The sequence below is a fragment of the Tiliqua scincoides genome, chromosome 1 (genome assembly GCF_035046505.1).
Source record: "Tiliqua scincoides isolate rTilSci1 chromosome 1, rTilSci1.hap2, whole genome shotgun sequence".
NCBI lineage: Eukaryota > Metazoa > Chordata > Lepidosauria > Squamata > Scincidae > Tiliqua > Tiliqua scincoides.
This window is the reverse complement of record NC_089821.1, coordinates 247,231,710-247,372,556: the sequence shown is the minus strand read 5'-3', so window position 1 is coordinate 247,372,556 and position 140,847 is coordinate 247,231,710. Positions and strand designations below refer to the sequence as shown.

The 140,847-nt window shown below is 44.0% G+C and overlaps 2 protein-coding genes and 1 pseudogene across 3 annotated transcripts; 1 reads left to right on the top strand and 2 right to left on the bottom strand.

The window, feature by feature from the left end:
- Nucleotides 1–30,911: 30,911 nt before the first annotated feature.
- On the bottom strand, nucleotides 30,912–68,042 carry EHD3 (EH domain containing 3). 2 transcript variants are annotated; one of them, XM_066618676.1, is made up of 7 exons: nucleotides 67,255–68,042; nucleotides 55,345–55,521; nucleotides 51,042–51,139; nucleotides 45,670–45,714; nucleotides 36,548–36,960; nucleotides 34,127–34,291; nucleotides 30,912–33,218 (listed from the first exon to the last, which is right to left on the bottom strand). In XM_066618676.1, the coding sequence occupies exons 1-7, from the start codon at nucleotides 67,479–67,481 to the stop codon at nucleotides 32,691–32,693; spliced, it is 1,653 nt and encodes a 550-aa protein (XP_066474773.1). In that variant the 5' UTR covers nucleotides 67,482–68,042; the 3' UTR covers nucleotides 30,912–32,690. The 2 variants fall into 2 exon arrangements, with proteins under 2 accessions (XP_066474773.1, XP_066474775.1); XM_066618678.1 differs by lacking the exon at nucleotides 45,670–45,714.
- Nucleotides 68,043–92,868: 24,826 nt separating this feature from the next.
- On the top strand, nucleotides 92,869–140,511 carry CAPN14 (calpain 14). Its single transcript, XM_066623309.1, has 21 exons — nucleotides 92,869–93,108; nucleotides 94,534–94,603; nucleotides 95,689–95,810; nucleotides 96,765–96,901; nucleotides 97,061–97,242; nucleotides 99,252–99,307; nucleotides 103,063–103,148; nucleotides 104,537–104,611; nucleotides 108,086–108,249; nucleotides 109,694–109,861; nucleotides 110,672–110,676; nucleotides 116,887–117,089; nucleotides 118,277–118,313; nucleotides 120,398–120,460; nucleotides 121,713–121,770; nucleotides 127,008–127,072; nucleotides 128,337–128,405; nucleotides 129,574–129,652; nucleotides 135,353–135,469; nucleotides 138,129–138,184; nucleotides 140,485–140,511. Exons 1-21 carry the CDS (start codon nucleotides 92,869–92,871, stop codon nucleotides 140,509–140,511), a joined length of 2,079 nt encoding a protein of 692 aa, XP_066479406.1.
- Nucleotides 115,218–115,337, bottom strand: LOC136637078 (5S ribosomal RNA; annotated as a pseudogene).
- Nucleotides 140,512–140,847: the final 336 nt, after the last annotated feature.

Genomic DNA, 140,847 nt, shown 5'->3' with positions numbered 1-140,847 from the left:
CAATAGGACTTACTTCAGAGTAGACATGCATAGGATTGGGCTCATAGGCTGCAATCTTACCCACACTTTCCTGAGTGTAAGCCTCATTGACCACAATAGGACTTACTTCAGAGTAGATTCACTTGGTGGAACAGGACTGGCTCCCCCTTCTTTAATTATTTCTTTTATTTTAATTTAATTATTTATTTTAATTTGCTTGATGATGTCACTTCTGGCCATGACATCACTTCCAATGGGCCCTGGACAGATTGTCATTCTAAAAAGTGGGTCCCAGTGCTAAAAGTTTAAGAACTGCTGCAATAAGGTGTTAGTAAGTTGACATGGGTGTGTGTGTGTGACTCTATAAGTTTTCACTAAAATCGGAATTTGGAGGAATAAGACCATCATGTTATATATCAATCAATGTGCAATTTCATGCCGAATACAATGAAACAAACCACACTGAAATATCTGTGTTCTAACAAAAGGTACAGCCAAAAAACCAGTGGCGGCAGGGCGATGGTACATCACCACACCCACCACATGGGGTGACGTGCAGGCCTCCTGCACCAGGCGACATGCATCCTAGTGATGCCACTGATACCAGAATTTGCACTGGAACTTGAAACACAGAAAAGATAGAAATCTAATTCTGTTTCGTCTTTGATTACCATCGCAAATGCATCAGAAGAACATAAGTATCCTTGTTTGACTAACTCCAGTTGCTTCCGGAAATGCAAGTAGCTTCCCAGCATGAGCTGGTGCTGAAGGCAAATGCAGCCAAGTCGAGTCGGAAGAAGTGACACAGCTGTTCCTTCTGCTTGAGGGTCAGTTCGCTGTACATCTGCTCTTCTTGCCAACTATCAGTCTGCTGTGTTTTGGAGTCCATGAACTCAGGCAGCCGGGTGTTTGCTGGAAGCCCAGAACGGAGCATTAAATGGTACACCTCTCTGCCCAGGGACCCAAACATTATTATATAGTCGTATTGCACAAGGCATGGCTGGCACAGGCTGACAAATGGTCGCCACTCCATGCTGGCATTCCTGGGGCCTCTCTGTAAAATGTACTGAATGAACTCCTTGAAGGTCTGGCCCTCTGCCAACCCATGCATGTAAGCTGAGATTAGTCTCTGAAAAGGTTCTCTGATAAAGATCACTTTGGTGTAGGATTTCAGCAGTGCCTTCATTGATGTCAGGTTGTACTTGCTCAATGCCTTTTGATGATTAAACTCCTGGTGATAGGGGACTGGCATCTGAAGGGTGACTCCTTTGTCCTCCAGTATTTCCAAGAGCTGCTCCCAGCCCTCCACCCCAGTGGCTGGTATTTTGCAATACAGGAAATGCAGCTTGTTGTTCACCATAATTGAAGACAGCACCTGGGAAGCTTCCAGTTGGGTAGGAGGGAACTCGGTGCTGTTTAGGATTTTGCCACAGAAGGATCTCAATCGCTTTTTTCTCAACTGTTGAATATGCAGAAGAGTATCAAATGTCAGTGAGAAATTTGCCTCCTCATCCTTGATGGCCACATTCCCTGAAAGATATGAATAGGAGAGTTTAGCCTTGCAAACAATGTCTGTCAATGACTTTGTAATTTCTAGCTTGTGTGCTGTTCAGTTGTGTTGCTATTAACTCTTGATTAAGTCTTGAAATGGATTTTTGTTGGATGTGCTGCTTTAAAAAAAAAAGCTATACCCAAGTCTGTACAATGTTTCCTTGTTATTACAATCCATGTAGAGAGAAAAGCAGAGAAAATATAATTTCTTCTAGTCATTTTTGCTTGCCATGTGCAAGCAGGTCAGCTAAATTAACCTCCTTCGTAATGATGTTAGGATCCATCTAGGACCCTCCAACATTTCTCTCATGAAGGGATCAGCTCACATACCATGATGAATTTCATGAGTCCTATGCTGTTATGTGCCATCTTCATTTACTCTGGAACAGAGGTGCCCAAACTCCGGCCTGGGGGCCCTTTGCAGCCCTCAGGGACTTCCAATTCAGCCTGCAGGTAGCCCCAAGTCTCCAATGAGCCTCTGGCCCTCCAGAGACTTGCTGGAGCCTGCACTGGCCTGACTGTTTGACCTCTCTTGCGAGCTGCAGGACCAAGGCTTCCTCTGCTACTTGCTGTTTCACGTCTGTGAAGCAGCAGTGACAGCAAAGGAAAGGCCAGTCTTGCTTTACGCAAGGTCTTTCATAGGCCTTGAGCTATTGCGAGATCTTCATTCATTCACATAAGTTCCATCTCTAATATATTCATTTATGCAAATTTATGCAAATTTTAAATTCTTTTTTTCCTGGCCCCCGACACAGAGAGATAATGTGGCCCTCCTGCCAAAAAGTTGGGATACCCCTGCTCTGGAATAACCTATTGTCCACTGATCTAAAAGCCAAGAGAGTGCTTGTTCTCTAAATATATTCTTGTGTCCTCAATATTTGGTAACATCTCAACTGCAGAGTGTGAAATTGCAAGCTGTGAACTGTGTGGTACTTTAGTATTCATGCACTTGTGTTGACCTACATGTGCACTAGAGACAAGATGCACCCACCGCAAGCTGGACCTTCTAGAAATCTAGGAGAAAGCTATGTCCCAAAGAGCAATGTTAGCAATTCACACACTAATAGCATCTCTAAAAGACAAAAACTGGGACTGTGATTTTCTCGGAAAGGGGATCAGAAAATTGGGAATGTTCCTGATAAATGAAGATAGTAGGATGATAAGCAATCAGAGTTAATAATCCTTAATAGACATCTCTTTAAAAAGAGAAAATCATGACATGTGGAATATAATTGATCTTCCAATTAAGCGGAGTTTAATGGAGATGCTATTGAATTTTGCTCCAACTAGAAGATATCACTGATGGAACCCCACTGAAAACATACTTGGCAGTTACCAGAATATGGCAGATCTATCACAGATCCAGAAGGTTTCACCAATGGCAGCCCAATCCTACCTAAATTCTTGTGCAGTGCCAACACTGCTTCCCCTGCAAGGGATTTTTGGCTCCTGGAGGTCTCCTTGGGGTAAGGGGACATTTGTCCCGGGGTAAGCCCAAGCAGCTGCTATGGGGCAACTCGGACCTGTGCCAGATCAATTGCTGGTGCAAGTCTGTGTTGCTCCATGAAGACAGATCAGGCCCAGGAAGGGGCTCAGGATTCAGTATGCTCTGCTGCGGTGGATTCCACTCCCTCTCCTGGGCCTGATCTGTCCTCCTCCCCACCCCCTGACTGCCCCTTTGCACACTTCCCCCTCCCCAGTTGGGTTATCATTTGTTATATTTTCACGAGTATTTAGGCAGATGTGGAAGACTATGGAAATAGCAACACAAAAAAGGAAAGATGGGTAGATCTGCAAGGAGCATAAGAGCTCAGTGCCACTAAATAGTACTATTAGGGGAGCAAATGGCACATTTCCACCAGCAGCAAATTACAACATGATTCTTAAATCTCCTGGAAAGCCAGCTGGAAGGCATTTCCACACAAGAGATTTAAACTAGTTTAAAAGTAGTTCCCTCTCATCAGTTGGCCAGGTGAGTTGGGGATCTTTAACAGAAGATTCAATTCCCTGTTGAACTCTTCTTTGAGAGAGCCATTACAGTTAGTGGTATAAAATAAATGCATCAGTTAGATTAAAAAAACACACACATTGTTTTTTCTCAAAAGGTCATAAGAGCGGGCACGTCTGGCCAATTCCCTGGACAATGCCAGGAAGCAAGAACCACAGTTTTGGGGCTACTGCAGAGAAGAGCAGGCTTAGAGAAGGAGGAAAAGTTGCACCTACCCCAAATCTCCTTTCACAATAACTACTAAACCGTACAAGCAGGGCCTCTGAGAGGAATTTTATCAGGGGCTACACACTTTCTTTTGGGCCCCTCTGGGGGGGAGTGGAACGTTTTTGTGGTACCCAGGTTCTTTTCAGCCCCTTCCCTTTTCCACTGGCTCATAATTTCTACCAGTTACAGTATATAAAACCATGTACACTTATGCAGAATATGAATACGAGTTAGTTAGCAACCTTCAGTCTCGAAAGACTCTGGTATCGCGCTCTGAAAGGTGGTTCTGGAACAGCGTCTAGTGTGGCTGAAAAGGCAGATTCGGGAGTGACAATCCCTTCCACACTGGGAACAAGTGCAGTCTGTCCCTGGTCTGTCTCCCTGGCTATGGGCCTTCCTTCTTTGCCTCTTTACCTCAGACTGTTGGCCAATATATGCAAACATTTTATGAGGTCCCAGGAAAACTCTGGCTCCCCTCCTTTGGTTCCTGGTCAGATCCTGGGCCCAGGTATGATGTACCTTCGGCACCCCCTCTCGTGGGTCCTGAAGGAGAGAGAGCGGGGAGATCTCTTGATCAGGAGGCAAAGTAGTTCTCCAATGGTTGACTGCTGTAATAAGGTCAAAAGCTAGAGTCTGAAGACCTCATCTCCACATTCAGCGAACAGTTATTTATAACTGTTTATTTATTATTAAATAAATTATTATTTATAACTGTTTATTATTTATAACAAGTTGTTTATAACAGTTTATTTATAACAGCGACGAATGCGAGAGCGAAGCCCCGGACCTGCCACTCGCTGCTGCCCAGCCAGGTCCTGCGACGCCAGCCAGAGGATGCAGGCGGGCGGCGCCCTCATTTGCATGCGCGAAGCCCATTGGCGGACGGAGGCCCAGCCCCGCCCCAGGTAAAGGGGAGTCCCGCGGAGCGGTTCGGCCTCCTGAGCTCAGCAGTTCGGCCCCGCTGGCGCCCTGCTCCCCAGAGGGCCGGGAGCGCGACCCCGTGACGGCCACGGCGGCGCGAGACCAGCGGTGGAGTGACGCTGGCTGCCGGCAGAGAGGCAAGCGCGGAGCCCGGACCGGTCTGGGGAGGGAGCCGCTCGCCCCAGGCAGGAAGCGCCGGGAGCGAGGACCCCGAGTCCGCCGCCCCCGTTCTGCTGCCTGCCCACCGGCCCTGGCTGGGCGTCCCCCGGTCCTCGTGGCCTGGCTGGTCCAAGCTTCCGCCCCGGTTGACACTCGCACAGACGCCCCAAACCCCTCGGGGGAGGCTCTGCACGGCAGAAGTCCTTGCAGGCAGAGGACGCACCTGCGGAACGGGCTGCCGCTTGACGGCTGCGGTGCAAGGAGGCTGGAAGTGCCCGATCAGCGGCCCACTTGGGGGGCCGCGGGGATCAGCTGCCCGGGCTCCACGCTGGGGAGGACAGTCTGCACCTCGGGCACCCCTCTGGAAGCACTCGCGTCTCCAGGCCGGGGGCGAAGGGCGTCCGGAAGGCGAGCGTCCCCCTGGCCGGCTCCTGCGGCCGCTTCCTCCCCCTGGCGCCTTGCGGAGAGCCGAGGAGGCGCCCGAGTGCTGCTCGGGAGGGCGGAGCAGCCAAGCAGGGACCGCGATGTCAGGCTGCAGTCCTCCCGGGCGTGTCTACTCAGAAGCAAGACCCGCTGGCTTCAGAGGGGCACTCCCAGGAAAGTGTGGATAGGATTGCAGCCTGAAAGCCCTGTCCTGTGCATGTCTACTCAGGAGTAAGTCCCACTGGATTCAATGGGGCAGACTCCCAGGAAAGTGTGGATAGGATTGCAGCCAAGCTCCTAAGCAGCAGCCTCCTCTTTTAAACGTTGCCCCTTCCCTTTCCCAGCTGTGCCCCTGAATGATCGATACCCCCCCCCCAGACCTTGCTGCACCTTCCACTTCGGGGAGAGGAGCACTGACTTGCAAAGGCAGCGGCAGGGAGATCCATCCCACCCCCACCCTCCTTCCTCCTGCTCCAGGAGAAATCGAGCAGAATGGGGGCCAAACAGGCAGGGGGAACGTGGCAACAGCCAGAATAGTCTTTGGAGCCCAGGTCTGCTAGTCTTCCCAGTGCAGAGCTCAGGCCTGCCTGCCTGCCACTGAAAGTGTGTTGGCCACTAGATACAGCAGCAGAGAAAACCAAACACACTCCTTAAGTCTCTCTAAAATCTTTCAGATATAGAAAATCGTTTCAGGAGGTTAGTATTTAGACCAGGGGTGCTCACACTTTTTTGGCTCGAGAGCTACTTTGAAACCCAGCAAGGCCCGGAGATCTACCAGAGTTTTTTTTACAATGTTCGCGCCATCATAACATATAACATTTATGTGTACAATGTATGTTGGTGTACCTTGAGCCCCACTGAGTATAACAGGACTTACTCCTGAGTAGACATGCCTAGGATTAGGCTGTGAGGCTGCGATCCTAGCCACACTTACCTGGGAGTAAGCCCCATTGAGTACAATGGGCCTTACTCCCGGCGTTTCCTCCCAGAGGCACCTGAAGGGGGGGGGTCAGCACTCCGCGATCTACTCATTTTGCCTCGCTATCTACCGGTAGATCGCGATCCACCTATTGAGCACCCGATTTAGACTCACACTATGGAAAGTGTCTTGTTTGCACCAGAACATCCTTCTGCAGCAGCTGCACTTCTGCAGCAGTGTCCCTGAGCTCCTCTACACTCCTTCATGATAAGCAGATCCACTGTAGCAGGCCAGCTTCCTCTCAGACGTGACACTGTGACACTGTTTCTGGGCCTGGTGTGTATTGCTTGTGGCAATAGTCGTGGCCATGTGCCCAGTGTCATGCCCCCAACATCCCGTGTGGGCAGTGAGTCTAAGTAAGACTGGAAAATGTAAGATTCCAGGAAATTTCTGGACCCCCCTCCTTTGGCTCCTGGGCCCCCTTTTTGACCCTGGACCTGGTTACAAATTACCCCTTTTACCCCGCTCTCCTAGGCCCTGGGTACAAGATGCCAGCAAACTGCTGTGTTAAAAGGCAGATGGCACAGGTCAGTGGCCACATAAAGAGAATGCAACACTGAACTACTGCAGCAAATGGTCACTGCTGTTCTGACTGCACTGCTGTGAACAAGTAAACCCTACCTTCATCCTGAAGTGTGTGTCTCCAAAGCAGATAGTTCCACCACAAAAGGAAAAGGAAACACAGGGATATTAAGGTGAGAACACGAGCCAGGAAGCGCATTGTCTTGTCCAGACTACCAAAGCCAAAGGAAAGAAGATAAAGAGGTCTGCACAAATGTCAACAGGAGTATCTCTAAATGTTTGTTCTGGGAAGCAAGCACGTCGTGGTAAGGTTAAAGTACTGTTTGTACATGAGCTATCCTTGCTGGTATGTTGCTATAATTAAAAGTCAGGGAAACTCCGGGGAACTACTAAAGAGTCCCAAGTTGCAGCTGCATTTTCAGCCGCATGGTTGCATGGAGAAGCATGGTTAGTGTCACATGAACCAAGGGCCCACTTCATCCTCATTATGCTCTCCTTGTTGGAATAGAGTACCCGTGGGGAAAGAAATGTGAAAGCTGCCATCTTATCACAGAGCTGTTGATTGGCTGAAAATATGCATACTATGCATTGTACATTTCAGCAAGGCTTGATCAGAGCATTAACTGGACAAAGAACTGGGAGGGAGGGGTAAATATCCATTAACTTTGGTTGGATTACTGCCACTTCCTCTACCATTGACTAATTTGATGAGATACAGAAAGTATATTATACAGGTACACTAATCAGGGAGCCAAGATGTCAAATCTAAGTTCACTGCATGTAATGAATGGAATGGCCTTTTGGTGTTCTGTACAGAAAATCTCTGACGCTTTAGGCTTTCCTTGTGTTTCCACTAGAGGGTGCTAAATTCATGACAATGGTGATGAATAGCCTGGGAAGGCAGCTCATCTGAGAGAAGGAAAACTCTGATCCCAAACCTCCACTGCCTTGTGGCTACATCCAGTTATGGAAAAGGTTTCAGGAGTCAACTTCGAGGCAAAATCCGGAGCCGGTGTCCCTGAGGCAGTTCATAGCTGAACATAGTCACGTTCTGGCAACTCCTGTGACGCCGCTGGAATCAACCATATTGGCTTCTGCCTTTCCATTGGACCATTCCAGCAACGTGGAGAGCGGGGATTTGCTGCGTGGGTAACAGTCTATCCTCCATATCTACTTTACCCAGGCTTTGCGCTCTGGAGAGGACATTCTGTTCCAGAACCACTATTCAGAGCGTGATACCATAGTCTTCCGAGACTGAAGGATGCCAATGAATGAATGGTGATGAATTCCTGTGTGTATTGACCTGTCCAATGTTAAAAAGAGTAGTGATGGATCAGGAACCAGCTGGTGAGTCTGTCCAGAATGCAGAGAAACAATATTATGCTACTTTAGTCTCCATAATGGAGGATGAGAACTCTGTCAAATGACTTCAAGACCTGTGACCACGTGTGATGCTAGCGCATGACTGTTGGAAGTATTCTTGTGGTCAGCTGTGTTTGCATGCTGCAGAGATGTGATATGTGTAGGGATGCGACTGAATTTGCAATAACTATGTGAAGTACTTTCTCATCCCACTGAATAATCATAATCATGACCAGCCATAACACAGGTGGAACTAGAAAGCTGAAATTCGGTCGGAGAACATCTCATTTTAGAGATGAAGCACTGTACAATAATTGTTACATTAAGAGTGTAGTACAGGTGATGCCTCCTTATTGGTGAGGATTCCATTCCCAGACCCTTTGTGGATACAGAATTCTGCATGAAATCAAATGCTGTGGATTTTAGGCTCCACTGAGCTCCAAATACGACAAGCCTTTATGGACCTCACAATGGCTTTTGGAGGTCCTAGAAGGGCATGTCTGGTTTTCAGTCGAAAAATGGAAGGTCATTCTAGGACCTCTGAAGGGCATTCAGAGACCCGTAAAGGCCATGCACAGTCTCTACCGGACTCAGAAAAGCCTGCGGAGGTGACTGGAGCACAGGTTGGGCCAAATCTGGCTCAATGTGGTTCCAGGGAAGCTGTAGTTAACTTTGCTTTATTATTCTCCCCTTTTCTTGAAAAATATTCTAAAGGGAGACAGGAAAAAAAAGAAGGGGAGTGACCATCATGTGTTGGCAGAGCTTGTTCTTTGCATGTTGAAGGTCCAAGTTTCATTCCGTGGCATTTCCAGTTAAGGGGATCTTGGATAGCTGAGTGGCTGCTAATTAGACCAGAAAATGCTGGGACAACCAGTGTTCCTCATGTGTATGACTCGGTATAAAGCAGCTTCATTTTGTATACAGGTATGCATTGTTTAATGGCAGGGATACGTTCTGCAAAATGCAGTGTTAGGTGCGTTCGTCATTGTGCAAATACTATATTTGATCGTTTCAGCAGTCGGTAGCATCCCAGAATACCTTGCAGCAGCCAGATAACGCCCCAGAATGCCTTGCAGTGCCACATCCAGTACCTGCCACAACCCACCAAAATTTTGGGAATTGTTTGGGAATTGCAGTTCCATTGTGGAGCCATTGTCGTATATGTGGTTGTTCATTGGCTGACAGGACCTTATGCAGTGTGTACCTGTACTCAAAGAGCACACTGTCCTAGGGGAGCAACCTTGATTGGGGATGCTGCAACCATGGAGGGTGTATTTAACCCTTTCCAACCTTGCTGTGGTCACAATGAAACATATGCTCCCAATGCTGCTATTAACCCCTGGAGGGAAGCTTTCATTGGTATCATTCCATTCCCTCCTGGGGCTAATAGCAGCTTTGATATATTTGTCTGGTTAATGTCAGATTGTGTCATGGCAGGAAAAGGTTAATTAACCCCTCCTCATGCACTATATGCTAAATCCCTTAGGGCTCCTGCAGCTGCTATGAAACTAAATTAAAAAAAAAAAAGACATAGGGCCACATTACATATTATGTAAACCCTGGAAGATGGCAAATCAAAGCGACCAACAAGACATAGGTTAATTTGTCCCATTTATTTCAATGGAATATCAGCATGACTAAAGCTGCAAACCAGTGGACACTTTCCTGGGAGTAAGCCCAATGGAACACAGTTGGACTTACTTCTGAATAAATATGTATAGGATTGTGCTGCAACTTTGTTATGGACCTCAACCTACTGTACTTCTGGCCATTTATGGCTAGGTAACGTCATGCAGCATATTGTGCTGAACAGCAGGTTGTCTACGAGTGTTGGAAGAAATCCTTCTGCATCGGAATGTAAGCCAGATAAATTGTCTTTAGTTACCAGTTTCATAATACTGTAAGACAGTGTAGTTTTCTTTCTGTTGGATTTGGGTGCGTTGGGCCTCCTGGGGACTACAATGCTTTTGAGCTCCCATCCTCTTCCCCTCTGGGGGAGAAAGGCAGGATAGATGTATGGTGGTGGTGGTGGTGGTAGTACTTGTGGTAGCGATAATCTGCACCCCGGGGATCCCATTTCTGAGTTTTCCTTCTTCACATAGCCTTCCTGTAAAGCAGTGGTTTTCACACATTTAGCTCCGGGGCCCACTTTTTAGAATGAGAATCTGTCAGGACCCAGTGGAAGTGATGTCATGACCAGAAGTGACATCACCAAGCAGGAAGAGTTTTAACAGACTGCAATCCTACCCACACTTACCCAGGAGTAAGTCCCATTTACTTTCATTTTTAAAAGCATATACATAGTAGCCTGTTAAAAGTGCAGGTCTATAACATTTCGCCAGATGCAGTCACAGACCATGGTAGCATCAAGTCTAATATTATTAAATTCTAATAAATTTAAATTCTAAATAAAGTCTAATATTAAAAATAAAATATTGAAATGAATGGGGGCCCACCTGAAATTGGCTCACCTAGTGGGTCCTGGCCGACAATTTGAGAAACACTGCTGTAAAGGAAGCAATATATGGAAACTTCATATTGATTCTGGAATCCTGTCAAGACTTTCAGCTATATTGATGCTTCATGCTACCCTGTGGATCATTTACTGAACTAGAACTGAAATAATAAACACTTATTTACAAGTGGGATAAGCCTCAGTGAGTGTGTTGCACTTGCCATGCTGCTTGTTCTCTTGTAGATTATCTGAATTCCCACTGTATTGTCTTGATGACCAATTTCCTCTCCAGGATCAAACTCACGTAAAACTGGCTTTGGTAGTTTGCAGCAGAAGCAGACTGTACACATCGCTGGTTGGCTAGCCACTGCAGCTATGGCATCCCTGGAGTGGTTTTACAACTCTTTGAAAATTGATCTTCCTTTTGAAAACAAAAACAAAGCAATGAATATTTCAATTAATAAATATTCATGTACTCAGGTGTTGTGTTTGAATTTTTTTCCTCCCTAAAGCTCTTAGCTGAGAAACTTTAAGCCCAGAAGGGAGATATAGATATTTGCCTAGGGACATATGTTAATTTCTGGGACAGTAATTGTCTTTCCCAAGGAGCAGCATGTAGCTCATATTACATTAAGGCTGTAATCCTTTTTTTAAAAAAAATTAATTAGGTTGCAATCCCATCACTTACCTGGGATTGTGCTAGATTGCACTGAGATTGAGACCATTGTACTCAGTGAGGCTTACTTTTGAGTACATGTGCATAGGATTGCACTGCAAAGCTATCATTGTAGGCAAATTTACCTGGGAGTAAGTCCACTGGGACTTGCTTCTGTGTAAACATGCTTAAACTAGTACTCCAAAACATTTGGAATATTTGTTAATCTTATTGCTCAATTTTTAGATGCAGTTGTTTTAAAACATTGCACCCTGTTTCAAGCACTCGTATACCTGGGGGGCAGGGGGGCAAGTGTCCCTGGCTGCATGCCAGGTGGGGGTGGCGCCACCATCCACTACCCCCCTTGCAGCCACTTGGAGCAGTTGCGCATTGCTGGCTTCCCACTTCTTTCAAAGCGCAAATAACAGGCAGCCACTTCGAGCTATGCGCAACTGCTCCAAGTAGCTGCGAGGGGGGGGGGTTGGGAGAACCAGCCCCCCTTGCAGCCACCCAGTGCCGTTCTGCATAGTTCAGAGTGGCCAACTGCTTATTTCATAGGGAAAAAAAGGAGACAGCTGCTCCAAGTGGTGTGTAACCACTCTGAGCATGCCAGAAGTAATTGTGGTGATGTCATCACATCACTGCAATTACTTTTGGGTCAGGTGAGGGGGTGGCATTTAAAGGGATGGCCCCGGGGCACCCAAGAATTCTGTTGGCTCCATGGGTTTAAATCATTTCTGCCCAGCCCACAGATGTACACATTTGATCCCTGCTGGGCATATGCAACATTGGGCGGAAATGACTTAAGATGAAGTGAGCCAAAGTGGCAGAAGGAACAAAGCATTCTAATGAAGAAAGGTAAAGTTGATTTTCTATGTACTGTTTGGCCTGGCTATGGAGACTGTCATAATGAGCTCCTGCACTTCAAAATTTACCGCTATGCAACTGGGGGAGATGCAAAACATATGATTGAGTGAGCATTAAAATGACTGATATGTCTGTCAAATGCATCATGAAATTGGATGGAAGGCAGGTTTGTGGAGAAAAATCAGCTACAAGTCCCATTTTGAAAGCACTGCATATTTCTATACACTCAGTGTGTTGATAGCATTTTGAGTGCTAAGCTGCCCTCAATATTTTACACAATGAGTATTGTCACTTTGAGTTGTTTTCAGATTTCTCAAAATACCTTGACCATGACATTAATCAAACAATGCTCAATGTGCAAATGCAAAACAGATTCCAGGCTAAATAAACCAGAAAAAGCACCAAAAGAAAAATAGCTATTGTTGTCAATTGCAGAGGGCGCAAAAGAGGTCAGGTTGTATTGGTGCCTGTTTACGTGAATGTGAACTTTGTTATGCGATGGCCAACAGTGTCCCATTCATCAAAGGATATTTTTACGATGTGCGGCAGAGGCAGAGAAGCCAATCGGAAACTTACTCCTGTTCCTTTCTTAAATACCTCAGTTGGAAACACCATTTTTAGACTGAGTGGTTGGATCATCCTGAGCAACAAGGGCTGCCAAGTCCTTTGAATCGTCAGACACTTAAGAGGAAACTGAGACTATGACGCCTTTTGTGGCCTTCTACAGCTCCCCGTTGCAAAGACAGGTTGAGTGAGCTCAACAGTGCAATGTCAACCCTTCTGGTTGACAAAACAATCATGATCCAGACATGATCCAACCAAAGTTAAGAACATCCATTGATTGCTAGGAGCTGAAGCACATCCTTCGGTCTCTCCCACTGAAAACAATAGAGTTCAAAATGCTGAACTTTGGGTGAACTGCACCTTTAAATATCAATACAGTGCTTTTCTTAGATTCCTAAAGCACTTCACATATGTTATCATGTAAATCTTTGCAACATGTATTGGCAACCTTCAGTCTCGAAAGACTATGGTATTGCGCTCTGAAAGGTGGTTCTGGCACAGCGTCTAGTGTGGCTGAAAAGGCCAATCCGGGAGTGACAATCCCTTCCACACCGGGAGCAAGTGCAGTCTGTCCCTGGTCTGTCTCCCTGGCTATGGGCCTTCCTTCTTTGCCTCTTAGCCTCAGACTGTTGGCAAAGTGTCTCTTCAAACTGGGAAAGGCCATGCTGCACAGCCTGCCTCCAAGCGGGTCGCTCAGAGGCCAGGGTTTCCCACTTGTTGAGGTCCATCCCTAAGGCCTTCAGATCCCTCTTGCAGATGTCCTTGTATCGCAGCTGTGGTCTACCTGTAGGGCGCTTTCCTTGCACAAGTTCTCCATAGAGGAGATCCTTTGGGATCCGGCCATCATCCATTCTCACGACATGACCAAGCCAACGCAGGCGTCTCTGTTTCAGCAGTGAATACATGCTAGGGATTCCAGCACGTTCCATGACTGTGTTGTTTGGAACTTTGTCCTGCCAGGTGATGCCGAGGGTGCGTCGGAGGCAGCGCATGTGGAAAGCGCTCAGTTTCCTCTCCTGTTGTGAGCGAAGAGTCCATGACTCGCTGCAGTACAAAAGGGGTCAGTATTATTATCCATGTTTTGCAGGTGGGGCCGAAAGTGGCATAGGTACACCTATCTAAGCAGCTTTCACATGGATCCATAGTAAAACATCCCATGAACATTCCAGCATAAAAATGCGAATGATGAAGCGGCAGGGCAGGCGTCTAGAGCGACGGTGGCAGAAAACTCGTGATGAATCCGATCGGACACGGAGTAGAGCTCATTATAGAGCCTACTCCGTGGCGGTGGTAGCAGCGAAGAAATCATTCTTCTCTGCTACCATTGTGTCTGCTGATAGCCGTCCGGCAGAGCTGTTCCGTGTGGTGCAGGGCCTCCTCCATCAGGCCCCGCCAGTGGACCAGGAGGAATACACGGTCAGCCGCTGTGAAGTGTTTGCGCAACATTTTGCAGATAAAATCGATCGCATTCGTTACGACTTGGATGCCACATTGACAATGTCTGATGATGTCCCCCTGGCAACTGCTTGTCCAGTGTTGTGGGATTCTTTTCAGCTTGTGCAGCCTGAGGATGTGAACAGACTCCTTTGGAGTGTGAAGCCGTCTGCCTGCCTGTTTGACCCTTGCCCAGCTTGGCTGATAAGAGCTGCCCGGGGGGGGACTGGCTGAGTGGACAGGGAGGGTGGTCAACTCTTCTTTGGGGGAGGGGACACTGCCGCTTGCTTTGAAGCGGGCGGTGGTTCGCCCCCTCCTGAAGAAGCCCTCCCTGGATTCCACTGTGTTGAATAACTATCGGCCAGTCTCCAACATCCCGTTTCTGGGCAAGGTAATTGAGTGGGTGGTGGCGACCCAACTCCAGAGGGTCTTGGATGAAGCGGATTATCTGGATCCTTTTCAATCTGGTTTCAGGCCGGGCTTTGGGACGGAAACTGCCTTGGTCGCCTTGGTGGATGACCTACGCCGGGGACTGGACAGGGGGAGTGCGTCCCTGTTGGTCCTGCTGGACCTCTCGGCGGCTTTCGATACCATCGATCATGGTATCCTTCTGGGCCGATTGGCCGAGTTGGGAGTTGGAGGCACTGTTTTGCAGTGGTTCCGCTCCTACTTGGAAGGTCGGTCCCAGATGGTGGTGCTGGGGGATGCCTGTTCGACACCCTGGCCATTGAGGTGCGGGGTGCCGCAGGGCTCAATTCTGTCCCCCATGCTATTTAATATCTACATGAAACCGCTGGGAGAGGTCATCCGGGGGTTTGGAGTGGGGTGTCATCAATATGCTGATGACACCCAGCTTTATCTCTCCTTTCCTCCAGACTCCAGGGTGGCGGTTGAGGGCCTGGAGCGCTGTCTGGAAGCAGTGAGGATCTGGATGGGGGCTAACAAGCTGAAATTAAATCCGTATAAGACAGAGGCTCTCCTGGTTCGGAAATCCTCGATGCAGGTGCTGGATTATCAGCTTGCTCTGAATGGGGTTGCACTCCCTCTGAAGGAGCAGGTCCGCAGCTTGGGGGTCCACCTGGACTCGCAACTGCTCCTGGATTCCCAGGTGGCGGCTGTGGCTAGGGGGGCCTTTGCTCAGCTTCGGCTGGTGCGCCAGCTGCGACCGTACTTGGATCGTGCAGACCTGGCCACGGTGATCCATGCTACGGTGACATCGAGGTTAGATTATTGTAACGCGCTTTATGTGGGGCTGCCCCTGAAGACGGTTCGGAAACTGCAATTAGTGCAGAATGCGGCGGCCCGTGTGGTCACTGGAGCTAGGCGGTTTGACTCTGTCAGCCCGCTTCTCCGGGGGCTACATTGGCTGCCCATTCGTTTCCGGGCCCAATTCAAGGTGCTGGTTTTGACCTTTAAAGCCCTATACAGCTCTGGGCCAGGTTATCTTAGAGATCGCCTACTCCCGTACAATCCGGCTCGTCCTCTCAGGTCATCAGAGAAGGCCTTTTTACAAGTGCCGCCGCCTAAGGAGGTACGTGGGGCGGCGGCAAGAAATAGGGCCTTCTCAGTAGTGGCACCAATGTTGTGGAACTCCCTTCCCCTTGACTTGAGAATGGCTCCCTCTCTTGAGTCCTTTCGGTGAGGCCTGAAGACCTTGTTGTTTAACCAAGCCTTCTGACGTTATGGCCTTTTTAACATCTTTTATATATCTTTTAGTTGCTTTTTTACAGGCCCGATTCCTCTAAGAACTGATGTTTTATGCTCTTTTATTCTGACTCTTCTGACTACTGTTTTTATGGGTTCTGCTAATGTGTTTTTTAATATGTTTTTTATCTGTGAAATTATGTTTTAATTTGTTTTATATGTTGTTAGCCGCCCTGGGTCCCTTTTTGGGAGAAGGGCGGGATAAAAATAAAGTTTTATTATTATTATTATTATATAAAAAGTCAACTTCGTTCAAATCAACTTTTGGCCTGCTATATTTTCAGACTTGGGTAAAGTAAGGACACCAGCAGGCTTGCCAGTTGCTGCTTGAAATTCTTGCATGTGTTACCTCCCTCCTGGTGATGTGCAGCTGCCACCATGCACAGTATTCAGCTTTAGACACTCTGCTGCAGTTGACCAAACTGAAGGTTTGTGGTGCTGTGAAAAGGTTTAATCTGGTGCAGCAGCCACCTGAATGGCTGGACATAAGCAGGGAGCCAACACTTATGGGAATTTGAAGCATGTACTCTGAGTACAACACTTTTTGATTTTGCCCCAAAACAGACAGAGGGCAGAAGGAGAAAGATAAATAGAAATTGCATTTCATTCCAGGAGCCAAACAGGTATATAAAAAGGATTAAAATGGATATACAGCCCTGGCTTTTCCTGTTTTCTTCCAGGCAGGAGTTGTGATTGTCACTTATTTTTCAGCTTCTCATCCTGGGAGGAAGATGATATCCGATTTGTATAAGAGCTTCAGGATGTTTGCATGTTTGACCAAGTCAAGATGCTGCTTTCTATACTCCCCTACATTGGGCCACTGAGGAAATACTGTATACCACTTTACACAGCCCAGGAATAATTGACTCATTTCAGACATGCTGCAGTTGCTGAATTATCTGGATGGTTTATCTTTTGCTGGATGAACCAGCAAAATGGTTCCTTACTCTTCTTTACTGTATTTATTGTTGCTAGTAGAAAAAAACGCTATCAGCTGCAATGAACTATTCACAATATAGTAGAGATTCTTATGATTAGTGACACCACACTGTGCAACTTCGCCTAATTACAACATAAGCTGTTAAACTCATCTACTCTCAGGCCTATGTTCACACTAATGCAGCCATTTTCAGCCACTGTGCTGTGGCACACTGGTGTGCTATGAGTGGTCCACAGGTGTGCCACAGGAATTTGGGGGAAGGTCATTTATTGGTAAGGCCAATAGGGGATGTGAGCCCCTCACTGGTAGGATGGTGTGCCCTGTCAATTGCCAAAAACCTGATGGTGTGCCTTGACAATTTTAGTGCTTTTTAAATGTCCCTTGAGATGAAAAAGGTTGACAACCACTGTACTAATGCTTAACTGTGGCATAAATACATAGGCACTGGAAATAAAGTCATAGAAGGGGCAAGCCATATAAGAATGGCTTATACACAGGGAGTGTATCACTGTGTTAGGATCCCTTACTTCCTTATCACTACTTGACATGCATCAGTGCTGGGTTTAGACATAGACAAAATCTTCCGTAGCTATTGGTTAAAGCTTGCTGAGCCCAGCCACTAATGACCCACATGCACATTGCACATGAATGAGATGTTTGGCTGAGGTAGAAGAATTCTGGACTGCACCATTTCAGACTGAAGGGGTGAGTGTGTGAGGAGGTCATGCTTTCAAATGCTCTCCCATGTAATGGTTGTCTGGATTTATAAGCTACTATATCAGAGAGAGAAAGATTTAGTGTGGACCTCTCTGCTAATTCTGCTAATTAAATAAGCATAAGAAGGGTTTTTTGTGTGTGTGGTGGAGGAGCCTTCAGAAATATGACTCCCTCCAATCTGCAGCCTGAAGTGGTTAGACTCCTCATTTTGTGCAATGTATGCACAAAACACGCTCGGTATGCACAATGTATGCTCGGTGTTCCCCAGCATGTGTCTACTCTCAGGCTGAGAGTGAAAGTTAAGCCGTGAATCTAAATGGCACAAAAATAGGTAGTGATAACAATTTGGTTATTCAAATTTGTTTTATTACTCTTTTCCCCACATAGCATCTGTTTGCTTTTCCCCAGGGCTTAACCTTTTTGACAGGGCAGCAGCCAGCTGTGTGAATGGAAGTTGTCCGGTTCCCATAACATTCACCTTTGGCAGAATGCACACACTAGAAAGGCCCGTGTCAGCATTTTTAGGCAGGCAGATGTTACTGGAAGAGAGTCAAGACTGAACAAGTTCTCCCTTTGTTACTGGCTTCGAGTAAGAGGAAGAGCTGTGGACAAAGCGGGCAATAGAGAAAAGAGAGGGGAATGCCATAGCTACAGTGATGTGTCAGCAAAGGATTGTGCTATATGGAGGTTAGGAATCAGATCGGTTTGAGGGTTTCTGTCCACTTTTGGTCTTGTCATGTAGATTGTGGCTTATCTTACTCACCTGAGTCACCCAGAGTTGTATGCACCTTCAACAACATGGGTCGTTAGATACAACCGAGTGGTGACCCTGTTCAAACAACATATCTAGGGTGACTGAAGGCATGTAGAAGGTGTGTAGAAGGCCCAAGGGACTGCTGCTTGATTATTTATATGTGCCAAAGGCCATCAAATGTTCCCCTTTACCCCCCACAAGCCTTTTCCAGCCCACTGACAACATTCCTTGAAGCGTCAAACAGACCCTCTTCAGCCCTGGGGCTGTGAAGGGATGAGAGTAGTACTGGGTGGAACAGTGAAGAACCCATGCCCTACTTTTAGCTTCCAAACCCAGAGGACAAACCTCAAAGCTCTGAAGGTTGGGCACCTCGGGAGGTTGGGAGTTCTTCTGCCTGTAGATGCCAACCTCAACTGAACAGCCCAACTGCACGCTGCTGCACGCTGGGTCCTTTGTGGCTTCTTCCCCTTTGGTTCCCTTTCCTTCCCATCTCCTGTCCTTTTTCCTTCATCCTTGCCAGTGGTGTAGCTAATGATTGTATAGCCCAGTGCCAAGCTCAAAATGATGCCCTGGAAGTGATGTCACACCCAGGCTTTTTTAAAAGGTGAAAATCAGGTGGAGCCTCCTTCCCCCAGCAGCTCACCACCCACTTGCTCTGCTGCCTACCAGCAGCACATCTTCTTCTTCGCAGAAAGCACTTCTTCTTCTTCATCTACCATCTACTACTAAGAACGGGCAGCCCAATCCTGAGCTGCCTGGAGCACCCAGGCTCGGCAGCCCTGAAAAGGGCTGCCACCGAATCCTGCACCTCCCGCGCTACCACGGGAAGCTCCTCAGGAGAAGGGGACATTCATCCCCTTCCCCCGAGTAAGTTAAGCAGCCCCGCAATGGTAGGCCACACAGCCCTCCACAAGCACCCTGGATCCTGTGGAGCATAGCTCCGCGGATCCTCCTCCCACCCGCCCCGGCACACCTTCTGCCCACCCCTCGGCACACCTCCTCACCGCCCCCACCGGACTCTCCCCTCCCCAGAGCGCATTCCCCACACCCCCGTCCATGCCCCGCCTCCTGTTCCGCAGCCCAGCGATCCAGGAGACTGCCGAGCTGCGGAACTTGAGCCACCGCCCAGCACTAGCCCAGCACCAGCCGGCGCTGGGCTAGCACTGGCGGGAGCCCAGTGGTGAGCCCTGCAAACGTACCTTACGCCACGTTTGCAACTGTGGCCAGCAGCATGTAGCCGTGCCGCCAACCACAGGATTGGGCTCTTACTCTGAAAACTCATCGACTGATGCAAGCTTCCTCTAGAGCAGGGGTCTCTAAACCCCAGCCAGGGGGCCAGATGTGGCCCACAGCAAAGCTCTGGTCCTCTGCAAGCTGTGCTCCAGTCACATCTGGAGGGTGTTCTGAGGGCTTGGGAGGTCACACACCGCCCCTCAGAATGCCTTCTAAAGGCCTAAAAGCATCACTTCCTGGTTTTCCTGAAAAAAACAGAAGTGACTTTTTGGGCCATCTGAAGGCCTTAGGTTTTCTAAAGCTTGCTAATGTGTTTATTTTAATTTTATATTTAAAATGTATTTACTTTTCTGACGCTTGACACCATGCCAGATATTTGATGTGGCCCTCCGGCCAAAAAGTTTAGAGACCCCTGCTATAGGGGAAAGCTCTGCCTGCTGACTTTCTACCTGTCATGCTATTGTTAAAGGCACAGAGTCTGTGTTAGGAAGAAATGGTGGTAGTCTGAGCCTCATTGAAACTCTTTGCTTATCAGCAGGCAATAGGCAATACTGCTGTTGGTTATCACAGCTGCCATGTTTCTCCTCTCTGCTTTATGGGAGGAGATTTTCTGACTTTCTGCAAAATCTCTAGAGTGACCTCTTTGTGCCTGCTCATAAAGGATCTTGTGCCAGTACCCTGGCTTTCCATTTAGCTTCTATTTCTCAGCTGCTGCAATAAGTGGTTGGATTCCCTTCTCGCTTATGACACTCTACACCAGCGCAAGTCTTTTATCTCCATCAGAACTACAGATATGAGCTTTGCGCAATGGATGAGAAACAACAAATCAGCGTGTGAGTTTGAGAGATATGGAACGCATTGAGAGCCAAATCAGGTTATCTGTATTTTTTCACGGAACACAGGCTCCCCTTGCATATTTCATCATTCACATTTAGAGTCACTACATGAGAACTGTAATTCTTTTCCTCCCGTTTCCTGTTTTAAAATAGATCTGTTCTTTCCATTCACACTGGCAGAAATAGCTCCTTGAACAGGTGAGAAGGTTACTGGGACTCAGGAGAGAGGTTTTCCTGTTAGCAGCCTGAGAAAGGTACAAATCATTATTTTTGTTAACCCTTGGATCAACCCAATTTCATTTTTCTTCCCTGATAGTTGCTATGGTATGATACCGATTGCTTTACCAGGAGCAGGGGAGAAAGTAGTCCAGGCCAGCAAACCTATCAGCCTACAAGCCCACTCCTTTGCTATAGCATCTAACCAGCCATTTGGAAATTGGTTAGGGTAGTGTTTCTCAAACTGTGGGTTGCGAGCCAATTTCAGGTGGAAATATTCATTTCAATATTTTATTTTTAATATATTAGACTTGATGCTGCCATGGTATGTGACTGCAATTGAGGAAATGTTAGACATCTGTACTTTTAACAGGCTACTATGTATATGCTTTTAACAGTGATAATAAATGGGACTTACTCCTAGGTAAGTGTGCATAGGATTTCAGCCTGTTAAAACTCTTCCTGTTTGATGATGTCACTTCCGGTCATGACATCACTACTGGTGGGTCCTGACAGATTCTCATTTTAAAAAGTGGGTCTCAGTACTAAAAGTTTGAGAACCACCAGGTTAGGGGAAGCATATCAGACCTGTAACCCACAGAAGAAGGAACGGGGATGCAAAGCTGCCAGCACCTCCTCTATAACTAGGTGGAGCCTGAGGAGCAGTCATGCACCTCCCCTTGGCACAGCGGCTGGGGCAGGTGCCCCTCAGGCTCCGCCCTAGTTATACCGGTAATCTCCTGCCTGTAGTGTGCAGGCTTGTTGCCTGAACATCACACTTCAGTTCAGCTAGTATTTCGCTTTGTTTAAGGAAGAAATACAACAACTAAGGTAGCGGAATGGACGGGGGGAGGCAGGAATGCTACAATATTTGAACAACATCCCCCATATCTACAGTTTCTGTATTGGGGGGGGGGGCGAGGAGGAGCGCTGATGTCCGTACATACCTTTTAACATCAAAATTCACAAGATTATTCAAAATTATTTGTGTGCTATAAAATTTTCTTTTGTATTTGAGAAAGATAAACAGATGGTTGTATTCGTAGCCATTTAAAATTTAGCAGTTTCAAGTTTTGTGCTTTTCATTTTTTCTACAAAACATATTTTTGAAAATTGAAGCTGGCAGTTTTGTTTTGATGGGGGATGTAAGTAGTTAGCCTTGCATAAGGCCTGGAGGCTGGACAAATAGCAGATCTGTTCTCCCTGGGAGTCTAACTTGGGGATTGGCCACCCCTACAAGCCTTTGAAATGTTTCTTTCCGATATTAAATTTGACCCACTGGTATGTGGTGGGTCATACTTCATGGCAAATCTTCTTTAGCCCAGCTCCAGGGTATCTGGGAAGGTACCTCAGATGTCCAGCTGCATCTTCCATTAGGGCATCAGGAGATGGTGGGCTTCCTGACAGGCTTGGGATTTCTTTGCCTGCTGAAAACGCCGTGCTGCTCAAAGGCTCAGAGTGAGTCCAAGGATGTTTTTGAGAAACAAGATTGGCATCTAGTGGACACAAAGATATACCAGGCATTAGAACTCCAACTTCTGATGAGCAGAAATGAAGTAGAACTGAGCGTTGCAGAAAAGCTTCTTCCAGGTGCATATGCACCCCCAAAGAACCCACAATTTATGCCATGAGGTGTGAAATGGGGCTCATTCCCCCAGATATAGTAAGTGATGTCAGGACTGATGTACATGGCAGGCATAATACTTGTATGATGTAATATCCCACACACCTACAAGGAAAGCAGTGGGTCTAAGGTTGGGGTAGCTATGGGGTAGTGCAGTGGTTCTCAAACATTTTAGCATCAGGACCCCCTTTTTAGAATGACAATCTGTTGGGACCCACTAGAAATGATGTCATTAACCTGGAAGTGTTGTCATGACCAGAAGGTGACATCATCAATTTAGGCTTCAAGCCTAAGCCACCATTAGCCAAAGGTCCCATTACACAACTCACTTGTGCTATTAATTTGCATAGCTCAGAATTCAAGCATTCCAACTTGGAAGTCAAAGCAGAATGCAAACTGTTACTTTTTAGTTACTGACTGCCACATACACTCCACTGCTGTTTTATTCTTAAGGGACTCCCCAGATTTGAGAGTTACTTTTCACTTGGGAGGGGGGAGGTTTTCCCAAGGAGGCTCTCTAACTTTGGGTGGTGGCAGTGAGAGCTACCTTTTCCTTGTTCACTCTCAGTTTAAAGGGTGAAGCAGAGAGAGAGGGAGGTGTTATTTATTGTTTGGTAGGTGCTCCACTTGCCAGGCACTTCTCCATTCACTTATATGTATGAACAGTCTTGGGATCTGAACCTGACAAGTTCTGGCAACCCTCCTTCATGATTCTCAGCTTTAGGACAAAAGGCTAGTTCTTACATTCAGAAGAGAACACTTGTAGAGGGTTCAGTTCTTCGTTAGGGATGAGGTTTTGACAGACCCTGCATGGAGACCCCTAAATCAGACCAGCACTCATCTTTCCTCCTGCATTGAGGCTTTTCTCTTACCTGAGAGTGGCAAATCAACCAGAAACCCCAGAGGATGGTGAAGAGAAAGAGAAACAAGAGGTGCTGCAGCCCTGCAACAAAGTCATGGTAGGACATGTCTATCACGAGCACGAACGAGTCCATCATGGTGCTTGCTACCTTGCATCCAAAGAGCAAGAGCTGCTCTGGCAGCTGTTTCTGGACCAAACCTAGAAGCTCCTTGAAAAAAAACTCTGACATCACAAAGAGTCTACCCTGATTGGCTTGGGGAAATTTTGTGGGGAAAACACAGCAGATGTCACAATTAGGCAGGAGCATCATACCACAGCTATCACCTCTTCCCCATTCTGAGCATGGTGATGGGGAGGATTACTGGAGGCCCAAACATACATATACCCCTGATAAGTAGACTTTTCCCTTCAATAGCTTATAGCAGTGCTTCCCAAACTCTTTAGCACAGGACCAGATGCATCACTAGAATTTGCATCACCTGGTGCAAGAGCTCATTGCATCACCCTCGTGATGGACCTCCTCCCATACAAGACCATACAGAATAAATTACACTATCATCACCTAAATTCAATGGCATCACTAGGGTTGGTGTCATCCCCATTAACTTTATTAATTTTAATATACAACACTACAGGTCACCCAACAAATCAGTAACCAGCAAAAAAAACCAGTACCCAGCTTGGTGACACTCACACAGCTGAATACGAGTATTAGCTCTGATACATGGAAATGAGAGCTGACTCATACTAACACCTTCTTGGTTCCCTACTGTGTGATGATAACACCTCATTGGCTCTTGGAACAGTCTCATTAGTAAGTTTTGAGTTAAGCAAATCAGCTTTTTGTTCCATAAGGCAATTGTATTTTTCTTTTCTGGTTATTTGGATATAACGCTTGATAGAATATGTATATTTCAACACAGTTTGTTTCATTGGATTCTGCAGTAACTTACACATTATTATACATGACATGATGGGTTTATTCAAAAATACAAAGATTTTAACCATCTTGTCCAGTAGTGGTGTCACACACACACACCCTGTGTGTGTCACTTGGTGTGGTCTGCACTGCCCCCATACCCATAGTAACGCCACTGTCCCCAGGTGACTTTAGCAATGGGCTGTTTCGCTTGAGGAAACAGATTATGTGAACTAGGACTAAGTGTTGCAGCTAATGCTCTGATGTGTTTTGCTGAAACATGGGTGGGAATAATACACATACCCAATTGCAGCAATTGTATGGTATTGTCTTCTACTGTGTTATTCTACTGTTGTTTAAGGGTGGGTTTTTTCTTTTGTTTTTGCTTGCTGTTTGAAATTTTGTATCTGTGTTGGCTGTTATCATTGTTTTAAACACTGTAAGTCACTTTGAGCATATTTTAAAAAAATAACACGGGGGTTCTGTGTGAAGCCTGTTGCAGTGCGTGACTTGACTTACTCGCTTGGTGCATTAGAAACAAGAGCTAGAATCACCTCCTTTCACTTTATGATTCATGTTTTGAACATTGTTCATCTAATTTCTAAAACATATCTTGTTTATCTACTGTGGTTTACTCTGGAATTTCATACCCCATCAACATCACCTGACTTTGGATACTATTAATTCATCCCGATGAATAGTTAGGTGATTATTTTTTCTTTGTTTTTTTTTAATAGTTACCGTTAAAAAGGAAAGAAATGAACTGCTGAGGCCGGAACAAACTGTGGGATGGCTTTCTGAAAAGCTTACTTTGGAATTCCTGCAAATAATGGCACAATGGAAGGATAAGGATGGAGCAGAAGGAGCATTTTTCTGTGTTCATATCTACTCATCATTAATTACCAGCCCGGATGCAGCCATGAACAACCCAAGGAGCCTTCTCTTCTACACAAAGAGGCATCTGATAAGAACCCAAGAACTATTCTTGTTGTTCAAAATAAGCACTGGAAGTATTAAAAATAGTCTCCAAAAGTTGGAAATATTTCTTTTTAGGAAAGTCTAAATGACATCATGAGTTTCTCTTTGCTTTTGACAAGTGACAATGGAAAAAAAGAATGAATGCGGTCCTCCCCCATCCTTAATGTTACCTTTCATGAGGGCTCCTGTAAGTTCTGGTTCACTGATGAAATGCAATCATTTGCAAAAACAGGAATCTGTTAGCATCTCAACAGGAAATTCTATTTTTACTCAATGTTTGAATTAATACAAGAGGACACATACAAAACGTGCACTAAAATTAAACATGTTTCTCCTATGACTGCAGGGACTTGGAGTTTTAATGAAGAAACAATGATCAATTCTGACCTGGACAGTTACATATCCTGTTTCTAGAACAGCCAACCAAGTAAAGATTTTAGATTTTAAAACAAAAAACCTGCTGCTCTAACCAGAAGTCTTGAAGATGGACAGATCATAGCTCTGCCAATGGACTACCACAAAGTATGGTTGGGTCCTTTATAAAAATCATCAACATATATGATGCTACAACATATATATTGGTTCAAAAGTTTACAATTCAGGAGTCAGTTATTTGGAAAGAAACTTTGGAAAGTTTATTTTAGTTGCCTCTGTGTGTATGTGTGTGTGTGGTGCTCATGTAGAGCAACTCTGTTAAGTAAATGTATGCTGAAAAATGTCATGTGCATAAGTGAGTATGCCACCACGTTCCACTTAAAATGGAAGTGAAGTCAAAATGTGACATTCTGTAAAATCAGAAAAGGTTCCTGATATTGCTGGTTTGGCTGCATCTAGAACATCTACACCATGTCTGTATGCATTTTTGATACTATAACACTAGCAATGCAAAATAAATATGAGTCAAATATGGATGCACAAAAAATGACTACTGCATTATTATGATTTCAAAATGTCAAAAATTCAAAACTTTGGCCTAACGGACATTTATGGAAATACCCAGTGAAAGAGATTAGAGTGAGTCCAAATAAATGCAGAAATGTCATATTTTTCTGGGAACCAACTAAACACAAAGCAGTGAGTCTGCTTTTTAAGTGTCACATAATTCTTCCTCAGGCTTAATTTTAAATGTGTCCAGTGGGTGCAGTCCATCATCATCAACGTGCATGGTATTTTTACAAAGGAGCACCAAAAAGATAGTTCCCTGCCCCAAGAGGCTTACAATTTAAATTTTGACATGGGAGAATCGATAGGGAGTGATTAAATTTAACAGGAAGAATACACGTTCAGTTCAAGCTTAGTGTCACAGGATAAAAAGGATTGTGTACCAAAAATTTCTGGGCAAAGGAGGGCCTTTAAGTGGGGTTTAAGGAGAGAGAGAATTGAAACAGCATCACCTAAATGTTCTGAAAAGGAATTCTGTGCACATGGGACTTTAAGGGGAAATGAGTGGAATCATTTAGAGGAGCTGGAGTACTTCAGATGACTGAGGATGATGGAACAGGAGGAGCAAAGGTAATTGACAGGGGTATATCATGATATGGGGGAAGAGAAATAAAGAGTTTCAAGGCAAGGGGTCTCTTGAATCTCCATCTTCAGCCTGCATTCGGTTCATATTATTTTGTCTGGATTCAAAATGAACCATTTAAAAAGCATACCTGCAGATATGGCCACATTTTTGTTTCAGTAGCAGATCTGTTGTGTTAATTTTTTCACAAAATACTGGAAAGTGAAATTAAAATCAGAATTTCTCAAGGACTTTTTGTACAAGGACTTTTGTAATATATGTGTGTGCATGGTACGGAGATCAGAGAGAGACACAAAGGGCCACTGATTGTCTATCATACTTCTGCAGATCTGGTGTCTGACCTGAATTTGAGAAGATGAAGACAGCTATGAGTGTGCAGTCTAGAAGTAACTGAAGAACGAACTCAACATCTTGGCCTGAATTTGTCTCACGAATATGATCTCTGTGTTAAAACATCTTTGAGATGCCACAATGTGAAATTAGCAGAAAAATGAGGGAGGGGGGGGAAGGAATTCCTTGGAATGTATTTTTTTTCTGCTTCCGTCACCTTAGTGTGTGGGGAGTAAATGATTTTTTAAAAACTCAAAACAGGAAATACTTATCAGTGCGTCAGGAAGTTCCTATTACTGGGTGGAAGTGTTACTTTCAGGTCATTGCTCCTTTCAGGAGTTGTTTGTGAGTAATTTATGGCTTGTGATGGGTGTAGGATGGTCCATGGAAGTAGAGGAGAGGCATTCAGGCGAGGACTGATAGTGGAAAGGGTGGGGGAAAGAGGGAAATAGCATGGAATAGAACATCTATTATCTCATGTGTCTATTTGGTTCATTTGTACCAATAATATTTTCATTGTTTGCTGTAGTAAATTATTATCCTGTTTTTGTTCTGTATTCACATCAGGAAGCAGAACACATACTTTTCAAAAACAATTTTTTTCTTTTTCTTTAAAAAACAAAACAAAAAACTACAGATGAAGTGGTGTCCATTGCTTAACCGTGGATAAAGGTCCAGAATCAAGCTGCAAAATTGTGATTTTGCCCACCTTAACTTATCCCATCTTCTTGCAGCACATAAATTCCCTCCTCATTTCCCTTACCTGCATTAACCACGGTTAAGATTTAAAACCTGGCTTTTAACTCAGACTAGTTTACCGAATTATGTAGATAGTTGAGGATATGTACAGAGCATTCATTTTTAACCCTTTTCATCTCATGGCACACTGACAAGGTACTAAAATTGTCAAGGTACACCAGCAGCTTTTTGACAATTGACAACGCACACCAAGCTATTGGTGCGGGACTCACATCCCCCAATGGCCCTATTAATGACCCTGCCCCAAACTCTTGCGGCACACCTGCAGACCATTCACGACACACTAAAGTGCCATGGCACAGTGGTTGAAAAATGGCTAGTATAGAGATTGATTTTTGCATATGCAGTGGGCCTTCTGTATCTGTGGGGGTTTGGTACAAGATGGCAACTTTGATATACAAATGGAAGAATATTCTTAATATAGGAATTATGTGTTAGAGCCTTCCCAATAGCAGTCTTGAAAATTCTTTACTGACTGGCCTGTGGTTCAAAAATACTTCCTATAATGTAAGATACTTAGGTCTAATTCTCACTGAGGATGGGGTCCAGGTTTGTGAGGACATACAACTAGGTGATTCCACCACTTGTGGGGAAGGCTTATCAGTGCAGGAGGGTGGCAGCATATTGGATCATTCCTTGGCAGCGGTGCTGGTGAATACCCTCATTTTATTTGCATCAATAATGCCTGTCTCCCACTCCATTACTGTACTGAATCACATGTTGTGATGTACTGAATCATCATGTTGTGATTCAGTGATATGATAGGGGAATTGCATTGTGTGTTTTAAAAAAAGACGGTGGTTGGCAGTGCAGCTGCTGGAAAGCATCTGAGTCACCACTGCAACCTCACACCAAATAAGCTCCCCAAAAGGAGGAGCCTGCAGGTGACTTCCCTATCTGCAAATAGACTTCCTCCAGAGCACACTAAATCATTGAAGGGACCTTTAGAGGAAGGCCATTTGCCGAGGGTGATGGTGCCTGGAAGGTATGTCAGGGCGACATGCACAGCTATCGTCTCTTCACTCCAGCTATAGCCCTTCCCTTCTACAAATGGAAGCTTTCTGGTGGGCTAAGTGAGGCTTTGAGCAGCAGGATCTTGAAGGCAGTGAACTTCCTATTGCCTTCCCTACCCTAGTGCTTGCTTCATTCTACCAGCTGTCCCATCAGCATGAAGAGAATGGTACCTTATCTCTTCCTCCAGCACTGCTGCTGAATATTACTATGATGGAACTGGAAGTGTCGGTAGTCACTGGTACCTGTTTCCCAGGTGCTCTCCTCCCAGGAGAATGATCAGAAAGAGGCCTGCCTCTTCTCCATCACTGCTTCTTCTAAACTGGCTGGGGAGGAAGGTTCCATTCCAGAATCCTCTCCAACCACCTACTTCAGGAGAAGTAGCAGGTGACAGCAGCAGAGGTGTCAAAGTCCTTTTCTGATGATAAAATTTTAGAAGGGCAAGGCAGAATTTGGGTGATATGTTGGGAAGACGGAAGTTGCAATAGGGCACCACTCACAGCTGAGGAAGTCATGCTATTCTTGCCTGAGTATGCAGCAGGGCCCAGCCAACCTGGCCAACTCCTGACACTAGGGCTGGTTGCTGAAGTGGTCATCCTTTGTCTGGTGGGCTTCACATGAATGACTGCTGCATAATTTTTTTTTACACACATTTCCACTTTGAAGCCAAGGGCTGCATCCCCCCCCCCACACACATACACTTATCTGGCATCAGTCCACTTGAACTCAATGCTGTTCTGTAGGACCATTCAGTCATGGCAGTGTCACCTAGAAACTGTATTTACTACATCAGTGGAAACCAGGCCTTAGAGGGAGGCCTTTATTAAAGCCCCTACCATCAAATAAACAAATTTCCTCCTTGTTGGTGCACCTAGCAAACAGTGAAACAGGCAGATTTTGGCTCGTCAGCATAAATGCATGTAGGGTGTTGCCAAGAGGGCTTCCCAGGCTACACTTATCAGGTTTTTTTTGTTTGACATTTCCCCAAGTCTTTATATCAGGCTGCAGCATTTCCTCAGAAGCAGCACTATCAGCATCCGTTACATGGCGTTCTAACTTTTATTCCTGACAAAGATGTTTGTGCCAATAAAACAGAAAGATCTAACAAGGTCCGCACCTGAAATACAACACCTGCTAAGAAAGTAACAGACCCATGGTTGGCACCTGAACACCAAAACCCCACAGATAGCCCAACACTGAAACTTGTCCACCTAAACAAGTCTCCTGCTCCATGACTATTCCATATTGTTCCTCTAGGGGATCAGAAATACAGGGGTGCCTCCATAACTGCGGATCCCGTATCCTCAGATTAACTTATCTGAGGGAAGGGAGTTCTGTCTCCAGAGGCAAGTCTGAGCCCAGCAGGGGCTAAAGATGTCCATCTCCGGTCTCTGTCAGGCTCAGACTGAACTCTGCAGCTCAAATAACGTGACTTCCGGTTTAACAGAGAAACCAGAAGTGATGTTTTCAATGCCATAAGGCATTGGGAGGCTCTGGGAAGCCCTGGAGGGTTTTGAATACTTTTTGCTAGCAGTGCTCTCTACCAGCATGCAGTTTGGTCTACAGTGATACTTCTGCTTTACTGTGCTATAGCTGTAGCCTTGTAAAATAAGGATAGGAAAATGTGGCTGCTGATGTTAACCTTCTACCAAAAGAGTTTACATACTCTGCCAACTGTGACTAGAGAGCCAAGAGGGTATAGTGCAGTGGTATTCAAACTGGGGCGTCATAACGCCCCAGCCTGAGGGCCCTGGTCTCTTTCCCCTTAAGGGGTGGGGGCAGCCAGGAGGCAGGGAAGTGGCAGCAGCACCATCCCCAGGATCCTGCCACTCAGGGGGGCTGCAGGGGCTTGGGTACACTCCTGGGGATGCAGGGAGCCCTGCATGACCTTCTGCAGGGCTCGCCAGGTCAGGGAAAGTGAGAGTACGGCCTCTGCTAAACTGGAAGCGGAGCACGATCGCTCCACTTTCCCTTCTGACGGGGCTGCAGGGACTGGGGTGCACCCTGCAGCAGCCATCCCTGAGTGCTGAGAGCCATGTGCTAACGCTTGCAGGGCTCCCCAGGTCAGGGAAAGTGAGAGTGGAGAGATCGCACATCGTGATCAACAAGTGTTTTTCCATTCTGCAGTTATAATCTGGCTCCCCAAGGCTGCTATTAAAATATCCCATGGAACTTGTGATAGTTGATTTCCAGCAACATGTCTCATTTGGGCTCAAGTTTATACTGTTTCAGTGAAACTGGTTTCCGAGTGATGCATTTCTGAAGCCTGGCAGCAGCTGGAAATTAATCCAAGAACTGGGCAATGACAAATGCTTTGCTAGAAACAGGCAGAACATCTTTTAGTTATCACACATCCAGCTAGATCAATTCTGAGCAAAATATTCAGCTACTTAACTGAAGTTGAAACCAAGGGAAAGTTGTGTCTATCCATTTTATTAACTGTTTGCTTTCCAATCAGTGAGATTTTTGAAACAGTGCTATTAGTGGTTTTCAATTACTACAGGTTCAATCACTGACAAGTGCACAAGTAGAATGTTTAGGATCTCTTGCTTATGCTGTACAAACCAATTCAGTTGTGGAAAGAAAGATCTAAAGTATTTTAATTAAATCAAAAATACAAGGGAACACCAAATGGATATGGCCTTCATTTTTTAATAATGTTTTAGAACCAGGGTACAAAAAAAAAAGCGTAATGAATTAACTTTTAAGATGTGATAAATGCACTGCAATAAGGATGGGTTTCCATACACAGAATATATATTTCTATATATAATATTAACAGAGATATAAAATAAGTTATAATTGTCCTGGGTCTGTCTTCTCTCCCCACCCCCATCACAGTAGGAGTTCAACATGTACAAAGCAACAAAGGACTAATCCCATTCAAGACACCAAGAAAATAGAAGTGGAAAGGAGGCCTAACTTCAAATTATGATGAGGAACAGCAGCAGAAAAATAGCTTGGCTCAGGATCTTCAGTCTGGATGAGAATTACATGGGCTGAGTGTATGCAAGGAGGAGGCAGCTGTGACTGATGCGCAGGTGGTTGCTCAAAGGGACAAAAAGGGACAGAACTTACTATTACTCCTTGTGCCCCCTGCTCTCAATAAGGGTGAGGTGCTAATCTAGAGATATATATATTATCTGTGTTGACCAGTAAACACACTAAGTAATATTAATCCAGCACAGTGAAGCCAGCATTCACTGAGCTATGAAAAACTTTATCCAGTTTCAGGGCAGGAAAAGCCAGGGACAGCTTGTTTGCATCTCAATCCTTGGTGACCCCATCTCTGATCTTACACTATCATTTTCATGCAAGGGGCTCAAGTGGATCAACTAGCTTCTCCCATTTTTTCCCCCCTGAGTTGTGTTAGCATGGGCAACTCCTACAAAGCCCCAGCTATACCATTCTTAGAGCCCCCAAATCCCAGCTGCATTTTAAGTCTAGCATATGGTTAGCTAGAAAAGAAAATGTGCTGCATTTGAATCCAAGATTCCAAAGAACTGAAAGGGAGTTCACAACATCACGTTTTCAATAGAAGCCTCTCATTAACACCCTCCTCCTAAGGCCAAATGCAGAAAACTAGAGGAAATTTAATATGGCTAAAGCTGGTCCTGATTGGCCCACCAGAGAGTTATCTTGCATACAAATTTGTACAAGTAATAAAAAAAAAGGTTGAAGGACAGACAGAAGACAAGGAGGAAGACTGAGCAGGAATTTAAGACTGCTTCACAGACAGGCTTCTACAATGTAAAAATGCTTAAGATTCAAGTGCAAGTTTTATACACCACTCTCATTCAGAGGCATGTTTCACATCAGCTTTTGGCTTGGGGTCTGCCAATGATTACAATGCACTAGGGACAAATTCAATAGAAATTTTAAACTGCACCTGACTGAATAATGATAGAACCTGTCCTCACCCAAATCTACAGAACACAGCTTAGATCACGCCTTCCATTTCCCTCATCACTATCCTCTTAAACCAACGCACACCAAGAAGCAAGGATGTCATGAAGGGAGAGTGAATTGCATATCATGAGAAAAGCACTGGAATTAGTTTTGCATCAGTTCCTCTTCACACCTAAAGGTTGTTGTAACTTAGAAAGGACCTCACATTTCAAAAAGGTACAACCACTTAGGTATATTCCCTTTCCTTTCCCTCCCCACCCTTTCCCTGATTTCCCTTTAGTGGCCTCTCATTCTGCTAGTTTCCTCTTAGATGGAGGGATGAGATGGGAAGGAAGCTCATTGGGAAGCTCATGACCTTCCAACTTCACCTTTATAAGATGATTAGCCAAAGCAAATTCATCATCATCCAGCATCCCATCCTTATCAATATCAGACAGTTTCCATATCTTGCCCAGCACTGTGTTAGGCAGCTTGGACCTCACCATCTCCTTCTTGGCACTAGCCCCAGTTATTTTCCCATCAACAGGTGACAATGTGTAGAAGATCTCATCATACATGGGCTTGTCCCTGGCCACCACCCACTCTGCATCGTCAATTCCTTCTCCTGCTCCTTCACCGTAGCCATGTCCAAATGGACCATGAAGGGTGCCTTCAAAGGCTCCTCCTTTCACCATCTGGACAGGCCTCTGTGATTCTTCCTGGCGCACCAACACCATGAGCTGTGCAATGTCGTTGGCCAGCATATCCTCCACAGCATCCAACAACTTGCTTTTTAAAGGCTGGAACTTGCTGAAGTCTTGAGCTTGCAGCTGCTCCTGAAAGAGACAGGTGGAATGGAATTTTACTATCATTTAACATACTTAATGCTAATATTTTATGGAAGTGGGCTGCAACAATGCAAGAGGCTGCATTCACTGTTATTTGAAGCTGTGGGTGTTACCTCCATGTGCAAGGGCCAGCCACCAAGCTGGAGCCACAGTTTCAAGTCGGCTTCCGATGCTGGCCCTCGACTGTGGGATATATGAGGTATGGGAAAGCAGCTGTCTGCAGTGCACACCTGTCATATGCAGATGGTATTTTCAGAATATTTCCAGGGCTGCATACACTTGAATGTAACTCAAGTTTAATAATAAAATATGCCAAGATTCTCAAGGATCCACATTCTGGGGCCAGCACTGTATCCTGTAGCATCTCTGTGGCATATCAGAACATGTATTTAAACCCCTTGTACGTCTACATACCTGGGTCTTACAGCACAATTACAGCAGCAGAAGAGGGAAACATCATACTAGTCTGAATCTGGATCAGAGCCTGCACCACATAGCCACAAGGAAGGAACAGCAAGCTATAGGCAACTGCTCTGCCATTTTGTATGACTTCACACACTCCTCCCCTACCTTGGAGAGACGGACAATGTTTGCTAGTTTGAAAAACTAGTTTCATCCAAGTGGCCATTCCTTAGGGATGAGTTGTGAGACTAAGAGCATTGCCATTCTACGCATTGTCCATCTGTTTTAAGGACAGAGCTGGCCAACTACTATAAGAAGTTAACAACTAGAAACAGTCAAAGAAAGCATTTTGATTTTTCTCTGGGTTAAAACATTCCTCCTAAACTAAAATGTTCTAGCAAAGTCAGTAGGGAAATTTAGAAGACTATTCAGTGTAATAGAAAACAGAGCAGTTTCTGTCACTGTTCTCATTCTCTATTGTTCCTGGCACTTACTTGCATCTTTTTCAGGTTAGGAAAATCTCCTGGTGAAATCTGATGCTCCCGCTCAATCCGTCCATAGGTCTCCCCCAAATTGTTCACAAGTTCTTTCTTCTTATTGTCTTTGCCAAACACTGATGGCATTTCCTTCTTTAGCGAGCTGATGATGTAGGCATGAACCTAAGGGATATTGAGGGTATACTTTTTTTTAAAGTAACAATGATATCTTCACAACCTCACTAGTATCTTGCCTGCCTGCATCCTCAAAACAGATGATCTACAATTCAGTGGTTCTCAAACCTACATTGATTTTTGGTGGGTTAGGGGGCTGATGCTACCTGGAAGCCACAAGGCATTCTTCCAGCTTCCTGGTAGCACTGGCCTGCAACCCATTTCGTCACCTGCAGCCGTGTGTTGCACCCCAGAATGCTTTGCGGTCTTGCATTCTGGAGTGCAATCTGGAAGCTGCAAGGCATTCTGGAACACGAAGCAACTGCTGTGGGCGACAAAATTGGTTGCAGTGATTTAAAAATTTGAGAACTACTGCTAGAATTCTCTCTCATTTTCCTTTTACAGAATTATACTTTATTCCTATGGAATTTAGTTACAAACTAATTCTTACCTTACTGATCCACACTATAATTCTAGGAGGGTGGTTTATAGGTAGACCCACAGTGACATACTCAAAGTCACCCACAAAACTTCATGGCCAAATAAGAAGTCAGAGAGTTGCAAGACACCTGCTCCATTACATCCCTTCTAAGTAGTATACCCATTAAGTCCGAGTGCAAGCCTAGTGGGTTCTCTCAGACTTGGATGGTTCGGCTTGGATTCAAATTTCACTCAGGTGAAAAGGTGACTGTTGCTTTCAGTCAGTCAGTCACACTCAGACTCTGAATGCAAACAAAACTCTGCTTTGCCATTTTGTTAGGTGAACATTTTATTGAAATTAAGATTACCCAACACTTAACTGCTTGGGACATGTCCTCATGCTCTGTGGAAAGGTGAACCTTCCACAGTGATAGGTGGTTCTGGACAATGACCCACAACTAAGCATAACTTCTTGCTTCCGCTCATCTCACTGTGTCCTGGGGTCTGATATACGAGGTGTGTCCAGAAAGTAATGAGAATGAAGTTCCTATGCACGAAAAGGGCTTTGTGAAGGCAGAAGCTGGCCAAGGTCACTTGGGGAGGGGTGCCAGGTATATGTTAGGACACTGATCAGTTGCATTCCAGCCCTGTCAGAGTCGAGACATTCTTTTTTGTGACACCCTGTTCAAGTGCCTCGTATTAAGAAAAATGCAAGCGAGTTTGCAACAGCAATACACAATAACATTTCATGTGGAATTGGGTAAAAGTGCATCAGAAACTTTGGAAATGGTGAGGAAAGCTTACGGAGAAGCTGCGCAATCACCTGCACAAGTGTGCCAATGGCACAAGGCATTCAAGGATGGAGAAGAAGGTGTTGAAGATGAACAACAATCAGGATGCCCCTCTTCATCATAAAAAAAGAACAGAATGTGGATGCAGTGAGGTCTGTTCTCAATCGTGATAGGCAGCTCACTATCAGAATGACTGCAGAGGAAACGGAAATTCCCAAGTCAATTGTTCATGAAATTGTGACTCAGGATTTGTCAGTCACAGGAGTTGGCTGTCAGACAGTTTTTGGCTGAAAAGCACATCACTTCCTACAGCCCTGACTTGGCTCCTTGAGATTTTTTCATATTCCCCAAAGATGAAGAATGGTTTGAAAGGACACCATTTTGGTAGTGTGGATAATATTCAAAGAGCCACTACGTAGGCTCTGAATGCCATCCCACTTGAAGACTTCCAGGGATGCTATGAGGAATGGAAAAACTGCTGCGAGTATTGTGTTCACTCACAAGGTTCATATTTTGAAGGAGACAATGTTCAATTGTAACATTTTTCAATAAAATAATTTTTAAAATATTCTCATTACTTTCCAGACACACCTCGTACATTCACTCATACAGACTCTTTTCATTGGTCACCATAGCACTATTTTTATTACTGCTCCAAGAGGAAACCTTGAACCAGAATACATGCATGTTTCTCTTTCCCTCAATGTTGTGTGGGCATGGCACTAGGCTTTGCTTGCATGCCTTATGCAATGCTTTACGATATCTCCTTTCTCCAAGTCTATAGCCTTGTACCATCAGGAAACAGCATTTTGTATTCATTTTCACCATGATTTACATGTATCTACATGGCTTTTTTTTTTTGCCACCCATGCTTGAACAACTGTGACACATGCATTTATAGAGAAGACTTTTATTTTATTCTGGGACAGATTCTATCCAATTTCTCCAAACTGGGACTGAGCAGAAGGCAGAAGGTTTTTCCCCCTTACTTTCTGATGAAATTAGCTTCAGATTTCATGAGACAAGATATAGGCATGCTATCTGATAGACTCACCTTCGCTAGCCGCGCCCGTTTAATAAGATCGTTCAGTTTCCGAAGGGCTGCATTGCGGGGCAGGCTTTGGATATCTCTAAAGAGATCCTGCTCTTCTGCCTCAAAAAGCTTGCGATTATCAGGGATGAGCAATGGGTGGGACCAGAATGAACCAATGTAGACCCTGATCACCTCAGGTGTGTTGACAATCTTCCCCAGAGACCACATGAGGGCACCATACACCCTCATAAGTTGCTGGGTCTCAATTTGGTCCGCTTTGTTCAGTACTACCCTCATCTTATCCTCATGGTTTTTCAATGCTTTGATGACTTCTGAGAATTCGTCTGAGATATCCAGCTTGTGGGCATCAAAGAGGAGAATGATGCGGTCCACTCGCTCTGCAAACCACTCTAGGACAGCAGCAAAGTCGTATCCTATGGTGTGGGGGAAGAAGAATTCTTGTAAGGACAAAAGTAATGCTATATATGATACATTCACAACTATTCTTGTACACAGAACTATTGAACAACCACAGTCACTGCAGTGGTTGTGTGGGGGAATGAGAATACCAAGTGCTCTGGGGGGTCATTGTGCACACTGTTCTAGCCCACTTGATCGCTTAGCATGAGGCAAGAATTTTATCCTGGCCAAGAGTTTTTTTTTTTTTACAGCTAGTACTTCAACTCCAGACTAGATCCTGAGATGCTAGCAGAGAAAGCTGAAAAGCTAGACAGTTACTAAATTGCCACCTTCATGCCAAACAGATTGGAACTCTAAACAAGTAGCAACAAGACAAGGGATAGCAGTTTCTCTTTCATTGTATGAACCATAAACTCAGAAAATTATAACTTATACCCAGACAGGTTGCCCGTCTATTTTTTAAAAGCAGTGGCAGTCTGATCAGTTTGACAAATGCTATCTTCATAGGGATTAGCAGTAGCCCATTAAATACTACATGAACAAGTTACAATATCCCATTAAACACACTCTGTAGAAAGTTTAGAACTTCAGAGTTATGTGGTTAAGACTTATTGAGGCCAAATGAGATTTCACTAGCCTAGATTTCTTATTTTGCATTCTTAAGTGGACTTCAGGAATAAAGTTGACAAGTCAAGAAATTCATGATACTTGGATCATTCATTTGGTCTTCAGACATGCACCATCAGAAAAGTAGCCAATAGGATAAGATGTATCAACCACTACACTAACACAATGATGTTGGTGTTGCAGGAAGGAATACAGGCTGGACACACCAGCTTCTTTAGGAGTGGAATTCAAGGCACAGTTGAGACGACTGATTAATCTATTCCCTTCTCCCCCTCCTTATGTCTATACACCCATAATCTCTAAAACCACCCTGGGCTGCAGGGCAGCACCTATGTTTCAAAACACCATTGTTGAAAACTCACAGGGACTCATGAGGACATCCTTAAATGAATAGTGTTTAAAAGTGCAGTAAATATAAGTTTCATTTAAAAGTAAATGAAAAGTGTTTCCCAGAAGAACCAATTGTTCATGTGTTGTCTGACTTTACAGAATCCTGTATTCTTTTAAAGCCATGCTAGACAAAGCAAGTCATTGCTTTCCAGGTTGAATCACACTGATTTCATTTTGACCAGTTGTAGGGATCTCTAGGCCAGCACCAAGGACCACATTCCCATCTGAAAAAATTTGGTGGCCCTTCTCCATATGGGATTGCATCAAAATCACAAGTACAGTCAGTCTTATCCAGGAGGTACATATGAGATAGGGTTCTACTACCACCAGAACACTGGATCAGGGTCATGCTTCCACCTATATTCCATCTAAGAGGTCCACATCATTGTGTGGACACCTTCGGTTCCTGTGAGGCAGGATCTTGCAGCTTTGGGTGTCGATGTTAATGTCAATTTCTGGTTCAGCGACGCTCTAAGGAGCTCAGCTTTGAGCTGTGCAGCCTTCTGGCTTACTGGACACACTGGTTTCCACCCTGTTATCAACAGCCCTAATCTGAGGAGGGAGAAAGTAGAGTACCATCTTAACTATCCTCCTTGCCTCCATCTCTCAACCACACATCCTCATACAATCCCATACAAACCTTCTCTGGATAATGTATAAAGTTGAGGAAAGCATCAGAGAAAGAAGGTAAATTGTTCCAGGGCAGTCATTTTTAACCCTTCACACCTCACAACACACTGACAAAGTGCTAAAATGGTTAGGTCACACCATCGGTTTTATGACCAGGCACACTGTACTGCTGGAGGAGAGCTCACAACCCCAAAGGTCACATTAATTACTCTCCCCCAAACTCCTGCGGAACACCAGTGTGCCATAGCATACTGGTTGAAAACAGCTGTTCTAGCTATAGGCAAGTTTATTTTGGTCAAATCAAAAGAAAGGAGTTATTGGGGATTAAAATGGAACAAGGAAAACAGACAATCAAATTATATAATTGTGATCAAAGGCAGAGTCCCAAAATAAATAAAAACAAGAGCAACTAAGGCTTTCCTGACTTAATGATTCACTTACATTTGCAGTATCCTCCTGGCACTGAAGGGAAAGATCTTCAAGCTGGAAGACAGTCAGAGAGCTGACTGAAGCAGCTCAGCAAACAGCCAGCTAGAGGGCAGTCATGGCGGCAGCAGGGCTGTGGAATAGGTATACAGACCTCTGATCCCACCCTAAATTGCTTCAGACTCCACAGACCAGACCAACTCAGGGCTGTGAAGGCAGGAGTCAGATCTTGTGTACTGACTCATAAGAACGTAAAAAGAGCCCCACTGGATCAGGCCAAAGGCCCATCCTGCACAGCTTCCCATATCTCACAGTGGCCCACCAAATGCCCCAGGGAGCACACAAGGAAACAGACACAACCTGCGTCCCAGTGCCCTCCCCTGCACCTGGCAATCAGAGGCAGCCTGCCTCTAAAACCAAGAGCTTGCACATACCTACTATGACCTGTAACCCGTAATGAACTTCTCCTCCAGAAATTTGTCCAATTCCCTCTTAAAGGCATCCAGGCAAGTTGCCATCACTACTTCTTGTGGCAAAGAGTTCCACAAACCAATTACACACTAGGTAAGGAAATATTTTCTTCTGTCTGTTCTAACTCTCCCAATACTCAACTTTCATGGATGTCCCCTGGTTCTGGTGTTATGCAAGAGGGAAAAGAGCATCTCTCTAGCCACCCTGTCCATCCCCTGCATGATTTTGTATGTCTCAATCATGTCCCCCCCTCAGGCGCCTCTTTTCTAGACTGAAGAGGCCCAAACGCTGTAGCCTTTCCTCATAAGGAAGGTGACCCAGCCCAGTAATCATTTTGGTTGCTCTTTTGCACCTTTTCCATCTCCACTATATCCTTTTTGAGATGTGACAACCAGAACTGGACACAATACTCCAGGTGTGGCCTTACCATCGATTTGTACAACAGCATTAAAATATTAGCTGTCTTATCCTCAATGCCTTTCCTAATGATCCCAAGCATGGAAGTAGCCCTCTTCACTACTGCCGCACATTGACACTTTCCACAAGCACCCCAAGATCTCTTTCCTGACCTGACACAGACAGTTCAGAACCCATTAGCCTATATGTAAAGTTTGGATTCTTTGCCCAAATGTGCATGACTTTACACCTACTTACATTGAAATGCACATCTGCTATTTTGCTGCCCAGTCCCCCAGTTTGGAGAGATCCTTCTGGAGCTCTTCACAATCTCTTCTAGTCTTTCCACTCGGAAAAGTTTGGTGTCATCTGCAAACTTGGCCACCTCGCTGCTTAGCCCTGCCTCCAGGTCATTTATGAACCGGTTGAAAAGTACAGGTCCCAGGGCAGATCCTTGGGGCACTCCACTTTCCACCTCTCTCCATTGTGAAAATTAACTATTGAAACCCACTCTCTGCTTCCTGGACCTCAACCAGTTCCTAATCCAGGAGTGGACCTGCCCTGTAATTCCCTTGCTGTGGAGTTCTCAGCAGCTTTTGGTGAGGGACCGTGTCAAACGCCTTCTGAAAGTCCAGATATATAATATCCACAGGATCTCCCGCATCCACATGCCTGTTGACCTTTTCAAAGAATTCTAGAAGGTTTGTGAGGCAAGACTTACCCTTACAGAAGCCATGCTGATTCTCCCTCAGCAAGGCTTGTTCGTCTATGTGTTTAAAGATTTTATTTTTGATGAGGCAATCCACCATCTTACCTGGAACAGACGTTAGGCTGATTGGCCTTTAATTTCCCAGGTCCCCTCTTCTTCCCTTTGCTATCCTCCAATCTTCTGGCACCGTGGCCGTTTTAAGGGACAAGTTGCATATTTTAGTCAAGAGATCAGCAACTTCATTCTTCAATTCCTTAATAACTCTTGGGTGGATGCCATCAGGGCCCGGTAACTTACTTATCTTTAATTTGTCAAGTAGGTCTGAAACATCTTCTCTTTTAACCTCTGACTTAATTCCTCAGTCAGGAGGGACAGTTCAGGAAGCAGTATCTGCCCGAGGTCTTCTGCCATGAAGACAGACGCAAAGAACTCATTTAATTTCTCTGCCATCTCTAAGTCTCCTTTTATCTCCCCTTTCCCTCCCTCACCATCCAGAGGTAGAATCGCTTCTCTGGCAGGTTTCCTGCTTCTAACATATTTGAAGAAGCTTTTATTATTCCCCTTAATGTTGCTGGCCATGCGTTCCTCATAGTCTCTCTTGGCTTCCCATATCACCTTCTTACATTTCTTTTGCCACAGTTTATGTTCCTTTTTATTCTCCTCATTACGGCAAGATTTCCATTTATAGAAGGACGCTTCCTTGCCCCTTACGGCCCCTCTAACTTGGCTCGTTAGCCATGCAGGCACCCTCCTGGACTTAGTCAAGCACTTCTTCCTTTGCAGTATACACTTCTCCTGGGCTTCTATTACTGTTTTAAACAGCTTCCACGCACTCTGGAGAGATTGGACCCTTTACCTTCCCTTTCAACTTCTTCCTAACTAGCCTCCTCATTTGAGGGAAGTCCACCCTTCGGAAGTTAAGGGTTTTTGAGTTAGATTTGTTTGGCACTCTTCCCCCAATGGTGAAACTAATTGCAGCATGGTCACTGTTCCCCAATGGCTCAGTAACATTTACCTCTCTAACCAGGTCCTGAGTGCCACACAATATTAAATCCAGAGTCGCCTGTCCTCTGGTGGGCTCCATGACTAGTTACTCTAAAGCACAGTCATTTAGCATGTCAAGAAAACCGGTCTCATGACCAGAGCACGAATTGACCCAGTCGATGTGAGGATAATTGAAGTCCCCCATGATTACAACCCTGTCCCTCCCTGACACCTCCCTGATCTGTTTCCTCATTTCAAGGTTCCCTTCTGGTTCGGACGATGATAGCATGCCTGCATTATTACATCGCTCCTGGAACCTTGTAATTTAACCCACAGCGATTCTATGGTGGAGCCGGACTCAAGGTCCTGGGGCAGGGAACCCCCTCTCAGTTCACCACTGCCCCCACCCCCCCAACTTTCCACTCAGATTCAGTTAGCCAATGCTCACCATCCACTCTATTAAACAGGCACAATGTCTTAGTTTTATCTTTGACTTCTCTTTTATTCCCCATTTTCAGTTTCCACCAAAGCATGTACCTTCTCATTGCACAATACTGCAAAAAGTATTAAAAAATACAGCTCTTCCTCTAGCCTCTGGTTCACACCCAATTCTGCCTCACCCAATTACTGCAACAGTCACAACGAGAGGAGTACCTCATCCACCTTCTCTCTGGTCTTCTGTCATCTCACAGTAGTCTCCTCAACTCTGTCCATCATTGCTGCCAAGTCACTCCTCTCTCTTGTTCTGACTATACAACATTCCTTGTTCCTACATGGGCTACTTGTTCATTCCTGGATCAAGCACAAGCCCTGTCTCTGAAGTCCTATAAGATCTTACCCATCTTTCCACACTCATATCCCATTACCTTCCTCCTCATAATCCTAGTTCATCCACTCTCAGAGAGCCAAAGTCTCCGCCCATTCTTCCTTGCTGCCCAAGTCACCTGCCTCCTTTCACTTCCTTCATCTCTTCCCTCAAAAATTAACTTTCCTGCCAAGTCTTTGATATCATAGTCCCCACAACCTACAGTATCCAAGCTTAAGTATGTGCAGCTGAAATACATATTTTCCCCATTGCCTCCCCATCAAATTTTAGGTTGTATGTTTGCCAGGGTAGGTACCCACCCTTGTATACACACTATTGAGCCCTGTTGGGAACCACCCTGCTTGCATGCACTGTGCCCATTGCAAGAGTGAGGTTATACCCCAACAGTTTAAGTAACCAGAGGACCATCTGCCTTAGTAATGCAAAGTGTGCAAGACAATCATGCTTGTAATTCTACTATCTTAGTAACCAGCTGGGTGGGGCAACTCTTACTCCAGGCTATCATTTCCTCTGAACAAACACACACATACACGGCCAACATCTTGGCTGAGCAAGCCATTTCCAGAACAAAAATTATACAAATGACTTTCTAAAGCAGTATGTGTCTTTTACTGCTCTCTTAGCCAAGAGAAATGTGCACATGTAATGTAAATGTTAGTTCTGAAAATCTGACAACAAAGCACTGCAGGGCACATTCCAGCTTACACATTGCTCAAGTACTGGTTTTAAAACACAGGGAAATGGAGACCAGATTCAGATCTCTATACACAACTGCACTGGAAGAGTAATTTCAGTTAAATCACTACCGTTGTATAGGCTTAAAAGAGTTACACAAGTAGAATGACACTTGGAGTTTCTAAATCTTTTCAGTAGTTAAATGCCCGTTTCCCACTATCCCTTTCCAACCAATGGTTTTGCTACATTTCACAGCCACACCACTCTTCTTGGCCAGATTTCTCAACTATATCACCTAGATTCTCAAAATTCTTTGACAGCAGAACTTGAGTCAAGCTTGTGAAGTTCACTTTGCAGGCCAACGATCAATCTAAGACCAGTCCCTAAAAGACATTCTGGCAAGGTAGTTCAGTGCTTAAGGAAAACACTGTTTCTATAGTTATTCCATAGATTGACCTGTTAAACAGTTTACATAAACCCGCATTGACCGTACGTTATTCTCTGGTGTGATCAATATTGACGTCAGTAATTGGTGTGCAACTAGACAACCTCAAAAAGCATCTTACGCTATATTTTACTGAAAACACAAAAAATCCACAGCAGTCTGATTTTATCAACGTGCCAAAGAGCAGCCATTGCACAAAAAGGAGTTTTATGGTACTCTATTTGCACTGAGAAGTATGAACGGTGTCAACAATGAATAGCTTTTGTATTCATCATTAAAATGCTGTTCCACCTTCTTAACAATGGCAGGTAGCTCTCCATTATTTAGTTCTATGAAAGCTTACCATAAAGTATATTCAGGGCCACTCAGTGTTTGAAAATTATTTTGTTTCCAGATCCGAACATGGAAGGGGAGGGAAGCATCCCTACTGAACAGTATTACTGAAAACACACTCACTGTGTGCTTTGGGACTCTATAATACAATCTGATTGTCTGTGTGCTTGTAGACTGGAAAGAGCTCACTTACATGTGTTTCTAGCCTCTTCTTCCTAGGCTGCATGTCATTTAAAAAAAAATCTTCTCTTGCAAGGACAAACGTGAATGCAGCAGGCAGGACTTTAGAAAAGGCCCCTCTGTTCTGCCACCCACTTTGTGGCCTATCACTGCTAGAATCCTATTTACTTGCATTCTCTGACCCTGCCCATTTATTCCTAATTAAATGCTTGCATAACCTTAACTTTCCAAACTTTGTCATCTCGCCTAATGTCCCCTGTTTGATCTGCTCATTTTTCTGAATCTGATTTTCTGTCTTGAACTTGTGCTTCAACTTTCCCTAACTCGATTCCTTTGCAACAGCTCACCACTATTATGGAGAACGTGGCTCAAATCTGAGGCTCCCATCTTGGGTTTTCTTTAGCACATTATATACATTGCACACATACACTGATGTGCTTGTCCATAAACTTTATTCTTTATTCATAAGTCAATTCCCCATCAGTTTTCACTCCTCTTTGTCTCTTAGGCTGCAATCCAAGTGACACAATCCTGTCTCAAAAAAAATTGTATAGCATCTATAATGTCCTACTTCTATAGTATTTAAAGAATGATGTTGAGCAATAGAAGCATGGATATGGCTCTTCTCCTTTTCCCAAAGTGATAGTAAGAAAAACATCAGTAACTAAATGTGCAGTCTGGAAGAGGCAACTCCTAACTGGATGGCTTTGACGCCAGTGAATGCTTGGGGAACCAAAGCAACCTGCTCCAAATGCTGGGTGAAGTCCAAGAACTTATTAAGTCTTACCTTAGCCAGAGGCCAAATCCTTAGTCTGCTGTATTTGAGGCATTACATCTTCCTAGACAGAATTTTTGCTCATGTGAAGCTTTATGTTAATTGTTAGCAACAATTTCTCCAGTGCTGTGCTCATAAAAAGCTGCAAGTGAGGTGCTCTTATCAGAATTACTGCTGTATCTAGGAATGTGGTGCAGGTATGGTAACAATGCTGCAAGGAGAGAAGGGTGTCTAAGGAATGGCAGCATTGCTGGTGTTTATAGTATACCAGGCAAGAATGTTTGACCATCTTCACTCAATTCCATCATGTACTGCGCAACCTTGCCCAAGCGGCATATATCCCAGCATCGTCTCTGTTACAGGGCACTGAATATCATAAGTTGCCAACTCCAAACTTAGCCAAGAGCCTTGTGACTGATACACCACCACCACAAGACTGCTTAATTTGAATGGAATCCAATTTCTAACACTCAGATCCCATTAAGAAAAAGCTTTTCAACAGTCCCCAAAATCTAGACAATTCTAAACAATGAAGCATACACCAGACAAATTAAGCATACTTGAACTCCTACTGAAAGTCACAGGGCACTGTAGAAGGGCCACTGAAATTAATGAGATGCAAGAAGTCACAATCTTAGACATTAAGTCGCTGTCAATTATAATTTTATATGGGTACCATCTGTAGAGAGTATCGCAAATATTTGGGAATGGCAACCCTGTTAGAAGCACAGTGTCAAGAGTTGTGTGGCAAGGATTAGTTTGTTAAAGGCTGAAACAGCAAGTTGCTCTTTTCAAAGCATTTAGTTTTATGAATGAAGCAACCTAGGAAAGCAGGTGGCTGCTTTGGTACAAATACCTCCATATGGGCATCTATGCCGACTGCTATAACCCACTTCTTTGGCTGGGAAAAATGAAATGAGACACTTGTTAATGGACAATCATGGACAATGCCGAAGACAATTATGGAGCGGATCTTCTAGAGCAGGGGTTCCCAAACCCCGGCTCTGGGGCCTCTTGCAGCCCTCAAGGACTCCCAATCCAGCCTGTAGGGAGCCCTCAGTCTCCAATGAGCCTCTGGCCCTGGGAAGAACTGCTGGAGCCTGCACTAGCACAGCGCAACTGTTCTCAGCACGAGGACAACTGTTCGACCTCCCACATGAGGTGTGGGACGAGGGCCCCCTCCACTGCTTGTTGTTTCATGTCTATCATGCAGCAGAGGCAGCGAACGAAAGGCCAGCCTTGCTTTGTGCAAGGCCTTTTATAGGCCTTGAGCTATTGCAAGACCTTCATTCATTCATGTAAGTTCCATCTCTAATATATTCATTTATGTAAATTTATTCAAATTGGAAATGTAAATTAATTCTTTCCCCCCCAGCCCCGACACAGTGTCAGAGAGATGATGTGGCCCTCCTGCCAAAAAGTTTGGACACCCCTGTTCCAGAGGATGCTTAAAGGGTTTTTTTCTAAAGAATGATTTCATCTGTGGGTTAGTCTGAATCCTAGTGGCACCAATGGACGATTGTGCTGATAGAGTTATAACTCTCCTGCACTTTTCAAGAAAAGCTTGAAAGGTAAAAACTTTTGTGCGCCAGTAGAATGCCTGTTGCTAACTATTTGTTTCACTTAAGGCTATTTTCAGTTGGCAGTGTATTTCTGTGTAACGCACTATTCTCATTCTGACACCAGCTTACTGACAGAGCAACAATCAACAAGCTTTGTAGAAGTTCAGTGAGGAGGCATAATTTCTTCCTCAATTAAGGCATATCAATGAACTTTGGATTTTCTTTTTACACATTTATATCCCATTTTTCTTCCATGATAGAAATCCAGGAGGCAGACATGGGATTCCCAGGTTGTCTCCCAAACAGGTACTGAATTTCCTTAGCTTCAGCAAGATCATTGTATATGTGCATTCAGAATAGAGCTCAAAGTTTTAAGACAAGTGGTTACTGGCAACATCTGACCTATATCATGTAATTTTTAAGTTTTCTGACAAGATGGCCCAAAACCTTAACCCGTGGACTTGACCAACAAGTTTTAAATAGTTGTGATATTAGGCAACCTTTAACTTTCATAACTGGATCACTAAAGTCTTAAGACCAATTCTTATCATCCCTGTTTAATTCTGCAATAGGAAAGTGGTGATCAGGTGAAAAACCAGGATGCATTATAGTCCTTTGCTTGGTAATCTGAAATTCTTCATGCAAGCAATTTGAAACACGTTCTCCATGCCCAACACTGTAGGCCAATGGAAATGGCTGTTGCAACAGACGTTTCTGTTCAACATGCAAAGGATCTGCAATAAGCAATATACCTAGAACAGTTCTCATCAGGGAGGCAGATGGTTCAGGAATTTTCGATCAATGTTTATTTAGATCAGCAGAAACACAGTTTCTACTTTCCCAGACAGTTCCAATGCTCCATACAGTACAAGGACACTATTGTGCTTTAGGGAAAGTTTGTGAGAAGATTGCAGAGAGAAGGAAGAAGGAAACCAATGTAAAGGACCATCTTGATAAGCTTCTGTTGCAATGTATTTTAGATTGTCAGTCTCTTACTTCTTCCAAAGGATCATCTACTAAAGGGAAGAACTAGGTCAACAAGTTCTGCAAATGTTTAAGTTTCATTTCACTGGCCTCTCATTGAACTGAGAAATGTGAAATTTGGAACATGAACCATTCAGAATGCCAAGGCTTAAGAGAGGGATATACCCCAGATCAAAACCTATCTACCGATGGAGAAACATTTATTAATTTAACTGTTGCTCTAATACAGGGGTGCCCAAACCCTGGCCCCGGGGCCACTTGCGGCCCTCGAGGCCTCTCAATGTGGCCCTCAGGGAGCCCCCAGTCTCCAATGAGCCTCTGGCCCTCCAGAGATTTGTTGGAGCCCACACTGGCCCGACGCAACTGCTCTCAGCGTGAGGGCGACTATTTGACCTCTTGCATGAGCTGTGGGATGAGGGTTCCCTCCACTGCTTGCTGTTTCACATCTGTGATGTAGTAGTGGCAGCAAAGGAAAGGCCAGCCTTGCTTTGAGCAAGGCCTTTTATAGGCCTTGAGATATTGCAAGACCTTCATTCATATAAGTTCACTTTTAATATATTCATTTATGTAAACTTAAGTAAATTTATTCAAATTTTAAAAGTAAATTAATTCTTTTTTCCCCCGGCCTCTGACACAGTGTCAGAAAGACAATGTGGCCCTCCTGCCAAAAACTTTGGACACCCCTGCTCTAATAGAAATCAAGGAAATAGACTTTTATTCTGTATTATCATCCAATATGCCTACCCATTATCACACACAGTCTTCCGTACCTTTGCAGAAAAACAAATTAAGGTTGCAATCCTGTACACACTTTCCTGGGAGTAAGCCCCGCTGAACACAGTGGGGCTTACTTCTGAGTAAACATGCATAGGACTGTGCTTTAAGAAACAGGTGCCAGTATTTTCCGAACTACTCTGAGAGTGTTCCAACTGTTATGTCACTAAGGGCAAAATCCTAACCAACTTTCCAGTACTGACATAGCTGCGCCAGTGTGGCATGCACTGCATCCTGCAGTGGGGAGGCAGTTAAGGGGGCATCATCAAGGTAAAGGTATGTTTGTTACCCTACCTTGGGACTGCATTGCAGCTAGGTCAGTGTTGGAAAGGATTGGTTAGGATTGTACCCTAAGTCTGCCAAATACCTGGTTTTAACACAAACTTCCCTAATGCGCAATGCTTACTTGCATTATGAGTTAAGTGCCTACCCCCTAGCCTTGCAAATTTGTTCCAATTCAGAACATGAAGTTTCTGATCATGTGCAGGTGAGCAAGGAACCCTGGGACATGTACATGCCCAATGTCCCTACTGAAGACACCCTGGAAAACTATGTTTCCAAGATCCCCAGCAACCTGCCATCTCAAAATTCCAGGTACCAATGACAAATGGAGGATTTGTGAGAAACTTCCATGTTGCTGCTGCCCCCAGGTAAGTTAGGCACTGAAGGGGGAAATAATGGTCGAAGAGGGGTCGATCAGACCATGACATACCCTTGACGTTACGAGGCACAACAGGATTCATGAGTTATAGAATGGGCTTCCTCCAAGTTAAGCCAACAAGATTTCAACTGTGAAACTGCTGGTGTTTTACCATTACTGTCGCAAGACTGTTTGAAGTAACACAGTGTCCTACTTAATACTCATATTTAGAAAGAGACCTTGCTTTAGATTTGTGAACTTGTTAAAAATTGTGCAGTATTGCATTCATGCTTGTTACAGTGTTGCCTTCAAAAGCACAGGGGATACATTCTCCAAAAGTCAAGCATTGCATGAAACAGCACTGGAGGAGACATCACTGAACTTTTGTATTGGCAACCTTCAGTCTCGAAAGACTATGGTATCGCGCTCTGAAAGGTGGTTCTGGCACAGTGTCTAGTGTGGCTGAAAAGGCCAATCCGGGAGTGACAATCCCTTCCACACCAAGAGCAAGTGCAGTCTGTCCCTGGTCTGTCTCCCTGGCTATGGGCCTTCCTTCTTTGCCTCTTAGCCTCAGACTGTTGGCAAAGTGTCTCTTCAAAACTATCACTGAACTATGAGGTAGGAAATTGGACATGATTGCCTAAGTGCCAGCCAGAATGTAATGCTTCCATTGACTGCAATAGCCATCCGTCACATACAAGACAAAGAGCACAGTAGCAAAATAGAGCTGAAGGAAGCCAAGTTATAGGCGGTATTACTACCTCACATTAGTATATAAAATCCTGTTTGCCAAGTTGAATCATGTTGGCTGCACTGGTTCTAATTATGTTACTGCAACCTGTATCACAGCATCATGTTGAAGCTGTGATCACATTAATTGAAAAAATCAGATGCAGAATGTCAGTGGGAAAAAGCTGCTGTTTAATTTGTCTACTAATCCAAATAAAACATGGTCTTTTTGAATGCGCTACTTTAGATATGAAATATACCAGGAACATTCACACAGCCTTCCACACAGGTTTCCAAATCCTGCATAAAACCAGCCATGTCAGATACTGACATGATACTTCAGATTGTGTTGGAAGATCCGGAACCAAGGCCAGTTAAACCTCAAATACTGCAGGCACAGGCAATGATTTACATGAGATACCCACAGGGCTATTTGTGGGTAGTTGGTGTACTCATTACAGCTCAGGGCTATTTCATACATGGCTTTATCCTAGAGAAGTAACAGGAGCACAAAATCTATACCATCTTGTCCACTCATGTACTGGAAGTTGCTATCAGTCCCAGCTTTCCAACATGGGCATATCCAGGAATGCAAACATGCATGTGATAATCAGGCATGGTGTACATGGATGCAAGCTCTTCCCATTCCTCTACAAAGAGATTGCCAGAAGTGAATAAGTGGAGTCCAGTCTTAGAATCTCAGTTATTTCCCATTTTCTTCACTGCATCAAAATTGTGTTCCCCCACATGGCTCCAATTGAGTAAAAATAGGTTCTTAACTACACAACACCACATTTAGCATTATTTGGTCCCAGATCAGGATAGCCACAGAGGGAAGAAAACAGAAAGAACTTCACGTGTGTAGCCTTGAGCTCCTTGGAGGAAAATGCAGGATTAGTCATAATAAATTCCAGAGCAAGTACAGCACATCAATCAGTGGTGGTTTCAGCAGGCATCTATACATTATAGCCATGCAATAGATTTGCTGCCTGAGATTACATTTGACCAGGAAGGCAACTTCAGTTCTTGATGTATTTCCATTTAGTCACTCCTACATAGTTAATACAGCTGATTTGCACATGCAAAGAAATGGAACCAAGCAACAATTCAGATTTAACCTACAATTTCTTTTAAAGAAAATACACTTTTGTCTAACTGGCTCTCAGACACTTCCGGAGTAAGCAACAGGCACATACAAACAAGTTACTGTACTTGGCTCAGGCCCCAAGAGCTTGTACCGCTTCAGGCCACGGTGGGGGAGCATTTGCACAGGAGATTCCCCCCCCCCAGCCCTTTAAGCAGCACACCACAAGTTGCCATTTTACTTGTCCAAGATGCAGACTCTCCCCAACAGCGTCCTCAGAGTCCAGCATCTAAACTTTCTCAGGACATTCCAAAGCCAGGCCCGGTGATCAATCAACATTCTTGCAAGAATGTTCTCAGCAGTATCAACGTCTTGCATGCTTTTATCCTCTGAAAATGAGAATCAAGTCAAAGTGCACCCCCATCCCATAAACAGAAGCTGCGCCTTCCATTTACCTCGACTAATTCTTTGTTTCTCCCCAGAAAGGATCCCTGGAGTATCGATAACGCTGATGCTCTCTAGTACTGCATTGGGCAGCTGAGCACATACAAATCTAAAGGAAATAAAACAAAAGAAGAGATCTTACAACCAAGTGGCATGGGATAGAATCATGGGCAATGTTCAGAGCAGGAATTAGTCTACCCCACCAGTTCTCTTCAAAACACTCTACTGAATTGAGATTACTAGGTTACATATTTCTTGAACAAAATCAGTATTGCAATAGCCTGCCTGCCGTTCTGTTTTTGACAGCTATTTGCATGGCAGACAGTTTAAGACATGGGTGGGCAAGTTTGTAGGATCTACATGCATACTAGAAGCCCAATGTTCATCAACCAAAGCAATGTGCAGAGAGTGGCTTGGGTGCAAGGAAGGAGAAGAGAAGCACATACTCACATACTCCTAGATCCCCCCTCCAAGTTTTCTACAATTCACCTGTAGAGAGGGGAAAGCTTTTTTGTTGCTGCTGCTGATCAGAAACTCTTATTGTTCTACTGCAAAATCACTAAGGGATCTACCAGTTAACCTTGTGCCCTGTCTTAGATTAGGGCACTTCATTTTGGACACCTAACCAAAACCAATCCTGGAAATGCTGATACGTCTGAAGATCAGAAGTTAAATTCAAACTCCAAGAACTTCAGCAGGAAAAGATATTTTATTTGTGCTCCAATGAGATACTGTTCTCATACCTACTTACATTCAGGCAGATGTAGCAGGACACCATAATGTCACCTTTACAGTCAGCCTTCAAGGTACCTGGAAGGTGTGTTTATCCAGCCCAGATGCATGCATCAAAGCTGGGTATTTCCAATTGTCTATACCATCCAGATTACAGAATGCTAAACACAAGGTGACTGGTGCTGGAAAGGTATGTAGGGCAAATTTAAACAAGGATAACTCAAGAATATCCAAGCCAGTTTGAGTGTCATACAGTATCGGCAAATACAAACTGCTACTTCAGGAGAACTAGGTCTGAGGTTGATAAACCTTTGCCTGGGCTGTGCCACTATAGGCCTCAGCCAACTGACAAAGTGCCTTCATTCAAAAATTGTTTCCTTCTTTTCCCATGTTAAAAACTGGCATGTCAATCAATGCAGCCTTCCCAATAGTTCTGAAGGGAAGTTTTTGTATGAAACAGAATTCAGCCATGTCTATACCCATGCACCCTGCAGTGGTACAGCCCAGAAACTGGTTTATACACTTCAACAAGAACTGGGTCACAGCCATGAGCCAATGCATGATGGAAAAATTCACTCAGAACCCCACATTTGGCAACAGCTACTTGTTAAATGGTCTGTATAGTGAACGGCACCAAGATGGTGCCCATGTTTTAAAAGAAACAACAGCCTTCTACACTGGATGGTACCCTTAATAGGAATTTGCCATCTTAAATGCTTTGGAAAGAATGCTACATTTAATTTGTTGTTTGAACAACTAAGTAAACATTGTCCTCTCACAGTTGAATTGCTAACACTACTCCCTGTCCCTCAAAATGGTTAAGTCAGTTTTGGAGATAACTATTTCTGTTAATTCAGGCTTCTCTGCAAGTGTGCTTGTTTTCCCTTCTTTTAAGTGTTCCCCTGCAGGAGTCTGACCTTCACTGTGCTCTGCCAGTTAAGCAGTGAGAAATAGCACCATGCTAATTAAATGCCAGAAAAATCAAAAGCAGAGTTGGCCATGAAGCAATGCATAAAAACAAAACCATGGTTCTCTGACCTATCTCAAAATAGCAGCAGCAGAAAGGACCTTTAAATTGCCCAGGGCTGCTACCTTTGCCCAACAATATGGGGGGGGGGGGAGGGCATTTCTCCAAAAATGCGCTTGGTTGATGTATGTGGGTGATGATCATAGAAACAGAACTTTGCCTGATTAGAAACAAATTTGACAACATGCAGGTTACTAAATAGAAGACCACATATGCAACTTCCTGTGCCAACAATGCAACAGTAACGGCAATCCTGTGTGGTTATTTTGAAATGCCTGCAAATACTTAAACATTTTTGAAATGCATGGCTGAGTTTTCACAGTGTGTGCCAATAGGAAGAGGTAGGCTTACTGCTAGAAGGGAACAGAATTGCTGCTGCCATAGGCACCAGTGCCACATGTGAAGGATCCTAACTTGCAGTCCTAGTTTGTAGGTGTTTAAATCAGTTTCCCACTTTGGACATCATAGAAAACCATGATTTAACAAGCCAGAAAGTCATCAGTAAGCTGGACAATCAAAGTGGAAATTTAAGCTTGTCATTCACTCCCCATGAAACAAACCATAGCTTGTTGGACCAGGAGGACCATTTTCATACATCCCAGGCAATGAAAGGGATATTAGTATGCACTGTATATAGCATTGTGAACACTTAGTATAGTGCAATCTTCAGTGCAGAAATGCATTTTCACTTTTCACTATACCATTTGGAAAAACTTAAACACACTTGGCAAATAGGGGATTTCTTTTGCTTGCAGGAGAATAGAGTAACACTTCCTAAATTCTGTCTCTACACCTGAAATACAAATCCAGGTAATTCCATGCAATCATCTTCATTCTATGAAGAGGGCAAAAATTGCTATGACACCTGCATGCTCCACATATATTTCTTCGTACCTGTCCAAGGAAGCTTGCATCACAGTGGCTACATCAATTTTTTGATGGTCTATTTCAATAGCAAACAGATTTACAGATACTTGAGAAAAGCATGTAGCCGAGCAGATCAGAGCTCAGTTTCACCGGGAGACCGGGCACTGGGCAAGTTACTATGCATATAGGTGGGGAAACAGCTGAGCCATAGGAGAAAGATGGGAATAAAATGATGACGAATGGCTGAAGTAGCTTGCTGCCTGCTACAGATCACAATTACCAATTACATTCAAAGGCTTTTGTTCCTCCCTTCCATTATATTTTGTCTGGCAAGTGAGAACATGACTTTTCAGAACATTTCTCACAGCTTCCTAGGTAAGAGCAAAGCATTCGGGCTATTTCTGATTTGGCTTTTTCTGCATACATTTCAGAGCTGGAAATCCCCGCTATGTTATTCAGGATCCATCCTCTGCCAACAGAGGAATCTTCCTTCCTGCCCTAGTGTCTATCACTAGAGCACTTTGAAAATGACACCTAATGTAGCTAAAACCACGCTCCTAGTGAAGATTATACCTGAATTTAGGGTCTGGAAAAGCAGAGGGAATTTCACAGAATTGCATTTTGAATAATTGCATGTTGACCATTCTTCTGATCTTCTTATAGTGAACACGTTATTACTGATATCAAGAAAACACCCAGTCATTGTTTCAGGAGGAAAATGAGTGTCCTAGTCAATTCATGTTAGCTTTCTCCAAGACACTGGTAGTGGTAGATGCAGCCAAGCTGCTCCATTTCAACAGCAATTTTTTCACAATTAGAAGCTATGCAGATTGTACAACATTTGAAGTAAGAAGTATTTTTCACTGTTCAGACTGGTTTTGCTTCCCCTTAAATTTCTTGTTGTGAAAGTGATCACTTTAAGCGAATCAAACCTCTCTGCAGTATTATTAACAGTATTTACATATCACTTAAAAAAAATTTGAAGTGTTTTACAGACAAAATAATTGTCTTCTGTGTACAGAAGCCTCATAACTGAATAGATCAGAAGTCCTTCTAATGTGAGGAACGACTAGCCATTCACAAGCCCCACACACAGAATGCAGTGCTTTGTGTGTAATCCAGACCACCATGTTCCTAATTTATAGGTGTACAAGTGGAATAGAGTTCCCCTTCTGACTTTGAGTGTCTGCTAGATACAGTAAAAATCAGAAGCCATTGGCTATCAGGGGTGTCAAACATAAGGCCCAGGGGCCAGCTGCAGCCCTGGAAGCTTTTTATCTGGCCCTCAGGCTCTTAGCTGCTGAGCAGTGCTGAAGTGTTACTGCTGAAACAGCAGCCAACATGAAAATTTGGCTTCCCATATCTAACTTCGGCCACCTGAATGAAACGAGTTTGACACTCCTGGGCTATGTAATCCCACTCTATTTTCTCCTTGCATTTGAACAAAGCTTTCTGAAAGGTTTTATTTTATAATCTATTTGCAAATCACTTTGAATATGAGACAGCAAACAGCCAGTCTAGAAACTTTATTAAAGAAACTGTGCTTGGAAGTAGAGTGAGTCATGCAAACATGAATGCAGAGTTCTGTTTTCCTTCAATACAACATTGATAAAGCTCAGGCTTTCCTGATTTAGTTCCAAGGAGCTAACCCCTTAGCTAAGACAGTTGTCTGAGAACTCCATACCAACCTGTTTAAGAAGGCATTGCCAAAGGCATTGAGTTTCCTGAAAGGCTTTTTGGGATCCACAACTAATGCATTTCCAGGAATGATGCCCTCCACATCCCCCTGCATTACTGCAATGAAGGAGTCAGTTGTAGGCTCTGGACCAATTCTCATTCCAGGGAAATCTTGTTCAAGAAGGTACCTAAGAAAGAACAAAGAGGAGTCATACATTCTCTTAAATGCAGATGTCTTAGAGTTAGCAGTCACCACGCTTCTCCTATGACCATCACTGACTTTGAGGCTGCACGAGATACACAATTGTTCCAATTATAAATCTTTTCTTTGAGGAATCACAGCAGGTAACTTTCAAAAATAAAGACTTAATTATATACTCCTGAAATATTCATTTGCACAACATAATATGAAGGCCCAGCAGGCCCAGGTAGCTTGAAAACCTACTTCCCACAATGGCCAGGCCTTGAGAAGCCTACAAATACAGCTTGATGCCAAATAGCCTCCTTCCCACCATCACCACCAGACATCCAATACTTGACCACTTCTAGAAGCAATTTCAAATAGAGAGGATTGCTTATTCAGAGGTGACCACTTAAACACATTACATACAGAGGCACCAACTACATGAAATAAGTCTGTTGGCTTCACTCCATTGGTTAGTCAGGCAGCTTTCTGCATAGTTGCATCACAAGGAAAAGAGGTGATCCAAGGGTCTGTGTAGAGCAATATATTAGACTGAATAGACCAACAAAAAAGACATTGTGCAATATTCAAGGCAAGTAATAGTGCTTTTCTAGCAGACTTCACATTACACACATTTGCAGAAATAAGGAGTGTCCCCTTCTCAGTTATAATTCCTCACCTAAACAGATCTAGATCTTGACTGGCAGAAAAATAAGAGCTCATGTTTTCAAGAAGAGTTTCTAGTTTCCTTTCCCATATGCAGATGCTACTGTGAGTGCTGGTAAGGAAGGCACTACCACAAGTAGGTTCGGCTGCACTGGAGAGTAGATTTACCACCAAGTACGGCAATACTGAGCATATGGCCACGAGATTCCCTTCCAACAGGTAAATTTCAGAAGGTGTCAGATAACAGGCATGTGTTTCATACTTCACACTTGTAGGTTAACACAGTACCTCAATACTACATGGTCAATGAGACGCAAACATGGCATTAGAAAAGTATCAGATGGCTCAGAATAAGCCCCACTTCAGACAAATGAGTCAGCTTGTTTGATAGCACCATCAAATTACTGAAATATTGTAGCTTTCAAGTATGGTACTTTCAGAAGTGCTAACTTGAACCTTGTACGCACAGCTTTCAGAAGTTCTTTTCCCCTTGAACTTTTGCCAATATCTAGAAGAAGAGAGTCACATTCATTTCAACTGCAGGATTCTCTAGCACCATCTCAGCAAGTCTTCCAACAGAAAAGAATGGTTCTACTGCCCTTCACCAGCCCAGTCAAATTAAAGCAAAGCTAGTTTGCCCAGGATTGCTCACTACCATCCTCTGCCTGGAGAAGTTGCTCAAAGAGACCACATGAGCTTAGAACAGCCTCTAACTTTCCTGGAGAGGAGACTGGAAAAAATATTTTCTTAGAGCATTAGTCCATTTCTTTCAGGCATTGCCAGGGTTTTATACTGTACTTATCAGGACAAGTGACCAGGAGGAGAGGCTGGAATGCTGCCTCCTGGCCTAATTGGGACACATGAGGAAGAGGTCAGGAGCTCATTTCTGCTGTGACAAAAGGCTGTGTCTCCATAGGGAGGCCAGCCTCGTGCTTTTAAGGTTTCAAAACATCAGTATCTTTGCCAAATGTTTTAGAACATTCAACGGGTACACCTACTCAGTGCACACATCTTGGTCTTATCCTTGGCAGACACTCAATAATCCAAATGTTCTTCAGGGAGTTTTCCAAGTATTCAGGTTTCCCCAAAACTATGATTAGTACTGGCCAAGTGTAATCAGCATAAATTCACAGAGAATTTAGTGCTGTAGCCAGCCCAACATTTCCTATTTTGAATGTTCCTCAGAAACAAAAACCCTCCTTCTACAATCTATTCCAGGCTCATTCAGAAAACACAAAAGAAGCCTATGGGATGTACTCATTTCATTAAAGGCTCATTGTCGCCCTCCAGTTGTGTGGTGACTGGATACCTTAGAGGTAGAGAAAAAATGATTTTTCTAGGGGAAGACCTTAGTGTAATTAATGCATGCCTACTGCCAGGTGCAATGAGAAATTTGGTACATTTTTCTTAAATGTGCAATTTGTTCAGCAGCAGCCATCAAGGAAGGTATAAACCTGCACTGAGTTACATGTAATTTGTTCCACATTTTCATGACCATGCTATGTGTTGAAACACAGGTGGAATAGTACATTGCATTCATTCTACGATGAACTTAATACCCTTGGCATATGCCATACTGTAAAAGTGAGAATTTTGTTTGTATCCTGGAAAACCAATTTCTCTTTATAGCATTGATTCTGTCTGATAATTTCAGGCAAACCTTGTTCGGCTTGTTTGATATGAAGAATCAAAACTGCCATAGCTGGCCCTATTCCAGCTGCAATATAGTGCAGCTAGGATACTAGATATATAGGACATCAAAATAAGATGGGTAAGACTTTGGAGGCATCCTGGTCCACAGAGACCTGGGAGATGTAGAAATTGACTAGCATCCTGGCTAAGCTCTTTTCCCTCCATGCCCCCCTCCACCTCAGACTACTGGTCAAGATTGATGGGGTTATGGACATACTGCAGTTGGTTTTTCAGGTTACACAGGCCAACACTCATTTTGCTTCCTTAAACGTTACACCAATTCCTGGGTATATTTGAGGTGCTAATTCCAAAAATAGCATCCGTTTTGCCCTATCACATCTAGTTTTGGAGACATAGCATAGTCTCTTTAGTGAATGGTTCAAGCAGCTTCCTCATGAGGAAGTCTACACCATGGCTTCCTCATGAGGGAGCTGCTTGAACCATTCACTAATGAGGCTATAGTATATTTCCAAAACTAGATGCGATATGGCAAAATGGATGCCATTTTTGGAATCTGCACCCCAAATTCACATCCAACCACCATAAAGTTTGGGAAAAGCTTTTCTGGCCCTCAATTTTGTAGGCCTGTGTTATCATTCCCATGCTCTGTACTGCTGCCCTCCCTATTCCGGCATTTCTGAATGCTAGGGAATCCTGCCAACCCACATTTATGTTGTACAAAAGGGCTGCAGCTAGGGCAAGGTAGCTGTGTCTGCATGCAGAAGCGCCCTAGATGTGAGTTGATGCTCAAAATTCTTGACCAAGTATCAGACCCAAATTAATGGTCAGTACTTGACCAAGTATTACTCAAATGGTCCAATGCTCAACTAGTTTAAGCTGAAATACAAACCTCCCCCCCGTTTGCCCCTTCCAAAAGCTTACTGCAGACTTTAGAAATCACTCGATTATTGACATTCATTCAGTGACTTCAGTCTCCAGTGTGCTGACAGAGTCAGTGAAGCTGAAAGGGATGGAAAGAAAATTATGACCTTACCTGGTGTCATTGTTGTTCTGAATGAATAGCCTGTTGAAGATCTTAGCACTGAATTCAAAACTGTACCCATCACTGTATTACATGTTGTGGGTACAAAAGAGGGACTGACCTGTAACAGCAAGGGTTCTAGTTTAGGTAATTCGGGGTTAGCAACTCAAATAGAAGAGGCAACTGTCTAAAAGCCATGGGCCAAAAGCAGCCTGCTCTGCCATCTTGCTTGCAAGACTTCTCCATCCCATTCAGCTTCCATGACCCCTTTTCATAACGTACAGGAGGAATGGTTAGATTTTGATCATGCACATTCGTTTCTTCTCTCAATGCTGCCAGGAATACCTGGGAGATTGCAGAAGAGTCAGCTACACTTCTTGGCAGGCTACCAGCTAGCACAATGCAACTGCTGAGGATCTACACCAGGGTCTCCAAACCCCGGCCCGGGGACCAGATGCGGCCCACAGCCAGCCTCTGTCCAGCCCGCCCTGATCCCCTGAGAGCATCTGGCCCTATTCACCAAATAAAACTGGAGTTGTGCTTGTGGGGTGGGGGAATGGGGGTCCATTCAAGTGTGTGCTTTATTTCTTGGGCTGTGTTGGTGCTTGGAGAAATCCTGGGCATTTGAGCCTATTCATTTATTCATTCATCTAAGTTCCACCTCTTATTTATTTAAATTTTATTGTTTAATTTTTTCCAGCCCTCAACACCACTGGATATTTGATGCAGCCCTTTGCCTGAAAAGTTTAGAGACCCCTGACAACAAGCTCGATCAACAGTAACACCAAACATACTAAGAACCTGGTGACATCCTAGCTCAATACAAGCTTGCTTAACAATCTATTGGCAATAGCCAACATGCCACTGACAGGTCTAGGAAAGAAAAATTAAGTTTTAAAGCAACAGGATAAACACCAAGGGCTACTCTGTTTCCTGCTTTTACTCAACCATGGCATTTGAAGTAATTCTGACCACTCATAGGCCTTCAGACTTCTTGCCCTACACTGATCCCTAAGCAGAACATGTTCTTCCTGTATTTCTGAAGTGACATTCTTTGTAGACAACCTCACTTATCTGACATGAGGCTATTTCTGGTGCTACCCAAAGAGAAGTAGAAAAACAACCTATTTGTTCCAATTCTCTAGACTTAATCTGAACCACCCAAGTTCTGCCTAGCTAAAAATTGGTGCCAATGAACCTGAACTTGGGCATCAGAAGAGACTGAAAACATTAAAATAGGTATTTATCTGACATGCTCATTTTATCTGTAGATTTAAATTATCCTTGCTATATCTTCTGAAATGCAGGTTGGCCTAAAGTTTTTAATAAGCAATTTTATCATGGGCAACTAAATAGTGGTGATGCTCTCCCACAAGTCATAGTATGGCACAGGTGTGGGGACTATGGATGAAAAAATTGCCTTTTTAATATGTGCAAGTACCAGTGCACCTATTATAGAGTAAATATTTATAAAGTTGTGGAACAGGATGACCTTGCAAGAACATTCGCAATCCTGTAACATTTTTCTTATATTTTTCACTTGAATACAATAGGATTTAAACCTGAGCCGACTTGCATGGGATTGTGCCGAAAGTTTGTTTCAGAGACTTTTTTATTATGGGACCCGGAGCTCGTTAGAGCAATAAGTTCCAAGAACTATTGAGTTGGCATCCTTCAGTCTCGGAAGACTATGGTGTCACGCTCTGAATGGTGGTTCTGGAACAGAGTGTCCTCTCCAGTGCGCGAAGCCTGGGTAAAGTAGGTATGGAGGATAGGCTGTTACCCATGCAGCAAATCCCCCCTCTCCACGTCACTGAAATGGTCCAATGGAAAGGCAGAGGCCAATATGGTTGTTTCCAGCGGCGTCGCAGGAGTTGCCAGAACATGACTGTGTTCAGCCATGAACTGCCTCAGGGACTCCGGCTCCGGATTTTGCCTCGAGGTTGACTCCTGAAGCCTTTTCCATAACTGGATGTAGCCACAAGGCAGTGGAGGTTTGGGATCAGAGTTTTCCTTCTCTCAGATGAGCTGCCTTCCCAGGCTGACGAGTCCCATCTACCCGGTGGCTGTTTAGTCGCCTCTTACGACAAGTACAGCCAAACTGAGGGCCTATTCTTATCCCCAGCCCAGATACAACAGAAAGCAGAACAGGCATTGCTACAATTACTAATTACTTTTAAAGCAGTTGGCTCATTAAGAAGCAGCACTAAAGAGATTAACAGACCGTGTCTGGGCCAATTCACTCTGCAGCAATAGCAAACTGTCTTGTTTCTGAGCTCTATGAAGAATAAAGATGCACACTGATGCCACCAGCGGACATGTGCCAGGGTGGTTAACTGCAACTGCCTTTGAGGCAACTGCAACTCTTGAAGACCATTTGGAGATGCATGTTTCTCCCTCACGGCATGCATATCTTGGTGTACCATGTTAAAAGGGCACATATGTATACAGAAACACAAGTCAGGCATCAATCCTCAGTCAAGCTAAACAGGCTACCGATCATGGGCTTAAGAATGTTGCCAATTTTCACCACACGTGAAAATCACAACAGTGCAAAAAGGATAAGAATTCACATATATTGCACACATTGCAGACTAGTTCAGATTGATAGTTGAAATCTTTCTGGGGGAAGACAGAAGGAATTGGGTTACACATAAATATTTTATGTTACCAGAAATACTTAGACATAAATGTACTCAGATGCTATGGACTCCAGAATGCCCATCAACATAGGCACATGGAACTCTTAGGGGTGGCACTTCCTTTCTGTAGATATGGTGGTGGCCTGTATCAGTGAACTGCAAGAATCAGTGACTTGCACTGTATGCAAGAAAAAACATCAACCATGCAGCCAACACTCAGGGGGGAGACACAGGAAGTCAAGAACTTAAATAAGGGACAGGAAGGAGGTGGGGAAGAACTTGAAGAGGAAGGAAGAGGAGGAGGATGGAAGCAAGAGAAAAGTATTGGAGACAGTGATTGGGAGGAAGGATGGAAGAGAATCCCAGGAAGAAAAAAAGAGGACAGAAAGAAATAAAAATGGGGAAAGCAAACATATCCACAGCAGAAGAACTGGATCCAGAAAGGCAAGGGGGAAAGATGGATTAAGACTCCCTCCCCATGAGTGGCAGAAGAAGCCACTGGTAGGGGCTTGCAAAGGGATCAGATACTCCTTATGCCCAGGCTCTTTCTAAGCCTCAGTAAAAACACAAACCTGAGTGAAAGAAGCTACAGATCCAGGCCAGTTCCTTTATTCAGGGACTGTATAACAGCCCCAAGCCCAAGGAAAGACTAAAGTGCATTGCAAGTGCACGATACCCGAGAATCTCCTTCTGACCTGTGATCGTAGAGGGATGTCCTAAGTCAACCTCTATGATGTAGACCTGCCCCCTTGGGATGATTCTGAGGGTGCAGGGTCTCCTGTATGCAAAAGATGGTACAAACACATAGAAATTCAAGAACCCTGAGCAGTATCATTTCCCAGGGACTTGAGCAAATTGTATCACAAGATCAAAAGAACAAGGATTTCATTGTAGAGATGGGGAAAACAAGGAAGCTGTTGTGAATGACAGGCTTCCCTAGTGTAAAGCTTGCAAGTACACCAGTGAAGCATGATGCATTCACTGCAGGCAAAAGAGTCACATGTGAGCAAGTTAATTTTCTTATGCATATTGCCTTAAACCATGATGGTGCCACAGTGTCCTTTACATGCTGTCTGGTCAAGTGAAGTAAGTTGCCTTGATAATCTCCAGATCTGACTGTGACAACATGGTCCGAATGGGAGACCTCCAAGGACTGCTCAGGAACATCAGCTGATTCAGAGCACTGCTGTCTGACAGGCACAAGCTGTCATTCAGAGGTGGCCTGCTAATGAGACAGGGTGAAGCAGCTTCCTCAAATGGCAGCCTAATCCTGGGAGATAGAATGCCTGGCCTATTGTTTCTCCCCACACTCTTACTATTACTGAGCTCTCTAAACAAAGTAGAAAGGGAACCAGAAGTAGTAGTGGCAAGGAAAGAGATGCACTTGGTTTGGGACTTTGGCCAGACCCAATTAGCAACCTCTCTGACATTTAAGAGGACCTGCTGCATGTTCTAGATTTAAAGAAGCCTGGGTCAGCCTGCTCATAAGGTGGGATGAAACCTTGCCTCAGGCAGTGAACTGGGGAGAGCTGAGGACTAGTGTGGGGTGCCCCCAAAAGGGGGAGGTCCTCTGGGCATCACCCAGCAGGGTGCCGAGGGTCAGCTGGATGGTCTCTTTGGTCAGCTGGGTGGGGTGTCCACCTCCCTGGGGTTCCTTGCAGGGGAAGCCTCAGACCAAGCCAGGGGGAGGGGGTTCACAACACCCTTGTCCTCCTCCCTGGAGGCAGGACCTGAGGCTCTTGGTCTTCAGGCAGGGGCCCCAGCTCCAGCCTCCTGTCTTCCCTCTCTAGAACTGCCTGTCATCACAGGCCTCCCTGCTTTTATCCTCCCCAGCCACACCCTTGGCTCTTCCCCTTCCTCCCTCTCTAGGCTTAAAGGGGACCTGACCATGGCCTGCTTCCCTCCTCTTTGGTGGTTAATGGTGACCTGGCCCTGCTCACTGCTCAGGTCAGGTGAGCTCTGGGGGGGCAGTCTCTCCCACCCAGCTGCCCTTATCTGGTCAGTTGGAAAAGTGGTGGTGGCTCTCTGGCCAGGCAGTTCTGCCCCTGTCCTGAAGCCAGGTAAGGCAGGGGTCAGACAAGGGCTTAACCCCTGACAAGTCTGAAGGAGGAGGAATGATTGGACTTCACACAGAAAGTTACGCTCCCTGCAGCCAGTGTGCAGTGTGCTGGAACTCTGAGAAGGCAACCTGGGGTGCAGGAAGAGTGAAAATGCAGAAGTCAGCTAATTTAAGAAAGTATTTCTTGGTTGACAAAGTGAAGCCAGCTCCTGGGTCTGTAAAGCACAGTTAGATTTCCTGGGAATCAGACAGGCATGCCTTTGGTCTTGCTTCACTGACCTTAAACACAGTAGACCTCTTTCTTTTCAGTTGCAAAGTCTCTAAGAATACTGAAATTCAGTTTTCCTTAAAGTGTCCTTGCTAGCCTGTACATATTCTACAAGTCAAAAAGCTTTAACTGTTAAAAAGAGCAACAAATTCATTTAACAGCCTGATCAAAGCCAGATTCATGAAATGCTGGGGGGGGGGGGGAGAGAAAGACTGGGGACTAAATCATGATTTTTCAACCAAGTGTCTTCAAAGACATCTTGAGGAAGGGTTCAAAACTGGCAGCGTCACCAACCATTATCACAAGTTTTTAATCCATCACATTGTCACATGATTTCATCTATAATGCAGCAATTTTCTCATCCTGGTCAGCATGTCTGGCGCTCTATATAGACATGAGGATGGAGACTCTTTCCTTTAATTGTATCTCCAGTCCTGCTTAACATTCTGAACAGATATTTGAAGAAGGCTCTAAAAGAGACCATTCTCTTTGTTATTGTATTTGGTACAGAAGAGAGGGCAATGATGAAAGCCATCTAGAGTAGAATCCCAAGAACATGGCTTGAACTCAATACATTGCTAACCCTGACTCAAGTTAGCTGTACAGGAGAATAAGGAACACATTAACCAGATGGATACTTGCTAACTATGTAAAAGCACAGAAAAGGACAAACCTGGAGATTGCACAGAAGGCTAGAGATAATGCACTACCTAATATGTTGATGCACTAGCTAGTTTCTAATGCCGGACATTGATAGAAATTTTATGCAACAAGGAAAGAATAGTTTATGCAAACCTAGATGCAATTCTCCAAATAGTCTACTAACTGAGAGCTTGTTTATCAAGAGAGAAGGGCAGAGATGCATTACATGCCAGGTACAACTTGGCCAGGAGTTCTTTACTTAAGTAAAAATCTGAATCTAGTTCTCTACCAAGTATGAGTTTAACACTATCCTCTTGACATGAAATACAATCAAGCTGAACATCTGAAAGAATATTTGACACTATGCTTTAAGGAAAATCAATAGATTATGGTAAGGGAAGAAACTGAGTAAAACCATTCATTTCTAGCAGTTTTCTCCCTTGAAATCCTCCTTAAAAACAATCATTTTTCCCTAAAATGTCCTTCCTGGAACCTGCCAATATTTGGCTCATAGATATGCACTAGTAAAGAAGGCAGCCTACTGAATTGCTTTCTCATTCTGTACTTGGCTCTTTGATGCAAGCATTGGGTTTCAGCAATTCCAGAGCAGGTAGAAATGCTTACCTACTCAAGGTCAATGAGCAGCAGGTACTGCCAGTTTTATTACTTCCTCTCACTTATTCCTACACACTTGTTTTTCTTTCCCTCTCTTGTTTTTTCTTGTTTACTGAGCTATCAGGAGAAGTCAATACTCCACAATGTTTTATGCTTGTTTACGGTCTGTGCCCTGATGTTAAGTTCTTTTAAACTATAAAAAATTGCAGACAGCCCGGTGCTCAGAATGCTCCAAGCCTCAATGAAGCCCATGTTCTAAGTTATTCCAGAGTCAGTTAAATTTTTATATAGGGATGCTGTAGACTCTCTTCTGGATTAGTGTCAACACTAGTATCAGTAGAGGATCAAGCTCAATGAATGTATTTTGCATATTGTTCAGAGGAAAATACATTTTCTTCTAATGCCAAAAGCTACCACTTTTTAGCTATCTCTTAAAAAATACAACACCTGGAGCATTGTCTGCCATATGCATCACACCAGATATTTACATTTCAAATTGAAAAAGTATTTTCTATCCCAGTCACATTTTCTAGACAAGTGGTGAAGACATGCTTAGTGTGCCTTGCCCCTCTTGCAACTGCACTGTTTACCACTTCTGAAACACCACAGGGAAAGGGAGCATACAAGACTAACAGGAGCCAATGGGTACTGAAATGCAACCCAACCACACAACCACGAGAGAAGAAGATGCATCCTTTGTCACTTTCTTGCATTATATGTATCTGTGCCAATATCCCTTTGTTGTATACCCCAGTCGTTCTGTATATTGTATTCAGCAAAAGTATAACCTAGGAACCAAATTATAGTTAAGCACTAGTGGAAGTTCTGCAATCAAACTTGACTTAGGCCTTGTTTTCACTGAACAAGCCTGTGTCTGGTTAGCTTCAGACTGCAAATAACTGAATGCCCCTCCAAATAAAGAACTAGCATGTTGGGGACAAAGAGAGGTTCACGTTCTTCTGACATGCAAATGTCTCTCTGTGGTGGGAAGTTCTTTATGTGGAGGAGCATTCAGTTATGTGGGCACTCATGTGCAGCCTGAAGTGGTACAAGAGTCCAAACACAAGCTTACCACCTCAGTGAGAACTAGACCTGACACATGCCTTAGGATGACACAGATGTAAGCCTCTTACTACTGACTCTGCACTGGGCTGGATAAGGAAAAAAATTTAAGGGTACTAGAGTCATACATACTGTTATGACAGGAGGGAATGATGAACACACCCCTTTATTTAGCTCAAGCAGCCCCCATGGTTAAGAGCTCTACTTCTACCAAAATCAGAGCCAAATATTTACAATCAACATCAAAGTTAATGGTACCAGCTCTAAGAATCAGAAAAACACATTTCAGAGTCTCCACCCAATTTCTAAGCTTAAAATACTCGCAATTCCACTTGACAGTTTCCAAAGTCACTTTTAGTAATGAAAAGTTAATCTAATGAAGCTGGCAGCCTGGGGTTTTCTCCGTTTGTTTTTGGGTCCAGAATGTTTGCACCCAGAGCTCCAGGAACTCCCCTTATACAGTCTCCTCAACCTGTTATGTGAACATTAGACCACCTTAAGGATGAACTTAGATTATATGTCTGCCCCCCTTCCAGACTTTCATAACCTTCTGCTGGTACTGTATGGCAAAAAGTCAGACAATATTTTCCTAGGGTTCTATACCTGTCTGTTCATGCTAAATTTCATTACTGAGAACCACATATGTTTTCATAGGCTGCAGTGATCTCATTTGTTTTTTCTGCAGGATTATATATAATACCAAGACCACAAAAGCATAGTTTCCCACAGAACAGAATCAGGATGACTTATTCTCCAGCATTGAGGCTATAAGGAAACAAACATTTCATCCTAGCATGGATTAATGCCTGCCTTTTGAGCAGGGGAAGCTTGAGCTGCAATCTGTGCATGAAGGCCTTCTGACATTTGAGAATTTCCTGCAAATTCTGGTAAACAATCAATAACTTCCAGCACAAGCTGCAAGAGCAAAAGCCACCAGGCCTCTTATCTTCAGACAATCACAAGCCAGCAAAAAGAGAGCACAACCAGAACAGAGTTTTCACTTTGTCCCACAACATGCACCTACAACCACACATTCATGCATCCAACCCCTTCTACCAATTGCTCACTAGCAGTCTGCAAGAAATCCAAAGAGCACCACCAGAGTTTACCTGATGAAAGTAGTCTTCCCAGTGGAGTACTGCCCTACCAGCAGGACCATAGGCTTGTTGTCAAAATCAGCATCTTCCAGGGCAGGTGAGTGAAACTCGTGGAATTTGTAGTAGTCTTCCAGAGGGAGCAACTTGGTTTTGTAGAGCTTCTTGAGACCCTCACTCACAGTCTGGAATACTTCAGGGTCTTTCCTTCGCCTGTCATCGCTACCCAGCCAGCTGAACATTTTGCAAGCAAAGGGGGTGGGGTGGGGGATGGAAAGCAAAAACGATACCAGTTGTCCTTTTTCTCTGGCAGAGTCCTTCAATGAATGAATGGAAATTCCCACTGGCACTAGCTAGCTGCCTGGTGGAGGCTGCTCTCAGGCTGGCACCAAATGCACACCTTGTAGTACCTCCTTCTTCCAATAAATGGAATATATTTATTGCTCACTGTCCAACAGCAAGAAAATGTGCCAGGACCCAGTAGGGGTGGAACTGTCCCAGCCACTGGAAAGTAGTAGTAGCTACTACTAGTAGTACTAGTACTACTGGTAGCTACTAGTAGCAAGTGTGCTGAGGAGGAGCTGCTGTCGACAGTAGCTGCAGCATGCGGCTGCCTGAGTAGAGGAAGCCCCTTTCTGCACTGGCTGCAGGGGAAAAGGACCAAGGAGCCTGCTCTGCAGCGAGACCAGCTCTAGCCTTTGCAGGGGGAGGGCGAGGGCCGCTGGGGAGTCTCTCCTCAGGCACCAGCGCTCAGGCGCGGGAAGGCGGCCGGTCACAGCTCCGGCGGCAGCAGCAGCATCCCCGCCTGGCGCAACAGCTGGGCTTTAAATGCCAGCCTTTCAGGAAGTCGGCCGGGAAACGGAAATGGGACACAACTACTGGCAACGCCCAAGGCTCAGAGAGCGGCGCCAGAGAGAATCATGGCCAATGGACGCTCACCGGAAGTTCAGGCTACGAGTCGCTTCTAACGTTTTTGTATCTCTCTGGGCACCGCAATTGGACCATAGAGCTAAAGAGGCTAGAGTAATGCATAGAGGTAGGAATGGATAGAGTCACACGCTAATGCTTGGGGATGAAACTTCCGGGTAAGTTTAGACACTATTTTCCCCCCACCTTTCCAGGGAAGGATATGCAAGGCGCCAATAAAAGACTAGAGTAGTGTTTCTCAAACTATGGGTCAGACCCACTAGGTGGGTCGCAAGCCAATTTCAGGTGGGTCCCCATTCATTTCAATATCTTATTTTAAATATATTAGACAATGCTACCATGGTATGTGACTGCATTTGGGGACATGTTACAGATCTGTACTTTTAACAGGCTACTCTATACATGCTTTTAACAATGATAGTAACTGGGACTTACTCCTGGGTAAGTGTGGGTAGGATTGCAGGCTAGGATTGTTAAAAATTGTCCTGCTTGATGATGTCACTTCTGGTCATGACATCACTTCTTGTGGATCCTGTCAGATTCTCACTGTAAAAAAGTGGGTCCCAGTGCTAAAAGTGTGAGAACCACTGGACTAGAGAAATCGAGGGGTTCAGTGTGGATGTGATTGGGCGACAGGACAGTGTTCCGCTTCTAGAAACCAGCAGAGTCTTTGCTTTCTCAGATCTACTTCTTGTAGAAAATTGTATTATTATTATTATTATTATTATTAGTAGTAGTAGTAGTAGTAGTAGTAGTAGTAGTAGTAGTAGTAGTAGTAGTAGTCTGTCTCCCTGGCCAATCTCCCGGATTGGCCTTTTCAGCCACACTAGATGCTGTGCCAGAACCACCTTTCAGAGCGCGATACCATAGTCTTTCGAGATTGAAGGTTGCCAATACAAAATTAGTAGTAGTAGTAGTAGTAGTAGTAGTAGTAGTAGTTTTAAAACTGATTTTAAAATGCCTTGCAAATGCCAATCACTCCATGTTGTGGGGGGGGGGCTGTTAGCCCAATACTATGCAGGTCTACTCAGAAATAAGTTCCACTGTGTTCAATGGGGCCTGCTCCCAGGAAAACATGCATAGGATTGTAGCCTGTGGCTGAGACTGGCTTACAACAGCCCTGTGATGTAGTCCACAGTTGATAACACATTGTTTCTCAATGTCTGTCCGCTTCACCTGGTCCACCTATTCGAAGTACTACTGGAACTAACAGGTGATGACATCTTCAGTTACTTATGGGTTGGAAGGCCAGATACGATATGACAAACACCAGTAAGAAGCTCAGGGTGGACAGGAGAGCTTTGTTGAGCACAGTAAAGCATGCTACGGAGCTCTGCCCAATGAGCCAAGCCTCCTATCACTGCTGATTGTGTCACATTCCTGGTCTTGCTGCTGGGTGGCAGGAGTCCTGTGAGTACCACCAGACTTAAGTACCACTGGTGGTACCTATACCACTGGTTGAGAAACACTGAACTTTTCCTAATGTCTGTTAAGCAACTGAAAGCTACGTATCTCTCTCTCTCTCTTTCTCACTCTCTCTGCTTTTCGTTCTTTCTGTTTCTAAGTCCTTATATAAACACAAACAAAAATATTAAAACATCACAATGCAGCTCAGAGACTATTTTGATTTCCAGTCCAAATTCCACATACAAAACATCCTTCAGAGAGTAACAAAAGTCTTAATCTTCCCCCCTGTGACCTCCACCAGATGGGACCCAAATAGAGGGCTCTGGTGTCTGCAGGTGCACCTGCTGCTCCACTCACACACACGCAGGCCTTGCGCTTTTAAGTTCATAGAACATAAGAGCCCTGCTGGATCAGGTCAATGGTCCATCTAGGCCAGCTTCCTGTATCTCACAGTGGCCCACCAGATGTCTCAGGGAGCACACAAGAGACTGCATCTTGGCGCTCTCCTTTGAAAGTACTAAAAGTATTGCAAGTATTTGAAAACTCGTAAAAATACAATTTTACAAACATGAAATCAGACCTGAGTTGGAGAGCATGGGAACTCCTCTTGTCTTTGCTGTCATCTTCTGTTTCATGATGGAGTAAGAGCCCAATCCTATGCTTGTTTACTCAGAAGGAAGGCCCATTATAGTCAATGGGGCTTACTCCCAGGTAAGTGTGGATAGGACTGTAGCCTAAAGCTGTTGTCTATTCACGGCTATCCTGAAAACAAAAAGAAATATTCCCATTCTGTTCTATGGGCAACACTCACTTCTGTCTGGGAAAATTTAAAAAAAAGGGAGGTATAAACAACCCGGAAGGCGTACAATGTTTGTGTGTCTACATAATTAAGTCTGTGAGCTCAACAGAACAGCCTCTGCTGGATCGCTCTCTCATCTGCTGGAATGCCTTTGAGCACATAGTTTGTGAGCTGATGGAATCTTGGAGACCAGCAAAGGACTGCGCCACCTGCAGGGCACAATGGGGAACTGAGTGCTCTGCTATATTTAAGAGCCCCCTAGGAACAATCAATTAAAAATACCAAGTGGTTGTCCTCACTGTAGTTTCAACAGAGGACAGGGTTATCAGAGGTGATGACTGCAAAATAGGACATGGCACCCCAAAAAGTAGGACATCTCAGAAAAATGTAGGACTTGACAACATAAAAGCTAAATACACTCATATATTGATTTCATGTGGTTAATTTAAACACTAGATTACTTATTACTAAGTTTGAAAACTATCTTACATATAATTTATTTATTACAAGAAGGCTATGCATTGCCTATAGCGGCCACTCACAGAGAAAAGGAGACCATTTAAATTCTTTTCCAGGACATGAGGCTAAAAAAGAGGAAATGTCCTGGAAGATCTGCCCACCCTGACAGAGCTGCACTGTTTCTCACCTGTTGTAAGTCTGTATCAGACTGTCTGACTTCTCTGATGAGTTTTATAATGCTTTTATCCATGGCTGTTCTTAGATGGTGGAGCGATTGATCTGGTTATTTCCAGTACTGAATGGGGATCTGCCATGCTAACTAGTTAGGAGACCCCCCCCCCAGCTTTAATAAAGGGACTACTGTATATAAATGGTAGAGTGGGCCATTAATAAATGAAATGAATGGAAAGAAAGAAAAGCTGCATAATGTGTTATATACACTTTGAGTACCATATTTTACACCTGATATTGTCCCAGTTTTTGGGAAAAGCAAAATAGGTAGAGCAATCAAAAATCATGGGGCCCACAGGAATAACTGGGACTGATATAGCCAGGTAACAACCTCCCTTCTTTCAGGGCTATAAACAGCTTTCTGGAAAAAAGGGTTTAGAACATCTACTTCCATTGAACTAGCGGGGAATGATATATTATTGTAGCTACAAAATGTTCCTTTAATCAAGTTGGTGAAACTGTAGCTTGCAATATCTCTGAAGAAACATTTATGTTTATTGTGTGGTGAGGAGTTGGTGAGAATATAATGTAATTTTTTGTTAATGTTAAGTTTAGTTAGTAGTTTCTGGTGATGGTTGTTTCTTAACCATGCATGGTTGGTGCATGCATGCTCACATGCGCCATCCCTAGAAAAGAGAGAGAGAGAGAGAGAAAGAGAGAGAGCATAAAAATAAGTGCTTAAATGAATTAAAATACCAAAAAATTTCAAATTAACAATAAATTTCAGCTCATTAATTTCCTAACAATAATGGAAACAGTCTTTCCTTTATTAAATATAGATTCAGAGAACTCAGAGCCCAATCCTGAGCTCTGTGTGCTGGTTTACCACAGGTGCGCACTGTTGCAAACGTGCTGTGAGGCATGTTTGTGGGGCTTAGCACCAGCTCAGCACCGGAGCGAGCCCAAAGTGAGCTTGCGCTCGGCTAGCACTGTGGAAAGCTAGTGCTCTGCCACTTGGCAGTCACCCAAACCATGGGGCAGTAGAGAGGTAGGTGAAGGCATGGGGGGAGACAGGGAGGAGGTGTTCTGGGGTAGGGAGGAGGTGGGGGAAGGAGGCGTGCCTGGGGGAGAGAGCGGGGTGGGAAAAGGGCGAGACGATGGAGCTCAACTCTGCCACATCCGAGCTCCTTGTGGGGCTGCGCAGCCCGTCACAGAACTCTTTGATTCTGCGGCAGATCCAGAGCTGCCGCAGAATTGAGTAGCCCCATTGCAGGGCTAATTTCTCTATCTCGGAGAAGGGGCCAATTGTCTCCTTTGCGCAAGGAGCCGCCAGTGGCTGCCCAGTTGCAGTCAGGATGCCGTGGCAGCCATTTTCGGCACCATGGCATCCCCATGCTCCTGGCAGCTCAGGATTGGGCTGTAACCCAGCTAATAAAAATGACAAAATAACCACCGTACTAAAGATTTAAATATAAAATACGAATTAAAACACTAACTTTTTCCTTAAAAAAGCACCTCAAGGCGAGAAAGAAGTAAGGAACTTAAAAGTGGGAACAAAACACCAACTAGGAAAAAAGGAGAAAAAATCCAGGGGGAGGGGGTTAAGAAGGCCTGTAAAATTATAAGTTTCCTGAGGCGCCCATATCATAAGAGTACTATTTTAAAGCCGCAATTTTCATAAATCTCTGTAGCAGACAGGAAATTGAAATACTTTGTACTCCCCCCCCCCACCTCAAAATGTTGTGGAGCCTCTTAGCCTCTTAGGAGAAATTTTGTTTTCATTTGGTAAATATAAATTCAGAGGAGGCTGCATGCAACATGCAACTTCAGCCTGTGGGAGCCCTTGATGCGTCCTGAGATGGAAAGGGCATAGGAGGTGGAAGATTAGGAAATCATTATTTTTCTCATAGGGCAAAACACAGTCTCTTGCCTTCCTTGCCTAAGGACACAATCCTATATGTGCTTACCTGGGACTGGGAGTAAATCTCTTTGAAATAAATGCATAGATAGGCATAGGATTGTCCTTCCTTCTTTCTGACTCTGCCCCACCTCCAGCACTTTCCTACAGAAACTTAGGAGAAACCCTGTTGTAAATAGCACACAGGGGGTGTGCATTTGGGTTCAGAGCAGCAGCAGGGCCAAAATCTCATTCGGCGGTTTTGCTACATTTAATATGTCACTACGTGCTGTTGAACAAACCGATAAAAATCAGACCAACACATAAAGTTTAATTAATGTGATATCACCTTAGGTTGCAATCTGATGCACACTTTTCTGAGAGGAAAGCTGCAATTATTTATATATTTAAAATAATCAGGCCAACATACAAAATTTAACGAATGTGATATGGCCTTTAGGTTGCAATCTTTAGGTTCTATACTTTCCTGAAAAAAGGTTGCAATTATTTATGTATTTAAAAGATATATATCCTGCCTTCCCAAGCCAAAACAAATGCCACTTTCAAATGCCACAAATGCCACAAAACCCAATGCCACTTTCCGTAAGGCATGTCCGCGACACCCTGTGCCGACTCAGCGCCGGAGCTGGCCCAGTGTCAGTTGGCGTGGAGCCCAGTGCCAGCCGAATGCCTCCTGGAGCTAGGTTAGAGTTCTGGGTGGCAGTGAAGGCCTTGGGGGCGGTGGGGGGTGGTGGTCTGGGGTGGTGGTGAGGGCAAGGGGAGAGTAGGGTGGGGAAGGAACCAGGATGGGAGGGGGTGAGACTGACCAAATCCTGAACTCTGTGTCGGACCTTCTGGAACGACATGGTGTCTCTCAACTCTGTGCCGGCAAAATAACTGATGCAGACTTGAGAAGCCCCACTGCAGGGCTTGGGAACTTTCCCTGGGCGAAGGGGACAAAAGTCCCCTTCTCCTGAGGAGACCTCCAGTGGCTGCTGTGGTGACACAGGATGCAGCAGTAGCTGCTTTGGCGCTACTGTGCATAGTGGCAGTGCCCCCTTTAGGATTGGACTGTTATTTCAGAGTAGATGTACATAGGATTCTGCTATTAGTACCATTGAACAGAATGGGACTTCTGAGTAAACTTGCACAGAGTTGCATGATAGTTGACCAAACATTCTAAAGGTACAATTTGTTGTCTCCTAGTAATATTCAGAATAACTACCATAGACCTGTTTAATTTTATTACATTTATTACATATTCTACCTTTCCTCCAATGAGATCAGGACATGTTCTCTCCCCCTTCCCCCGTTTTATCCTCCCTATGACATAGGTTAGGCTGAGATGGTGTAATTGGCCCAAGGTCACCCTATGAGCTTACTAGGAATTTGAATCTGGCTCTCCCAGTCTGACACTGACTGCTCCACCACATCAGTACATTGCATCACATGAAAGATGTCATCAATTGTACTGGAAATCATGCCTTCGCCACCTGCAAATCGCCAAGCCTTTTTTCCCTCTTTACTGTAAGAATAGAATCTTTCTAAGCCTTATATCTATTTATAGTACAGATATACCACAGGTGAGTCTTACAAAATAATTGCATAACCACTAATAGTTTGATAAAGCAAAATTATGCACTGAGGAATTACGGTATCTGTTTCAAAAATAAAATTAAAGCATACTGAGACTAGGCATTGAAAGAGAACTTTTTCAGTCTCCTTTATTGTCAGTGAGGTCCCTTGGTCCTCTCCACAGCCTGTATAAAAGTCAGTGGTCTTTTCTTGGCTGGCTGTTGCCTCTCTCCATTCTCTTGGGCAAAAGAAATCTCATTTCACCCTCTAAAATGGGACATGTTTAGGGACTGCACTAGGGTTGACTGTTGAGTTGATCAGGGTACATGCTACTGTCCTAAAGACAAGGGAAGATAAGAACTCCTCATCTGTGGCACTTTTGTATGCTCTTTGAAAAAAGGGCAGCTAGCCTGTCATGTTCATTCTGCCAATATGTCCCTCCAAGAAGAAAGAAACATTTCTGAGGTTGGTAGGTAGGTGCAGGAATTTGATGTCTGACCTCTGGTGACCTCTGACATATTCTGGCTCCACTGATATTTCCAGGCACTGTCCCCAACAAGACATTCTAAAACAAAGAAATATGTGCACCAGAATGATTGTTTTAAAAACAGTTATTTGGAACAATTTGAAATGGCTGCCCACAACCTCCTGTCACCTGAGACAGTGTGCCAAATGTTGTCCCCCTTACTTGATGATGTGCCAACCTCTGCTTCTCCCACTTCCCTAGTTTGGAAAAGGAGGGGGGAAATGGAGTAGAAGTGTTGAGGAAAGTAGTGAGTTAGAGGTCTTCCTGAACTCTCTTCCACATGTCCCCTTCTACCCTGTCCCCCTCTTCCTTTTCCAATCCAGAAAGACGGAGGAGCAGCAATAGCAGTGGAGGTGAGTGGGCAAACAGAGATAGGAATCCTGCGCCAATCTGCCAGCTGGGACGACTACCTCATGGGTAGACTGGTCCTCTGAATGGTGCACATATGTGCACAACCAAAATCCCTTATGAAAAATTAGACAAAAGCCACAAGTACAATGTGCACAGAGAAGTATCAGGCTAGGACTTGGCACAGTGGCAGAGTGCAGTAATGGGGATCTGATTGCAGAGCAGGCACATGAAGGTCAAAAGAGCCAAAGGCAGTAGATACAGTCAGAACAGGCTGGGGTACATGAGGATCAGAAGGGCCAGAGGCAGCAGATGTGGTCAAGGGCAGGTTTTCGTTCCCTGTTTATGCAGGCAAGGCAAGACTTGTTGTTCGGACTGAGAACTAAGCCAGGAGCAACTGTTATATGGAGTCAGCCAGGCCCCTATTCGTTCCTCAGGCGATTTGGACCAAAGAGCCACAGTACTAGTTCCCGCCAGTATATTGGTGGTGCTGCGGTGCAGAAAGGAACGGGCCAACGTCTCTCTCTGCCTGGGGGCTGCTGGTGAAACAGGCCCCTGAGCTCTTCTGCTGAATTGCAACTCCTGCCATCTTATTGTCTTACATGAATAACTCAGGGCACAATCCTAACCCACTTTCCAGCACCGTCACAAGGACAATGCAGCTCTGTGGTAAGGGAACAAACATTCCCTTACTTTGAGGAGGCCTCCGTGAGTGCCCCTGTTATGTATGCAAGTTAGGCAGGATCGAAATCCTGCATAACTGATTGGCTCAGGCCTATTGCTGGCCAATCGGGTGAGGGATCGAAATCCTACCATCCGATTGGCCCTCTATTTAATGTTTCAACTGCACCAATCATGGGAAGTCTGGGCGGAGCTAAAGGTTATGAAAGCCAGGAGTGTTTGCCTTGTGTCAGATTCATTGCCAGGTCCTGTTCTGAAGATGGAATAAATGTATTGAGCTGTTATCCTTATGACTTCCTTTATTCGCATGAACCCACTATATAACAGCCCCCCAACTGCAGGATGCAGCACATGTCCCATTGGCACTGCTATGCCAGTGCTGGAAAGTTGGTTAGGATTTGGGCCTCAGTTGTGCACTATAGCACTTGTTTAAGGCCTAATCCTAATAAGTCTGGTTGCACTGCTGGAATGCAAATGGCCCTTTATGGCTGTGCAAAGCTGGGCCTCCATCACATGCTTCTGGGCTAATGACACAAATAGGTACTGAAATGTCATGCTCAGCAGCAGTTCCTGAAGCCTCTCCTGGTAGCTGGTCCCTCTTCTCCTCAGTGAAGCATCTTTCCTACTATTGTTTGTTGGTGTTCCTTCTGCATCATTTTAGATTGTAAACCCTTTTGGGATAGGGAACTATTTAGTTATTTGATTTTCTCTGTAATCCGCTTTGTGAACTTGTGGTTGAAAAGTGGTTTATAAATATCCTTAATGATAACGATAATGGCAGTGGGGACCTGTCATGGGTGGGGAGGGGGGCAGGGGTGGTTTGGGGGAGTGAATCAGGGGAAGTGGGGGAGAGGAAGGGAGTGGATCTCAGTGGTACTGGCATGTGCCATATTCTTCCCCCTCTTGCTCTGCCCCTTTTCTCTCCTTGAACTTATGCCAGCAAAATGACTGGTGTAGGTCCTAGGAAACCCATAGGCGATCAGGCAGCCTACCAGGGGTAGATATAAATTCTTGCCACCTGCAGGCTGTCTGATTGCCCCCACCACTGAATGCAGTGCGCACTCAGTCAACAAGGCTGCAGGATTGCACAGTTAATTCCTGTTCTTCAGTATTGTGCAGGCAGTGTTATTTATTGCTTTCCAAAGTTTTTGGAAAGCAATATCTGAAAACAATTTTCCCCCATAGACCAGGCAAATGGGTTTTTTATTGAAAAATTACGTATCTGTACAGATAGATAGATGTGGCGACCAACATGTAATAAGAGCGAATTGACTTTTGACTTGGCAAGAATGAAATAAATCATTTAGTTCTGTGAACAAAGACTTGAAATGTTATAACAATGCTGGGCTGCCTGTTGGTGCTCAACTTGCCCAATTCTTGCGTGGAAAGATAGTAGAACTAATAGGCTTCTATTAGAGCTGCAGCCGAAGCAGTTGTATAATTCTGTAGTACTATGATGTACTATTAGGCTGCCTACGTGCTTTTGTCCCACTCTCCAAGGCATGAGAAGTCCTAGGAACTTCAGGTTCCGGCCCCCTTTGGAGGAGAGATCCCTGGAGGCTTATGGGATCTTTGTGATATTTGCTTTATTGACTAATATACAGTTGAGCATTTGGAGGGACAGAGGTGGCAGCATTCCTACAAACAACAAGTTACTTTCACAGCTGGCAGCTTTGGGCCTCCAAAGGTGCCTTTACTGACTGACTTTCTCCTTGAGCTTCCATTTGAACAACTCTCTGCCCCCTCCAGAATCCCTCAGCAAATGCTGCCTTTGTTTTATTCACGGTGTAATCCAAAAAAGGAGATGGGCTGGTGCAAATCTGTTATACTGGCCCAGAGGTGTTGCAAATATGCCATAAGGCACGTTTGCGCCATCGAGTGAGGAGGGAGGCCGGCCCAAGGCCTGGCAGAGGGGGCTGCACAAAAGGTAAGCCCCTGCCAGCTGAGTCAGGCTGGCTCAGGGGTCTGGGGGGCAGAGGGAGGGTGGGAAGGAGGTGTTCCAGGCCAGGAGGAGGGCAGGTAGCAGGCAGGCCTGTGGGTGGGCCACGGTTGAGCGGGGGGGGGGCAGGATCTGGCACTTGGATTGCACTACCTCTTTAGGTGGCGCAGATCCAAGTAGCCCCATTGGGGCTGCTGTGGTGTTACCTGGGGTAAGGGGATGAATTCCCCTTGCCCCGGCCTGAGCTGCAATGAGCCCCAACCCTGCTCTGGATGCAGCGCAGGCCGGTCGGCCTGCTCAAGCGCAGGTTAGGATTAGGCTATCACTCTCTTAGATAGGAAAGAAGAAGGAAGGAATCTTCTGTAGAAGGAAGAGGAAGGACTCACTATCCACTGTTACACCTCAGTGCCTCTCCTTTTAGTGCAGGATCTTGAAGACCCTAGTGGAGGTGAGCTTCAAGACCATTAACAGTGGTGAGCTTTCTTTTGTTCATTCCAGACAAGCTGGCTAAGCATTGTCTTTGGGCATGAATGCAGTTTCCTATTCATTCGCACCCTCAAATCCTGATTTCACAACTGCACAACTATCCAAAACCAACCAGGGTTTCTGTATTGCAGCTTGAGATGTTTGCTCATTTCTCTACATTTTCAACACAGTGAATGGATTGTCTGTATTGGCTCCTGGTGTGAGACTAACAACACAATCCTATACATGTCTACCTAGAAGTAAACCCCATTTAGTTCAATGGGACTTACTCCCACCTAAGGGCATATATATTATACACACTGTATACAATTGCAGTCTTAAAATAACCAGAGCATGGTTTTGAATTACTCTACCCCAGCCCACCTGCTTCCTGGTCCTATGTTAGTTCATGCCTCCCCCACCAACCAGGACACCATAGGTACCTTCTTCCTTTGTGTCTTTTTGATGATCATAATTCAAAAAGAACACAATTTTTTAAAATGGTCCTTTGTTGTAATAAGGAACAAAAGCTAGCCAGTGAGATGGTGTATTGTCTTCAGTTCTTAGAAGAACTGGCCCTTTAGTTTTTACTTAACTGTTTGTTTTTAAGATCTATACCTGTCAAATTATCTGAGACAGACAAATGTCTGAAACAAGACAATACCAACACCCACGATGCCATGACATGATGGAAGGACTTTTCCCCACTGGTCCATCCACATAACAGGGGAAGCAAAAAACATCATAGAATTCAATATGAGTTGAAGCCAAATTGATCCGACCTTTTGCTTTTATTATCTCAGCTATTTCATTAAGTTATTCAGCCATGGCTCTGTAGCCTCTCCAAATTACCATCGAGAATTGGAAGCTACTATTTTTAAGGACAACTTCATTTTTATGTGTTCATAAAATGCTTCTTGAAGGTATAGGGTAAAGAGGCTTGCAAATGAAAGACAATCCTTGTAATCTTGTTTTATAAGGGGGATAGAGGCCAACTTGTTGAGCACTCAGATGATCCTGTAGACAATTGACTTTGATATAAACTGTGAATTAAATAAACAAGATGTAACAGAAAGCCAACATCGACTACATGTCAGAGATTTTCTGTGACTGACACTGTCAAGGCTCTTGTTAATGAGCAGGAGAATCCAGGGATTTGCTTGATCTGAGTGAAATTTGTGGCTTGACTCCTTTTGTATTCTGCTTTGTATAGGTTTGGAGTTCTTTGCTGTGGATTTGCTCATTGGCAATCAGGCTTCAGTTCCATCTGTAAAATGGGTAAATTGGTAAAATGGGTAAATTGTTTTCTAGAATGCCTCCTGAATGCTGAAATCCTCCAGATTGTGCTGGACATAGTGAGTTTCATGAGGCATGATGTGTAGGCTGGGCCTACCCCCTTGAATTATACACTTATTGCTTTCTGCTTAGGACATGGCTGACTGATCTCTGTTGGCCTAGTATCACAAACAGACATATTGTCTATGTGTAAGCAAAGAACTGCAGTACATCTAGCAGTCTATTTACTGCTGGGCTCTTATTGGTGCAAAGGCTTTTCTCTTGCAAAAAGGTTCTGTCTCTCGGCTCAAATGGCCTGCTGGGTTCTGCCCTACAAGGTACCAGATTTCTTTTTTCAGAAACTGGCAATCCTACTAGACAAATGTATTTCTTTCCGGACTATGTACATATCTTGACATGACCTCTTCAACTCTTAGTAACGAACAGTCTTCAGTGCCTCTTAGCAAAACTCAGTGCCTCCAGTGAGGTTTATTAAAAATTAGACACTAACTGCTGAATCATTATTTGCTGTAGACGAGAGTCACTAACGTTACCTGCATCTCCAGTGAGTCATCTTCTCTCAAAATAGGAGGAAGCAGACATTTAAACACACACGCACACACACATAGCACTGTTACCAAAAGGACTGTTTTGTTTAGGGGAATTATTACACTGCCCTTATTGAAACATTTAGGATTTAGGGGAATTTAGGGGATTAGGATCGTAGGGGATTTAGGGGAATAATTTAGGGGAATTATTACACTGCCCTTATTGGAACATTAGGATCGCATTTGCCCCGTTTGCCCCCCCTAGGTACGCCAGTGGTTGGGAGACAGTGCAGAGCTGGATGGTAGCTTGACTGCTAACACAAGGCTGGGTGCTTGGAGTATGTATACATTTGAATGGGGATCAGTTATCAGCAAAATTCAATGGGGTCAATGGCTGGCTTCCTAGAAGGGGGAACTTAACAAAGACTGAGTGGAAACAATACAATGAATCAGCAACACAAGGCAGTTCAAGTTTGCATACAGTCTGAGGCTAAGAGGCAAAGAAGGAAGGCCCATAGCCAGGGAGACAGACCAGGGACAGACTGCACTTGCTCCCGGTGTGGAAGGGATTGTCACTCCCGGATTGGCCTTTTCAGCCACACTAGACGCTGTGCCAGAACCACCTTTCAGAGCGCGATACCATAGTCTTTCGAGACTGAAGGTTGCCAATACATACAGTAATGTAGGAGATGCTTTAACAGCGATTGGATTAAAACACAAGACTTCCTCCCATAATGTTGTATAACCATGAACTTCTGTGTAGGTACAATACAATGAATCAGTAACACCAAAATCATTTGTATACAGTAACGTAGGAGATACTTAAACAGTGATTGGATTAAGACACAAGACTTCTGCATAATGTGTGACTATGGGGGTGGTGGTGGTTGTGTAACCATGAACTTGTGGCTTGACCAGAGTCCTGGAAATGTGGCCTGTATGCTGGGAGAACAGTTTAGCTTGAGTGTTGGGAGAGTTAGAACAGACAAAAGAAAATATTTCTTTACTCAGCGTGTGGTTGGTCTGTGGAATTCCTTGCCACAGGATGTGGTGATGGCGTCTAGCCTGGACGCCTTTAAAAGGGGATTGGACAAGTTTCTGGAGGAAAAATCCATTACGGGGTACAAGCCATGATGTGTATGCGCAACCACCTGATTTTAGAAATGGGTTATGTCAGAATGCCAGATGCAAGGGAGGGCACCAGGATGAGGTCTCTTGTTGTCTGGTGTGCTCCCTGGGGCATTTGGTGGGCCGCTGTGAGATACAGGAAGCTGGACTAGATGGGCCTATGGCCTGATTCAGTGGGGCTGTTCTTATGTTCTTATAACCAGATATATAGAAAATCACAGCTAAAAGGCAAAAGGGGATTTTCACGTAATAGCACAACAGATTTTTCTCATGTAAAATTTGCCTACCAATATGGCAGCGGTTCCCAAACTGTCCTTCGGCAACTGAGGGCATTATGGTAAACTCACAGGGGTGCCAGAGGATGTCCCTGGCAGCCTCTTCCTCCCAGCTCTGCTGGGAACTGCCATCTTAGATTGTGCAAGATTTTGCACGATTCTTGCAAGATCTCACATGATCCAATATAGTGATGCCCAGGAGAGCTGGGAAGAAGAGGTCAGCACAAAAGAAGCGCAGTGTGACCATAGTAAGTTTGGAAACTGCTGTAATATGGCATGAAAAGGCCTACTCTGTTGTAGTCAGCACAGTGAGGCAAGTTAAGTTTCAATGAGTAAAAACTGCAAGCAAGGTTATACCTGGATCTGATAAGTTACTACCTACTTTTCATTTATGGTCCAATCCTAAATGGGCCAGCTGTCATCCTATCACCTCTTCCACTGCTGCTGACTGATGTAAAGCTGTTGGCGCCAATTGTAAACAGTGCTTTGGCAGTCTGTGAAGCTGCATGCTGCTGAAGCACCAGTGGGAAGTTCAGAGATTTCCCATGTGCTTTGGAGCAGCAAAAAGACGCAACAAGGTAAGATGGCAGGGGGGGTAGGAGAGGGTGAGGTTGGAACTGGACAAATGACAGGAGTGGGGGATGTTTGGATTTGGTCCAGGAAGAGGTTGGGTTCAATGGCAGTGGCAGGGAGGCACACAGCCACTCGGCTGTGTACTTTAGAGCATTAGCGTAGCTAAGGGGGGTCACAGGAACCTGGGCATCACTCTTCCAGGGACAACAATGCCATCCCTGCTGTGGGCACCGGGGTCCTGCCCCCTTGATCATCCCCTGCTCCCTCTGAACATGACTGTAGCTGTGCTCTGGTCCTGACTGGAGGATGTTCTGAGGAGGGTGATCTCCAGGAGATGTTAGAAGCCCATTTCCGGTTTTTCAGGAAAACTGGAAGTGCTATTTTAAGAGAAAGTCTTCTGAGGCCTGGGGAGGCAGCATGTCTCCTGGGGCCTCTGATCATGAGCCAGACACTCTCTGGGCCTCAGATTATGCACCTCAGATCATGCGCCAGATCATGCGCTGGAGCACAGCTCTAGTCGTGTTCGAAGGGGGTGGGGGTGGCCCTCAAAGGTGTGCCCCAGGGCAGCACACCTTCCATTGCTGTCTTAGAGGGAACATGGCTGTCTCCTATGGGAAGAGGCAGTCTTTCAGATACCCTGGCTAACCCATGTAACTACTGATGATTTAACTGGCATTTATCTACTTGATGTCCCAGTTGATGTCTCTCTCCCCCTTGTAATAGCTTAATGCATTGTTCCAGTTAATACATATTCAAAAAGAGTGTACTGGTGGGAGGCTCACATCCCGCAATGGCCCCACTAATAAATGACCCTCCTGCAAATTCCCGTGGCACACCTGGGGACCATTTGTGGCCCACAAGTGTGCTGCAGCTCAGTGGTAGAAAACAGCTGCTCTAAGCAATGTTCACATGTAATCAAGAATAGCCCATTGGAGCACACACTTCACTGGACCCCATCCCATCCTAAGTTAAATTCTCGGAAGCACGTCTTACTAATTTCAGTAAGGCCTAACTCTCAATGTGCAGAAGCTCTCAGCTTTAGCTGACATGCACATAGGGAATTGCAGGGGCATTCACCGATCAGCTTTCAGCACATGCCATTAGAAATCTAGTTTTCATGAACTGGGATAAATAAACACATCCATCATAGAGTGGCAGAGGTTTGTGCTACAGTCACTTGTTTATTTTGTAAGGTTTCAGTGGAAAAACAAGCAAACGGTAAATGGAGGAGGAAGTGCTTTTTATTCCGTGCAATGGATGTGTCAGCTTCTGAGGAACTGGCAGGTTTTTTCAGGTAAAACAGGTGACTGAAGGAAAACAATGCCTACGATTGCAACACCTTTGTAAATCCATTTGTCTTGCCTTAACTTTTGCTTGATGGGTGGAGTTTGTTGAATTTGCATTTGTAAAGTGTAGGAGCATATAACTGCTTAGATGAGAGAGGTTATTTATCAGCAGTAGGACAACAAATAAGGTGATACAAGTCAAACACAGTGTCTCTTCTGGAATATATTACTAGCTCTCGGGAGTACAGAGAACTACTTGAAGAAAGGTAAGATGTCTCCATTTTCTCTGCATATGTTTTGAATATAAATGTCAGACTTTTAGAGTTTTTCAGAGGCATTCCTCTTGAGAGCAGAGATTTTACAGTACACACGGAGGTCAGATGGCAGCCCAGTTAAACTGAAATGTTTGGCTGTAAGCAGATTGACTATCCTGCTGAAGTTGTCCATCAACGGAACTCAAATAGCTATTTGGACATTGAAAAGAATTTTTTTCTTCATGATTCAGGATTGACAGCATTGATTTCTTTGCATATCCAGGTAGTGACTGTCAGTCCAATCCTAAGTGGGTCTATTCAAAAGTAAGTTCCATTATGTTCAGTGGGGCTTGCTCCCAGGAAAGTGTGCATAGGATTGTAGCCTGAGAGTCTGGGCCATTAAAGAGATGAGATAACCAAGGTCCTTGATCAGATCACCTGTCTCTTTAAAAGTTTGCCAAATAGGAAGCACCACAGTTCTTGATTCAAATTGGAGCCATGCCTCTGTGTTTAATATTTTCCCCCCACACGTTTTTCCCATGAAAATGACCCCTCCAATTTGTGTAATCACAGGGAAAGATTGTGTGTAAATATGTTTTTTTTTTTCTAACAGGACAATTTTTTTGGGGGTGGTGGTGGTGGTGGTTTCATTTTAAAAAACTACAGGGGGAAAAGAGTTAGCCCCCTTTCACTGATGGCCCTCCAGCTTTTGTTTGCAGTTATTTAAAAAATATGGGAGATCTGATCATTGATCTTGCTTTGTTGTAAGTGACATTCAGTCCTATGGGAGAAGTGCAGTATAAAAATATCTTTTTTTTAAATTATGAATTATACAAAAAATACAACATCTCTCATGAAAAGGAAATGGATGTCTTTTGACATGATTTCACAAAAAAGAGAACATTGCATATGGCTGTATGTAATTTTGATGCAGTATTTATCATTTGAAAACATTGAAAATCAAGACCATCTTCCTTTAAAAACAAACAAACAAACCTGAAGTCTTAAATTTAAAAAGAAAAGAACTTTATCCTCTGATCTAGTTTGGCTCTGAGAATGAGAAAAACAACCGATGTGATCTGAATTTCAGATTGTTAGATGTTGTTGGCAAAATGACAAGGGACACAAGGTTCTATATATATTCACAAATTATGTTGTACAGTATGAACATGTACTCAGCAAATGGAAAGAAAAACCTCCAGCTCCAGTTCTAGTTGATTTTCCCATGTAATTTTGGGAGTGGTAGGTCTGCTAGCACAGAAATGTGCAAATGTTATTTCAGGGCAAAGTAAGTGAAATGAATTGAAAAGAGTGGGTGAATGAGAAATATACTTGTGCAAACATGCCCTCTGCTAGCAAATATGCCCTGAAGTTTGAAAGCTTGCTAGTTAACTGTTCAATCATAAATGTTGTCCGTGATTTTGACCTATCTTTTTATAGCGAGATGAGATGTTTACAATTCTAGCTGCTGTGTGGAAACAGACAAATGTAACCGTTACACGAAAGCCAAGCAGTCAAAGCTTTTAGGGCTAATCTTCTATTTTACTATCCCTGTTGGGCTGGCTGAAGCTCTTACTTCATACTCTTCAAGTTTCTTCAGGAAACTTCAAACTCTTGTTATTTTTAAACCCTCACTCCTCCAAGTCTTACCCCAAGTAGAATCTTGGAGGTAAGAGTGTTTGAGCAGACTCAAGAGTCAACCGTGTTCCACTTACATTCTGTGTTGTAATAAATGTCTTTCACTATCCAGGCCTGCCTATTGTCAGCTACAAGATGTGGGATTAGACTGACTATTGACCTGACCCTCTGTGTTCGTTCTATTGTTTAGCTTTGGTTCTGACTTTTGGGGAATGGCCAAGGGGTGGTGATGATAAATTTTGGTTCTTTGACAAGTGCAATGTATCAAGGTCTCCTGCGTTGTGTTTGACTTCCTCCACGAGTGCAGTTTCATAGAACATCATGCCGTCACGTGTGGGCTTCTTTTTTCCTCATCTCAGTTCCTTTCAAATAGTCAGTCTTTCAGTATATCCTGTGACGCATTTTGGCAGTTGCAAGTCTTACTTGCTTTCAGTCTGTAAATCACAATAAATCACGGCTCCTTAGGATTTTCATATTTCTCATGTGCACATTCCAGAGATGCTTGCCCAACAGAGGTAGAAAGTTATGTTTCTTTTTCAAAACTGAAGCTGAAGAAAGATATACAAGTTGAGTACCCCTTATCCAGACTATGGGTGTCTACTGGCCTCTTTGACATTTTGCAACAATATCTGTACAGGTACACACCTTATAACCTGTACTTGCACTGTATGTGAGAATGACCTTCTAGCATTCACACTACAGAAAGATTTTTTTTAAACAACTTGGACAAAAATGTCTGGATTTTGGAATAGTCCAGATTTCTGATGTCCGGATAAGGGGTAATCTACCTGTAACTGATTTTAAATATTATATTATATTATAGTGGCGGTATTGTGCCGCCATTAGTGAAGGTGAGAGGGATGGCGGCTAGAAAGAGGGCCTTCTCGGTGGTGGCTCCCCATCTGTGGCACTCCCTCCCCCTGGAATTGGGAACAGCTCCCTCTCTTGAGTCCTTTTGGCAGGGACTTAAGACCTTTTTATTCAAGGAGGTCTTTTATGCTGACACCAGGGGCATGGCACTTTTTGAATGTATTTTAATTTGGGATCCAGGATTTATTGTGTTTATTGTTTTAAAATCTCTTTCATATATGTGTGTACATTATATGTTTTTAATTTAGTTTTAATTGTGAGTCGCCTTGAGTGTCCTTCATTTGATAGAAAGGCAGGATACAAATTCTATAATTAAATGTCCACTGTCTTATTTATTTTAATAAATAAAAAATGTCCACTGTGAAAGTAGCATCCAAAGCAACTTGCAAAAATCTAGTAAAACAAGCAAGCAAGGAAAACAAAAATGACAACAGTTAATAAGATAATCAAAGTCATTAACTAAAAGATCATTCAGCGACCAGTAGTACAAATCATCAACCAATTGGAAAGTTAACAGCTCACCAAAACAAAAACATTTTAACATGGTGGTGAAAAGTCAGTGGGGAGAGAGCCAAATGAGCCTTCCCAGGAAACAGATTTTGAAAAAGGATTGAGGGGAAAAGACAAAATTGATTTGCACAGGAAGCGGGGGAATGGATTTGGAAAAAGCATCAAGTAATCTATGATGTAAATCATAAACTTTTTTGTCTTAGTTTCTGCTCTGTATAACTTTAACATAGCCATTAACTTTATATTTATATTCCAAGTCTCCTAGCATAGGTGTATCTCATTCAGCCACTAGATGTGCTGAATGTAAGTCATAATAAGGATATTATAATAAGGAACCAAAGTATAATATCTGCCCATTACATTGCATTACATTCAGCATCTCTAGTGGCTGAATGTAGTATATATCCGGAAATGCATCTTTGGCGTTATTTTTAGCCTCAAACGGCTGGGGAACTATGCGGATCCGATAAAATAATCCAGAGGGCTGGATGTGGCCCACAGGCTGGGGTTTGGAGACCCCTGTTCTAACTGAAGCTTGGAAATCTACCTGTAATAATAGTACCAGTGTGGTACTAGTACCAGTCAGTGGTGCTATATTATTTGGAACAAAATGTCATTTACAGCAACTGTATCTAAGGTGTAACACATATTTAAACAAAAATCAGGCAAACATCACAGTTCCATAGAACTGCATGCTATCACATGTGGGCTTTTCCCTCTCCACTTATTTAGTGCAGAGTTGCTTCTCAAAAAGTCAGTGTTTCAGTATGTCCTGTGATGCGTTTTTTGCAGTTGCAAGTCTTATTCATTGTCAGGCCTTTGGCATCCCAGGCCCTGAATTGTTGTAAGCCAGGATGTGGCAGGAGGGGCCTTGATGTCCAGGCCTGGTATGAAATGCAATTAAAGGAACATAAGCACTGTATATGTATGCTGATGCAATCAGCTGCACCTGTTGCAGGTGGGAGTCATATGACTTGGGGAGAGATGAATGCAGAGTCACGTAGGCTGTGGAGGAGTGGTGCAATGCACCACTGGACAGCCAATCAGAGTGGGTCACAAGACTGTCTTGTGACTATGAGGTCGCCCTACTCTGATTGGCTGGCCCCGGTATATATGGGTGCAAGCACAGACTCCAGGTGTGGGTTGTTGTGGTGGAGTTTTTGCGTGTTGTGCTGCTGGTTTGTTCTGTGACTTGGACTGCCTTATTGTGACTGTGACCTGCTGTATCCCTGACTTCTGGACCGTATGACTGACTACTCTTCTGCCTGCTCCTTTACTAATACATACTTCTGCAACAAACAAGCCTGTGTCTGCTTCTTAGGCTCTGTTTGGGATCGCCTGCTTCTTGTGCTGTCACCCTATGTTCCTGTGCCACTCTGCTGTTGGGAAGGCAAGGGCTATCCGCCCCTGCTGCCCTGACATTTATTTTCTATCTATAAATTAAAATTTTTTTGGATTTTCATAATCATTTCTCATATGTATAATCAAAGTAGAAAATTAAGTTCACCAACCACTCCTCTTTTGTTTTTCAGTAATAAATAATGTCCAGGAAGAGGAAAGAATGAGAGGAATCATGGTCAAGTGATGATTAACAAAACTGTAATTTCAGTGGTTATGCGCTCAACTTGTTTGCTCAGTTTTCACCGTCATATAGTGGCCTTGTTTACTCATGAAAAGCCAGACACCCAACCCAAACTGACATACTTGGATTTATGCCTCTTTGGTTCCATCAGCTAGTTCTACTTTCTTTAATGTAACTGAGGCATAAATTAAATTTTGGGTTAGTAATACAGCACATACAACTTGAGGAAACGTGATCTAAATAGCACGTGTCCGCCAGTGAACAGTAATTCAATGTCAGTTGGCCCCTATGTGATTTAGAGTTTACTTTTTTCTCCTTGTAGGTCTTCTTCTAAATTTTTCTCCTGCCCTTTCCCAAGGAACTTAAGGTTGAGTACATGATTCTTTGAGTGGATGGCAGGGGACGAGGGACATTTTATCATCACAATGACCCCTATGAAGCTGGCTATGCTTGGTTTCTGTTTACCCAGGGTGTTATGAGAACTAGTCTCCCCATTTCTAATCTCACATGAAACACTACACCACATGGGTATGCTAAAAATATTCCTCTCTGTTTCTCTCTTTGTTTCTGGGTCAAGGGGAAAGCAACAGGAAAAGGACAGTATTATTTCAGACCACATGTGATTCTTCTTCAGGATCACCTACATTTCTGGACAAGCCTATTATGAACCCCTTAATGGGCATATTCATTTTATCCACCTGCCCATCCATTCATATTCCACTTTTTAGTCTCCAAAGAAGCTCCCAATACAACATAAAACAGTAACACAATAAAATATGAAACACACACCTCAAAACAAACATGAACCAAAAAGCCAGAGACCAAAAATGTTTTAACTAGATACATTGTACATACATTGATGGTCCATCCTCATTGGCAATCTTTCCAATGTGGTCCACACTCTCTCCATGTTTTTTTGTCTAGTGCGACTATTGTCCAGAGGGCAGTCCCTGTTGTTTAAATGACCTGGAGAAAGTATCTGACCAGCGAGTAGCCGGTCGGCCGAGGGTTCTTTTGATGTGATAAGGGATCCAATGCGTAATTCTGGTGCTCCATTGGTCATCTGTTCGGCGGATGACATGTCCTGCTCATCTGTGCTTTGCTGAAGCCATGTACTTGAGAGGGTCATGGATCTTGGATTCTTGCCGGAGGTCTTGACTTCTAAGACCGTGTTGCCATTGCTTTTGACGGTTCGTCCCAAGGAGGCATCCTTCAAGTGCCCGGTGGGTGGTTTGCATGTCAGTAATTATGGTTATCGGCCCATGTTTCTGTGGCATAGCAAAAAACTGGGAGTACTATGGAGTCAAACAGGTGGGCTCCCAGCTGAGGATCCTGGATCTCACTGGTGACTTCTCGGATTGATCCCATGGCAGCCCACGCAGCTTTCCTTCATCTCCTGATCTCAATTGTTAGATTGTTGGACATGTTCACTTCCCATCCCAAGTAGATATAGCTGTCAACTTTATCCAGGGTGGCACCACAGAGTTGCACGTTGCTGTTGTCGCACCATTGGTTGGTTATTGTCTGAGTTTTCTTCATATTCATCTCCAAGCCGATAGCTTTGCCTACGTCATTCAGCTCGTTCAGCATCTCGTTTATCTTTAACTAGATAGTCCAAAATAATAAAAGAGGGGGCCAAATGAACCTCCAAGGGAAGGGAGATTCAGACCCTGAAGCTATGACTGAAAAAGCCCCCATGAAGTTGGTATGTACCACGACAAAACTTCCAAAAACTATTTGTTGCAAATGGAGCACACTGTTGGGCAGCAGATGCACAATGAAAGCAATTGTATATGGCTTCTCCGTGAGTCTATGCTAGCCTGGTCCATGCAAGCTATATCACTGACATGGTTAAAGGTCTTGCAACTTGGCTCTTAAATGACCCCTTTACATTCCTCTTTGAAATGGTAAAATTCACATTCACGTCTCTCTCATTCATTCATTTATACATACAAAAATCCATACCCTACTTTTCTCCCACACTCGAGGTGGCTTACAAGATAAAAAATACCAATACAGACAATAACTTTAAAACAATACTAACGTTAAAAGCAATTAGACAATAAAACAGAAACAGACACCACTGGCTCAGACTGCTCAAAAATTGCATTCATTAAAAGCGCCAGCCCTAGATGTCAGCAATCAATGCCTTCCTAAATAAGAAAGTCTTAGGGCTCTGATGAAAGGTCTCCAAAGAGGAAGCCATTGTTAATTTCACCAGGAGGGAATTCCCCAAATATGACACCTCCACTGAGAAGGCCCTGTTTCCAGCATGGACACTTTTCAGTGTTTCAACCTTTGTATTCAAGTAAGATGACAGAGGTCTATTATCTGGTCTCCTGTGTCTTTACACTTAGGCAAGTAGCAGCTGTGGAGGGCCCCCTGATATGGATTGGATCTATGGCACCAGGGAAAGATTCTTAAACCTTCCCCTATGCATTTCCTTTCAATTAAAGTTGTCCCCCTGAACTGCTATTTTCTCCATTAAGAAAAACATCCATATACAGCTTGTGTAATGGTACAACTGGTGTGGAAGCCTTGGAGTGAGTTTATGTGTGCTTGTGTGTGCATAGTTTTCAGCAGGTAAACAGGTTAAGGGCGCAGTCCTAACCAACTTTCCAGCACTGGCATAGCTGTGCTAGTAGGACATGTGCTGCATTCTGCAGTTGGGGGGGGGGCAGTCAAGGAGGCCTCCTCAAGGTATGGCAATGTTTGTTCCCTTACCTCAAAGTTGCATTACCCTTATGTCAGTGCTGGAAATTGGGTTAGGATTGCGCCCTAACTCCCCCCTGCCCCACTGTCATATCCAGATACTGATTGTAGCCGCCCTGGGTCCCGTTATGGAGAAGGGCGGGATAAAAATAAAGTTTTATTATTATTATTATTATTATTATTATTATTATTATTATTATTATTATTATTGGCAGTCTTGCAGGTGTCCTTGCCTTTCAACTCTGAAAAGTTTCGTTTCTTTCTCAAGCAGCGGGCAGGCAGGCAGGGCTCATTAGAAGCAATGTAGAGATCATTTGTTTCTATCGTAACTTTCCTGGGAAATTCCAGCCAACGTTAACTTTTTATTCTCCTTCCTTCATTCCCTTTTGCAAATGCTGCGGCAGCCTGGTTCTGCTTTGCAAATGCTGGCATTGGGCAGAGGTCTGTTTTTTTCAACACCGGGATGGGATCCTCCTTTCCATTTGAAACAAAGTCCCAGGCTGCAATTCAGTGCACTATTATTTAAGAGTAACACACATGGAAAGCAGTGGGTATGCTTCTGAGTAAAAAGGGTTGCAAATATCTCATCTCTCTGCTGTGAGTTGAATTGCACTCTCTCAGTTATGTGTTATGGGTTGTATGTTGTATGTAGAGCTTCTGGCTTAACACACCAGACACCTTAAAGGTGGATTTGATTCATGGTTCTCCTGCAGTGGTTCCCAACCTTTTTCACTTGCATATCCCTTGGCAGCCCATTTCCATAAATTGTACCCTTCATATTAGCAAAATGTTTGTAATTAGTAATACAAGCCCTCATCTCCTCCATATGAAAGCCCAGACTTCGTGTATTTATCACAGTGTTTTCTCTTTTAACTTTAAGTTCTCTTTTAACTTCTTTTAAAATCAAACTGATTTTATCTGTTTGAAGAACAGAAGACTCTGCCTTTGCACTGTTTTGCACCAGAAATGTGCTGAGAAATTCTGGGTGATTGATCACTTTCCATATTACATTTCAGCTTTTTTACTGTGCTGGTTTTCAATCACTGGTTCATACATGAATTGATGACCAAAAACTAGCTATTGGTGGGGCTTTCACAGCCAGCTAGTTACCTCCCTTCCTGCCTTGCTGTTCCTTGCAAGGTGGGAATGCAAGGCATTCTGGAGCAGGACCTGCCTTTTTCTGCCATTGTTCCATTCTTTTTCAAGTACCCCTAAAGGTCCCGTTGAGTATCCCTGGGAGCACATGAATACCGGGTTGGGAACCACTGTTTTACTAGTATGTTGTTTACAATGCACTTACTCTGATAGTTTACAAAAAGGTGGTGAAGACCAGAATTTAAAAAGAATAAAAATCTATCTTATGATCTTTTACTATGTTTTTAATAAATTAGAGACTACAGTTCTTAGGTAACAATTAGTGGCAGGTTATTTTTCAGGATCTGGCCTCGAATAAAATCTGACAAAACTATAGTCAGACACCCCCTTAAATTTAAACCCGCCCCCGACTTATCCGAGGGTCATAGAAAATTCCATGTTTGTTGGCTAAAAACCTGCCCTTGACTTACCTGTGGGATCGACTTATGGGTGGGTGTCTGTTCATTTCTGCTGGTACCTCTTTATTTATATAAAATAAAACAAGGAGCTACAGGTGTTTACCTTGTGCAATCATTTCTAACAGGTGGAAACTGTACTGAAGACCTATTTTTCAGAAGGAAGTCAGAGTAAATATCTGCAGTGCATTCTGGTGCGTCCTTCACTAGGAACATTTTTGGTGGGCCACCACCATGCCTTTGCTGTGTTGCTTTCGGCGGCAGAAGTGGGGACAACTACAGCCCATATGCAGAAGGGGAACCTTTCAGAAACCAAGCAGTCTGCGCCAGCAGAACTACCACACTTTGCTAGAGGGGTGCTTGAAGGCAGGGCGCCTGTTTGAGGATGAATTCTTCCCTGCTGATGCTCAGTCCATTGGAACAGGGCCATTAGTCCAGAAACTACCCCAGAAGATAGAATGGAAGAGGCCACATGTAAGTGATGGAATTTATGACAAGTGATGGTTGACGTAACTACTTACCTAAAAGAATCTTCTCTGTGATCTCTGTGGGTTTGTTTGTGAGTGTCTAATGCAATGTTTCTCAAACTGTGGGTTGGGACCCACTAGGTGGGTCATGAGCCAATTTCAGGTGGGTCCCCATTCATTTCAATATTTTGTTTTTAATATATTTGACTTGATGCAACCATGGTATGTGACTGCATTTGGGAAAATGTTACAGATCTGTACTTTTAACATGCTACTATGTATATGCTTTGAACAATGATACTCCCTGGTGAGTGTGGGTGGAATTGCAGCTGTTAATTGCAGATGTTAAAAATTTTTCCTGCTTGATGTTACTTCTAGTCATGACATCACTTCCAGTGGATGTGGATTCTAAACAGTGGAGAACAGATTCTCATTCTAAAAAATGGGTCCCGGTGCTAAAAGTTTGAGAACCATTGGTCTAATGCAGCGGTGTCCAAAGTTTTTGGCAGGAGGGCCACATTGTCTCTCTGACACTGTGTCGGGGGCTGGGGGAAAAAAGAATTAATTTACATTTAAAATTTGAATAAATTTACATAAGTTTACATAAATGAATATATTAAAGATGAACTTATATGAATGAATGAAGGTCTTGCAATAACTCAAGGCCTATAAAAGGCCTTGCACAAAGCAAGGCTGGCCTTTCCTTTGCTGCTGCTACTGCATCACAGACGTGAAACAATAAGCAGCGAAGGGAGCCCTCATCCCACAGCTAACGTGAGAGGTCATACAGTCACCCTCACTCTGAGAGCAGTTGCGTCAGGCCAGTGTGGGCTCCAACAAAGCTCCAGAGGGCCAGAGGCTCATTGGAGACTGGGGTCTCCCTGAGGGCCGCATTGAGAGGCCTCGAGGGCCACAAGTGGCCCCAGGGCCAGGGTTTGGGCACCCCTGGTCTAATGTGATGAATCAGAAGTTCACCTGACAGTGGTACTGAACATCCATGCTGTTTGTAGCTAATCTAAATAGATCAACCTGGCTGATCCCTTTGAGGTAGGTTAGGCCAAGAGGTAGTGACTGGCTCAAAGTAGCCCTGGAAACTTTAGGGCTGAGTAGGAGGCAGCAAACCATATAATTTTTTTTTAATTAAATAATGCTACAAACGAAACATTATATTTGGGATGAGGAGGGACTGCAAGACACAGGAGTTCCAGGTCAGCCCCAGCCCACGCTGTTCCATCTTGAAATGCCTTCTGTTTAGGGCAAGATGCCGTCCAGTGTTAAAGCTGACCAACAAGTTCTGTACTTCTTAGGTCAAAGCCATTTTACTGACACTGCCATAAAGTGTATCGTTCAATGAGCAGTTGCACATGCCCCTTGGAATGTGAAACTTCATGGTGTGATTTCTCTGTTTCTTTTCTTTTCTTTTATGCTTCAGGAGCTGCATAAGAACCCAGTGTTTTATTCTGCAACCACCAAACGCCTCGCTCTTTGCCAAGGACTGATACGTAAGTTTTTAAAAAAATCTTTTTGATAGGGTATCCTATGAGTATTTAGGATGTGATGTAGCTGGATAGGATATCTAAACTGTACTTCCAACCACACTTGGAATGCTCACTCAGTGGTACTGTACAGTGTTTGCCAACTACCTGAGAAGCCAGGGTTTGGACCTGGGGCTCTTGGATCCTTTGGTACAGTTCAGGGAGGTTCTGTAGACAGAACAGTAGCCAGAGAGTAGAGTAGACTGTAGGCCGGATGGAACAAGAATGACTCAGGACACAATCCAAACTGGACCAGGAGTGTCATGAAAGTGCTGTAAAGCACTTTTGCGCCACTCTGGAGGCAGTTAGGCAAGCGCAAGGGACTTTTGCTGGCCTCCCCGTGCCATCGCTGGCCCCAGGGAGGGTGAGTTTGCATTGGCCTAGTTCAGCCAATGCAGGGATCTGGGACCCCGGGCTGAGCCACTAAATGCCCAAACCTTGTGCTGGATAAAGCGCAGGCCTGTTGGCCTTCCTGTTCCAACGCAAGTTAGGATTGCACTGTCAGTCTGATCCGCAAACTAACACATTTGTACATGAAGATTTTATTTAGCTTCTATCAATAACCATAGACAGACCTGTTCATTGGAAATTTGTACAAATGTCCAATTGTTTTTAGGGCCATTGAAGATAGTGCTCTGATTATTTTCTTCAGAATCCTGTATCAGTGGTGTCTCTTCTTTGTTGTTCAATGATCTGATGAGAAAAATATATTTGTATTCATTCTTGCCCTGTGGCTTATCAGTCCAAACACTTCCCAGAGAGGTGTGTTTGTGTGTTTGTAGAACATTTTAAATATTTTAGGTATTTAAATAAATACACATATGTTCTAGTACACACACTTGCAAGGTCTGATTTCCAACATAATCTTAATTGCCGTAAAGGAGTGGTGAATTTACGGTTGACAGTGAAATAGGTTGTTCATAATAAGCCACAAAAATACATTGGTAATCAACTATTTAGCTCCAAATTAATGATATAATTAACAAATACATAAAGTTCTATTACTTTCCCCTTAAGTTATCTGAAATTATTGTCGAACTCTTTTCAAACAGAGGACTGTTGGTTTTTAGCTGCCTTGGAAGCTTTAACATTTCAGCAAGACATCTTGTCTAATGTTGTGCCACAGAATCAAACCTTTGACAGGAAGAAGTATGCTGGGATATTTCATTTCAAGGTAGGCATCTTCTCTTCTAAGCTGGACTAAAAAAGCCTTTTATGTTGTAAGAAAGAGGTAATTTACAGCCCAATCCTGTGCAACCCAACATGGAGGATATGATACAGTGGAGCAAGTCTCTGCCGGTCCCACCAGCAGACCTGCTCTGAGTCCTTCCTCAGCCCTAGAACACCTCCCCCTGCCCCCAAGGCCCTCACTGCCACCAGAGCTCTTACTGTGCTCCTGGCAGTATCCATCTGGTGCTCGGCCAGCATCAGCGCTCACTCCCCTCTCGGTATCGCAGACGTGCTTTACGACACATTTGTGACACCCAGTAGAGATGCTGGAACTCAGCACCAATGCTCAGCTGTGATGAGATTGGGCCCTAAATTAGCTTAGATGTGATTCGTCATGTCCTGGCTTCCAAACCATAGTTCAACTACAGCCCCTGGTCCAGACAACATGCTGAACTGTGGTTAAAACAAATGAGAGTGTTTGCATCACAGCTCCTTGCGCAAGCTAGGAGGGAAAGGAAGCAGGAAGGAGGGAATGAACAGAGTTGGCAGCTGTGGGTTGTCCAAGCTGGCCCTGTTACTGTTCTAATAATGTCTCTCCCTCTATTGTGCAAGCTGCCTGCCTGCCTGCCTGCCTGATTATTGCCTTTCTGTTCTAGCGTTTGTAAAAGCAAGAAACATGCCTGCTTGGTAATGAAGAAAACAGAAGGTAGTGGGTGTGGTTGTACCCACTACCTGACTATGTCCCTCCTTGTTGCATTCCTGTTCTAGAGTTTGTAAAAGAAAGAAAAATGCCTGCTTGGTACTGAAGAAAATGGAAGGGGGGGTGCAGGGAACTGTGGATAACCAGATCTATGGATACTGGATCCACAGATACAGGGAAGGGGCATCTGTAGTACTACTGAAGTACCCATTGTAGTACCCACTGAAAAAAGATTTGTGTGTCCGTTTTCTTTTCCAGTTCTGGCATTTTGGCAAGTGGGTTGATGTGGTTGTAGATGACCGACTACCGGTAAATGAGGCTGGTCAGCTTCTTTTTCTCTCTTCTGTTTATAAGAACCTGTTCTGGGGAGCTCTTCTGGAAAAGGCTTATGCCAAGTAAGTGATTCTTCAAAGCACTGTACATTGTGAAGGTCTGCCTGTAACATGGGCCATATGACCTATTCCTTCCTTCTTGACTTCCTTTATGCATCTATTGCAGTATCTAATCTGTTGAAAAATGATGTAAGTAAATGTTTGGAATAACTTTCCTGACAGGTTATGTGGATCCTATGAGGATTTACAGATTGGCCAAGTATCAGAAGCACTAGTGGACTTCACCGGAGGAGTTAACATAACTATAAAGCTGGCCGAAGCGCCTCCTGATCTCTGGGATGTCTTGATCAGAGCAACCTACAGCAGATCTCTAATTGGATGCCAGACTCATTCCGGGGTGAGAAGTTGTTGTTAGTAATAATAATAAAATTTGTGTTCTGACTCTCTCCAAGGAACTCATTTTAGCTTCAAAACATTTCTGTGAGGTGGGGTAAACTTAAAGATAGTGACTGGCCCAAGTGAGCTTCATACTTCAGTGGGAATTTGAAAGCATCTCAGCTCAACGTGTAGGTTATTACAATAATTAAGCCTAACCAGGTCTACTCAGAAGTAATTCCTATTTTGTTCAATGGAGCTTACTCTCAGGAAAGTGTGGCTAGGATTGCAGCCCAAGTCTCTTGTGCTGATTCTTATGTGTTAAGCTTAAAACAATAATTAGCTCCCTTTCAGCGCAAGCCTAACTAAATGGGGAGGGACACACACAATGCAGCCATACTAATGGAGCACACACTGTATCCTGAGGGGGCAGGTGTCTTGGAGGCCTGCTTGAGGTTAGGAAACATTTGTTTCCTTACTTCAGGTAAACCTTTGCTCCCCCTTAAAAGTGGATAGCAGGGAGGAGGGCTGAGATGGGGGAAAGGAAGTTGGTGGAGTCACTGCTACTGATAAACAGCTCTGCCCCATCCACACCCCGTGCTTCCCCCACTGTATTTGTCTTAGAAAGGCAACCTAGGACGCAATCCTCACCCTGGGATAGGCCAGTGCATATCTCCTGTGCTGGCCTCGGAGTGGTGCAAACATGGTTTGCGCCACCAAGTGAAGAGGGAGGCTGGTGCATGCACTGGCCTTCTGAGGCTGACCTGAGCCCTGCGGAGCTGGCACAGTGGTAAGGTTGCGCCAGCCAGGTCAGGCCAATGCGGGGGCTTGGGGAGGATGGGGGTGGGTGGGAAGGAGGCATTCCAGGGCAGGGGAGGGTGTACAGGCCTGTGGGTGGGCCGGGGCCGAGTATTGGGTGGGGCCAGGATCTGGCACTTAGGACTGATCCTAACTTCAGTCCTGTGTGACCCAGAGCAGCTCTGGGCGACTTGGATCTGTGCCACCTCTTTAAGTGGTGCAGGTCCAAATAGTCCCATTGGGGCTGCTGTGGTGTTATCCAGGGTAAGGGGAATGCATTCCCCTTGCCCTGGGCTGAGCCACAGGCACCCCCAACTCCTATCTGAATATGGTGCAGGCCAGCTTGCCTCCCCGTTCCAGCATGGGTTAGAATTGGGCTGTTAATAACTTAACTCTTGAGTTTTTCATATGCAGAGAGAGAGGGGGGGGGGCTGCCTGAGGTAGAGTATAGTTCCTCCATCCCTTTTCTTGCATGCAGAGTCTTGAATCACAACAGGAAACGTGATGCTCGCCTGCACACTCGTGATGCTTCCCAGAACACTCTACATTTCTTCCTTTGTTGAAAGAGCCTGCACAAGGAGCAATCCTGCGCCTCCCCGACTGGGCTCTTACAAAGCACCCAGTGGAGGGCAATGAGAGAGCCAGATCATTGCACTGAGGATTGGAATGCAATGATCTCACTGCTTTGTGTGCATTGCTCTTTACACAAATCAGAAAATGCAGGGGATGCTGGGAGTTCTCACAGCTTTTCCTGTTTGATTAAAGAGCCATCCTGAGGAAGGGGCTGGTACGGAGGGCAGGCCTGTCTGAGGCAGCAGAGTGGGCGGGGGGAGGTGGTGGATGTCTGTTCACTGCCCTTCTACTCGTACCCCAATCTGATTTGGGGTACAATCTGATACTCCACCTGATTTGAATGGACTCATTTTCCTCCTCTTCCCACAGCTCTGGTGATCTTGTAAGCCTCTATCCACACCCGACCCTGTTCGTCTTTTATTTTTCTAAACTAAATACTCCTGTTCATTTGGTAGATGATTCATCCTCCTAACTTCAACCGAGGCCAAACTGCAAAGTCTACAAAGCAGTTTTGCTCAAGCTGTGTGTGGCATTTACTGTGAGCCAAATGCTAGCTGCTTTCTTATAAAAGCAGATGGTGTGGGCTTCATTAGGAATTGAAGTGTGTTGTATAAACCATAGTTAAAAGAGTTTTTGGTTTAAAACCTTTTTCTGCAGCCAAGAAGAGTCCTTTCCAATGGATTAGTAGCTGGCCATGCCTACACTGTGACTGGCATTCGAAAAGTAAGTTTTGGTACTTGCACTTGTGGTTTTGTTTAACCTGGAATTTTTTCTCTTGTCTTTCACCTGACCATTATAAGCTGGTCCGAAGGATTTTGAAGCTATTGGTGAAATATGAAAATGGCACCCTTGCTATTCTTCATTATGTGTGTGTCTCTATGACCTTTGGGACTGCTTCCTGCCCCAGTGATAACTGCCCCAATGATAACTGGACATACAAAATTATGCAGGGGATTGACAGAGTGGATAGGGAGATGCTCTTTACACTCTCACATAACACCAGAACCAGGGGACATCCACTAAAATTGAGTGTTGGGAGAGTTAGAACAGACAAGAGAAAATATTTCTTTACTCAGCGTGTGGTTGGTGTGTGGAACTCCTTGCCACAGGATGTGGTGACGGCATCTGGCCTGGACACCTTTAAAAGGGGATTGGACAAGTTTCTGGAGGAAAAATCCATTACGGGTTACAAGCCATGACGTGTATGCGCAACCTCCTGATTTTAGAAGTGGGCTATGTCAGAAGGCCAGATGCAAGGGAGGACACCAGGATGAGGTCTCTTGTTATCTGGTGTGCTCCCTGGGGCATTTGGTGGGCCGCTGTGAGATACAGGAAGCTGGACTAGATGTGCCTATGGCCTGATCCAGTGGGGCTGTTCTTATGTTCTTATGTTCTTATGACTCTTTGGCTAGCACCCCTTCTTCCTCCTGCCAGAGACTTGGCCCTATTACTTTTGTTGTTTTGGACTCATAGTGGCCTCACTCACAGCTCCTTTTCTTCACACCATGATATTTCTGACATATTGTGTGTACTTAGGAGACTCAGGAAAAAGAAAGCCCTTTCTGCTTCCTGCTTTCTCAACGAAAGTGCTCTGCCTCCAAAGAGGTAATTGAGGCAACCATCAAGGGCTGTCTTCTTCAACAGGTGATTGATAGGCCAGAACATTTCCAACAAGTATCTTCAACTACAATGATGAATCTCATCTCCTTCCTTACTTTCACTTTTCATTCTTTCACATTTCTCTGCCATATTGCACTGTCAACAGTCATGGCTGCCATGTTTTCTTATGACACTGGATCAGGTTGAAATAACCCCCAAAACACATACCAAAAAGGCAATGCAATACCTATGAAAACATAGAAGAGTAAGTAGTTCCCATACAGAGTCAGAGCAATGGTCCATTTAGTTCAGACGGTAAAACCTTAGTCTTTCTCAACCCTGTTGCACCAAAGCTTTTCTAACTGAAGATGCCAGCTACTGAATTTAGGAACTTAGTGCACAATCCTATCTTGCACTGAAATAGGCAAGCCAGGACGCTTGCGCTATATCCAGCGTGAGATAGGGCACCACAGTGGTTCAGCTGAAGCTAAGGGGAAATTCTTTCCCTTACCCCTGGGTAAGCCACTGCAGCCCCTATGGGTCTCCTTGGACTTGCACCACCTCCTGAAGTGGCACAAGTTCAAGGAGAGCGGAGTGGCTTAAAGCTGCTCCATGCTGCTTGGGGAACAGGGTTGGGATCCGGCATAAAAGCCGGATCACAGCCCCGCCTCCCACTCCCCACCTGCCTGCCCCTAGGCCCTCCAACCACTCTCCCTCCCCCCACCCCAGAATGCCTCCCTCTCTCCTCCCTCCTGCTTCCTCTCCGCCTGCTCCCACCCCCCTCCCCCGAGCCTTGTGTTGGCTGAGCTTGGCCAATGCAAAACTTGGCTCTCCATTGGCGTGGAGGCTCAATTCACCCTCTGTGGGCCGTTGTGCCTCAGGTGTGTAAAGGTCTGATGATGGGAGGCAGAACTGAACAGTGATAAAAACATAAGCAGCTGCCTTATTTCAAGTCATGCTAATGGCCTATTTAGCTCAGCAGTGTCTACGCCATCTCTAGGGTTTCAGACGGATCATACCCAACCTTACTCGGAGATGTCAGGGACTGAACCTGGGGCTTTCTACAGGTGCCCTCCCCAAGTTGCTCAGTGATCAGAATGATTCTGTTCCGATTGACCATTTAACGCTGGCCTGGAAGCTCTTAGCGTTAAGAATTACCTTGGACAATGACAATGTTCTAGGCTGGGGACCGTTGACATCTGCTGCTGTCCTTGTTTTAAATGCGATCAGACTTTATTGAAGATGATGAGAGCATCAAAATGGTTTCTTTTTTAGAGCTGCATTCCCTTTAGTGGCATGAATAAAACATAAAGGATAATGGCAGAGCCCAAGTGTAAATGAAAGATTGTAATTGATTCATGAGTCTCTGCTGAGCGCAGAGCCCGCAAGTGCTTGCTAAGCTAAACTAAGCTATGCTAAGTTACTTTTCCCTTCAGTTGTGAACTAGGAGAGGGGCCTCTTCATTGTTTGCTTCCATAAAGCAGATATAGCATACACACAGGTGACCTGCATCTTGTTTGCACAGGGGGATGGCCCAATCAGTTTCACCACCTGATACTGCCACTAGTGTCAGTGCTGCCCCCCTCAAAAAAAAAAAAAAAAATCCAGAGAGAAACAAAAAAAGGCCACCACTTAGCGCACTTCTCCCCATGCAATCCTGTTCCACAGAACAGGAAATCTGGGTCACTTACAGGGGCTAGAAGGAAAGGTAAGTGACTGCAAGGTAAGTGGCTGCGATTTTTGGGTTCTCTCTGAATATTTGGGGATGCAAGCAAATTGCTGTTGCCCGCACCTGAAAAAACTGTGCAGGTAGTGCAATCCACTTCCCTACTCCCATCTCACTACTTCATCTCACAGTTCCTTAAAGGGACTTTTAAAAGGGGAGTAGATGATCTGCTTGCTTTTAGCATACTTTGCTTGCATAAGGCCTCAGATTCAATTGCCAGTAGCTTCATTTGAAAAGGTGGGAAGAACCTGAATTCCAGAAGAACTTATGTCAGTCAGAGTGGACAGACCAGGAGACTGAGACAGTTCAAAGCAACTTCATGTTTACCTGGATCCTGATTGGTGTGGGAGCAACCATATAAGCCATGACAACCATGCTGCTTGGTGTCCATCTAAAAAGTGTTCTTGGAATCATTTAGCGGCCAATCCTATCCAGCTTTCCAGTGCTGGTGCAGCTGTGCCAACTCTCTCCTGATCTGTCACAGACTGCTCAGAACCGATTAGCCTATATGTGAAGTTTTGATTTTTTGCCCCAATGTGCATGACTTTACACTTACATACATTGAAACGCATCTGCCATTTTGCTGCCCGTTCTGCCAGTTTGGAGAGATCTTTCTGGAGCTCCTCACAATCACTTCTAGTCTTCACCACTCGGAAAAGTTTGGTGTCATCTGCAAACTTAGCCACCTCACTGCTCACCCCTGTCTCCAGGTCATTTATGAAGAGGTTGAAAAGCACGGGTCCCAGGACAGATCCTTGGGGCACACTGCTTTTCACCTCTCTCCATTGTGAAAATTGTCCATTGACACCCACTTTCTGTTTCCTGGTCTTCAACCAGGTCTCAATCCATGCGAGTACCTGCCCTCTAATTCCACAAGGTTAGGGAACGTTCATTCCCTTGCTTCAGGGCTGTATTGTAGCTGCACCATCACTGGAAAGTTGGAGAGGATTGGGCCCTTACATGTTTGACCTGCCCAAACATGCTGTGAAGGGAAGAAGTTGTCTCTTAGGAGTATTTCGACCAAAGTGTTGAGCACTGTAAACATAAACAAATCTGACATCTTGAATTGTGCCCAATATGTTACCGAGCTGCCAGAGCCACTGAAAAATGAATTGTAACTCTTGTAAATACCATAAGTTGTTGTTTTGCGCAGGTGACTTGCAAACATGGACCTGAGAATTTAGTAAGGCTAAGAAATCCCTGGGGAAAAGTTGAATGGAAAGGTGACTGGAGTGACAGGTGAGTGTTTGTAGCAAGAAAGAGTAACAGTCTGAGTGGATGAAGTCACACTGCCATCTGCAGGCACCAATTTATGCAGGTAGCCTCATTGGTACTGAACAGGTTACAATAACCTTGAGTTATTTGGTAGAACAGGCAGAGATGATGGAGTTGAGCTTAGATGAGCTTCCATATACAAAGCACCAGAGATGAAACGTAGCCATTTGATGGCATGGAAAATGGTGAATGTTCTATAAAATTCATCCGCCTTCACCTTGCTTTACTTTGATGCACATCAAAGCACTGCTGTGAAAGCACCCAGACATATGGAAGTCAGATGTAATGAATCGAGGTGTTTAAAAATGGTGTTTTGTTTTTTTTGAAAATTTGTTGATGCGAAGTTTTCTGTTTTTATTCACAACTGAATGCATGATCCCAGTGTTCCTTACTCATAACCTGTGGAGAGAGGTGTTTGGAAAAAATGTGTTTTGTGTTCTTATTACAATGCAGAATGTGGTGATTTGTGTTTTTATTTAGTTATCAACAAAAACAAGCACCTCTTGTAATAGATAACTTTTCCAAAACAGTACAGAAGAGGGCATTTTACGTAGAAGTGACAGTGATGTGGGGAGAAAGCAGCCAAACTGAGCTGATCGTGATTTTTTTCCGCCAAACAATTCATACTGCATATATCAGACAATTGACTATAGAACACTTATAAGTTGCAGATGATTCTGGGAAGCATCTTATGGTGCCCTCTTACAGCCCAATCCTATCCACACTTGCCTGGAAATAAGCCTCACTAATGGGATTTACTTCTGAGCCCCACTGACACTAATGGGACTTACTTCTGAGTAGACATGCATAGGATTGGGCTGTTGGTTTACACAATTAAGGCCCAAATCCTAACCCACTTTCTGGCACTGGCATAGCTGTACCAAAGGGGCATGTGCTGCATCCTGAAGTTGAAGGGCACTCACGGAGGCCTCTTGAAGGTAAGGGAATGTTTGTTTCCTTAACTAGGAGCTTCATTGCCCTTATGTTAGTGCTGGAAAGTGGGTTAGGATTGCGTCCTAAATGGCAGTGTCTGCCAGACTTTCCCCCCCTCATAATCTGCATGAGCCCCAAAGCAAGCTCTGTGAGATCAGGAACAGCAAGTGTATTGCCTACACCACCATTCTCTTCCTTGATGTCCTCCCCACTGCGCATGTCATTTGGAAACCTAAATATGCCTAACAAGTTTATTTTAAAATGAGTTGCCATTTATAAGCCTCTCAAGCAGTCTCTGTTGTGGGGGTCATGCTGTTAGAAAACATGCCGAAAAAGCAAGCAAACCAGACCAGTGCTCTATATAGTACAAACAAGTTTAATAAACACTTTTTAAAAATAAACTTTTCTTCTCCCATTAGCTCTGGGAAATGGGAACTGCTCAGCCCAAAGGAGAAGATTTTGCTGCGAAGAAATCGTGACGATGGAGAATTCTGGTATTTTAACGAAAGAACAGACTGCTAAACTCATTCTGTCAACTAGGACAGGGGCTCGCAAATTCTTATAAGCATCCTTTTAAATTAATAAATTGTATATGACCCTCCCGTGCTCTCTGGCAGCAAATGGAGCATCATATCCTCTCACGTGGAATCTACTGTAGTGGACTATCCTTGGCCTGTGTCACCTCCCCCCCCCTCGGCAAAAGTATTATAAAAAGGAGGGCTGGCCCATTTGCTAGTGATGGGTTTGGTGCAAATCTCATTATGTGCAGGACCCAAAATTCACAGGGGACTGGGTCTAGTTCATTATGGCATGAGGTGCCCAAACTTGGGTCATTCATGTTTTTAAATCTTTCAGTCATGAATTCATCTCCATTACAAGAACTTTGAGTGCTTTGGGTTTGTAGGTTTGTGTTGATTTTTAGCAGACATCAAAGATGAAATTGCACAAGCTACCAACTAGAGAATACTGTAACGTACTCAATAGTGTTGGGTGCCAACTCTCAGATACTGTTACATGCCAACTATCAAATACCATCAAATTTAAATAATATTAAATACAAAATGTCAGATGTCAAATCAAATATCAGAGTTAAATATGAAGAACAAACATCAGATGGCAAAAACAGATATCTAACAGTTGGTGAATATTCAGCAAAGATGTGCGTAATCAGACATGAAAATCTGTAGTGTGATTTAGAAGCAAATTCCTTTCAACTCCACACTTTGAATATAATGTAGTAAGTAATCTTTGTTGCTCAGACCAAGAAGATCTAGTCCAGTATTGTTTTTCCTTTTAGCTTTGGCCCGTCAGATGTCTCCCAGGCAGGGCATGATAATGACAGTCATCCCATCTTAATTATTTCTGCATCAGATACTGCTTCTGGGCTCAATCCTAACCCCTTATGTCAGTGCTTTCCAGCACTGACATAAGGGCAATGTAGCTCTGAGATAAGGGAACAAACATTCCCTTGCTTTGAGGAGGCCTCCGTCAGTGACACCCAACTGCAGGATGCAGCACATGCCCCATTGGCACCGCTATGCCAGTGCTGGAAAGCACTAACATTAGGGGTTAGGATTGCGCCTCTGATATAGAGCTCCCATACAGTTATTTGTCTCTGTTTTTGGAAGGAGCCCACGATTTATTCATTCAGCTTCTCCCACTATACCATTTTGCCACTAGATGGTAGTGTTAACATTCAATTCTCTTTCACTTCTTGTTCTTTGACTAACAAACATTCCTCTGCTAATATATCTTTGTGCTTGCCATTTCTTGCCTCTTCCCACTCACTTTGTTGCTGTCTCGTAGTCTAAGGATGAGTTAGCTTTGCACTAGTTAGAGTTGTCAACTTTTCCCTAGCAGTGCTCCTGTACATGTCAAGCAGAAATTCAACCACTAAACCTCCTCTTCCCTAGAATGGATATGCACTGGTGCAAAAGGCTTCCCCTGCTGAGTTTCTGCATGAGTTTAAAAAGTATTTAATTCATTTCTTTACTCATTGTCCTGCCTTACAGTCTGGACCAGATCCATCAGCTAAAATAATGTAAAGAGGGGTTCTGTTAGAAAACAGGTTGGCAGTTCTGGCACCATGCTGGGATTGGGTGACGAAGTAGACCTGTCCTATGATAGAACAACAGGGCAGAGCTATGGCGAGAAATCAAGAATTGTGCAAATGGCTAACAGGGCAAGGATTTCATACAGTGGGATTCAGTAAAGTTTAATCCCTGAACCTCTTTTCAACCACAGGGCTCAGCTCTAAAGAACACAGTGGCTTTGGCACTCTTTCCATCACCTCAGGTCAATTGTCACAACATGTTACCTCTGTGGAGTTAGTAGAAACTGTTTCTAGGGCCCAGGAATTTACCCACAGGCGGGCTTGAGTTTCTTTAACTTTGGGCCTAGTCCTATCCAACTTTCTAGCACTGATGCAGCCATGCTAGTGGGGCGTGCACTGTATCTTGCGGTGGCAGCAGTCACGAAGTCCTCCTCAAGGAAAGGAAATGTTTGTTCCCTTACCTCAGGGCTGCATTGTGGCTGCATTGGTGCAAGAAAGTTGGATAGGATCGGGCCCTTTAGATATTAAAATAAGACCTGAGTAGGAAGATGTAAAATAATATTTGGGCACAATCCTAACCCCTTATGTCAGTGTTTTCCAGCACTATCGTAAGGGCAATGCAGCTCTGAGGTAAGGAAACAAACATTCCCTTACTTTGAGGAGGCCTCCCTGAGTGCCACCCAACTGCAGGATGCAGCACACGTCCCATTGGCACCGCTATGATGTAAGGGGTTAGGATTGCGCCCTTTGTTTCTTTCAAATGTCCTGAAAGAGAACAGCTATGTGGGTTCAGAAAGGGCTGTAAATGTGTGAATGGCCTTCTGTGAAATGTGTTCAGTGAGATAGGCTTGTTATTTACAAAGAAAAGCTGCTCTCTGACCCTTGGCCACACTTAATGTTGTGATAACCATGTAGTTGCTATAGTAGGCTAATGGGTTCTGAGCTGTCTGTGACAGATCAGGAGAGAGATCTTGGGGTGGTGGTGGACAAGTCGATGAAAGTGTCGACCCAATGTGCGGCGGCAGCAAAGAAGGCCAATTCTATGATTGGGATCATTAGAAAAGGTATTGAGAACAAAACAGCTAATATTATAATGCCGTTGTACAAATCGATGGTAAGGCCACACCTGGAGTATTGTGTCCAGTTCTGGTCGCCGCATCTCAAAAAGGATATAGTGGAAATGGAAAAGGTGCAAAAGAGGGCAACTAAAATGATTGCTGGGCTGGGGCACCTTCCTTATGAGGAAAGGGTATGGCATTTGGGCCTCTTCAGCCTAGAAAATAGGCGCCTGGGGGGGACACATGATTGAGACATACAAAATTATGCATGAGATGGATAAAGTGGATAGAGAGAGATGTTCTTTTCACATAACACCAGAACCAGGGGACATCCACTAAAATTGAGTGTTGGGAGAGTTAGAACAGACAAAAGAAAATATTTCTTTACTTAGCGTGTGGTTGGTCTGTGGAACTCCTTGCCACAGGATGTGGTGACAGCATCTGGCCTGGATGCCTTTAAAAGGGGATTGGACAAGTTTCTGGAGGAAAAATCCATTACGGGTTACAAGCTATGATGTGTATGTGCAACCTCCTCATTTTAGAAATGGGCTATGTCAGATGCAAGGGTGGGCACCAGGAAGCAGGTCTCTTGTTATCTGGTGTGCTCCCTGGGGCATTTGGTGGGCCGCTGTGAGATACAGGAAGCTGGACTAGATGTGCCTATGGCCTGATCCAGTGGGGCTGTTCTTATGTTCTTACTGGATGCAACTAGAGCAGATGCCCACTTCTTTTTCGTGAACAAAACATGACTATAAAGTAAAACAGAAAATACTTTTGATTCCAGACATTCCTTTTCCTTTCATCATATGAATCAGGCTAGGCTTTTGACTCCAGGTCTCTTGGTTTCTTTGTCTTAGGATGTCTGTGAAAGATTTTAAAGCTCATTTTCTGGACCTGATGATTTGTAAATTAACTCCTGATCTGATGAGTCAAGAAGATGGGAAGAAATGGATGTGCTCCATGCAGTTTAGTCGCTGGGTCAAAGGAAGCACAGCAGGTGGCAGAGAAAGGCTCCACAAAGGTAGGTCTGGGTCAGATGATTCTTGTGGACTCTAGTTTTGAAAAGAATATCTTTATCTACTGTTATCAGGTATGTGGAACACTTGGGAGGCTCTAAAGTGTTGTGTAAACAGTATTGTTTCCCTAAAAAGGGACACATGTTTTAGCATTCTAACCTAACATTAATTTTTTCTCAGAATAAAAATCTAGGTCTTGATTTAGAGCTGAGCCATAGGTGGCATGAGTTGAGAGGATCAAGCCAAGTGTCTATTTAAACCACAGCAGAAAGTTTTCTTACCCAGATCTGGACATTTGTAGCATTTATAGACTTTCCTGCTGAGGAGAGCAAATAGTCACTCTAGGTGACTGGAGCCACACCTGTACCTGTGCACCTTTCACTGGCCAGGGAGATGCTTCAACCTGGTGGCTTACCACATGGAAAAGCTGTGCACAGAGTGGAGGGGCTCCTGGCTCTAGCCCTGGGCAGTGTCTGACTGTAGGTAAAAGTATGCTCTGGGAAGCATCTAGAAAAAATGCCAAATCATTCTCTGTGCCGCATCCAAGTTGAGCATGCCTCAGTCCTGTGGGTTTCTCATTTGAAGCCAACAGGATGTAGAAATGCATAATTTTGGCAGGATCCTTTTCTAGCTCTCAAAGATACTTGGGGCACAATGTGGTCACTCTTCTCATTTCTCACCTTCCCGCTTGCATGTGCTTCTCCATCAGTGTGAGTTTCTAGGCCAGGAATGTCAAACGCATTTCGTATAGTGGGTCAAATAGCATTCATGGAGCCTGCTGAGGGCCGGAAGTGACATTGTTAAGCAGGAAGTAACATTATTAAGCAGATGATGGCCAGAAAAAAGCACTTTGTTCTCACTTAGAAACGCATTAGCTGCAAATGATTTTTATGGGTATATGTTAGGGCGGCATATAAATAAAGTTTATTATTATTATTATTATTATTATTATTATTATTATTATTATTATTATTATTATTATTATTAATGATAGAAGAGATATGAGAGAGCTCAATTAGAACAGGGGTCAGAGAAATTGTTTCCAGGGCTGGATCCAGCCCACAGGCCTTTTGTTTGACACCCCTGTTCTGGACTGTGACACACTTTCCCTCTAGCAGCTCTGGGACAGTTGTGCATACCTAACAGTTTGCATAAGGATTCAACTGGATTAGAACCTCAGTTGTGGCAACATGACAATATCTAAAACATCTGAGAAGATATATCTGTGTTGAAGCACATATGGCTATATATCAAAAGACATACATCAGTATATATCTGCCTTGTTGTACAGATCAGTTAGATCAATAAAGTAGCACTGTAGATGTTTGGGATGTTATCCTATTACATTTTTGTTAAATGCCATCAGTTCTTCTGCTAAGCCTCTTGACAAGCGACTGAGCTGTTTTCTGGGAATAGTGACCCCCACATGGTTGTTGTCTTCCTTCTCAGATACATTTTGGACAAACCCCCAATATCAGCTGAAAGTTCTTCAAGGCAATGGGAGCAAAAGGTCCATGTACTCTTGCAGCGTGTTGGTGTGTCTGATCCAAAAGCACAGTAGCAAACACCGTAATCGGATGCCTCATTTTCACATAGGCCTCTCTGTCTTTAAGGTAGGTGGAATCTTTTTATTTTGCACAAATCTCCCAAAGCTGGAGTAAGAAGCTCTGCAGCTCTTTCGTGCAAATGGAAGCACCAGACTCATTTCATTTCCCCCAGTTAAAACACGGAGGCTGGCTTGCCACTGGTGGACCAATTGCATATATTGGAACTTGAACCCTCTCCTGTTTTCCAGTCTGTTATGAAATTGTTGTGTCCAGGTTGGCAAGCTGGAGCCTGGAGATGGGTAGTGAGAAATCAGGTTGGGGGCAGGAGAGGCATAGATAGATAGAATATAGTTTGAAACCAGGATCCTGGAGAATAAATTGAGTTATATACAGATCTTTCAGGACTTTGGACAAATCACTAGGAGAAGATTTGTTCAGGCAAGAGCTCAGTCTGACTGACCCCTTTTATACTGCCTAGGTCTGACTGCTCCTTTCATGCTCTGCCTCCTTGCTGAGAAGTACAGAACCTTAAAGGAGCAGTCCTCTGGCCTGGAGCCTGGCACTCCTTCCATTTCACAATTTCAGTCTAGACGTGGCAAGCAGGCTCAGTGAAGGATTTGAAGGTGAGGATACCAGCCCATTGGTGGGATCTGGCTTGAGAGATGTAGCCCTCAGTAGGTGTCGAGATTCAGGGACTTTTATCAGGCTCTAGGCACTGATGGGCCTAGGTTCAGCACCTTTACAGCTGGTCCTTATTCCCCTGTCCTGACTCTTCCTCCATTTCAATGCCAGAGTTTGGTTGCTACTTGAGGTCCAGGTCATGACAGTTTGCTATTTAAATTGGTGTGAAATAGGTAAGACTGTGGTTCTGAGGTAGAAGGCAAGGTGAGAAACAGCATTCCACATGGTAAGAAATGGTCACTCACATTTGGAAACTTGCACCCTCCCCCACACACTTATTCACAGTCTTGCTGACATATTCAGCCAAACCTTCTGTATACACTGGAAGATTTTGATGATATTCTGAACAAGATGACTGAACTCTGTAGATGCCTGGGATAAGGCTTCAAATGTAGAATTGAATGTTTTGACAACTGAGGTTTGTCCTTTGGGTTTGTTCAGCAGCTGAATTCACAGTTAAGTAATTCAGAATTCTTTGGGTGACGCATGTTCTTTCTTTCCTTCTAGGTCGGCTCAGAGGTATGTAAAGTCTTCTTATCGCTTATTTATATATTAGCACCATATTTTCATGCCCTACTTCTGCCTGCTCTTTACTCAGATTTTCCTCTTTGGGGAGGGAAGAATATCTGCAATTAATTTCAGCCATCAGAACCTCCCGTCAAGGAGGTTCCCTGCTGGATCAGACCAAAGAGCTGTTTGATTCAGCGTCCTGTAACCTAGAAGCTTCTAGGAAGCCCACTAGCCAAAGACAATAGCATTCTTCTGCCATTGTTCCCCAGCAGCATCCTGCCGCTCAACCTGGAGGTAGCATATAGCTATTTTTACCAGTATCTACTGGTAGACACCTCCACGAATCTCTCTAATCCCCTTTTAATGCAGTCTGAGCTGTTCACCATCACTGAAATTCTAACCAGAATGCAATTTAAGCTTGCCTGAATTTTTAAATTATGGCAAAAACACATGCAGTATATAAATGCTGGAATCATTTGCTAGGGTGTAAATACAGTTGACAGTTAAAATCAGTGGGTACTGAGTAAACATGTTTCAGGTGTCCGAGATACACACACATGTGCACAAGATTTTTGTATGTGTAGCGTATGTGCATGTGCAGAATTTTGACTTCTCTTCAGGTTGGAGAGTTCAGATATAGCATTCAAAATTTACTTCAAATCTAGAGTGCTCAGTATTCTTTTAGGGTGCAATCTTAAGCCTTATGTCCGTGCTTTCCAGCACGGACATAAGGGCAATGAACCTCCAAGGTAAGGGAACAAACATCCCCTGACTTTGAGGAGGCCTCTGTGAGTGATTCCCAACTGCAGGATGCAGCACACGTTCCCTTGGCACCGCTAGGCCAGTGCTGGAAAGCACTGACATAAGGGGTTAGAATTGCGTCCTTAGTCTCTTTTAGAGAAACGTCTTAAAGCATTCAAAGTAAATGATTGTTAACACCAAGATGCAACTCAATACATTTCAAGACAATGCATTTTTATAGCTTAATTAAGCATTAATGGCAATGTTCCTTTGCCCAGAAGCAGCAGAGTGGGCTGAATGAGAAATTGTTTTCTTATTTTTCCTGTTTAGCCTCTGCAAATTAGAGATACTTGGAAGTGTGTCCATCTTTCTGGCTTCATCTTAGGAATTATTTGCAGATGCTATTCAATCGATACATGCATTTTTGTCTGTTGGCTTTTAATTGATGTTTTAGATGTCTTCATTCCTTAATAATATCTTCTTAATAGTAATTCAAAGATACTAATAGCAAGGGTAAATAGATATGTATTTGGCAAGGTGCTACCTTTAAGTGTGTTTCTGTCTGGGCACGAAGACAGAGAATGTTTTTACATGGGCGGGGGGCTGCTATACAGTTCAGCCATGAAATCCATTCCTGGAGCAAGAAGGAATGAAATTAATCTGCATGGGGGATTGGTGAAGATCATTCTGTGCTATTTTGTTCCTCAATTACCATCAAGGAAACTCATCTGCTTCTATGCCCAAATCTGCCTTCTTTCTATGCTGTGGAGCTTGACTGGCTTCTGCCCACAAGGAAGGTCCAAATGGTACAGGTACACCAGACTGGTTGGCCCTAACCCAATAACCCGTATGCCTTTTCTGAACATATGAAATGGCTTCATGTTGAATCAGGCCACTGGTCTGTATGTTTGTCTCGCCACTGACTGGCAATGGCTCTCTTGGCTTTCAGACATCTTCAACTTTACCTGGAAATGCTAGGGATCAAACCTGGGATAGTCTGCAGCCAAAGCAGGTGCTCTAACACTGAGCTATATCCCCTCCTCTAGTGGATTGGCCAGCTGGGAGAGATAGCACTTTGACATTCAGGCTTGGAGCTGGAGACTGCTAGGAAGTAAATTCCAGGCTTGTATTGAGCACTGAGATTAATATACTGAAGTACAAAACCAAGACTAGTTTTTAAAATTGGAAATACCATGAATCACAGCATTGACCGGGGCATAAAAGCCTTGTGTTTAATATATGATGCATTCTAAGGGGCAACCCCACCCTCTTAGTTAATGACAAATGGCTGCATTAGCCGGAAAGAAATACACCCAGGGAGAGAGCAAAAGTACTTCTGCAGTTGCTCTTATGGGCATCAAAAGTCCACAAGAGAGCAAAATGTCAGAGCTGTTTTGAAGAATGGCCAGTTCAGGGGAGGCTCCAGGGCTCTTAGCCAATGCAATTATTGAGTTCACTCCCATACAAGGTATTCTTTTATTTGGTCTCTAGTAATGGGGAAAGCTTACTAAATGTGAACTTTAGCCCATATGTGGGAAGATAGGGTGGTCAAAGTGAAATGAAGGTTGCCATTCTAAGCATCCATGCTCAAATGTGGTGTTATGCCACTGAATACCAACTTCTATGGAGCAACAGCAAAAGAGGGCTTTGTCTTCATGTCTTGTCTAGGGACTTCTTGGAGGCTTCAGGATAACCATTGTGGGATGCTAGACTGGGTGAACTTTTAATCTGGTCAAGCAGGAATGACCATTTCATTTTGTTGTTTTTTTAAAAAAATTTTTTTATTTTTCCATAAACACATAAACAAATGCACATACAAAAACACATACATACAAACACTGAGGTTGCAGGATACCATATACCAATTAATTAATAATTCATTCTACCAATAATTTCTTATATCTCTTAATATAATAAAAAAAGGAAAAGAAGAAAACAATTATAAAAAGAAAAAAAAGATATACAAAAATTACATATTCATTTCTAAAAACCCTGTTCTGTGTACTTCACCATCATAATTATCTCTCCCCTTCTTTTCCCATCATTCTTTATGTTCCTTCTTTCAATAAAATCTTAAACTTTTATTAATACAACTTATTCTAATACAAATTTATTGCTAATCATAAATCTAATTATAAACAAGTCTACCAAACCACTCATGTTACATATCCATTGCTTTCTAAACTTTACTTTCTACCTTCATATCATTTTCCCATCTATAAATTCCAAAACAATATCAAACAAATTTAAATCTAATTCATCAAAATTAATTCATCAAAATTCATCTAAACCTAAATTCATAAAAATTAACCTATAAAATACAAAATCTTAAACTCTTATTAATACAATTTTTTCTAATGCAAATTACTACTAAATACTTATCATAAATCTAATTATAATCTATCAAACCACTCATATATTACATATCCGTTACTTTCTAAACTTAACTTTCTACCTTCATATCATTTCCCCATCTATAAATTCCAAAACAATATCAAACAAATTTAAATCTAGGTCATCAAAATTGACCTATAAAATACCTAGATATATTTTTTCTTTTCTCAAATCAAATGTTACACCACTACCAAATTGTGTCATTATCTTGAATAGCAATTCAGCTCTTGCATATCATCTCTAAACTTTTCCCCCCTCTCTTTTCCATCTTTTTTTCCTGATAAACTTCACAAGAATGTCTCTTAGGAATTCGTGCTTTGATATACATCCTCTTCTTAGTCTTCTTATTCCTGCCAATAAATCCAGATCCTGGCAGGTCATCTCCTTCTCTTGGTCAATCTCTTGGTCAGCTATGCTTATTAGTTGACATGTCTCTTCTCGGTTCTGGTCCAATAACTTTTGGTTACTTAGAATTAGAATTGTCTTTTCAAATTGCAGATCATTATTCTTCATTGTTATAGCTTTAACTTCCATTTCATTAAGCTTATTTATCTGTTGGCTTAGGATTTCCACGCTAATTTTGATTTGTAAAGTTTGATTGACTTGTTATCGACTCATATCAAGCAAATATTCCAGCTTTTGTTGTATTAAATTTTCCCAATCTGTTCCTGATGAATCCATAATTTCTCCCTTGCAGTTTTCTTTTAGTCCACTAGATGCCATAGGCAATCTCTTTGCTATGGAATGCAAACATTTAATTTCCCACAGACACCGACCAAACAATAGTCGACTCACCACTCAATGATAAGAAGTCCTTCTGCAATCAAAATAGTCCAAAATCCAACATCCAATAAAGTTTATATCTCATACAGGGTTGCAGATTTGTAAATTTATATTGATAAAATTATACTCCATATAGTGCCAAAACTCAAATGTCTCTTCTCAGATTTAAAAATCAACGGTGAGATGGAGGAATCCTCCCTCCCTTTCTCCTTTTCCCAAAGTCAGTTGTTTAAAGCTGGGATTTGCATAATACAATCAGCACTTACTTTGTTCTTCCAAGTGGTTGGCAACCTTCAGCCTCGAAAGACTATGGTATAAGCCTACAGCACCTGATATTCCCAGGTGGTCTCCCATCCAAGTACTAACCAGGCCTGACCCTGCTTAGCTTCCAAGATCAGACAAGATCAGGCATGTGCAGGGTAACAGTTGCTGCAAGTATCTTCTTTCATTAGATGGTATCTATTCAGTAGATCGTATCTCCGCAGGGGTTTCGCAGTTAGTTGTGATTTCCACGTCTCCTTCCCCCCCCCCGAGAAGCAAGCCCCCCCCCCGACTGGGCTCCAACCTACTCAGGTATACCTACTCAGGTATACCTGATGACAAAGCCTCTCCTGGCAAAGTCATCAGATCTCCTAGATCTGCAGATTAGAGGTGAGAAACAGAGCTCTGAAAATCGTGCCTGTTCAGTTCACTGCATTTGCCCCGCCCCTCATTTTGTACAACACCTAGTATATTTTAGGTGCTTGAGTTATAAATAATCATGAATGATGATTAGGAGAGAGGTGAAGGCCATTCTAGGCACAGGAAATAGCATGACACTCCGCTTAGCGGTCTTCAGCCTACTCTGGGCCAAGTAACATAATATTCTTGCTGACAAAACATGCTTGACAGCGAGAACAGGCTCTGGAGGTGGGCTTTTTGCATTTAAAAAATGCAAAAGCTTGGCAGCCCAAAAGTGCTGGTGGTTCTGCGCGGCATTCCATGACTCACTTCCGGGCTGTGACCCACAGTTTCAGAAACGCTGATCTAAACAAATTGGAAGCAGAACTAAAAACTGCTAGAAAGGCAGGAGTATGATCCTTTCCCTGCCTCCCCCCTCCCCCCCGGTAACTTCCATCTGACCTACTCTGGCTGCTAAATGAATGCTACAACAGCTCCAAATGAGTGATGAATTAATATATGACTTTTAGAACCATGTTGGAACTATGGAAGTTGTTCAATAGTAACGAATGGAGCGAATGGGCCTCATGCATTTCAATTTTATACTAGTCATGAGACAAATGAACACCCCTACTCATCCTGACACTTCCAGTCATGATACAGCCAAGGATTTGGGGCTGCTTCACGCATTCACTTGGCTGAGAATCATCTCCGCTTGGAGGAGGAGAGAGTTTGCGAATCTCTTCCTCCACTGCCCACATGTGTATGGGTGCAATCCGGGCAAAACTTTTCCTTTAAAAAGAGTGTGAAAGAGCATAAATGTATATGTGAAGCTCCCACATCACCTGACATGTGCAATGGAGAAAAGTCCAGAGAACCCTTGTCCAGAGTGCAGGCTGATGTGTACCTTTATAAATATCCTTTATTTCATTTACACTCTACTTTTCTTGCACAGCTCAACGCAGCATCGATAGGGTTCCCAAGTGATCCTCCACCCAGGCACCGACCAGATCTGACCTATTTCACTTCAGGAAGGTTGCTGTTTCATGCACCTTCAGACCATGCTTGGGGAACCTGCAGGAACAGTTTTATCAACTGGGTTTTTTTTTTAATGTGGTAGTATCTGGAATCACCATGGCAAGTTGTCTGAGGCTGAAATGGTTCTTGAAGTAGAAAACCCTTTCATTAAACCTTTTGCTTTTGCTCCATGTGTTGACAGGCAGATTTTCTTCCCCAAGCAAATATTTACATTGTTTTCTACATGTCCTAAGTCAGTGGACTTTTGCTTTTTTTGTTTTCACCTGGCCTTATGCTTTCTATTTTCAGTACCAGGAAAGTAATAAAAAACTGCCCCCTGAATTCTTTGCCTGGAATAGGCCTTTGACTAGGCCGGTCTTTGTGAATGACCGTGAAGTGACTCAGAATTTTCGGCTGCCTCCTGGGGTCTATGTCATTATCCCTTCCACCTCAGAACCCCACCAAGAGTCAGAATTCATCTTGCGGGTCTTCTCTAGGAAGCACAACCTTCAGTAAGTACTGCTGTTTGCTTTGCTATAACCATCACCATAGATTGACCTGCCCTGGGGTTTTCTGCCACTAGTGCTATTTAAGGCGTGTCACTCCTCAATTCTTCCTTAAGGAGCACAGGATATGTAAATACTACTATTTGGGAGTGTGGGTCAAATCCTATCCAGTTTTCCAGTGCCAGTGCAGCTGTGCCAATGGGGTGCGCCCTGCATCCTATGGTGGGGAGGCAGTCACAGAAGCCTCCTCGAAGTGTGGGAACATTTGTTCCCTTACCTTGGGGCTGCATTGTGGCTGCACCAGTGCTGAAAAGTTGGATAGGATTGGGCCCTATATCCCCAATGAGGCTGATTGGGAGTTAAGATGGAAACAGCACTTCACTAATAGAAGTGAGCAGCTGTCTTTCCCTGCTGTAGACCACTGTAAGATGACTGTGTACTGGGATCAGATAAGGGTGTATGAGGCTCAAGGGTACTAGCACTGGTTTTGATGAATCACTGCAAGGGGAGGGGCAGAATCACTACCACCAGGCCCCACTCAAACTACTATATTCTCTAACATATGGAAACTATAGGGTTCAAAGCAGAAGTTCCTTGCATCGGAGGGGACTGAAAAAACATGGATGTCCATGAGCCAGCCCTTCCCATATATGTGCAGACCTCCTAGATGAAGTTCTCAGAGCTGGTCATCTTATGGGAAAAAGCAGGGAGGCAACACTTGGGTAGCTTAGCATTAAAAGGTTTAAAAGAGAAGTGCTTCTAGTAGACATTCTGAGTTGGAAACACTTGGAGTGCTATGGATATGCCAAGGACAGGATTGGAAAAGTATGCCTCCTGCTTACCTGAAGATCCTTTGCCAGGTACTTTCTTTTTCAGCCACCAGCGATCATAGCCAAGGTCACAGAATTGGACCTTTTGAAACTGATGCGGACATCTTGCAGACCCGACTGTAAAGTGCTACAAGGTGAATCATCTCTGTGAAAGCAGATTGCTGAGTAGCTGTCAGAGTCCATACAGTATAGAGTTGTCCTGCTAGACTGCAGTGATCACCACCAATGTTTGTCAACAGTCAGGCCATAAGACAGATTCTGTAGTATTTGAAGAAAAAAAGTGTTTTCTGCAGCTTCTTACTCATTTTGTTGCACAAGGTATCTTCAGTCCCTCTCTCTCAACGTTGTCTTTCTTTTTTTTAGTGAATTGGGTGAAGAGTCAAGTTGTGTCCTTTCCAAGGTAAGAGGAAGCATGGCAAGAAACCATTTGACCTTGCCTTCTGCTTAGTACTTTGTCCTCCTCTGTCCGCTCTGAGTCTGCTACTTGGATATGGCAGGGTTAGCTAGTCTGGATTGTTCTTGTACGCTATCTTAAGGCCTAAATGGCAGGTAATAAATTTGAAAAATATAGGCAAAAGAAGCAATCCCTGCCATGGCACTTTGAAAGGGTCGAGCTCAGCGTTTGTACATGTAACTCACATTACTTTTTATTGTGGTAAAGTCATGTCAAGGTGACTTTTTACTTCATCACTTATGTGCTGTGATTATTTCCTGTGAATGGCCCCAGGCTCTGGCAGCTGGTATTTAACCTGTCAGTGAGAAAGTTTGAACTCTTACTAAATGCCATCTGTCCCCATGTGGATGCCCGGTCTCAAGGAAATTTGTGAACAGTAGCCAGAACGTTCCTGTGATTAGATGTTGGAAAAATAGTGACCTCCCTTATAGGGTTGTTGTGAGGGTGAATGCCATAATAAAACACGTCGATTAAAAGTGACTTATTAGTAATGAGTATTATATTGCTGGTGAAGCGATATAATCCTATGATTCTTTTACCATCATAAAAGTGATGTGTAACTAAGTTCTGATTCAGCAGGGATAGAATGATGTAATGTGCAGTGAAGTTGATCCACCTGCTTCCCTGCTTTTAGAGAACCTTCTCCCCTCAGAAAGAAGCATTCATAAATATGATAGCTGGGTAATTTCCTACCATGATGATGAAAGAATGGTGAGAGAGGAAGTCTTTGCTTTGCAGTTTTTTGGGGGGAGGGGTTGGGCATTGAGTGTCAAAAAAGGTAGCTTCTCGCCTTGGGTGTTGATTTGATTTCTCTCCTTAACTTGGCATGACATAGAGCAGCTGCATGGTGTATAGTGCTTCTGTTCTTATTCTTAAATAGACCTGCCAGTGAAACTTGTCTCTGAAGCTAACCTAGAGATAGTTGTACACAGCCAAGTGGGGATACATATTTACTTCCTCGCTAATAGGGTTATGCACCCATACATACCTCTACAAGTGTAGTCAGGGTATGTGCTTATTGTTTCATATCATGGATGAGCATCCACATCCCATCTGTGTGCAGAGATTTCAATTTGGGGAGTGAAGCTGCACACAGTGGCGTTGCTAGGGGTTGTGAGGGGTGTGGGCCACACAGGTGACACTCATGGGGGTGGGTGGGTGATACCACTACCAGCCAAAACTTATAAAATCTTGGTATTTTAGAATAATATTATCATGTTATATATCATTCAATGTGTCATTTCATGCAGAATGCAACAAAATAAACCATATTTAAATATCGCTGTGCTGTCAAAAGTTATAGCCAAAAAACCAGCAGAGACAGGTCAATGATCCATCACCATACCCACTGCCTGGGGCATTGCCCCACCCACTGCATGGGAGTTGGTCTCACATCATCATGGGGGTGATGCGCTGGCCTCCTGCACTGGGTGACGAAAGCCCTAGTGACGCCACTGGCCACACCGAGAAAACTCTCTTCTACGTATGGATCTTCCTGACTGGATTGGGATGAATGCATTTTCCTGTGATGAGTGTTATGGGCAGCTATTCACTTGTCATTAAACCTCCATTGTGCATTGACTTTTTAAAGTGAATTGGGTGACTTGACTGGTTAACACACTGCAATACTTTATATATATCCTAAGCTATATCGGTTCCATTAGATGGCTATTCTAAATAATAAGCAGTGGTTAAGCAGTGGCTTATTAAGTGGTTAATAAGCAGGTCACTCCTGCTAACTAGTAAGAGGCACTTTTTCAAGTGGGTGCTCCTCTTTTATTCAGCAGGGGGAGAGTAACTGGCCCACCTCCCCCCCAGCAGTGTCTTTTCTAGTGGCTGTCTGCTGGTGTTCTTTTGCATCTTTTTAGATTGTGAGCCCTTTTGGGACAGGGAGCCATTACTTACCTGATTTTTTTTTTCTGTAAACTGCTTTGGGAACTTTTTGTTAAAAAGTGGTACATAAATAGTTGTTGTTGTTGTTATTAAGCTGTTCCTGAAGTTCACTCTAATTTTCTTTTTACTTTCTGCAGGAGATAGTTGAGAAATATGAAGGCAAAGCTTGGGATGATTTCTTCTCTAAGTACTTTGATCTAGTGAGTATAGCATACGTGGCATGCGGAAGGAAACTATCTGGAATCAAATGGGCCATCTTGTGTTAATTTGTGTAAAGGAAGATTTACATGTAAAAAGAAAGATCTTGTGTTTGAGAAGATGATGGTCCCTAGTAGATCAGCATCTGTGTGCAACATCAATTATAGAAATTTGCTGAAATCATGAATAAAAGCCCCCCCCGCCCGTTATAGCAAAACAAGCAGAAAACATGCTGACTGGAATCCAGCAGATGATGCCAACAGCAGGAACTGTGCATTAGATACCTCTGGGGTTTGGAAATCCCCCCCCCCCTTGAGAGCAGCACTTACCGTTCTGCATCTCTGTGCCCAGATCAGCTTGAACAAAACATGGTGCTGTGACATAACGGTAAGCACCGCTTGGGATGGGGAGGGCTTTTTCGGTGCACAGCGGTTTCCAGTTCAGAGACCTCTGCTCTAATGGAAGAATCATGAGGTATAGTCCTGTTGGAACTGTACCACTTTTAAATGTATGTGGGTAGCGAACATGTTTGAATGTGCTCACTAGTGTCAAGAACTGCGTGATATTTTGAATGCAACCGTGTCAGAGATAAAGGTTCTAGCCTTACCTTTTTCATCATACGTAGAGACAGACAATTCTTTTAATAATTGGGAATATTCCAATATGGGATTTGCCCACTTGTGTTCTGCAGTTGTACACTATGAGGAGGATATGCCATGTGATCCTTCAAAATCTGTAACTGAGCCTTTGCCAACAGAAAAAAAAAACCAAAAATCTGATTTAAAAAAGCTATTCCAGAGAGGAAATGTGGAAAACTTCAGCTTACGCTCATGGCACTCATTTGTTGGGTTGTGATCACGCTGTAGATGAAATATCCACTGTTGATAATTTAATATCTGAGCATCTAAGCATCAGGATGTCAAAAGATTTATAGTTTCTCTGTATTATTAAACTTCAGTGCTCCTCAATTGCATGCTGCTGGATCCAGTTTTACAGGTAGCTCTTAATTTATCAGCTCATTTCGGAATAGATAGAGTCCTGGAACAAAATAAAAAAAATGATAGCAGGCAAATGAAGGTATACTGTACACTGTATATGTGAACATTTCTCCCTGCTGATGGGCACTGCTTGCATATAATGAACGTGTTCTGTGTTTCCCAGTTGATAATGGAGTGGATGTCTCAGAACTAAAGTTTCCATATGAACCTACTCATAGTCTTGGATTTTCTGTCATTCCATCTCTTCCTGCTCTAGCATCCTGAAATAAACACAGTCCAGTTGCAGATGATCTTGAACAACGTCACTTGGACAAGTAAGTAGGATCTGTACTGTAAAATAGGGTAGAACTACTGTATATATAAAATCAAGTGACACATGAGGATTTTCATTGTGTTATGGCCCAATCCTATCCAACTCCCTATGTGGCAATGCACCTGCACTGGCACAGCTTCTGCCGGATCCCACAGGGGAATTTTGGATATTTGTCCCCTTGCCCTGGGGTAAACTGCAGCAGCTGCTATGGGGCAACTTGAACCTCTGCCAGCTCAATCACTGGCACAAGTCTGCATTGCTCTGGGAAGGTGGATCAGGCCCAAGAAAGGGCTTGGGATGCGATGTGTGCCACCACCTCTGACCCTGCCCCCTCCCAGACCTGGTCTGTCCTCCTCCCTGCACCAGACACCACCCCATTCCGCTCATTCCTACAAAGGATAGATGGAAACAAAGTCCCACATAGATAAGAGAACAGTCTACTCTTGATTCCTTTAACAAGCCGGCTCTCTAAAGCAGACTTTCTTAACCTTTTTTGGCCATGGCCCCTTAGGAGCCATTCTCAAGTTCCAGGCCACCCTGTTAAACAAGGATACAACACAGACAGGTCAACATAAAATCATTTATTATTAAACACCAAGCATGTACCCCCCTTCAAATGTGCCAGGGCTCCCCACGAAGAATGTCTGCTCCAAGGCACACGTAGAAGAGAGACCAGGAGCACTCTGTGCTTGATACAAAGCACGTCCAATCTTCTGAGTTGCAACCTCTTCTTGGCAGGGAACTTGTGGCTAATATGGGTTTGAGTGCATCTCTGTATCTCTCCTACTTTCTCATGACAAGATTAATGTCTGTGTTAGAACAGAAGAAGTGAAAGCTCATTTAACACCTGAGCCTGCAACCTTTGTTGAATTCTTCAGTATCTGTGCTTATTGCAGATACGTCTTATTTTTGATAGAAAGCTGTAATGACACTAATTACTCCTTGCTGGCATCCTATAGCACTTCATGGCATTCCACAATGAATCAGAATGGAAGCTGTCAAAGCTGCTTCCTGTAACCCCTTAATTTAAGATGCTGCTGGTTCCCGAGTTAAAACTTTGTGGGAGCTACAATAATTTGTGTAGCACAAAATTTTGTTTGCCCTTTACCTGCTCAGGACCAGACCTTTCCCTGTGTGTGGCAAATCATGTTTTCTCCATGGGTCACCTTTTGTTTGAACTCTTTCTGGGACTTGGTACGGAGTTAGCCTCTTTGGAAGTCCCTTTACAGTTATGCCTGACTTCACTAACTTTGAAAATATGCTTATCCTGAGGCAGTGTGATATCCTTATCCAGTTTACCTTCTTTTATTGCAGTTATTCCTCTATTGTAGTTTTCTGATATTGCAGTTTTCTTCTGCAATATCTTCCAGAGAAGCAGCTCCCTGGATCCTTCAACCCTCCAAGTTATTTTTTATGGCAGTTTCCCATTGTTTTAGTTTTAGTTGGATGCATCTCTGATGCTACTCATCATCCAGATGTCAGATGGATTCTAGTGCTAACCAGCAAATGTGTGACATGGGCAGCCCAATCCTAACATGGACTTGAGCCAGTGTAGACCCTCTGCTCCTGTTGTTGAGTGTCACAGCTCTTGAGTGTCTGACTCTTGAGTGATACTCGAGACCCAGAAATGCCAGCACAAGGATGTGTGCCAGGCTGCCAGCGCTGATTCCGCAACTGTGCTGGCCAACCATAGGTAGGATTATACCAGGTGGCACAGGGTGTGGGAAAGGGCAGCGAGAGGGTATTCCTGGAGAGGGAAGGGGGCAGAACAGGGGAGGATCAGGCTTTGGAGGGGGTGGGATCTGCAGCAGCAGAGCACACTGCATCCTAACCCCTGCTCCCATACCATAAGAACATAAGAAGAGCCCTGCTGGATCAGGCCATAGGCCCATCTAGTCCAGCTTTCTGTATCTCACAGTGGCCCACCAGATGCCTAAGGGAGCACACAAGGCAACAAGAGACCTGCTTCCTTGTTGCCTCCCTATATGGGCTGCTTGGATTTGTGCCTGTTAAAGAGCTGGCACAGATGCAACTAGCCCCAAAGGGCAGGCTGGGTTGTTACACGGGATAAGGGGAAAAATATCCCTGTACCCTGAAGTGACCTCCAGCAGTTTCCTACCCTGCATTGGATACAGTGCAGGCCATTGTAGCCTGGCTGTACTGGTGTTAGTTAGGTTTGTGCTTTACGTGTATAATGTAATATTAGTGGAGCTTCTATATGGTATATGCACAGCATTAGAGTGCACTGAGACACTGGTGGACTTCTTTTAGGTTGGAAATGATTGTGATGTCTTGGATGCATCTCTACTGAAGTATTTAGTTCATGACGCTTCTTTCTCTGTTGCCTTGTGTCATGTGATGAACTACTAGGCAGTTGCAAAAAGCAGGGATAATGACAGGAAGCTGCCTTGCTGTGTTATGCTGTTGGATAGGCTTCTAAAACTTTGTATTCATTATATGCATTTGCATAGAAAGGAGCTTTGAGAACTTTGCTGCATGTACTTAACTGCAAATGTTTATAGCATTCTTGTTTTTGTCATACCCTTAAAACATAAGAACATAAGAAGGGCTTTGGTGGATCAGGCCAAAAGCACATCTATTCCAGTTTCTTGTATCTCACAGTTGTCCACCAGATGCCTCAGGGAGCACAGTAGGCAACAATTTACTTGCATCCTGTTTCACTCCCTTGCACCTGGCATTCTGAGGTAGATACTTCTAAACCAGGTGGTTGCACATACCCATCACGGCTTGTAACCTGTGATGGACTTTTCTTCTAGAAACCTGTCCCTTTTAAAAGCATCTAGGCCAGATGCCATCTCTACATCCTGTGGCAAGGAGTGCCACAGACTAATTACATGGCTGGGTAAAGAAATATTTTTCTTTATTCCTATTTGTCTGTTCTAAATCTCCTAACGCTCGATTTTAGTGGATGTCCCCTTAGATGAATGTTTCACCTGACAGCCCCATAAATTGAAGAGTACCCAAATGATCTGATCCCTTTTCTTCCTAACCATTCTTCCACCAGACATCCAACTTACAAACATAGGAACAAAACACACCAAACACAATCAATGAACAGGGTGGAAGAGTCCTATCCATTCATAGATGAATAAAATCTGGAACTGCTCAGGAGGTTAATGAGATAAAAGCTTTTGTGGCGCAGGTTCAGAGTAAACAGCAACAACAAAAGCCCCAACCTTTCATCTCCGTAATAGGTGCCAGTCTTTTTAGCTTCCCCAAGAGTGGGTACAGATGGCTATTTTATCTGTGCTTGAGTATTTCTCCAAAGTAACCCATCAGAGGCATTGTGAAATCTATAAGGAAACTAACCAGGCTGTGCGGCTCATCTTTTATTCTTCATAGGCAATCAATTTTAAGGCTTTCATTTCCAAACTTTACAGTGCATGATTCATATTTAATAAACAGGGCTATAATGAGATTAAAACATCGTCAGTTTCTGTAGAGAAGGGATCGGTGAGTTATGAGCCTGGCGCCTGCTCCATGGAAGTCTGCAGGCAATCTATAATCATGATTTGCAACGAGATTAGGCTCTCTTTCTGTTTCATTTCTTGTCATTCGCGTAGGGCTGCAAACGTTCGGCTCCATGCTTTTAACTCGTCTATCTGTTCTGTCTCTGAGCGATGCTGAGAAAGAGAGGGAGAGAGAACACAAAACTGTCAGATTTATCCATGGCCTTGTTCAGTAGCAGCCGGTAGAGCTACACAAGGGAGAAATCAAGCACAAAAAGGAGAAAAGTGACTTCTCTCAAGGTCATTCCAGCAGCTGTTCTAAACACACGCACTTGGAAGCAAGTTCTGTTGAATACAGGGGGACTTTCGATGTGCCTAGAAAACATTACAAACAAACAAAAAGCTTTGGTTCACTCCCAGACTAACTGGGATCTGTCTGAATTATGTATCTACCTTACCTCGGGTTTGGTCCTTCCTAGCTTCCAGTGGTGCCCTGCTCTGTTTTGGAAATGCACAGGGTCCTTGTGTGTTCTCCTTCTGTTTCCAAAAGAGACTTCTGTTGAATTAATGAAAACACTGCCAAAATCCTTGATCTTGACAATACCCGCACTTTCAGTGAGAACCCGTGCCGGACAGGTGCAGGGTTATCTCATACCAAGTGTTAGCTCTTTTAAACATACCTACTCTTTCCTTCTCTCCTTTCTTGAGAGAAGGAAAACTCTGATGCCAAACCTCCACTGCCTTGTGGCTACATCCAGTTATGGAAAAGGCTTCAGGAGTCAACCTCGAGACAAAATCCGGAGCCGGAGTCCCTGAGGCAGTTCATGGCTGAACACAGTCATGTTCTGGCAACTCTTGCGACGCCGCTGGAACCAATCGTATTGGCCTCTGCCTTTCCATTGGACCATTTCAGCGACGTGGAGAGGGGGGATTTGCTGCATGGGTAACAGCCTATCCTCCATACCTACTTTACCCAGGCTTCGTGCACTGGAGAGGACTCTCTGTTCCAGAACCACCATTCAGATCATGACACCATAGTCTTCCGAGACTGAAGGATGCCAACAACTCTTGAATCAAAGGGGGATATGCCAAGATTCCAAGACTGATCAGGATACTCATGTCCCATCTGCTGAGAGACCCCGAGGTCAGAGAGAGTGATTTTTCTCACGGATTCATTTCCAACTTAGGCCAAAGTGTGTATACTGTATTCTTTATGACAGGCCTTCTGAGCGTGCATCTAGGGACTTCTGAGTATTAATGAATAGGATCAGGCTGTCTTCTGAATCATCTCCAGGTTAGCCACATCATTACAGGCTGGCCCAGGACCTCCAGATGCCTGAAGTGGCATGTCAGTTGCTGCTCTCCCTTACCCCATGATGTGCCAGCCTCTGCTCCTTTCGCTCTCCAATGTTCTGGCTCAGCATTCTTCTCCCCAACACCTTTCTTCTTCCTCTCTGCCCCCCTCTTCCTTTTCCAGTCCAGGGTGTGGAAAGAGAAAGAGGAGCAGTAGAGGCAAGTAGGCAGACCAAGATGGGCACCCCCCACCAAACTGTTGCTTGATGTGACTGCTTCAGTTGGCTTTATGGATGTGCCTGGGTCTACATCATTACAATATAAAACAAACTCACAATTTATTCTGCCCAAACTCATGCTAAGTTGGGTGTTAATTGCTATCTTGTGGGTCTTGGATGTGATTTTTCTTCCTGTGAATTTGTTTAGTTGTCTTTTTGCCCAGCTCTTTTCAGTGACTTTATTTTTCCTTTTCTAGGTCTTCAGAATTGTGGACTGAGATTTAGTTTGGATATCTGCCGAAGTATCCTCGCCCTCCTAGATGTATCCTGCCTTCTGGGGGCTAGCTATATTGGTTGGATGCACAAATCCTTTCCCTGAGTTATTGCATAGAATAAAGGGATTCTTGCTCGTTTCTTTAATAAGTTTCTAACATCAAATAAGCTCCTTTGAAAAACAAGGGATTAAAGGAGTGGAGAAAAAGTATGTGTTCTTAGTCTGATTGACTGTGATCAGAGTATAAGAGTTCACCTTTGTTTCATTGTAGACTCAATACCACCATCCATAGGGTTTTCAGGAGGTCTTCCATCCAGATCTGCCAACCTTCAGCAAGGTTGCTGCATTATGCTCCTTTGAAACCAAGATCATAAACCATGTTGAGGATGGCTGTCCCTTCCAGAGAGTCTAGGATTGTGCTAAACTGCTTTCTACTGAGTGAAACCATTGGTTCATCTTGCACAGTATCTTTTAACTGAATGGCAGGTGTTCAGGATAAAGGGTCTTGCTCAGTCCTACCTGGAAACACCAGAGATTGAAATTAGGGCCTACTTTGTGCAAGAGATGTGCTCTACCACTGAGTTATAGTCAGAGCTGGCCCAAGACTTCCTGGAGTGGCATGCCGAATCAAGTGATGTGCCAGCCTCCACTCCTTTCACTCCCTGACGTTCTTTCTCAGCACTCTCCTCCCCTTTGTCCCCCTCTTCCAATTCCAGGAGTAGCGGTGGAGGCAAGTAGGCAGACAAAGATGGTAGAGATGGTTGAAGATCACTGAGACAGAAGGTCAAGCTGCCTAGCCCTGAGGAATGGTTACATCAGGGGTGGGTCCAAATGGGGGCAGGGGCTGTCTTGTTTGCTCCCAAGCTGACCAGCGTATCAGTGTGGATCATGAAGCTAGGAGCAGGGCATGTGATTGTGTGGGATAGTTTTTACACTCATGCATACTGAGTTCGTCATGACCGGGCAGGTTGTGCCGACTTTGACGTTAATGAGAAACACTCATTGATTTTGGGAAAAAGGAAGAACAGCCCCTAGAGCAGAGTTCAAAGACACTTGAAATCAATGCAAGTCTTTGACTTTGTTTGCATTTAGCACTGAGTCACATTTTTAGTGGAAGCAGGAAAAAAAGGAATCATCAGAGCCTTCTCTACTTCTCTACTTTTAAGCTATATAAACTGACTTACTTTTCTGGGATCAGGCTAATGAAAATTATGATTGCCTACCTCTATTATTTTTATTTCACATGGTATTATGATTTCATTTTTTTCCCCAATAATGCATAGATATTGTATGCCTTAACAACACAATTCAGTTGAATAGTACTGGTACACTGAACATTCAAGAGTTTAGATTCCTCTGGAAGAAGTTACTTCTTTACGAGGTATGGAGTGATTGACTTTGCATGCATCGCTGTGAAAGACATGAAGGTGACGGTTCAGTGGAGGGTGCACACAGACTCATGACTTCACTACAATCACCTCATGATTGTAGTAGCCCCAGTGTTAGTGTTGACTGAAAACCAGGCAGTTGTTGATGCAGTCCACAGAGAGAGCAATGAAGGATTGTGGAAAAGGAAGTTACCATTCTTGTGTCACTGGAGGTTCAGCTACTTCCTCTCCCTGTATCCTCTGGTTTGTTCACTCCCAGGAATGTAGCTATGGGGGACGACGACGATGACAGTAAGTACTGAAGGTGCTGCAACTCACTGTGTAAGCAGTCCCTCCCACTCGTCATTGGAGCCATTCCGGGCAGCAACAGCAACGTGCAGGAGACACCGTTTGGTTCAGCAAGCATCTGCACATTGCTGTCGCTGTCCACAATGGCTTCAGTGGCAAATAAGAGGGGCCGCTTACACAGCGTGTTGGGGCACCTTCAATACTTACCGTTTTGCCCCCCCCAGCTATGCCACTGTTCGCCCCACCATTTTGCCTGCTCATTTGCAGTGCAGCCGTATGCATGTATCTTTGAACATAAACCCTGCTGTGTTTGCTCTATTCCTTTTTTTGAGTTACTCGCTGTTCTTTGTTTTGGTTTTAAACTGGTTTTGCATTTACAGTGTTCTTTTTTTAAAATTCATGTTATTATTATTATTATTATTATTATTATTATTATTATTATTATTATTATTATTATTATTATTATTATTATTAACAGTATTTATATACCGCTTTTCAACTAAAAGTTCACAAAGCGGTTTACAGAGAAAAATCAAATAACTAAATGGCTCCCTGTCCCAAAAGGATCCAGGCTATAAATAATAAAATAAAATATTATGTTTAGTGAGGCTTAATTACTAGTAAATGTTCAGGATTGTAGCTGTAGACAGTTTTAGAGCTTCGTTTTTCTTGTTGTTTGGTTGATAGCCAGTAAGTATGTTCACCTTTCCCCAACTGGGGAAAGTTGATCCTTTGATGTGAAAGAAAAACAGCAGTGGAGCGGGGAGGGGTGATGGGTGAAAGGACCAGACAAATATTCTCCTGCTTGAAATGCTTTCATTTTAATTCATAACGCTTGATGAATGTATCTTTATTTTTAAACTATTGTGACAGGAAGTTTTCCAGAAAAAAGATATTCACCATACAGGAACCCTGGACCAAGCAGAGTTGCAGGCAGCCATGCAGGAAATAGGTGAGTACAAATGGATCATTTTATTGGGAGTAGCGTTTGTGATAATCCAGTTCATAAGTATCAACATTCATGCTTTTACTCTTGAGTGAGAGCCAGCTTAGACATTATGGGAACACTCCATGTATTTTTCATATTTTAAAAAGCAGTTGTTGAGGAGACTTAGATTGGGACATGTTATAATTTGTAACCCTCGTATTATGGCCCAAACCCAAATTATCCTCCCAAGCCTGTTCAGTGCATCAGAGAAAATTGTTTCTTCAGTGACTCATAGAAGCTTCAAGGGGCCACTTAAGTTGGGGAATTGGTGCAGGGCGAAGAGTTAGATTCTTCTCAGCCCCAGCTGAAATTCTTCGACAACTGCTTTTTGAGGCAGAAACATCATGAGGCGATTTCTAAACATTGAGCTCTCATGTAACATCTCGTTTGGCCCTTGGAGAGCAGAAGCTATGCAGCAGTCATTCTGTTCTACTGAAGACCACCTGAGCTCTTCTGCCCTTTGCCATCAGCATCCCTACTTTGGATCAGCTTCACAGGTGGTAAAGGACTTCACTCATAGTAGAGCATATGCATGTTTAACAATATTCTGGGTTCAATCCCTGGAATTCCAGTTGCAGGTAACAGGGCTGGGAGAAGATACCTGTCAAACATCTTGAAGGTCCACTGCCAATCACACACTCATGGTCTGACTTACAAGGCAAACAGTTCTCCTTTTAAAAGGAGCTGCAGGTGCTTGAGGCTGTAGGGCTCATTCACAAAAGACTGTCAGCCGAATGCTGTCATTGGAACTCACAGTGGAACTCACGCAGTGCAGATTGACTTGTGGCATCACCAAACATGATGCTCTGCCTGCGACTGGACCACTGTCAGAAACAGTAAGTCAGGGGCGGAGACAGGCTGTGGGCAGAGAAGAGGAGGACTGGTGCATTCCATGGGAAGAATGAGGGGGCAGGAAAGGGAGGGGGTGGATCCAGCAGCAATGACCTTATTCCAGACCTTATTCCCCTTTTTTTTAACCTCCCCACCCCTTTTCCCTCCTTGGATATATACCACCAAAATAGGTGGTGTTTGTCCAAGGAAACCCATTAAAAATATATATATATTTTACTTACCTCCTGTTTGCTTTTGAGTCCCCCACCACCACCACCACCACCATAGGATGCAGCATGCACCTTTTTGGTGGAGCTGCACTGGCACTGGTGTCAAGGAATAGGATTGGACCAAAGTGAGGAAGGAAAATGAGTCTCTGTTCTACATTCGTGCAGAAAACACAAAATAGATGAAGGTTCAGAGAGAGTTATACTGCAGACCTGGCTGATCAGGTGCATGTTATATCTGCCCTGATTCCGTTCAATACATATGTGCTGGCAAAACCCTTAATGGTCTGGGTGGATTGTATATGTGTGAGGATACATTTCTCCCTTTCCCCTTAGGGGCTTGTCTTTGCCCATCACACGTATCTCATTATGCTCTGCTGCAGGTGCCCATCACTTGCCTTGTGAGAACTGACAGGTTATAGAAAAGCCAAAGCTTTTCGGGAAGGTTTTTTAATAGGAGTTCCAGTGTATTTCAGTAGACCTTCTTGAAAGAGACAGGATACAGACTGGGAGGAGACAATGAGGAGACCTTTGTGTTCAGAAGCCTTTACTGACTTCTGAGGGATTTTTTTTTTTTTTAATGTACTCTTGATTGATTGATTGATTGATTTGATTATACAGTAGTTTGTTTTTGAACTTTTTGGTTTTATGAGTGAAGAGCAGGATATAAATGATGCTGTGGAACAGTGGCTGGTTTGTGCAACATTTATTTTAAACCTGTACATATAATCCATCAATTTAGCTGTTACAATGACAACTTTTAATTGATGTTATGTTAGAAGAGTTAAGTCAGTGGAGTTTCTAGGAGGGGAATATTTCTGATTTCTGGATTAGAGCCCTACTGGCCCTTATTTATTTTTCACATTTCTATACCACTCTTCTTCAAAGGAGCTCAGGGCCGTGTACATGGTTCCTTCTCTGCTTTTGTCCTCACAACACTCCTGTGAGGTAGATGAGGCCCTTCCAAGTACTGATCAAAACCACAAACCTTTTTTAGAGGCTATATTGCTTGCTGCCACTATGGTAATGTTTGGAATGCTGGAAGCACATGTGTGGGATAAATTGTGTTGGTCTGTCTCATCCACTTGTTGCATGGAAAGACCTGTGCATTTGCTCTACCACATGACAGGCAACAGACAAGCCAAATTCAGGTTATCTTTTATCAGAAGGCCTGGAGTCTGTTTACTTATATCAGACTTACTCTTGGTTTCACATTCATAAGGTTCATACACACATTCCTATTATCTGAACTACTCAGATTTGCTGCTTGTCAATCAATCATGTAACTTCACTTCAATATACCCCAATGTAAACAGGACTTCTGTTTGTCCAGATCTCATATATTTTAGATGTGGTCAGACAAACTGGTAGTACTGTCCACACAAAGGCAGCAGTAATAGCAGAAAAATCTTCATTCATCTCAATTCTGTGCGTCTGCAGGCATACATTGTTTGTCCCATCAAGTTTTTCTGAAATGAACTGAATCAGAAAATTAATCTTCACTTGCAAGATTTTTTTTTTTAAATGATTGAAATAGCTTTAAGGTAAACGATGGTAAGGTATCTGGATCAAGTGTAGCTTTGTTAAATGAGATTACTTCAGGTCTTAATGATGCTCAAGTTGTAGTTTAATTAGCTTGATTTAGCTGAAATTAATGAAAAGTATGAAAATGATGGTTAGGAACGGAATATGTAAGGAACTGAAATTAGAATTAATTACAATTTCCTTGCTGCACCATATGACAACAGTAAACCAATCATAATTTAAAGCATAATGTAATTAAAAGATACTGCATTTCAAATATCAAATTAACACACATTGAGTGATTAAATTAAGAAATGCATTATTAATTGGTTTCCGTGTGGTTCCACTACAGATTCTGTTGCTCCTCATGTAACAGATGTTTAAATTTCAGTGATTCCCAGCACTTAGTTTTGTATATTTCATGCCAGTAATTTCTAAATTGATTAATATTAAAACTTCTCCATGGTACCAAGAAGGCTAAGTCTGACTTCCAGACCAAAGTGGTCATACATCATCATTAGTATCATTGCTTTCATGTACTCAAGGCCATCCCCATTCCAATCCAGGTTTCTATTGGTCCAAGGCTGTGGCTGTTGTACTAACAGCCTGCTAAGAACATAAGAACAGCCCCACTGGATCAGGCCGTAGGCCCATCTAGTCCAGCTTCCTGTAACTCACAGCGGCCCACAAAATGCCCCAGGGAGCACACCTGATAACAGGAGACTTGCATCCTGGTGCCCTCCCTTGCATTGGCATTCTGACATAACCCATTTCTAAAATGAGGAAGTTGCACATACACATCATGGCTTGTAACCTGTAATGGATTTTTCCTCCATAAACTTGTCCAATCCCCTTTTAAAGGCGTCCAAGCCAGACGCCATCACCACATCCTGCGGCAAGGAGTTCCACAGACTGACCACACGCTGAGTAAAGAAATATTTTCTTTTGTCTGTCCTAACCCTCCCAACACTCCATTTTAGTGGATGTCCCCTGGTTCTGGTGTTATGTGAGAATGTAAAGAGCATCTCTCTATCCACTTTATCCTTCCCATGCATAATTTTGTATGTCTCAATCATGTCCCCCCTCAGGCGTCTCTTTTCTAGGCTGAAGAGGCCCAAACGCCATACCCTTTCCTCATAAGGAAGGTGCCCCAGCCCAGCAATCATCTTAGTTGCCCTCTTTTGCACCTTTTCCATTTCTACTATGCTCCCTGGGGCATTTGGTGGGCCGCTGTGAGATACAGGAAGCTGGACTAGATGGGCCTATGGCATGATCCAGTGGGGCTGTTCTTATGTTCTTATGTACTATATCCTTTTTGAGATGTAGTGACTAGAACTGGACGCAATACTCCAGGTGTGGCCTTACCATCGATTTGTACAATGGCATTATAATATTAGCTGTTTTGTTCTCATTACCTTTTCTAATGATCCCAAGCATAGAATTGGCCTTCTTCACTGCTGCCGCACATTGGGTCGACACTTTCATAGACCTGTCCACCACCACCCCAAGATCTCTCTCCTGATCTGTCACAGACAGCTCAGAACCCATTAGCCTATATGTGAAGTTTTAATTAAAAGTCACATGGTCCACAAGGATACTCATCCATATCTTGGTATTCGGGAAGCTCTGGGCAGCTGTCCCAGATCCCTTGGTGGTGTTACTTCTGACTAGACATAGGTGTGGATCAGGGATGTGCGGTCAGGAGATGTAGGGGAGACAGAGCTTCCCCTATCCTGTCAGCTCATCCTCCCTTGTGATTGCACACATGCTCCACCTAGTTTCTGAGTGGCTGTGCGATCACTGAGGAGGCTGAGCTGTTGCTGTTGCGAGCTCTAGTCTCTTGGAGACTGTTCATGTCTCTCTGTGAGACTAGAGCTGTGGCAGCAAGAGCTCAACGTCTACTGTAGTAGTGGAGGCGCTGGGACTTCCGGGTAGTCCCAGAATGCGTTGCCGCATGATGTCATGCGGGAGTCTCTGTGGTGTGCCATCCAAGCCATGGACCTCATTGTACAACACTGGAGTGGATAGTCACCATAACCGCTAAGTGCTATAGCATTTAGCAATATTAATTCTTCCCTCTGCCACTCCACTAAATGCATGTTAATGCCAAACAGACTTTTTCTGATGTCAGCTGGCAAGGTGTCATTGGGCTGAGAAGGACCCACATGATCAGGACTGTCTGTGTCCCAGCTTTCACAGGAATATAGACTTTGCCTGACTGAGTCAGACCATTATTCCATCTAGCTCCAGATGCTCTTTTACTGAGGTACAACCCCTCCTGTGAGGTTCAAACCTGACCACAGCAGCGTGGGGAAAAGCCATGTGGAAATAACTCTTGTGTTGTGTAGAAGGAAGAAAGGGTTCTCAGAATGTGTTTAGGCAGTGTTTAGGCACAGGGAAACATCACCCTGAGATGACAGTGACAGATGTAAAAATTTGAAATACTGATGCCTTTATGTACAAACTTTCACAGATTGCTAAGGCTTGTGGAACACACAAGAAGGATTGTTTGCCCACAACAGGGGTGAGAAGGTTTTTGCCTTCTTCTCCACTGTGTGCATTTACTTATTATACTGCTTCATCACAGGATATGCTGGGTTGGTTATAGTCTGCAACTCAGGATTTAGCTAAGATCCTGGGAACTGCAGATATATATTCACAGTCAAGGCCTCTGATATTATTTCTGGGTATCCTGATTCCTTCTTGCTGAATTATCTTTCCCCTATTCAGTGATGATGATGATGATCTGTGTTCAGTGTCTGTGTTCAGTGGTGGTGGTGATGATGATGATGATGATGATGATGATAATAGAGATCTGTGCATTGTGGATAGAAAACTGGACACTTGGGCTAGGAGACCTAGATTCAAATCTCTCCTCAACCATGAAATTGACTGAACCTTAAGCAGGTCAGTCTCTCTCATAAAGGAAAAAAAAATGCACATTGCCTGGAACCTCCTTGAACAAAGGCTGGGATATAAATAAAATGCATAAATAAAACTCAGGATGATATTCAGTATGATTGTATGTGTTGTGCATGGACAATCTGAACAGTCACCGGAGGTTTTTCTTATCTTCCTAAAGGTGTCTCCCTCAGCAATGAACTCTGTAAACTGCTAGCAATTCGGTATGGGACCCCTAGCCTGCAAATCAGCTTTGAGAACTTTGTCTGCTTCATGCTACGGGTGGAACTCATGAGGGGTGAGGATCCTTTACATTATTTCTCTCACATGATGGAACTTCCAGCAAGGCTGGGCTTCACTGTCAAATTCTATGGCTGTAAAATAGTTTCTTGTCATGTAGACTCATTTAAAAAGAGAAGAGAATCCATTTTTCCTTGGCCAGCATTGTCCCCACTGCTTTTTTCAAGCTGCTAGGTCAAAAAAGCTGCAGGGATCTTGGGTTGTTTGAAGTATGTCATTGAATATGTGCAAACAGCAAGAGAGGTCGCTGAATAGCTCAACTATTTATTGCTTTATGACTCACTTGGCAAACCCCAGTGCACAAAACTTAAGTTGGTGGGGAAAAAAAAACAAGGGCAGCTTATCTGCACACTGTCTCTGGTTTCTACTCTATTAGGGACTAGACAGCCCCCAGGAGATGATGAAGGTTGCAGCCATTGAAAACAGTTCTTGCAGCTATTTCACTGGCCTTCTGGACCTGAGACATTCTGGGCTCTCCTCTTAAAAAGATGGCACACAGACATGCCAGGAAGAATTGTCAATGTGTAATAGACTTTGCCAACAGTCTGAGGCAAAGAGGCAAAGAAGGAAGGCCCATAGCCAGGGAGACAGACCAGGGACAGACTGCACTTGCTCCCAGCGTGGAAGGGATTGTCACTCCTGAATTGACCTTTTCAGTCACACTAGACGCTGTTCCAGAACCACCATTCAGAGCGTGATACCATAGTCTTTCGAGACTGAAGGTTGCCAATACAATAGACAGGGAGTCCCTGTGGAGGAGAATGCTGGAATGGAGGGAAATCTGATATATGACTAATGGTACAATCCTGACGGTGCCTTCAACCAGTGCGAGTCTCTTGTGCTGGCCAAAGAGGGTGGCAAAAGTGCCATAAAGGAGGAGGGAGGCCACTGCATGGAAGTGTGCTGGCCTCCGCAGGCTGGCCCAAGCTCCGTGGGCCGGTGCAAAAGGTAAGCCCACACTGACACAGCTAGGCTGGTGCAGGAGTTTGGGGGGGAGGGTGAGAAGGAAGCATTTCAGGGCAGGGAAGGGTGGGCAGGACCGTGGGCAGCCAAGGGTGAGCAGGGATGGGACCAGGATCTGGCACTTGTGCTGAATCCTAACTCTGATCCTGGGTAGCCCAGAGCAGCTGTGGGCTGCTTGGATCTGCACCATCTCTTTACGTGGTGCAGATCTGAGTAGCCCCATTGGGGCTTCTGTGCCTTTATGTGGGGTAAGGGGAAGAAATTCCCCTTACCCCAGGCTGAGCTGCAACTGACCCCAACCTTGCGCTGGGTATGTTGCAGGCCAGCCAGCCTCCCCGTCCCAGTGCTGGCTTGGATTGGGCTGTAAGAGTCCAGTCCTATCCAACTTTCCAGCACTGATGCAACTACAGTGAAGCCCCAAAGTAAGGGAAGAAATATTCCCTTACCTTGAGGAGGCCTTTGTGACTCCCCCCCCCCGAATGCAGCATGCACCCCATTGGAATGGCTGCACTGGTGCTGGAATAGGACTGGGCTGTTAGACTGCAGTCCTATGCACACTTACTTGGGGAGTGGGGCCATTGTACTCAGTGAACCTTACTTCTGAGTAGACATTCATAGAATAATGCTATTTAAGACTGATAGGTGAAAGAACTTGAGATCAGAGCAGGTGTTTTCTGAAAGAGGAGTTGTAGTTCGCCTTCTTATGCAGTGGGGGATGAGCAGCCCATATTCTCTGAGAATGAGTAGCGTAGTAGTAAATTTTGAGGTGGAGGAGCCCATCATTACACAACCTTACAGCCACATGCCACTAACACTATTTAATAAACGTCAGCTTTAAATTTCAAAATCAACTTTAAATTTCTTCACTTACTGTTTTCTTCGATTCAATGTACTTTGAAACTTTGAAATTTCCCAGCCTCTACAGCTATGTTTAGGTCTGAATGACCCTCTTCTGGGATTCACGGTGGTTCCATGCCCCTCCCAGCATTGTCCCAGAAATGGAGGCCGTGATCCAGTTTCCCCTTCTTTCCTTATCTATCAGTCTGTATCTGGGAACAGGACAGATTGGTGCTTATGTCCCAAGGCAAATTTCCCAGTTTGCTTTCTGCTGAACCTGGTGATTCTTCTCAACTCAGATCCTTTGGAAAAAAAAAAATCTTTCAAAGGCAGCACCTGAATTCTCTGGCTGATGGTGTTGCCATTTTGCTATAAGAGACATCCTAGTGTTGTGCTGTACTCTGCTCCTCCTCAGCTACATTCCTGCCAAAAATTTCAAAAACAAATGGGTGGTGTAATATCCTCCCTGCGGCTGGGTGGGATAGGTTTGGCAGCTGTATCCAAATTAGCGAAGACTGCATATCCCTGAGTTCTACCTTTTCCCACCTCCTGCAGGATTGCGCCCAAGGAAATTATATGTCTGGGTTGCATATAGGATTTTAGTTGGTGAAGCTTTTCCCTCCGCTTACCTCCATGCCTCCTAAATTCCAGTGTAGTGGGCTACTATTAAAGGTACAAGAACAACACCTGTGACATACTAGTCAGCAAAAACATAGGTAGAACTCAATATATTGTGACTTTATATGTTGAGAACAAACATGGCAATCAGATTTTAAGGATGGGGGGGCAGTGATCAGTCTAGTCTCCTCCTTCTCGCATATCTGACAAATCATTTTTTTCCCTTCTTTCCTTGACAGTGGCCTTTCACAATGCAAGTGAAGATGGCAAAGGGATATATCTTCGAGAGTCTGAGGTAAAGTCATTTGTATATTTCTGCAGCAGAATTCCACCTGTTACGAAGAAGCCAACCTGTTCTTCTCCTGTAGTCTGTAGGAAACCTCAGTGCCTGGCCCTAACTGTATTTGAACCAAGGTTCTCAGAGAGTAAGGTGGCCTCCCTCCGATGGAGAAGGCACTGCAAGTTCCTCAGTCTGCCCAAATTTTATATGTTTGTATCAGGAAACAAACAAATGGTCAGTGGTGTATCTCCATTTGTTGCATAGACTGACTGTACTGGAGCATAATGGAAAATCTTTCTGTTATCTGGTCAGGAAGTTGCTTCATTTGAGACTTGGACAGATCACTTGGCCAGTAAGGGGGTTAGGGTTCAGTGGACACTGCTGCTGCTGAACTTGCCCAGTTCCCCGATCCGACTTTCTCCGTGTGCTCATCACCGCCCTGTTCCACCCAACACCACCTCCTCCTGCACATACTTTCCTGTGCCTGGGGATGTCCAAAGTCCACTCACGAAGCCAGTTGCTTGTTGCTTGTGGCGGCGGCCCAATTGCTCACTTCAGAGTGTAACTTTTTGTGACAGCTGGAAAACACTTGTTCTAGCAGTATATGGCAGCAATACAATTGGACTGTAAGACATGCTGCAGACTGGTTTGATGCTGCTCCCACCCTTTTCTATAGGTTTGCCTTTTGCCCTTGTGGAATGAGAGGGAACACTGCTAGGCTATCCATGTGCAACCATGATACCATATTGCCAATGGGGCTGGATCACAAAACACAAAGTGGGCAATTCATTTCCCCACTCTATACAGAAACAGGCCACAGCTTTCAGTGTGATGGCAACAGTGCTGAGGGAAAGAATCAGCCAGTTCACAAATGTGAACTTGCCTTTAGTTACAGCAGGAAGGGACAAAATCCAAGGTGGTGAGCCTGAGATATAGTGGCAAGTTCAGTAATTCTGGAGGAGCTCTTTGGAGAGATTGTGCAGGATAGTCTCAGGGATCTACTAGCTTTGAGCCAAAGATATTTCAGAAGAACTTGGCTTCCTGGGTCCAGAACCCTTGCCATTTATGGGCAAAGGTGAGTTCAGGGGGGCTAAGTCTCATCTCCTAAAAACTACACTAAGCACACAAACTAGGCTAGGGATGAGTGAAGCAAAGCTGAGAGACGGTGACTTTCTCCTTAACAATGCCCTGGATGGATTAATGATCTTTTCCCTCCTTAATATAATTTATGTTCAGCACAGTCCCATCAATCTCCCTTCCATCTAACAGGATAAAACTAACCCAAATAGTGCATGTTGTGTTCACTTTCTGACAGCAGGTCTGAGAGCAAGAGATAAATAACTCCACTTCCTGGAACGATCTGAACCTGACCATCTTTCTCTGACTGAAAGGAGGTGATGCTCACTCAAGGCCTAGAAAAAGCTAAGAGGGTGCCAGAGATTCCAGGCTGTGTAAGCATGCACAGAAGCGTCTCGCTTTGGCTGGATAGCAGCCTGGGATTAAAAATGGTTATAATGGTTTGGTACAGTTATATCTTTGGCTGTCGCTGGGATACAAATGGTATGATAGCTACTCTTGAATTTTAGTCCCTGTTCTTGCTAGGAATGGAACTAGTTCTTTCCTGCATTCAACTGGACTCATTCTTGCATTATTTGTTTCCAGTGGGCCAATCAGGATGTGACTACAGGTTGAGCCTCATTATTCGCTTGGATGGCAAAAAACGCACTATAGCAAATCAATTTAAAAAACAAAGTTTCTTTGCTCCGGTGATTTAAAAACAGCCTTTATGACCTTTGTGATGTAAGATAAGAGTCATTAAGAAGACAATCCATCAATCAATCATCCTCCAAGCCCTTCACTCAGTCCCTCCCTTCACCAATGCAAACATGCTCAGGGGAAAGGGAGGGGTCTGCTGGAGAGAGAAGGACTGATGGATTGTCGGCCAGCTGCCCTCTCTCTCTCTCTCATTAACGAGGCTATTGTTAAAGGACTGTTCAGTTTTTTAAACTGATTTTAAAGGGATGCGTTTTTCCCCTTCTCCAGGGATCAGCACATTCCTTCTCATTTGCAGTGGCCATTCATGTTGAGTCAAATCCGTGTATAAAAAATCCGTGTCTAAATAGGCTGGACCTGTATTGATGATTGTTTGGCTTGCCCAAGAGACCCAAGGTGCATTGCTGTGATGGATGCTATTGCATCAGCATTGAGGTCTAATGACCACCAGTCAGTTCAGAGTGAGACTGTTTTGTAGGTTACTCTCAGGTGCAGTCCTCCAGATTAAACAATTTAATGCATTTCCCCTCATTGTTTTGCAGTGGATGATGATGACTCTCTATTCATGATGTAAAGCAAAGGAGAAATGTTGAGCCAAGCTTCATGGAGTTTCACAAGGACAGAGAGAACATTTGCTTGCCAACTTGCTACATATGGTGGCTGGTATTTTGAGTCCAGCCTTGTCATTATCGTGGAATTTGGAGTTGCGTCATTCATTATGAATCATTCTGCTGATGTGTCTTGGAATTGCTTGTGGGTACAGTGCTCTGAAGAATGACCAGAAATCACAAGATCAGGCCTTTAGTTAATATATTGGTTGATCTTTCAGAAAGAGATGGAAGAGCAACTAAACCGACTCAATGGTCTTGCAAGAGCTGGTGAAATGTTTTGCAAAGATTCCAGTC

What these genes read in the sequence shown, in the direction of transcription:
- EHD3 (XM_066618676.1), bottom strand. Translation starts at nt 67,481, where the DNA reads ATGTTCAGCTGGCTGGGTAGCGATGACAGGCGAAGGAAAGACCCTGAA. An exon ending in GAAACAAAGAATTAGTCGAG is followed by an intron (nt 45,715 to 51,041) that starts GTAAATGGAAGG and finishes CATTTTTCCCAG; the next exon opens with CCAAAGAAGTGGGTTATAGC. An exon ending in AACGGGCGCGGCTAGCGAAG is followed by an intron (nt 34,292 to 36,547) that starts GTGAGTCTATCA and finishes AATATCCCTTAG; the next exon opens with GTTCATGCCTACATCATCAG.
- CAPN14 (XM_066623309.1), top strand. Translation starts at nt 92,869, where the DNA reads ATGCCTTTGCTGTGTTGCTTTCGGCGGCAGAAGTGGGGACAACTACAG. An exon ending in CAAGTTGTGTCCTTTCCAAG is followed by an intron (nt 118,314 to 120,397) that starts GTAAGAGGAAGC and finishes TACTTTCTGCAG; the next exon opens with GAGATAGTTGAGAAATATGA. An exon ending in AGAAGTTACTTCTTTACGAG is followed by an intron (nt 128,406 to 129,573) that starts GTATGGAGTGAT and finishes CTATTGTGACAG; the next exon opens with GAAGTTTTCCAGAAAAAAGA.